We start from the raw sequence: 117,592 nt of genomic DNA on the forward strand, positions 1-117,592 counted from the left end.
TAACACTTTACCCCAAAGTTTGCATTTTGGTAATGATGAAACGCACAGGACATAGAATAAAACCTACACCAGTCAGATTTAATCCCATCCACATGGATACATGTCGATCTTAGGTAGTTCTAATCTAAAACCAGACAATAGCAGATGTACCGAGCCCAATCTTATCATGCAACCTGTTTAAAAGCAAGGTTATGTTATAATTCTGTTTAAGGCTGTATTAAACCCCTCTCTGTAATAATACTATGATTGATCCTAGAACCGTGTGTATATTACCTTGCTATTGAATCTCTCTGTAACAATACTGTGACAGATCTGATACCTGTGTTATTGCTGTGTATGATCCAGTGCTGATGAGCTGCTGCGAATAGAGCGTCTGCTAAATGACTTAAATGTAAATGTAAATATACATTGAACAAAAATATAAATGCAACCATTTCAAATATTTTACTGAGTTCATTCAAGTAAATCAGTCAATTTAAATTAATTAATTAGGCCCTGATCTTTAGATTTCACATTACTGGGCATTAGGGCTGTCCCCGAAAAAAGAAGCGGAAGAAAATCTTAGTTGCCCGAAAGTCGTCTGCTCTGTCGACCAATCGATTGGTCAAAATGAAAACGTTTATTTGTAAAACGTGTATGTAACACCCTATTTGTTTTGCTAAAAACAACTATAAAGTGAGCTTGAGCTTGTCTGATGCTTTAAGCGCACTGTTTGATTAATTAAGACACAAATTACTCAAGAGGGAGCCAGAGATCAAGATAACCAGAAGAAAAAACCTTCACCTGTCCCGACCATTCTCCCGCTCCTACTGGCTTTCGCAGATTACGCTCCTGAAGTTGCCAGTATTAGGCTACACAAGGAGTCTGCAAATTTTCTACGCATGACGCAACCTTCGCCTCTCCCGAGCCCGTTGGGGAGTTGCAGCAATGGGACAAGATCGTAATTAAAATTGGGAGAAAGAGGCTAAAAATTAATACAAATTAAAATACACTCTTTTAAAATCCTTTAAATCACATTGGCTATGCATGCCCTGTTTGCAACAGCTTGAAACATTGTATCAACTATTAACTTGGGTCTGGCCTGAAGCTCCTTGGAACATTGTGTAAAATATTCTGGGCCCTCAGTTTCCACCTCCTGTGAGCTCAGAACAGACACAGCTGTAGGCTATTTGCGCAAGGGATAAGAAGTAATCAGGTAGGCCTACTTAATGACAGTTCAACTGGATTTTAATATTTTGCCTTTTCATGCTGAGTGGTTATCAAAAGGGATAGAGCTGGAAAGATTATTCAAATGAATTGAGGAAGTATTGTAATTCTCAATGGATGTAAAAGCACACTTTGTTTGCTTGCTGTTCGAGGTGAAATTTCTTTTTAATTTATTTCTTTTTAACCTTTATTTAACAAGGCAAGTCAGTTAAGAACAAATTCTTATTTTCAATGATGGCCTAGGAACAGTGGGTTAACTGCCTGTTCAGGGGCAGACTGAGAAGCTCCACAGCTCATAAGTGGTGGTGCATTAAACCAATCAGAAATTCTATCAGATCCCCAAATGTGCACATTTATATGCCTACATTTGCATGCAGACCAGGTAGCCCGTACTTCTAAAAATCAAATACAATTTTATTGGTCACATACACATGGTTAGCAGATGTTAATGCGAGTGTAGAGAAATGCTTGTGCTTCTAGTTCCTACCGTGCAGTAATATTTAACAAGTAATCTAACAATTTCACAACTACCTTATACACACACAAGTGTAAAGGAATGAATAAGAATATGTACATATAAATATATGGATGAGCGATGAACGAACGGCATAGGCAAAATGCAGTAGATGGTATAGAGTACAGTATATACATATGAGATGAGTAATGTAGAGTATGTAAGCTTTAAATATAGTGGCATTGTTTAAAGTGACTAGTGATAATTTATTAAAGTGACTAGTGATAATTTATTACATCTAATTATAAAAGTGGCTAGAGATTGAGTCAGTATGTTGGCAGCAGCCACTCAATGTTAGTGATGTCTGATGGCCCTGAGATTGAAAAACAGTTTCTGTCTCGGCCCCTGCTTTGATGCACCTGTACTAACCTCACCTTCTGGATGATTAATTGAGGAATTGATACATTCCTGTAGTTAGCATGCCAATTGCAGGCTCCCTCAACTTGAGACATCTGTGGCATTGTGTTGTGTGACAAATCTGCACATTTTTGAGTGGTGTTTTATTGTCCCCAGTACAAGGTGCACCTGTGAATTGATCGTGCTGTTTAATAATCTTCTTGATATGCCACACTTCAAGTGAATGGATTAACTTGGCAATGAGAAATGCTCAATAACAGGGATGTGAACAAAATTGTGCCCCAAAATTGAGAAATAAGTGCGTATGAAACTTTTCTGGGATCTTTTATTTCAGCTCATGAAACATGGGACCAACACTTTACATGTTGCATTTATATTTTTGTTCGGTGTATATTAACATGCTGTAAAAAAACAAAAACAAATGTATTGACAATGTGACTGATCTTAGAGCTGTGTTCTGTTTGATCCAGTGCTGATGAGTTGCTGCTGACTGAGATGGTGTTCAATGGTCTGTTCAACGATCTGACTGCAGAACAGGTTACTGCTCTGCTCAGTGTCTTCGTCTTCCAGGAGAATGTAAGACACACACACACACACTCCGATGCACACCATTTCCTACGCAATCAGATAAAACACTTTTGGCCAGATAAACAACATCCTCCTTTCCCCATGCCATCACGCCACCTCTTACTTACACACACACACACACACACACACACACACACACACACACATCAACAAAAGCACACTAACCTATAACCTTGCAGTAACCTAGTGACTTTATCTCTTGAGTTTACGATTCGATCTCCAGTACATCCTCTTGGAGCTTCCTCTCCCCTCAATGGTTTCCTGTGTCAATTGTTAGACGAGACAAAATGTTTTCAAACTCAATTTCAGACCTCCCCAATAACAAATTCCACTCACTCCAGGCAGCGGTCGGTCAATCTGTTAAAAGTAGACCTTAGTAGGTCTCTGGCATGCTAAGTGATATGAGCCTTCACCGGTTTCTCAGTACTGCCAGATGCGATCGTGTTCCCTGCACTCAGCCCCTCCCAAGCTTCATTATGGCACCCCTCATGTCTCTTTTGTATCTAATGCTCCTATACTTCTGAGTATAACAATGTTCAAAGTTTCAACCAGAATCCAACAACACCAAGGAACTTGAAGCTCTCAACCTGCTCCACTACAGCTCCGTCAATGAGAATGGGGGCGCGCTCTGTCCTCTCTTTCCTGTTGTCCATCTCCTTTGTCTTGATCACGTTGAGGGAGAGGCTGTTGTCCTGGCACCACACGGCCAGGTATCTGACCACCTCCCTATAGGCTGTCTTGTCATTGATCAGGCCTACCACTGTTGTGTCATCGGGAAACTTGATGATGGTGTTGGAGTCGTGCCTGGCCCTGCAGTCATGAGTACGGGAGGGAACTGAGCACGCACCCCTGAGGGGCCTCTGTTTTGAGGATCAGCGTGGCATATGTGTTGTTACCTACCCTTACCACCTGGGGGCAGCCCGTCAGGAAGTCCAGGATCCAGTTGCAGAGGGAGGTGTTTAGTCCCAGGGTCCTTAGCTTAGTTTAGTGATGAGCTTTGAGGGTACTATGGTGTTAACGCTGAGCTGTAGTCAATGAATAGCATTCTCACATAGGTGTTACTTTTGTCCAGGTGGGAAAGGGCAATGTGGAGTGCAATAGAGATTGCATCATCTGTGGATCTGTTGGGGAGGTATGCAAATTGGAGTGGGTCTAGGGTTTCTGGAATAATGGTGTTGATTTGAGCCATGACCAGCCTTTCAAAGCTCTTCATGGCTACAGACGTGAGTGCTATGGGTCGGTGGTCATTTAGGCAGGTTACCTTAGTGTTCTTGGGCACAGACACTATGGTGGTTTGCTTAAAACATCTTGGTATTACAGACTCGGACAGGGAGAGGTTGAAAATGTCAGTGAAGACACTTGACAGTTGGTCAGCGTATGCTCGCAGTACACGTCCTGGTAATCCGTCTGGCCCTGCGGCCTTGTGAATGTTGACCTGTTTAAAGGTCTTACATCGGCTGCGGAGAGCGTGATCACACAGTCTTCCGGAACAGTTGGTGCATCTCATGCATGTTTCAGTGTTATTTGCCTCGAAGCAAGCATAGAAGTAGTTTAGCTCGTCTGGTAGGCTCGTGTCACTGGGCAGCTCTCGGCTGGGCTTCCCTTTGTATTCTGTATTGGTTTGCAAGCCCTGCATCCGACGAGCTTCAGAGCCGGTGTAGTACGAGACTACATTGCAATTTAGTCTTTTATAGTCTTCTATATGTCTACTGCCTGCAAGTCTCCGTCTCTTGTCCCTCTTGTCTGTCAGCAGATAGTCTCTGTGACATTCACATGCCACTGTCGTCCAGTGTCTGGGTGCCCCGCTGGCGTCCATTGTCCTATCATTAGTCAGGCTAACAAAGGACATACCAATTTGAAGCTAAGGACAAAATATTGTGACCTTTCATAGTTTGACATCTGTTAAGGTCAACCGTATCCTTTAGAGAAGATACATTCAGCCGTCACAGTAAAACGAGATGCTCTGCAGTCTGATGTCTTCGTCCCATTACTGAAGTGGGTCTCTCTGCATGTTTCTTAAATCAATAACCGACAGACGGCAGTAATGTTTTATTGACACTTAGGAGTACTGGAGCAGAGACCGATCAGTTATCCTGCCGAATGCCCCGGACCACAACATCGGCTGACATTTTCTGTTGATTTTCCAACTATTCGTCATGTTGAATTGGTGAAAACAGTCTCTGCTCTTTGACACACAGCAGGTGGTCGCGGTGTGTCCAAAGTTTTAGACTAACGTCATGTTTGTGTTCTCCTTCCCTCAGGCGAATGAGATGCCCAAGCTGACAGAGCAGCTGGCTGGACCACTGAGACAGATGCAGGTAAACATTCCACATGACGCTGCGGAATAGGAGCTGTCCAGGGGGTTAGCCTAGGTTACAAAGCAAGATCAATGTGTGTCCCTGGTCAAAAGTAATGTATTTGGGGCACAGCCAATGAGTTTAGCAGCTGGCTTTTATAAATATTATTAAATAACTTTAGGTTGCCAAGTGGTGCCAGTAACCGAGAGGTTGCTCGATCGAATCCCGGAGCTGACAAGGTCAAAATCTGTCGTTTTGCCCCTGAACAAGGCAGTTAACCCACTGTTTCTAGGCTGTCATTGTAAATAAGAATTTGTTCTTAACTGACTTGCCTAGTTAAATAAAGGTTAAATAAAGGTTAAATAAATACAGCATCGCAATGGGCATGGTAGCAAACTGGATACGTGGTGATGATGCTTTATGACACGCCCCTCAGACCTGGTTTAGTCTGCTTTTCAGGTGTGTGGTTTGTTATACCTAGTTCATGTTAAACCAAAGCATTGATGTTTAACTAGACTGCAATCTATGTGAGACTTGGCAGCCAACCAGTTGACCTATTCTATTGACTTACTGCTGTTTCTGTCTGCTGAGACTTGGCACATTCTGCAAAGCCAGCTAGGTCCACAGTCTACAATCTAGATGTTTGGTGAAAGATTAAAGATTTGGGTTTCCCTGCCTGAGTGTTTGCCTTCATTTTAATGACTGCTTGAGATGAACAGGAAACTACAAATAAAGCTTATGTTAATGATACATTTCCTGTCCATTTAATTTTCTATTTACAAGGATTCAGCACCCAAACAACTTCAAAAATAATTCTGAGCTCGAGCATGTTGTTTATTATCCAATGTCTGTTTTCTTGAACTGTCTGTTGTGGTTGTCAGGAGTGTGCCAAGCGCATTGCTAAGGTTTCTGCAGAGGCTAAACTGGAGGTGGATGAGGAGACCTACCTGGACAAGTTCAGGCCTCACCTGATGGATGTGGTCTACACCTGGGCTAACGGATCCACCTTCGCTCAGATCTGCAAGATGACCGACGTCTTCGAAGGTAACAACCCCATCAACACCTGTCGCCCTAATACCTGTACAGAACTACGAAATGGTTAGCTCTTTCCAAATGTTCTTATGCAGGACGTCAGACATCTTTGAAGGTAAATTATACATGCATTTTAGTAATTTAGCAGGTGATCTTATCAAACTTAGTCAGTGCAAGGTAACTTGCTTAATGCCTACCCCCAATGTCAATGAAATGGATGTCTGAGTGCTTTCAATTGTTGTCTTCCTGTTTTCATGTGGGGTTTCCAATGTCTACAACTAGCAGTTAATAAAACTATTTGGTTTGGCATCTTTCATTTTGTAGGTCATTGAAGGTGAGCCAAATGACCTGGTGAGGAACTCAGTTGAAACACATGGTTTTCTCTGCATTCTGACTTGGCTTTGGTCCATTATATATTGTCAGGACTCGTTTATGTCTGAAAGAGGCACATAGTTGGGGGCTTGGAGAGGGAGAGACTCTTCCAAGGAGGACAGATTTGAAGCCCTCTCTGGATGAACTTCAATGGGCTGAAATGTATAGCTTCAAAATGTTTAGAACTATCATGTGGGTGCAATGGACTGTCCTTACAAGAGTGGCACTGTCTATGAATTTGAGCGGGATTAGGCCTGCATTTCCCTATCCCTAATCTGTAATCCAAAATAAATTTAGCTGAAAAACGAGTCCCAGATTGTAGCTTTAAGGGGATACCCATTTGTATGTCTCTATGTGCAGTTTGAAGGAAGTTGCGAACTAGCATTAGTGTAATGTCTGGAAGTCTTTGGTAACGTCTAGCATGCTAGTAGATACCATAGACTTCCAGTCATTGCGCTAACACTAGTTAGCATTGGCTCGCAAAACTACCTTTAACTTCCTTCATACTGGACGCAGAGACAAAATGGTATCCATGAGTTCGTTGGGGTCTGGGGAAGTAGATCAAGGGCTTTATTGCCAAAATCCCGAAGTATCCATTTAAGGCACCATGAGAGTAATGGATTTAAAATGAGAAATGGCTGAAACCGACCCCCCCCCAATTCTCTCATTCTCTCCCAAAAGTCAATGTGAGAACGCTCCGGACATCACCCTGACATGAGCAGTAAAATATGTAGCTCCCTTTTTAATTACCATGAGCGAGATCCATGTTCATTTATTAGATCTTTCTGAGATTCTCTGGCTTCCATGCTAAGCTTGACTGGAAACTGTGGTTGTATTTTACTAAGGGGGAATGGGGAGTTGAAGTGAGTAAGAGGGAGTATTTTTCTTCTCTCTCGGTGAGTGAGGGTGTAGTCACTGATCGGGGGATCCTTGGTTTGGTTGGTGCTCATGGTACTGCGGTGTGGTTGGTACGGCTTTGTGGTGTGGTTTGCGGCGCGGTTGGTACTCGTGGTACCGCGGAGTGGTTCAGTTAATAACCCCTTAATGTTGACCTATATACCCCCCCCCCCCGTTCTGTCGGTCTTTAGTATAACCCCCTCTGTTCTGTCCGTCTTTAGTATAAACCCCCCTGTTCTGTCAGTCTTTCGTATAACCCCCCCCCGTTCTGTCCGTCTTTAGAATAACCCCCCCGTTCTGTCGGTCTTTAGTATAATCCCCTCTGTTCTGTCCGTCTTTAGTATAAACCCCCCTGTTCTGTCAGTCTTTAGTATAACCCCCCCGTTCTGTCAGTCTTTAGTATAACCCCCCCTTCTGTCAGTCTTTAGTATAACCCCTGTTCTGTCAGTCTTTAGTATAACCCCCTTCTGTCAGTCTTTAGTATAACCCCCTTCTGTCAGTCTTTAGTATAACCTCCCCCTGTTCTCTTGGTCTTTAGTATAACCCCCCTACTGTCGTTCTGTTGTATAACCCCTCCCCCGTTCTATCAGTCTTAGGTATATTCCCCCTGTTCTGTCGGTCTTTAGTATAACCCCCCTCCCGTTCTGTCGGTCTTTGTATTACCCCCCCCGTTCTGTTGGTCTTAGGTATAATCACCCCTGTTCTGTCGGTCTTTAGTATTCTGTTGGTCTTTAGTATAACCCCCCTCACGTTCTGTTGGTCTTCAGTATAACCCCACCTGTTCTGTCGGTCTTTAGTATAATCCCCCGCGTTCTGTTGGTCTTTAGTATAATCCCCCCACGTTCCGGTCTTCAGTATAATCCCCCCGTTCTGTTGGTCTTTAGTATAACCCTGTTCTGTCGGTTTTTAGTATGTTCTGTTCTGTCGGTTTAGTATAATCCCCCCCTGTTCTGTCGGTCTTTAGTATAATCCCCCCCTGTTCTGTCAGTCTTTAGTATAATCCCCCTGTTCTGTCAGTCTTTAGTATAACCCCCCTCCCACCCCTTCTGGTGATCTTTAGTATAATCCCCCTGTTCTGTCGGTCTTAGGTATAAATCCCCCTGTTCTGTCGGTCTTAGGTATAATCCCCTGTTCCGGTTTTAGGTATAATCCCCCTGTTCTGTCGGTCTTAGGTATATCCCCCCTCCCGTTCTGTTGGTTTTAGGTATAATCCCCCTGTTCTGTCGGTCTTTATAACCCCCCTCCCCTTCTGTTTGTCTTTGGTAAACCCCCCCCACCCCTTCTGTGGGTCTTTGGTATAATCCCCCTGTTCTGTCAGTCTTTAGTATAAACCCCCTGTTCTGTCAGTCTTTAGTATAAACCCCCCTGTTCTGTCAGTCTTTAGTATAAACCCCCTGTTCTGTCGGTCTTTTTAGTATAAACCCCCCTGTTCTGTCGGTCTTTAGTATAATCTGTCCCCCCTGTTCTGGGTGTCTTTAGTATAAACCCCCTGTTCTGTCGGTCTTTAGTATAACCCCCCTGTTCTGTCGGTCTTTAGTATAACCCCCTCCCTGTTCTGTCGGTCTTTAGTATAAACCCCCTGTTCTGCCGGTCTTTGGTATTACCCCCCCTCCCGTTCTGTCGGTCTTAAATATAACCTCCCCCTGTTCTGTCGGTCTTAGGTATGATCCCCCTGTTCTGTCGGTCTTAGGTATACCCTCCCCCTGTTCTGTCGGTCTTTTGTATAATCTCCCCCTGTTCTGTCGGTCTTTAGTATAACCTCCCCCCTGTTCTGTCGGTCTTTAGTATAATCCCCCCCCTGTTCTGTCGGTCTTTAGTATAACCCCCCTGTTCTTTCGGTCTTTAGTATAAACCCCCCTGTTCTTTCGGTCTTTAGTATAAACCCCCCTTTTCTGTCGGTCTTTAGTATAACCTCCCCCTGTTCTGTCGGTCTGTAGTATAACCTCCCCCTGTTGTCGGCCTTTAGTTTTACCTCCCCCTGTTCTGTCGGTCTTTAGTATAACCTCCCCCTGTTCTGTCGGTCTTTAGTATAACCCTGTTCTGTCGGTCTTTAGTATAACCTCCCCCTGTCCTGTCTGTCTTAGGTATAATCCCCCCTGTTCTGTCGGTCTTTAGTATTACCCCCCTCCCGTTCTGTCGGTCTTTAGTTTAAACCCCCCCTGTTCTGTCAGTCTTTAGTATAACTTCTCCCACGCTCTGTCGGTCTTTAGTATAACCCCCTGTTCTGTCGGTCTTAGGTATAACCCCCCTGTTCTGTCGGTCTTAGGTATAACCCCCCCTCTGTCGGTCTTTAGTATCTGTTCTGTCGGTCTTTAGTATAATCCTCCCGTTCTGTCGGTCTTTAGTATAATCCCCCCTGTTCTGTCGGTCTTTGGTATAACCCTCCCGTTCTGTCGGTCCCCCCTGTTCTGTCGGCCTTTAGTATAATCCCCCCCTGTTCTGTCGGTATTTAGTATAATCCCCCCCTGTTCTGTCGGTCTTTAGTATAATCCCCCTGTTCTGTCGGTCTTTAGTATAATCCCCCCTGTTCTGTCGGTCTTTAGTATAATCCCCCTGTTCTGTCGGTCTTAGGTATAATCCCCCTGTTCTGTCGGTCTTAGATATAAATCCCCCTGTTCTGTCGGTTTTAGGTATAATCCCCCTGTTCTGTCGGTCTTTATAACCCCCCTCCCGTTCTGTTGGTCTTTGGTAAACCCCCCCCACCCCTTCTGTGGGTCTTTGGTATAACCTCCCCCCTGTTCTGTCAGTCTTTAGTATAATCCCCCCTGTTCTGTCGGTCTAAAGGGAGTATCATTCTGTCTCCCTGCGCTGAGTTGTCTGTTTGCATATTGATCCTGTCTGTAGGTAGTATCATCCGCTGTATGCGTCGCCTGGAAGAACTGCTGCGTCAGATGTGTCAGGCAGCCAAGGCCATCGGCAACACCGAGCTGGAGAACAAGTTTGCAGATGGTAAGATCTGTTATGCTGACTCAATCCTCACACAGCTCAGAGAATTCAACTATAGCCTAAACTTGTAGATCAAGTTTGCAGAGGGTAAATTTGTTCTGCCTACTTCCCTCTTGTAGCCTGCTTCCCAGACCCAGATTAAGCCTACTGGACGAGGAAGCATTCTCAACTGCAAATCTTGTTAAATGGCTTTTTAGATATTTTTGGCAAACTGGTCCTAAAACTTCCTCTGCAGTCTGTGTGGAGGTAACCCTCGGGCCCTCTGCAGTCTGGAGGTAACCCTCGGGTCTACCGTACACTAGGTTCTGTGTTAGGTTTCAGCTAGACACTTGGAAACTGAATTACTACAAACTTGTGCGTAACTTTGGACCCTAACAGTAACTAATCTCGAGTTGTATAGACCAGTTTGTTGTGAGGGCACCCATTAGACTGTAATAATAGTCTTAGTCTGTAGGTGTACATTGGCAAGTAAATAGTCATGTATTTCTTCTGTTTTTCCTTATAGGTATCACAAAAATCAAGAGGGATATTGTGTTTGCTGCTAGTCTATATCTGTAATTTGTTGTATTTTGTAAGAATAAGATTGTGTTTGTGTAATTTCATCATGATATCATCCAGACAATGTTTTTTTATTTTTTTATTTGTATTCATGTTGATAAGCATGGAAGAACTGGCGTCAGATTTTTCCTTCCAAAAGGTGCAACACATTTGAACATAGTTAACACAATTTTATTGAAAAAAGCTCAGAGAATTGAACTATATACTAAATGTAGAAAGTTTGTAAGGTATTTTGTTTGTCTACTTTTTGTTGCTTGCTTCCCAGACCCAGATTATATTAGTCTTGTTGGGATAGTCAGGAAGCATTATAATAAATCTTGTTAAATGGCTTTTTAGATTAGTTTTTGGCATACTGGTCCTAAAACTTCCTCTGCAGTCTGTGTGGAGGTACAGATATATTATATTAGTCTTGTTGGGATAGTCGGGCAGATATATTATATTAGTCTTGGGGATAGTCAGGTACAGATATATTATATTAGTCTTGTTAGGATAGTCAGGTCATTAGACACTTGGAAACAGATATATTACTTGTTGGGATACAAACTTGTTGGGATAGTTTGGTACAGATAATTATAATTAGTCTCGAGTTGTATAGACCAGTTTGTTGTGAGGGTACCCATTAGACTGATATATATTATAGTCTTAGTCTGTAGGTATTACATTGTCTTGTGGGATAGTCATGTATTTCTTCTATTTTTCTTATTGGGATATCACAAAAATCAAGAGGTACAGATATTTAGTCTTGCTGATAGTCTATATCTGTAATTTGTTGTATTTTGGATAGAATAAGATATGTTTGTGTAGTCTTGTTGGGATATCATACAGATATATTATATTAGTCTTTTATTTGTATTCATGTTGATAAGCATGAAATAGTCTTTTTTCCTTACAGATAATTAGTCTTGTTGGGATAGTCACATTTGGGATAGTTAACACAAGTCTTTTTAATTAAAAAAATGTCTTGTTGGGATGTAGTGATATATTTTTAGTCTTGTTGGGATAGTCAGGGATGGATAAAGTCTTGTTGGGATGAAGTAAGATATTTTGTTTGTCTTTTTGGGATTCGGGTACAGATATATTATATTAGTCTTGTTGGGATAGTCAGGTACAGATATATTATATTAGTCTTGTTGGGATAGTCAGGTACAGATATATTATATTAGTCTTGTTGGGATAGTCGGGTACAGATATATTATATTAGTCTTGTTGGGATAGTCAGGTACAGATATATTATATTAGTCTTGTTGGGATAGTCGGGTACAGATATATTAGTCTTGTTGGGATAGTCAGGTACAGATATATTATATTAGTCTTGTTGGGATAGTCAGGTACAGATGCATTATATTAGTCTTGTTGGGATAGTCGGGTACAGATATATTATATTAGTCTTGTTGGGATAGTCAGGTACAGATATATTATATTAGTCTTGTTGGGATAGTCAGGTACAGATATATTATATTAGTCTTGTTGGGATAGTCAGGTACAGATATATTATATTAGTCTTGTTGGGATAGTCAGGTACAGATATATTATATTAGTCTTGTTGGGATAGTCAGGTACAGATATATTATATATTATATTAGTCTTGTTGGGATAGTCGGGTACAGATATATTATATTAGTCTTGTTGGGATAGTCAGGTACAGATATATTATATTAGTCTTGTTGGGATAGTCAGGTACAGATGCATTATATTAGTCTTGTTGGGATAGTCAGGTACAGATATATTATATTAGTCTTGTTGGGATAGTCGGGTACAGATATATTATATTAGTCTTGTTGGGATAGTTGGGTACAGATATATTATATTAGTCTTGTTGGGATAGTCGGGTACAGATATTATACTAGCCTTGTTGGCAGATACATTTTATATTAGTCTTGTTGGGATAGTAACGATAATACAAAGGAAGCTATGATAGTAGCAGTCCAGCCAAGGCAACATGGGTGTGACTCAATGTCCAATACGGAGCTAGGCTTCAGGTCATAGGTCAGAAATGCACAAAGCAGGGTTACATTCACAGGTTTGGCAACGCTCCAAATGGCGCCCTATTTCCCTACATAGTACAGTACTTTTGACCAGAGCCCTATAGGCTATGCTATATAGGGAATAGGGGGCCATTTGGTACTTAAGCCTTTCTGTCCACCCCAGTGGTCCGTCCCTTAGTGGGGTATGATGCGCATGCAGTAAACACTTCCCCACTGGCTACACTCCATGTATGGTTCCGGATGGTTACTCCTCTCCTTTATAGTTTAGTTGGGGCTGCTGTCGTAGTGGTTTCCGTTTGTGGGTGTCTCCTGCAGGGTGGTGTGGGGAATATCCTCCTTCTGAGGCTCAACCTTCTTCTTGAAGAAGTCTGACACGAAGAAGACCTGCAGCAGAAAAAGAGGAAGGAGAAGTGGGAGATTCCTAGGTCTACAGTGCCTTCGGAATGTATTATAATGAAACAGCAGGGAGCAGGTCTCGAACCCTCGACCTTCGAGCCCGAGGTCTCCGCGCTCATAAACCCAGGATCGTCACAGTGTTCAGACCCCTTCAATTTTACCACATTTTGTTATGTCATAGCCTTATTCTAAAATAGATTAAATAGTTTTTTCCCCACTCATCCATCTACACGGAACACCACATAATGATAAAGCAAAAACAGGTTTTTAGACATTTATAAAAAATGAACTGAAATGACATTACTCAGTACTTTGAAGTACCCTTTGGCAGCGATTACAGCATCAAGTCTTGGGTATGATGCTACAAGCTTGGCAACCTGTATTTGTTGAGTTTCTCGCATTCTCTGTAGATCCTCTCCAGCTCTGTCAAGTTGGATGGGGAGCATTGCTGCACAGCTTTTTTCAGGTCTCTCCAGAGATGTTCAATCGGGTTCAAGTCCAGGTTCTGACTGGGCCACTCAGACATTCAGAGACTTGTCCCGAAGCCACTCCTGTGTTGTCTTGGCGTCGTTGTCCTGTGTGAAGGTAAAGGTAAACCTTCGCCCCAGTCTGAGGTCCTGAATGCTCTGGAGCAGGTTTTCATTAATGGTCTTTCTGTACTTTTCTCCGTTCATCTTTCCCTCGATCCTGACTAGTCTCCCAGTCCCTGCTACTGAATAACATTCCCAGAGCATGATGCTGTCACCACCATGTTTCACCTTAGGGATGGTGCCAGGTTTCCTCCAGACGTGACACTTGGCATTCAGGCCAAAGAGTTCAATCTTCGTTTCATCAGACCAGAGAATCTTGTTCCTCATGGTCGGAAAGTCCTTTAGGTCCCTTTTGGCGAACTCCAAGTGGGCTGTCGTGCCTTTTACTGAGGAGTGGCCACTCTACCATAAAGGCCTGATTGGTGGAGTGCTTCCTAAAAAGCTGTTTTCACTTTGTCATTATGGGGTATTGTGTGTAGATTGATGAAAATAATCATAATTTAATCCATTTTAGATTAAGGCTGTAATGTAAAAAATGTGGAAAAACAAAGGGTCTGAATACGTTCCTGAATGCACTGTATAAGCCACTTTAATGCTACAGATCACAAGGTTTGGAAACCACCTCTGGGTGATAGATAGCAGAGAGTATCAAAGCTGAAAACCAATTTCCATTGTAAAAAATGGACCAATCAAGTTATTATTTTGAACCAAATGAAGCGGTGTCGTGGTTACTCACTACCAGTGTGGCCATGAGCACTCCCTGGATAAGGCCAACCAGGACGTCGCTCCAGTGGTGTTTGTAGTCAGACACACGAGACAGTCCGGTGTACACAGACGCCGCGATCAGGAAGAACTGTAGGGTTGGTCTCAGGAGTCTGGCCCACCCTGCCTGCAGCCTGGCCTGGATGTACAGCTGGGAGACAGAAATTAGTTGTTAGAATAAGGCCTTGTGGTTTTACTACTAACTTGTTTGGCCAGTTTAGCCTGTAACTAATTTCCAGTTTATGTCATGTTTATACCTGGTGGTAACACGTGGTTGTTGTCATCTGATTAAGATAATCCAATCTCTGATCAAGATTTGCCACGTCAACACTTGGCATAAAAATGTGTTTCTGTCTGCATTGTGACCAGATTTCATGGTCCCGCTGTATGAAAATGATTATACTTAAAATGAATAAATTCATACTATAATATATATATATATTTTAAAACCATTATGGTCAATGGTGCCAGCTGTGAATTTAGATGGGATAATCATCATTTAAATGTTTTTATTGACCAGATCCATCTACACTATATTCAGACACAATGCATGCCTGGGTACTTTACACGTATTCTGACCTTGAACTTAAGCATGGTGGAAATGCCAGTACCAGAAAGCCACGCATTTGGGGTGAAGATCAAAGAAATGGAGGTGTGGCGGAGGCGTATATAGATACGTCGTATTCTTCCCGTGAAACCATAAGGTAGCGCTGACTTGCCTGTTGGGAAAAGTAGGACTTCATAGTTTTTGTTAGAAATAAGCCCATTCTCCATGCGCTGTAATTTATAAATTGATATGATGAGCTCGGTCAACCAGTAATCCGTTTGGATAAGGGGATTATAAATATAGGCTAATTGACCATTTGTTTTATCTATTTGACCTTGTTTGCCTGTGATGAATGTGAAGCCAGTCATATGGCAGGAAACTGGAACACATAACATGACAGGTAGTCCCATTTATGCCTCAGAAATGCTGTGCCATTATGCAGGATTTTAATTGTATGGCCTAATAACTTGCAGTGATTTAAATTTGGACACCAAAGCAAAGAGTCTCGTCAAATATACCGTTTCAACTCTCTAGAATGTTCTAATCATTATGCCCCGACTTTTCCTGCCTCCTTCAATTTGTAGGCTCTACAGCCTATGATGACTATTATTTACTATTGGTAGCGACCGTAAGTAATAAACACTTATATTTAAATGCCAAATAAGTGTTGTTTTCCCTTCCCTACATTTGTCTCATTCCATTGAGTCGTTTGATTTTGCCTGCCGTTCTTTGTTTCCTCTGTAAAGCCGTCGTGCCCTTGTGGCTGAGGGTGAAGTAGTAGTGGATACTATAGTATTTAATGAAGGCCAAACACAAACTGTAGTAACAATGAATTGGGACATGTATGCTTATTAAATCACGGCATAAGACTTGGCACTTGCCATCACAGTTCTATGATCAGTGCGGGCAATTAGGTTATACTATTGTGTACTATTCTCCATATTATAATTGTAGGCTACAGTACTACCAACGTTACCATTGATTAACTGAACGCGGTAACTTCTAGGTAGGAATCAAACCACCTTTTTTTAATACCTGCCACAAACCTGGTTACACACCTCCATAAGGTAAGTCTGAATAACTACTGAGAAGTGCGTAGGATAGACATTCATTCCTTAAGTCTGAATTGGCCCCCAGGGCTTTTGATCGTCTACACCTGTCTACAAAATGTGGGCACAATCAGGGCAAAGGATGAATGTTAGCACCAGGAATAACCGGTTAAATGGATTTACTACTATCTTGTTGGACTAGAATAAAATCAAAGGTTTGCTGTCCCAATACCCAATCTCAACACAAAACAGAAGGGTAAGGAGCAGCACACTGTCTGCTGCATAGCAGCGTCGCCAGAGCAATTGTAGTGTGAGGCTAGTTGTTGACATGCTTTAAACCTCTCTTGGGTTTCTACTTGGGCTTGTGTTTCTTTTGGGTGGGTCACAGTGCTGGCTAATTTAAGTCTGGTCTGGTTTTGTCATTTGATGATGTTCGTGAGGAGCTGGTTATGCCACTGTGTGCTCTGGTAATTGTTTGTTTATGCAAACGTTCTGATGAGGGCAGCTGTGTGCCCTTGCATGCTCTCTTCTGTTTCCTTAAATCAGCACTGTGGCTGGGCTATTCTCTATTACCACTTTACATGGCAGATTCTCAACTCCTGGGTATATACATTCTGCACAGCCAAAACCTCCAAAAAGTATTATTTAACCAACCAATCAGCTTCCGTTAACCAAGCCTATAACTTTTTGAATTATGTTTAAAGTCAATAAAATGTCAAATTTAATATACAGGTTGAGATACGTGTGTCAAATCTGTATTAGTTATCAAAACACATCATCTACTGATCAATTTAGAGCCATTTCCATCCAAAGGTGACTGACTGCTTATTGTCTACAAATCAGTGTACATGGTTGAAAAACACTTCTATGGGACACATCTATGCTTGCCTCAGTAGTTCTCAATAATGGGTGTGTCTGGTCTATTCATTTAAATGACAAACAAACCAGCCACACTTCTTAAAATAGACTATGGGATTGTCATTGCCACTCCTTCAGTTCTGTCTGACGTAAACATAGTGATTTTACTGGTATGCAGGGATAGACCGGACACTGTTGGTCTCTTGTTGTTTGAAGAATGTTTTACTGCTATTTGAAGGACTTTTAACTTCCATTTAGTGACACGGTGCTTCCATTTGCTGCAGTGAGTGTCCATACTTTGTAATGTGCCAGGACTTTGTCTCCACGACTATTTTTATGTTCCGTTCCTTACTGAGTCACCACAGTGTAATAAACCAAAAACTGTTCAAACAGGAACAGCCATTCATGAAGAGCTGTTGCTGGTGTGATCCTGGCTCGTCCCGTACCTCACCACTGATAAGACAACTGGTTTAAACTGGGGTCATGTTCAGTAGTGCTTCCCGTTGCAAAACGTTTAATGGAAGATGACAGTTCTGTGCTCTAATTGGATATGTTAGCGTTTTCTCCCTATTGCACACACCCCTCTCTGACCCTGGTCACAGTACTAATGGGGAGGCCCAGTAGTGACATATAGGGGACATGGTCATAAAGCTTGTCAGTCTTGCTCATAACTGAATTAAGTTTGGTTCCTGGAGGAGAGGGAGCGAGGGGGTAACAGCACAGGCTACCTCTGTCAATGTGCTGTTGTTAGAGCCTACAGTGTGTTAAAGCCATGTACCCCGTGCCATTTTATACTCATTTTGAAAGTTACTGTAGGTAATGAAAGGGTGTATTATAGATTGTGCGTGTTACTGTATCCCAGAGTAGAGGTCTATACAGGTCCAGAATTCAGGTCCTGAAGGCACAACAGTGCCTCTTCAACCTCAGGAGGCTGAAGAAATTTGGATTGGCCCCGAAAACTCACACGTTTACAGATGCACAATTTAGAGCATCCTGCCCGGCTATACCGCCTCGTACAGTAACTGGACCGCCCGCAACAGGGCTCTTCAGAGGGTGGTGCGGTCTTCCCAATGCATCACTGGGGTCACACTGCCTGCCCTCCAGGACACCTACAGCACCCGATATCACAGGAAAGCCAAAAAGGACATCAATCACCCGAGCCACTGCCTGTTCACCCCGCTATCATCCAGAAGGTGAGGTCAGTACAGGTGCAGCAAAGCTGGGACCAAGAGACTGAAAAACAGTTCAAGGCCATCAGACTAAATAGCCATCACTAGCCGGTTTCCACCCGGTTACACAACCCTGCACTTTGGAGTCGGCTGCTTTGGAATCACTGGCCACTTTAGTGTTTAAATGTTTGCCTACTGCTTTGCTCATCTCATATGTATATACTATTCTACTGTATTTTAGTCTATGCCACTCCGACATTGCTCAATCTAATAGGCCCATATTTCAAGATGTGTATTTTTGTGAATTGTTAGATATTACTACACTGTTGGAGCTCAGAACACAAGTATTTCACTACACCCACAATAATATCTGCATGTGCCCAGTAACATTTAATTTGAATCCTGTTTCTAAGAACGCTCCAAATAAACCCTAAATCCAAATAAACCCTGGTCAGGAGTCAGACCTCGCGGAAGATCTGCATAAAAATGTTCCAGTACTTTTCAGTTGAGCCGACACATGCAGTGTGTACCGTGAATACAGTCTCCGCGACTGTGGGAAGATTGCCTTTAATTGTCAATTGCGCTATAAAGTGGGTCTTCAGCGCTACGGATTGAATAGAGCCCTAACACACTACTATGTGGACCTTTCAGAGCTGCCTAATATAACGTTACACTGTGCACCCCAGTAAAGATCAACATGACCAAACCCACTTTTTCCATTTTACCCCTAAATGTACAAACACCTCTAAATGTACCCCTGCACATTGACTCGGTACCGGTACCCATTGTATATAGGGAAAGGGAAGTTATTATTTTGTTACTTTTTTTATATACAGTTTTAGTAAATATTTTAACTGCATTGTTGGTTAAGGGCTTTTAGTAAGCAATTCACAGTAAAGTCCACACCTGTTGTATTCAGCATTTCACGGTAAAGTCTACACCTGTTGTATTCAGCATTTCACGGTAAAGTCTACACCTGTTGTATTCGGCTCGTGACAAATAAAATTAGATTTGAACACAGTGCACTGCATGCCTTGTGCTGTAATGACCTTGAAGTAAACTCAGTTGGTCGCTAAGCAATAAGGCACAAGGAGGTGTGGTATATGGCCAATATACCACGGCTGAGGGCTGTTCTTTGGCACGACGCAATGTGGAGTACCTGGATACAGCCCTTAGCCGTAGTATATTGGCCATATACCACACGCCCCCGAGATGACTTATTGTTATAAACTGGTTACCAATGTAAATAGACAAGTAAAAATACATGTTGTTATACCCGTGGTATATGGTCTGATATACCATGGCTGTCAGCCAATCAGCATTCAGGGCTCGAACCACCCAGTTTATAATATTATACATGCCCTATCAGTGAGTGCACATATTGCCCTTTGAGGAAACCCCATAGTGGATACTTACTGCCAGGAACAGCATGCAGTACATGGAGAAGGAGGAATGGCCAGAGTAGAAAGACAGCCTGCAACACAACAACAATGGCATCATGGGATTGCTGTGGGCACTTTGAATGCTGGGAAAAAACTCTGGGAAATAATTCAGCATCCACCTCAATTGGCTCTGTGTTGGTGATAGATTATCCTATTGTTCCATTGAATAACATAACTGGCTAAACTCACACACAGGGGGGCTAAACTTTGACACACCCTTTTCCGGGTGATAGGGTTGTGCTGGAGAGCGGGGAGAGTCTGTTATTGAGACCCTGTCAGTCAGCCTGGCCGATAGCCTAGCTCACTCATCCGGGCCAGCTTCAGTGTCTTCCTGTTTACTTAAGCAGTGCTGCACTGCCCGCCCAGCAGATTACTGATAACCAGCGGCTGATATAAACACTGTGGAGTGTTGCAGGCCCACAGACACTAGTTACTGTTGAGAGAAAGCCACAGTACTGAAGTGGATACTAGTTAGTGTTGGGAGAAAGCCACAGTACTGAAGTGGATACTAGTTAGTGTTGAGAGAAAGCCACAGTACTGAAGTGGATACTAGTTAGTGTTGAGAGAAAGCCACAGTACTGAAGTGGATACTAGTTAGTGTTGGGAGAAAGCCACAGTACTGAAGTGGATACTAGTTCGTGTTGGGAGAGTCAGTGTAACACTGATAAATAGGCTGGCTGCTTATCAGGGAAAATGTCTTAAGCGCTTTCTCTGTACTTTAACCCTTCCACATCGATAAGTGTGAGAGTAAAGGCCAAACTTGAATAAAGAGGTAGGCCCATAGCCTCTCTCTAATAAACAGAGGTGGGCCCATAGCCTCTATTTCCTTTGACATTGTACTGGGAAGCCTGGGGTTGCCCTAAATACACTGGACTAGGAAGCTTGGGTTTACCTTGGCTTGTCTTTGTGTTAATGGGTCTTGCAATTCTGCTACTGAACCGGTGGTGGGTCTGACTGAGCGTGGACGTTCCTTCCGAGGTCTGCTCGGCCTCTCTGAGCTTTCACCGAAAGCTATTCTCCAAGCGTACGTGTTAATTATCACCATGGTAAATTGTCAGTATCAGATGAGGCGCTAACCGAATTCTGTAAAACCAGGTCACTCTAAATTGAATTTGACAAGATCCGAACACCCTCCCTTGTTTACTCAAACTGACGGATGTACACAGGAGAGGAAGTCTGTCCTTATTTTAGTTTTGAAATCAACATCCAGGATTTTCTATTTCTAGAGAAACAAACAAGTTAGTTGTCGAGTGGCTGTTGGGCTGTCCCACCCTTAGACATACCTTATTGTTACTGGCTGTGGTCTGTCTCTATACAGACTTGCATTATGGCTGTAGACTGTCATTACCTCGGTCATGTGGTGAACCTCTCCCATGTTAGCCAAGTATGACCTATACAGAGACTACCCTAATCTCTACCATGATCCTTGGGTGGGCTCTCCCAGTCTCTTGTGGCCACAGAAGGTCATATTTACCTGGGTGTGGCTCTGGTCTCCCATGGCAGCCCTTGCCTGATCGGGCCCGGCTTTCGGTGTTTTCTTTGGTATGGTAGTCATTAATAGAACAAACACCTGCCTGGTGGACCGAGTGAGTAGAGCAGGTCAGAATAACCTACGGATCATCTTTCTGCAATGTTAGCATTTCCCTTAGGGACATGAGGCCCACCATCAGCCAGAGCCTTGGCTTGTGTATGTGTTATATAGGTAATCCTCTAATGGTTTACAGAGGATTTGGGACCGGACTCTGTCGTCCCTCACTGCTGTACTGTCCTCACAGGGTAAATAAAGATAATTAAATAGTGAGGTTGACTTACAACTCTTGGCTCCCTCTCTGTGTGACATCTGGCTGAACTTTTGTATTCAGCCTTATCCACCAGACCAGTGGAATACTGAGCTCTCTCAACACTAACTAGTGTCCACTTCAGTACTGAGCTCTCTCAACACTAACTAGTGTCCACTTCAGTACTGTGGCTCTCTCCCAAAACAAACTAGTGTCCACTTCAGTACTGTGGCTCACTCCCAAAACAAACTAGTGTCCACTTCAGTACTGTGGCTCTCTCCCAAAACAAACTAGTGTCCACTTCAGTACTGTGGCTCTCTCCCAAAACAAACTAGTGTCCACTTCAGTACTGTGGCTCTCTCCCAAAACAAACTAGTGTCCACTTCAGTACTGTGGCTCTCTCCCAAAACAAACTAGTGTCCACTTCAGTACTGTGGCTCTCTCCCAAAACAAACTAGTGTCCACTTCAGTACGTGGCTCTCTCCCAAAACAAACTAGTGTCCACTTCAGTACTGTGGCTCTCTCCCAAAACAAACTAGTGTCCACTTCAGTACGTGGCTCTCTCTCAACACTAACTAGTGTCCACTTCAGTACTGTGGCTCTCTCCCAAAACAAACTAGTGTCCACTTCAGTACTGTGGCTCTCTCCCAAAACAAACTAGTGTCCACTTCCACTTCCCAAAACAAACTAGTGTCCACTTCAGTACTGTGGCTCTCTCCCAAAACAAACTAGTGTCCACTTCAGTACTGTGCTCTCTCCCAAAACAAACTAGTGTCCACTTCAGTACTGTGGCTCTCTCCCAAAACAAACTAGTGTCCACTTCAGTACTGTGGCTCTCCCAAAACAAACTAGTGTCCACTTCAGTACTGTGGCTCTCTCCCAAAACAAACTAGTGTCCACTTCAGTACTGTGGCTCTCTCCCAAAACAAACTAGTGTCCACTTCAGTACTGTGGCTCTCTCCCAAAACAAACTAGTGTCCACTTCAGTACTGTGGCTCTCTCCCAAAACAAACTAGTGTCCACTTCAGTACTGTGGCTCTCTCCCAAAACAAACTAGTGTCCACTTCAGTAGCTCTCTCCCAAAACAAACTAGTGGCGTGGCTCTCTCCCAAAACAAACTAGTGTCCACAGTACTGTGGCTCTCTCCCAAAACAAACTAGTGTCCACTTCAGTACTGTGGCTCTCTCCCAAAACAAACTAGTGTCAAAACAAACTAGTGTCAGTACTGTGGCTCTCTCTCCAAAACAAACTAGTGTCCACTTCAGTACGTGGCTCTCTCCCAAAACAAGTGTCCACTTAGTGCTCTCTCAAAACAAACTAGTGTCCACTTCAGTACGTGGCTCTCTCTCAACACTAACTAGTGTCCACTTCAGTACTGTGGCTCTCTCCCAAAACAAACTAGTGTCCACTTCAGTACTGTGGCTCTCTCCCAAAACAAACTAGTGTCCACTTCAGTACGTGGCTCTCTCCCAAAACAAACTAGTGTCCACTTCAGTACGTGGCTCTCTCAACACTAACGCAGCCTGAAACTTCAAAGTGTGGGCTTGCCTTCCTCAATGATCTCATGGTCAGCACTCAGCATATTATCTGACCATAATAAACAATACAACAGGATATTGTATTTCAGATGATGGATGATGTCATAATTCAGTCAGTAGATTTGAAAGAAGCATCCCAGCCAGTCAAATAGTTTCCTACCCATCCCTTTGATGTTTGCATATCTGTAAGGCATTTGGTGGAAGCTCCACCAAGTCACTGTACATACTACCTCAACTAACCGGTTCCCCTTCACATTGACTTTGTACCGGTACGCCCCTTTATACAGTGCCTTGCGAAAGTATTCGGCCCCCTTGAACTTCGACCTTTTGCCACATTTCAGGCTTCAAACATAAAGATATAAATCTGTATTTTTTTGTGAAGAATCAACAACAAGTGGGACACAATCATGAAGTGGAACGACATTTATTGGATATTTCAAACTTTTTTAACAAATAAAAAACTGAAAAATTGGGCGTGCAAAATTATTCAGCCCCCTTAAGTTATTACTTTGTAGCGCCACCTTTTGCCGCGATTACAGCTGTAAGTCGCTTGGGGTATGTCTCTATCAGTTTTGCACATCGAGAGACTGAAATTTTTTCCCATTCCTCCTTGCAAAACAGCTCGTGCTCAGTGAGGTTGGATGGAGAGCATTTGTGAACAGCAGTTTTCAGTTCTTTCCACAGATTCTCGATTGGATTCAGGTCTGGACTTTGACTTGGCCATTCTAACACCTGGATATGTTTATTTTTGAACCATTCCATTGTAGATTTTGCTTTATGTTTTGGATCATTGTCTTGTTGGAAGACAAATCTCCGTCCCAGTCTCAGGTCTTTTGCAGACTCCATCAGGTTTTCTTCCAGAATGGTCCTGTATTTGGCTCCATCCATCTTCCCATCAATTTTAACCATCTTCCCTGTCCCTGCTGAAGAAAAGCAGGCCCAAATCATGATGCTGCCACCACCATGTTTGACAGTGGGGATGGTGTTCAGGGTGATGAGCTGTGTTGCTTTTACGCCAAACATAACATTTTGCATTGTTGGCAAAAAGTTCAATTTTGGTTTCATCTGACCAGAGCACCTTCTTCCACACGTTTGGTGTGTCTCCCAGGTGGCTTGTGGCAAACTTTAAACAGCACTTTTTATGGATATCTTTAAGAAATGGCTTTCTTCTTGCCACTCTTCCATGAAGGCCAGATTTGTGCAATATATGACTGATTGTTGTCCTATGGACAGAGTCTCCCACCTCAGCTGTAGATCTCTGCAGTTTATCCAGAGTGATCATGGGCCTCTTGGCTGCATCTCTGATCAGTCTTTTCCTTGTATGAGCTGAAAGTTTAGAGGGACGGCCAGGTCTTGGTAGATTTGCAGTGGTCTGATACTCCTTCCATTTCAATATTATCGCTTGCACAGTGCTCCTTGGGATGTTTAAAGCTTGGGAAATCTTTTTGTATCCAAATCCGGCTTTAAACTTCTTCACAACAGTATCTCGGACCTGCCTGGTATGTTCCTTGTTCTTCATGATGCTCTCTGCGCTTTTAACGGACCTCTGAGACTATCACAGTGCAGGTGCACTTATACGGAGACTTGATTACACACAGGTGGATTGTATTTATCATCATTAGTCATTTAGGTCAACATTGGATCATTCAGAGATCCTCACTGAACTTCTGGAGAGAGTTTGCTGCACTGAAAGTAAAGGGGCTGAATAATTTTGCACGCCCAATTTTTCAGTTTTTGATTTGTTAAGAGTTTGAAATATCCAATAAATGTCGTTCCACTTCATGATTGTGTCCCACTTGTTGTTGATTCTTCACAAAAAAATACAGATTTATGTCTTTATGTTTGAAGCCTGAAATGTGGCAAAAGGTCGCAAAGTTCAAGGGGGCCGAATACTTTTGCAAGGCACTGTATATATATATATTTTTTTACTGCTCTTTAATTACTTGTTACTTTTATCTCTTATTCTTATCCATATTTTTTTTAAACTGCACTGTCGGTTAGGGGCTTGTAAGTAAGCATTTCACTGTAAGGTCTACACCGGTTGTATTCTGCGCATGTGACTAATACAATTTTGACTCTTCAGATCTGCTTTGAACACTGAAGCGATAGGGGGCCAAGGGGTAGTGGGTAAATTTGTCCCAATTGTCAGTTTCCCCTCAACAACACCCACCTGCCCTCATTGGCCAAGCGTGCGTCCCCTGTGCAGGTAAAGTCCTCTATGTAGGTGCCTGCCGTGCAGTTGATCAGCTTCCAGTCAGGCTTGCACACGTCCAGGAAGTGGGGTCGGAGCCGGCCAATGGAATACTTGGCGATGTCAGTGAGCGATTGGCTCATGGCTGCCCCGAACACGAATGTGCCGATGGCTTTGTAAACACGGGCCACATACATGTTGCTGAAAGAGGACTTTGATTTGATGTGTTTGAGATAGACCGAAAGGCACTCTCCAAAGACCATCTGAGGAAGGGAGGAGAGGAAGTAGACATGTCATGAGGTTAGGTCTCTCGCTGTTCGCTCACAGCTTGGAGTTACAAGAATACAACTGGCAAGGCAGTCACTAAAATTACAGGAATTTCAAAAGGTCCAAGCTGTTTTATCTCTGTTTTTATATCAATTCATTTCAGGGTAACAAGTACTTTACTGTTATTGTTTGTAGTTAAAATGGTCAAAAAGAAACAAATAGCTTCTTAGCAGAGAACAATTTCTCAAGGAAAAATGTTGCTTAAACTGTGGTTTGAGTGGGGAGGAAAAACTGAAAACTAGCTGCTGTTGGCAGAGGTTTGGAACTCTTAATGGTCTATTAATAAATGTACTGCATGGTGATGTCACCATGGAAGGCCAAAGCTCCCTCCAATCAAAACAGGCTGACATTTCAGGTGGTCTTTTCAAACAGCTCTTACACTAAAAGGGCATTATAATTTTTTACAATTTCACAATTATTCAAAACCTCAATGTGGAAATGCATATAAAACACAGAAAAATCATGTTCTTGACTGCACTGGCCCTTTAAGTAAAATAGACCCTTGCATTTTAGAGCAATGTCCATCTGAGTGACTATAAAGACCTAACAAGGATGTCCACTGAAACGTGTGTAAAGTCAAATGAGTAGATGTTTTTAAACAGGAAAAACAAACACACTGGTGCATCACAATGCAGCTTCTGAGTCACACCTGAGCAGTCAAACTTAACCTGTTCCTTTAGAATATATAGCTATTTGTGGTCAGATGTGTGTCAACAGTAGAAACTATTTTGAGACCATGCTGAATGTAAAACATACGTCATGGAATTATTGTGGGTGGGTTGGGGGTCTTTTTTTAAATTGTGTTTTCTTGTAAATAAGTGGATGGTTAATGTGGACAACTGTCTGGCTCACGCCTCTACCACTGAGGGACAATGTAAATGAAAGCATGGAGGTTATTTGGAAGTGTGTTTACATTCCCCTATCTGGAAATAGGCCTAAAACTACCATATGAACATAGGCTTACTGCTGTACTGTCATGGGGGTGGTGTTGTCCTGGTAACGGTTTCTGTTGAACTTAAAGCCCAACTGTTCAAACATTTAGGGTAATTCCAGGTCATTCATGATGTGTAAATGAGTTACATCCAGTGTGATGGTTTACTGGAAATGTGTGCAGACCATGAGGTGAATTTATATACATTTAATGGAACAAAAAAGGCTTTTTTGAATGAATGCTGCAAAACCTGTTGTAAGACTTGATAACAGCCACAACATGGCTCATCTAAAGTACCTCATCTCAGAGTAGGAGTGCTGATGTAGGATCAGTTTTGTTTTGATGAATAATATGTGGACAGGGGGGATCTGATCCTAGATCAGCACTCCTAATCCGAGACACTTTATGCATATGATATTTACTAAGACAGTCAGTGGAATACTGGCCAAGAGTCAAGCGGGAGATCTCTGAGGGAGGGACAGTTTGGCTATTCCTATTGTATCGTTCAGATGGAGACTATGAGTAGGCTTATGGAGAGGCCTTTGTTTCAGTGACTTTAAAGGTCAACCGCCATGGTCTGTGTACACAGAAGTAACTAACACAGGTTGGGGTTTGATTTTTCAGTTTTTGTGATACTCTAAAATAGGAAGTTCTTACTACTCTGTTTACATGGTGCCTATGCGCCATCTTTGGTTGATTTTGTTATTTTTAATAGTGTTATTATTAGACAATATGATTAATGAAGCAAGCCGTTAAACTAGACATACAAGTAATTTGTGTATGTATATGTATAGCCTAAATGGATTAAGCACAAAATGGCAAAGGAAGAGAAAGAAGTTAACAACATAAAACAGGTGCACTTACAGTGAGTACTGTGACTGGTATCATAACTCCACCTAACAACTGATAGGATATGGTGTCTTCTTTTAGAGGGTACTTGATCGAATCATCGTTACAGAAAAATCCCCGTTTGAAGGGATTGTGTAGCGGTGTGAGTATTGCGAACGGGAGTCCAGCTAGCAAATGAAAGAGAACAGGAGGAACAGGTTAGGAGAGTAGACTCTGAACACCTTGTTATCCTGCACCCACATACACCCGTCTAACACTGAGCAGACGAGATCATTCGGAGAGGAAAGTCTCGACCAGCCAAGACTTACACTGTAGTGATCTTGTATGGCTCAGTTGGTAGAGCACGGCTCTTGCATTGCCTGGTTTGTGGGTTTGAGTCCCGGGGCCACCCATATGTAAAACGTGTGCAAGCATGACTAAAAGTCACTTTAGATAAAAGCATCTGCAAGTAGATATTTCAACATCGCAGGCTGTCAGGAACTGGAGGAATGGAAAAACATGGTAGCTAAAGAGTTGTCATGGGAACTAACACTACCCTGGCGAAGAGAAGGTGTTAGTGGAAGAACCAACTAAGCCCAAATGATCCTCCCTCTCCACCACCCTAAACTTTCACAGCTGTTTCGTGCTTGAGTGCACTGGACATGCAATCCACAAGTAGGCCTAGATGTCCATTCCACAACGACCAGCAATAGTGTTCTCTCTCTGCGCTCTTCTCTCTCAATTCAAGGGGCTTTATTGGCATGGGAAACAAATGTTTTCATTGCCAAAGCAAGTGAAATCTCTCTGTTCCTCTCTCTCTCCCTGCGTTCCTTAAAGCACAGTGGGTCACCATGTTGGAAGTAACTGGAATGTTCTTTCAGGAAGAGGTTAGTTACATTAGAAACTTCAGGAAGATGTTAGTTACATTAGAAACTTCAGGAAGATGTTAGTTACATTAGAAACTTCCAAATAGTTTCCCACTACATACAGTAGGGAAACGGTATACTTCAAACGTGCTGTGGAAGCAATCATTAGTCATTCGTAATAAACACGAAACCATAGTTTTTAAAACGTCAAATCGCACACTGCAAGCTTTGACACACATTGACCCAAGGAAAGTAGAAGCAGGATGTGTAAAAAGGTTAGTTGAGCTTAGTTCACATAAGTATGCAAATCCTGTCCATAGCTGAATAAAGGGGTTATATTTCTTTACATTATCATGGTCAGATCAAACTACTGACATCAATAAGGACCCCAGCACAGTCTGGCTGTCAAGGACAGAGAAGAGAAACTGGTCCCACAGACTCTCAGGTGATATATTCACTCTCACTAGCCAGACCCCTTTTCTCTGTTCTGCTGAAAGCTGCATTGTGAAGCACCCAGTTTGAAATGTTGCCACAGCAACAGGTTGATGTATAGAGAAATAAATCAGTTGGTCTGGTCCAGGGACTGGAGTTGAGATGTAAGTGTTGTGTATGGGACTCCAGTGAATTATGAAGGAATAGACATAGTTTATGAAAAACAAAAGTCTAGTGTGTGTTAAGGTTATCAGAGTAAAGAATTTAGAAGACCAGGAAGAGGAATCAGTCACCAACACTACACGCACACCAGCTCAACTTCTGACCGTAACACAGGATAGTAGACAATAGCTAGTAGTAGACATGCTTTCCTAACTAACACACAAAGGGAACAGTGTGCCAACACTTCTGTCTCTGTCATTCTTCAAATAGAATCTGTATCAACAGTGTTCCAGTTCTTTTTGGACAGAGATGGTAACCTGTGTTTGTTCCAAAGCCTATCAGCAGGAACCTCAATAACAGACATGTCAATTTCATTTAATCTCATTTCTGGTAGAATCAATCATTCATGAATGCATCTATGGCCCAAGTCAGAATAAGTGATATGTTATAAATCATGTTTGAATGGCCTAGTTAACAGGGTAACAAAATAAACAGCTTGACTACAGGGTTGCTAGGTCTTTTCAGGTTTTCTGAACTCATGCTCTGTGATATTCAACCCCAGAACACCCCTTCTGGGAGTGGCCAAACTTACACCAGTACTTCCAACTTCCTGATCGGTTGGACTCTAAAGGCCTTACTATTGATGAAAACCACAAATGATCCAATAACATCTGAGAAGCTTTCACAACACAAGCTTCAGAAGTGACTGAAATGACATGCGGATATCAGGATATGTGTGGATGAAATACTCTATAGGGGTGGCTGAAATGACATGTGGATATCAGGATATGTGTGGATGAAATACTCTATAGGGGTGGCTGAAATGACATGTGGATATCAGGATATGTGTGGATGAAATACTCTATAGGGGTGGCTGAAATGACATGTGGATATCAGGATATGTGTGGATGAAATACTCTATAGGGGTGGCTGAAATGACATGTGGATATCAGGATATGTGTGGATGAAATACTCTATAGGGGTGGCTGAAATGACATGTGGATATCAGGATATGTGTGGATGAAATACTCTATAGGGGTGGCTGAAATGACGAGTCAAAATAAAATGGGGATATGTGAAAGGGGAATGGGGACACTTTGTGGACTGGGCATCCTCTTGAGTTAACCCTTACCCAGTCGGCAAAGCTGGTTGAAATATCATTCCAATCAGTTTATATGGTTGTAATCTGGTTGAAATAACATTACATTATACCCTGATGAAGACAGCTTGTCTGTCAACGTTGAATATTAGGTTATTCAATTATTGCACCTGAGCTTCTAGAGTGTGCGGCTCTCCTTTAATTTTTCAAATGTTCTACTCTGCTAGCCATGCGGCACAGAATATGCCTTAACAGGTGTTCTACTCTGCAGGATAGCCAGCACCTCACCTCTAACAGGTGTTCTGACTCTATGTGTGAATTAAATACTCTATAGGTGTTCTGGCTGCCAGCACCTCACCTTAACAGGTGTTCTACTCTATAGGCAGAAATGACCTTAACAGGTGTTCTACTCTGCCAGCCAGCACCTACCTTAACAGGTGTTCTGACTCTGACAGCCAGCACCTCAGGATAACAGGTGTGAAATACTCTATAGCCAGCACCTGAAACCTTAACAGGTGTTCTACTCTGCCAGCCAGCACCTCGCCATTAACAGGTGTTCTACTCTGCCAGCCAGCACCTCGCCTTAACAGGTGTTCTACTCTGCCAGCCAGCACCTCGCCTTAACAGGTTTCTACTCTAGGGGTGGCAGCCAGCACCTCGCCTTAACAGGTGTTCTACTCTGCCAGCCAGCACCTCGCCTTAACAGGTGTTCTACTCTGCTAGCCAGCCAGCACCTCACCTTAACAGGTGTTCTACCCTGCTAGCCAGCACCTCACCTTAACAGGTGTTCTACTCTGCTAGCCAGCACCTCACCTTAACAGGTGTTCTACCCTGCTAGCCAGCACCTCACCTTAACAGGTGTTCTACCCTGCTAGCCAGCACCTCACCTTAACAGGTGTTCTACTCTGCTAGCCAGCACCTCGCCTTAACAGGTGTTCTACTCTGCTAGCCAGCACCTCACCTTAACAGGTGTTCTACCCTGCTAGCCAGCACCTCACCTTAACAGGTGTTCTACTCTGCTAGCCAGCACCTCGCCTTAACAGGTGTTCTACTCTGCCAGCCAGCACCTCGCCTTAACAGGTGTTCTACTCTGCCAGCCAGCACCTCGCCTTAACAGGTGTTCTACTCTGTCAGCCAGCACCTCGCCTTAACAGGTGTTCTACTCTGCCAGCCAGCACCTCGCCTTAACAGGTGTTCTACTCTGCTAGCCAGCACCTCGCCTTAACAGGTGTTCTACTCTGCCAGCCAGCACCTCACCTTAACAGGTGTTCTACTCTGCCGGCCAGCACCTCGCCTTAACAGGTCTTCTACTCTGCTAGCCAGCACCTCGCCTTAACAGGTGTTCTACTCTGCCAGCCAGCACCTCGCCTTAACAGGTGTTCTACTCTGCCGGCCAGCACCTCGCCTTAACAGGTGTTCTACTCTGCCGGCCAGCACCTCGCCTTAACAGGTGTTCTACTCTGCCGGCCAGCACCTCGCCTTAACAGGTGTTCTACTCTGCCGGCCAGCACCTCGCCTTAACAGGTGTTCTACTCTGCCGGCCAGCACCTCGCCTTAACAGGTGTTCTACTCTGCCGGCCAGCACCTCGCCTTAACAGGTGTTCTACTCTGCCGGCCAGCACCTCACCTTAACAGGTGTTCTAGTCTGCTGGCCAGCACCTCGCCTTAACAGGTGTTCTACTCTGCTAGCCAGCCAGCACCTCGCCTTAACAGGTGTTCTACTCTGCTAGCCAGCCAGCACCTCGCCTTAACAGGTGTTCTACTCTGCTAGCCAGCCAGCACCTCGCCTTAACAGGTGTTCTACTCTGCTAGCCAGCCAGCACCTCGCCTTAACAGGTTTTCTACTCTGCCAGCCAGCCAGCACCTCGCCTTAACAGGTGTTCTACTCTGCCAGCCAGCCAGCACCTCGCCTTAACAGGTGTTCTACTCTGCTAGCCAGCACCTCGCCTTAACAGGTGTTCTACTCTGCCAGCCAGCACCTCGCCTTAACAGGTGTTCTACTCTGCCGGCCAGCACCTCGCCTTAACAGGTGTTCTACTCTGCCGGCCAGCACCTCACCTTAACAGGTGTTCTACTCTGCTAGCCAGCACCTCGCCTTAACAGGTGTTCTACTCTGCTAGCCAGCACCTCGCCTTAACAGGTGTTCTACTCTGCTAGCCAGCCAGCACCTCGCCTTAACAGGTGTTCTACTCTGCCAGCCAGCACCTCGCCTTAACAGGTTTTCTACTCTGCCAGCCAGCCAGCACCTCGCCTTAACAGGTGTTCTACTCTGCTAGCCAGCACCTCGCCTTAACAGGTGTTCTACTCTGCCAGCCAGCACCTCGCCTTAACAGGTGTTCTACTCTGCTAGCCAGCACCTCGCCTTAACAGGTGTTCTACTCTGCCAGCCAGCACCTCACCTTAACAGGTGTTCTACTCTGCTAGCCAGCACCTCGCCTTAACAGATGTTCTACTCTGCTAGCCAGCACCTCGCCTTAACAGGTGTTCTACTCTGCTAGCCAGCACCTCGCCTTAACAGATGTTCTACTCTGCTAGCCAGCACCTCGCCTTAACAGATGTTCTACTCTGCTAGCCAGCACCTCGCCTTAACAGGTGTTCTACTCTGCTAGCCAGCACCTCGCCTAAACAGGTGTGCGCTTCTTTCGCCTCCATACTGAAATAACATTACAATCAGTTTATATGGTTATAAGCTGGTTAAGGTAACATAATTACAAACGGTTTATATGGTTATAAACTGGTTGAAATAATAATGGGGCGGCAGGTAGCGTAGTGGTTAGAGGGTTGGGGCTGTAACTGAAAAGGTTGTTGGATCGAATCCCCGGGCGGTTTATATGGTTAGAAGCTGGTTGAAATAACATCAATCTGTTTACATGGTTGTAATCTGGTTGTAGTGGCATCGTATCAATTTGTTTTGCTTACTGGGTATGGCCTTGTTGAATTGAACTCTTTGGTTCTGACACCTAAGCTCTATGGACATCCTCCCTAAAGTTGAAGCCTTACATCATGACCAGGTGTTTAACAAAATAACTAAATGGAACACTGTGTATGGTATCAAAAGTTAACTGTCAATTTGGATAGAACAGCTGCCTGTTTATTAGTTAGTGTAGTACTGTAGCTGTCCATTATAATGTACTCTAAGCCAGCTGTTCAATATTTGGTTAGTAAAAATGTAAGAAATATTTAGTTTTGTCAACTCTTCCATTGTTACTTACAGAGCAAATGGGCAAAGTGAAGCCCACACCGTAGAGCACATTGGAGGTGACTGTGCTGGGGTGGAAGGGGTAGCGGATGCTGTCATCGTTACAGAAAAAGCCCCTCTGATAGGGCTTGATTTGGCCCAATTTAAGGGCTGCCAGGGGCAGTCCCGCTGTGGATGGAGAGAGGAAGTTAAGGGGTTAACTTTGTAACAATAGTATTGTGTCTTGCAGCAGGGACACTATTGACAGCAGCAACACCACAGTGTCTACCATGCTACTACAGTACCAGCACGTGTTTGTAGTGATGCGGAGATGTTAATATTCAACCAGAGACTTCAGACTCAGAGCAGTGTTTCCTCTACAATTGTACAGGCGGTGCATGCATCCCTGCCTAGCTGTCTTGTCTCACACATTCCACTCCAATTCTATTCTTTCCCTGACCTGAAATTGTTTGGTTTCTATTCATTTTTTCCAGAAATGCTGGTTGGATGATTACCAGATTTCCTGCTTATTCACTCAATTCCAGGAATCTCCAGGATTTCTGAAAAACGAGGGAGTTTTGGGAAAGGTACCAGAATTTTGCAACCCTACTCTAAGGGAACAATTGTTTCAGAGAGGAATGTTTTAGAGACTGGTCTGGGACCAATCCGTCACTAGCTATGAGAATGAGTTCCCAAGGGAGGCCCTTTAGTAAATGCTCCAGTTGAATGACAACACAGCATCAAAAGAAACAGTTCAACAACAATGACATCACCGGACGGAATATATGATGAAATGACAACATAAATGACCGTTTTTTCACAGCACAGGGGATTCTTGAAAGATTGTACAATCTCTTTGGGAAATCGGTGCTGTAGTGCAATTGGTGAGTAGTAGCTCATTACTCTATGGATCCAAACGGTAAAGACCGGTTGATAGTGTATCATAAATAATAGGTTGTGACCGTTCAATGTCTGAGTTGAATGTGTCTGTTCTCTGGCTCCCTGTCCGTTCAGCCTTTTGTTATTGCTGGGGAAAGTTGAAGCCAGAAGCATGAGGCCCCTCTTCCCCTGAGGGACAGTGGAGGTCTGTGTTGCGCAACTGTCACACTACATCCTCAAACTCATACAAGCGCTCTGCCGTACTCCGCACGTAAGCGCTCTGCCGTACTCCGCACGTAAGCGCTCTGCCGTACTCCGCACGTAAGCGCTCTGCCGTACTCCGCACGTAAGCGCTCTGCCGTACTCCGCACGTAAGCGCTCTGCCGTACTCCGCACGTAAGCGCTCTGCCGTACTCCGCACGTAAGCGCTCTGCCGTACTCCGCACGTAAGCGCTCTGCCGTACTCCGCACGTAAGCGCTCTGCCGCTCGCACGTAAGCGCTCTGCCGTACTCCGCACGTAAGCGCTCTGCCGCTCTCCGCTCCGCACGTAAGCGCTCTGCGTACGTAAGCGCTCTGCCGTACTCCGCACGTAAAGCGCTCTGCCGTACTCCGCACGTAAGCGCTCTGCCGTACTCCGCACGTAAGCGCTCTGCCGTACTCCGCACGTAAGCGCTCTGCCGTACTCCGCACGTAAGCGCTCTGCCGTACTCCGCACGTAAGCGCTCTGCCGTACTCCGCACGTAAGCGCTCTGCCGTACTCCGCACGTAAGCGCTCGCTCTCCGCACGCCGTAGCGCTCTGCCGTACTCCGCACAGCGCTCTGCCGTACTCCGCACGTAAGCGCTCTGCTCTCCGCACGTAAGCGCTCTGCCGTACTCCGCACGTAAGCGCTCTGCCGTACTCCGCACGTAAGCGCTCTGCCGTACTCCGCACGTAAGCGCTCTCTCTCTCTCCAATTCAAGGGGTTTTATTGGCATGGGAAACATATGTTAACATTGCCAAAGCAAGTGAAGTAGATAATATACAAAAGTGAGAGAAACATTAAAAATGAACAGTAAACATTACATTGACGTTCCAAAAATAATAAAGACATTACAAATGTCATGTGTATATAATACAGTGTTGTAACGATGTACAAATGGTTAAAGTACAAAGGGGAAAATAAATAAACATAAATATGGGTTGTATTTACAATGGTGTTTGTTATTCACTGGTTGCCCTTGTGGCAACAGGTCACATATTTCTGCTGTGATGGCACACTGTGTAATCTGAGGGAAATATGTCTCTCTAATATGGTCATACATTTGGCAATAGGTTAGGAAGTGCAGCTCAGTTTCCACCTCCTTTTGTGGTCAGTGTGCACATAGCCTCTATTCTCTGTATTAGCTACGGCAGCCTTTATCAATAGCCAGGCTATGCTCACTGAGTCTGTACATAGTCAAAGCTTTCCTTAAGTTTCGGTCAGTCACAGTGGTCAGGTATTTTGCCACTGTGTACTCTCCGTTTAGGGCCAATGACATTCTAGTTTGCGCTGTTTTTGTTCATTAAGTAATTATCTTTTTGTTTTCACATGATTTGGTTGGGTCTAATTGTGTTGCTGCCCTGGGGCTCTGTGGGGTCTGTCTGTGTTTGTGAACAGAGTCCAAGGACCAGCTTGCTTAGAGGACTCTTCTCCAGGTTCATCTCTCTGTAGGTGAGAGATTTGTTTTGGAAGGTTTGGGAATCGCTTCCTTTTAGATGGTTGTAGAATTTAACGGCTCTTTTCTCGATTTTGATAATTAGTGGGTATCGGATTGATCCTTACGTTGAACACAAAGGATATTTTTGCAGAATTCTGCATGCAGAGTCTCAATTTGGTGTTTGTCCCATTTTGTGAATTCTTGGTTGGTGAGGGGACCCCATACCTCACTTCCATAAAGGGCAATGAGTTCTATAACTGATTCAAGTATTTTTTGCCAGATCCTAATTGGTATGTTGAATTTTATGTTCCTTTTGATGGCATAGAGGGCCCTTCCTGGCTTTGTCTTTCAGCTCGTTCACAGCTATGTGGAAGTTACTTGTGGCACTGATGTTTCGGCCGTGGATTTTAGTGTCGTATTCCCCCCCACACCACTTTCCATCAATTTGTATAGCAGACCCTCATGCCAAATTGAGTCAAAGGTTTTTTGAAATCAACAAAGCATGAGAAGACTTTGTCTCTGTTTGTCAATTAGGGTTTGCAGGGTGAACACGGTCTGTTGTACGGTAATTTGGTAAAAAGCTAATTTGACATTTGCTCCGTACATTGTTTTCACTGAGGAAATGTACAAGTCTGCTGTTAATGATAATGCAGAGGATTTTCCCAAAGTTGCTGTTGACGCATATCCCACGGTAGTTACTGTGGTCAAATTTGTCTCAACTTTTGTGGATGAGGGTGATCAGTCCTTGGTTCCAAATATTGGGGAAGAAACCAGAGCTGAGCATGATGTTAGTTTAAGTATAGCCAATTGGAATTTGTCATCTGTATATTTTATCGTTTCATTTAGGATACCATCAACACCACAGGCCTTTTTGGGTTGGAGGGTTTGTACTTAGTCCTGTAGTTCAGTCAATGTAATTGGAGAATTCAGTGTATTCCGGTAGTCTTAAATAGTTGATTCTAAGATTTGTATTTGATCATGTATATGTTTTTGCTGTTTGTTCTTTGTTATAGGGCCAAAAAGATTGGAGAAGTGGTTTACCCATCTCCATTTTGGATAGATAACTTTGTGTTGTTTGTTTAGTGTTTTCCAATTTTCCCAGAATTAGTCTATTGATTCCTCAATTACATTGAGCGGATTTCTGACGTGCTGTTCCTTCTTTTTCTATAGTGTGTTTCTGTATTGTTTTAGTGATTCACCATAGTGAAGGTGGAGGCTCAGGTTTTCTGGGTCTCTATGTTTATGGTAGGATAGGTTTCTCAATTTCTTTTGGGTTTTTGCATTTATCAAACCATTTGTCATAGTTGTTCATTTTCTTTGGTTATCTGTTTGACATTTTTAAATTTGATATGGAAGCTGAGAGGTCAAATATACTGCTTAGGTTCTCTCTCTCTCTCCAAAGAGGACAGGAGAGGACACACACAGGAGGAGCTGGTCATGGTTAAGCTTCAGTGCAAATAGCTCAGAGATATCCATTCACCAAAACACTTGAAATAGTAGGATCTTTATGGACATTGGTTATCACATTCAAAATGTCAGAAACATTTCAAAGTGTCTGCTATACTGTATAATGTGTTTCGGTTACTTCGTTGTCAGTGGAAGTTCCGAGATAGAACACCACACAGACATGCAGCAGACAGTCATGATATTCACATTAAGATTTCTGGCAACCAGCAGAGTAGATGCGGAACGATTGCTTGACAGGGGGTGCGGAACGATTGCTTGACAGGGGGTGCGGAACGATTGCTTGACAGGGGGTGCGGAACGATTGCTTGACAGGGGGTGCGGAACGATTGCTTGACACAGAGTGTGGGATTTCTTAGGCTATTTGTTTGTCAACTTGTCTATAATTAGATACATGAAGCTTCTCTTGTCATTACTGCCCTACAAGATTACATAAACCATTTCTCACCAGAATGTCATAAATCTATGAAGGTTTCAATCTAGTTGACATCGGTAAAGTTCTTTCATCTCTGCTTCTATCACACAGCAGACATTTTAGGGACCAGGGATAACAAACAAAAAGCTTGACAATAACAGGAAAGATTTTAGGGGAATTAAAAGCTGTGAAAACGACCCAACATGATCCTAAAAAATATTTGAGTTCGACTTGGATGCGTATTTATGTCAAACCTATGGACAAAAATAGTCTTATTCATGCATCTAGCTACCATCCTGACGCTTTGAAGAGAGGCTTTCCATACAGCCAATTCTTACGCATCAGACGCTTCTGCACCCGAGACATGGACTTTGTCATCGAATCAAATAAACATTACTTGAATTTCCTCAGAGGCCTGCAGTTGAGGACATGGTCAGATCTGACAAATTACAAGTGATCTTAAGTTCTGTGCCATTGACCATGTTTCCCAAGCCCCAGATGCCACAATATGGATGAACGTCTTCTCCAGAGTGAAGCCCGATGGATCTTCTATCTGAAAACTCTACACCCCCAAGGCTTAAATTAGTAATTGGACCTTGTAATGTTGTTTGGATGCACCAGCAGTCCCCCCGCCTGCCCTCTTTGAGCTGTACACCTGTACCGATGAGTACTGTACCGATACATTTTTCTAAAATGTTTTTACGATAATGCTATTTAGCCTATAACGTTGTTTTACTTCAATCGTATGTTAACATTTGAATTGTAATTTTTGTATATTTCTCTACATATTCTCTGTTCATATATACTTTGTTGACTCCCCATTCACTAGTATCTAATGAATTAGATGTTTGCACCTGCTGCGCTACAGTGTCTACTGAAGTCTCTTATTTTCTCTTTTTACTTTTTTAATAAAAACTGTTACCCTGTGTATTCTTTTGAGCGTGGATTAAACTGAATATTTTTGCATCTCGGCCTCTGTGTTTTTCCTTTTCATGGTTTGAGTGGGAGTACCCTTTGAACTCTATCATTTCCGACCTTTTGGTCTGATATTTTTTTAAACAGTTCTCTCAGCACATTCGCCCACAGTTGGTTCCAAGTGAACGACAATTCCCGAAACTGTATTTTAACATTAAGAAACATCAATAATCATTGCTTTCAAACCGGTTTTCAAAACATATGGCCCTTATCTTTCATATCAGTGAGAAATAATCTTTCAAATAAAAAATATACACTTACTGACTCCAGTTGCAAACTACACCTCCTCCCCAGTTACGCCTACACACATTGTGCATACTTACTCCTATAAAAGTACTCTAGTGGAGATATACACCGTTTCAATTAAGGCTGATGGAACAAATCAGAATGTTTAGCTTAATGTTGCTAAACTAATATGTCTTCATTTTAAACGCAGCAATGTGCATAGAGGTAAACTCAAATGTTCCAAAATGCAATATGCAGGGAAAAAACTTTCCAAATGCACACCGCACATGAGGTTTCATGGACAGAGATGGAAATATCCATTAGAAGTGTACAAAGTGGGGAGATCTGCTAATATGACTGCATTTGGCTACTAGTGTCACACCCTGATCAGTTTCACCAGTCCTCGTTATTGTCTCCACCTCCTCCAGGTGTCGCTTATTTTCCCCAGTGTCTTTCTCCCTGTGTTTCCTGTCTCTCTGTGCCAGTTTGTCTTGTATGTTTCCAAGTCAACCAGCGGTTTTCCCGTTCGCCTGCTTTTTGCAATCTCCTTTTTCTAGTCCTCCCGGTTTTGACCCTTGCCTGTTTCTGTACCCGCCTGCCTAACCATTCTGCCTGTCTTTATTTCACCTTTAATTAAACAGGTTGGCCAGTTGAGAACAAGTTCTGTGTGGCTCAGTCGGTAGAGCATGGCGCTTGCAACGCCAAGCGTTGTGGGTTCGATTCCCGCTGGGAACACCCATATGTAAAAGTAGTGGCCCCAGCCGACTTGTAAGTCGCTTTGGACAAAAGCGTCTGCTAAATGGGATATATATTTACAACTGCGACCTGGCCAAGATGATTAAACATTGTAAGACTCCAACCATCTGCCTCCTGTGTCTCGTCTTGTGCCTAGACAATGAAAGAAAGTGGAAGTCAGGAGAGCGCATACGAGGATGTGTTTATAAAATATTTACCTCGGATTTTGGCTAATATGAAGTTAAACATCCAGGTTTCAAACAATTGAGGAATTGGAAAAATATAGTGATAATGATAGACCTAACCATCTTCTGGTAGATGGAAAGGATTTCCCCAAAAACATCTAAATTAAACATCAACTAGCTACAAGGTAGCCTACCTGGAAAATTATGATGATTTGCATAAATTCATTGGCCAATTGTTCTGCAAAGTAGGTGCTTGGCACTTTGCACATGAATTAAAGGGTAACTACACTCAAATCAAAATTGTATAGATTTTTTTCCCAGACCACAAGATGTCTCCTGATGTGGTGTAAGCATTGTTGTGGACTTCGAACATCCAATGTTGTTTTTATGTAAATAAATTAGAAATAGTGAAAGTGGGAAAACATGGGGGGACTGTGAAAGACCAATATGTGATTAAACATTTTAGGCCATTCAGAGTATATATATCACTGTTTCTCATAGAATTTCACACAGGGCACATTTCCTTTGCCGGGTGGGTGGTTTGGGAATTTGGGACAAAATTCAAGTACAGTGCCTTGCAAAAGTATTCATCCCCCTTGGTGTTTTTCATATTTGGTTGCATTACAACCTGTAATTAAATATATTTTTATTTGTATTTCATGTAATGGACATACACAAAATAGTCCAAATTGGTGAAGTGAAATCTAAAAAATAAAAACCTGAAAAGTGGTGCGTGCATATGTATTCACCCCCTTTGCTATGCAGCCTCTAAATAAGATCTGAAGGTAATTGGTTGCACCAGAAGTCACATTATTAGTAAAATAAAGTCCACGTGTGTGCAATCTAAGTGTCACATGGTCTGTCACATGATCTCAGTTGTGAAAGGCCCCCCAGAGTCTGCATCACCACTAATTAAATTTAAGCAAGGGGCACCACCAAGCAAGCGGCACCATGAAGACCAAGGAGCTCTCCAAACAGGTCAGGGACAAAGTTGTGGAGAAGTACAGATCAGGGTTGGGTTATAAAAAATATCAGAAACTTTCAACATCCCACGGAGCACCATTAAATCCATTATTAAAAAATTGAAAGAATATGGCACCACAACAAACCTGTCACTGAGTCTGAAGGTAGGTCTTGAAATACCTCCAATTGACTCAAATGAGGTTAATTAGCCTATCAAAAGCTTCTAAAACCATGACATAATTTTCTGGAATTTTCCAAGCTGTTTAATTAAAGGCACAGTCAACTTAGTGTATGTGAACTTCTGACCCACTGGAATTGTGATACAGTGAATTATAAGTGAAATGATCTGTCTAAACAATTGTTGGAAAAATTACTTGTCATGCACAAAGTATATGTCCTAACCGACTTGCCAAAACTATAGTTTGTAATAAGAAATTGGTGGAGTGGTTTTAATGACTCCAACCTAAGTGTATGTAAACTTCCGACTTACTGTATCTCTAGTATTTACTATGTTCTGAGAAAACCATAGAATCCACTTTCAACACACACCTATGAAAGTATCGGTAGTTGCATCTGGTAGACACACATCTAGACGTGTGATGAAGGGTTTGTATGTTTAGTATGCCATCACCCCAAACCTTATGTATGTCATGACTGAGGAAGCTCTATCTAGTAGAGACACTATCTGAGTGTGAAATCAGTTCCAAGTTGATGTAATCTTGACAGAAAAAAAGTAGCACTCACATCAGTTATATTCATATTGCTAAGTTTCTTACTCTCTAAGCACATTTAAAACATCTGAATCAGTTCTTCAGTACCATGGAGTTAGACTAATGTTCAGCACACAGGGAAAGGAAATTAGTGCACTGCACTCTGAGACCAATCCAGGACTTCCATAATTCAAAATTACATTAAACTCCTACACCAGGATTCCTAAATAGAGGGCAAGTAGGATCAAGAATCATTAACACAATAAGGCCATGAAATTTCCAAGCAACAATGGATAAATCATTACAAATGAATGGTTATTCAGTACTGCCTGAAATAGAAACTAGCACCCCCTGAAAATTCGGAATTAGAAATATTAATAAGTTATTTAAAAAAAACATTTTCCCCACAAATGTAGGCCACTGGGCCTTTACTAGTCCTGTATTGGCAGCTATGGAAAACAGCACCTGATAGCTTTGAAAAGCCAATATAATTTGTTGACGCCAGATAATGTAGGGGTGATGGCTATAAATTAATGCAATCTAAACAACAGCAAGGCTCATTCCATAGTCCCTACTTTTACGGCAGGAATACCATTTTAATAATCATTCTAGAACGCAAGAGTTACATTTTATCGTTCTATTACATTGTATTATCACCAATTCCACAAGCAACATTAACTGTTCAACATCAACGGAGTGCAGCAGGAGCAGTAAGACATATGGCACTCAATCTCTTTCACTGCTTTGGTCACAAAATACTTGTTTTGGTGTTAATTAGCCTACTTATTATCAAATGATCAACTTCTTCTCGAAAGATTCACCCTCGTTTGACCAATAGGCAACATATAACCACTCCCTCGATAGCCTATACACGTGACAACGATTGTCAAATATTATGTAAATAAGGTTAACTCATTACAATATAACAACATTATAATAAGCAAGTCATAGCAAGCAGATACTTACCGAGAATTAGACAGGCGATGTCAAGCAGAATAAAAGGAATCCCTCTCGTCTCGAACATTTTTACGGTTTCTCCTCAGCTCGTTGACACAGATGATCCTTAGACGACCCGTGTTGTCGTCGTATCCTTGAAAGCGTAGTAGCCAAGTAACCGTAGATCTGATTAGACTAAACCTAAACAATACTTAGACCTAAAAATATTAGAAATCGTCAATTGAGAAGCCTTAGAATGGCGACAGACAGCGTAAATGCCGTAATTTGACACAGAATGTTAGAATTGATCCTCCCCTTTGAATCGTCGTGCGCATCGAAATTCTAATCACCGTGGCCCGGTAAATTAGACGGTCCTTTGCTTATCATTTAAAATCGGTTGGCAGAGCCGACGGCGAAGGCTATAATGTAGAGGTCTGTATACTCTGTAGTCTACCAGGCTGCGCAAATAGCCATTAGCACAGTGGGGTATCGTTATGGCAGCTGGCGAAGAGGATGGACAGAAGAGACGATCGCCTGCCAGCGCAATAGAATATGACATCACGGATAACGTCTCATTTACCTTTCGCTCCGCCTACTCCCATTGCTGTGTTAATTTATTCAATTAAAGTAGCAACGTTATTATCGTCCTTTATTAACTAATTGAGCAAAAGATACACAGATATCACATAGGAAGAGAATATCTTATGCAGCCTGCTTGATAGGCTAAATGCAAAGCATAATTTGTAAACCTGTAACAAAAAGCTGTATTGGTTTTATCAATAAACATTCCCAAGACTTCTCATAAATATTGTATGCTTTATCTTATAAAGCCTATATCATTTATCCAGGACATTTTATTGATGTTTAGGAACCATATTGTTTTCTTCATGTGCTCGTGTGAAATGGAAAACTGGGAGGTGGAAAGTCTGAAATCCGACATGTTCAAGTGTTAAGCAAACTAGCTAACTTCATTATTAACATTGACAATATGGTCAAACTAGCTAGGCCTACATGAGCTAATAAGGAAGTTGTCAAAAACTGATCTGTCAACTTTTGGTTGAAAAGGTGAAAGGTAAGTGGTAAAAATTCACAACTTGACAACTCCGCAACAAAAAAATGTATCACTTGCAATTCCGACGTGGAGTACAGATAACTGCGATAGCACGTAAACACGGGCGAGAATGAAACGCATGAGTGGGATCATATCATCTTTCACGGGTTGGTTCTTATTCAACCTGTAGGCAGGCGTATGGTACAGATTACTTTTCTCAGGATTACATTTTATTACAATATTTTTTTGTATTTGTTTTGTTCATTTAACCTTCATCTAACTAAGGCAAATCAGTTTAGAAAAATATAGAATTTACAATGATGGCCTACCAAAAGGCATCCTGCGGGATGGGGGCTGGGATTAAAAATACAAAATTAAATAAAACTATAGGACAAAACACCCATCACAACAAGCGAGACACCACAAAACTACATAAAGAGAGACCTAAGACAACAACATAGTATGGCAGCAACACAAATGACAACAAAATGGCAGCAACACATGACAACACAGCATGGTAGCAACACAACATGACAACAACATGGTAGCAACACAACACCTGACCACATCTCCATCCTCTAATAATGCATGATGTTGTGTGCTAGGACGTAACAGGATGCACTAAAGGTCAGTCTCCGGTTGCAAATGGCTTATAGGCAAATAATGTCCAAAGTGATAGCCTCATCTCCACAACATTCAAACAGGTTTTGGCACTTCAGTTCCTCAACAGCGATACAATGCTGCCATCTAGGTGTACCACTGAAAACTGTAATGATGAGACAACCATCTACTGGACATCACTGAAAAATACCACTGAGTGTACGGAGCCCCAATGGCTGCCAGTGTGGCCTGAGGTGTGGGTAAGATGGCGGACAGGAAAACAAGTAGAAAAGTGGAACATAAGTAAATATGGAATGGGGGAATGCACAAGCCTTCTGGAAGATCTGATGAAGGAGAAGATGGCGGACAATATTTTATTGTGGAATAGTTCAAAATTCCAAAGGCACTCGCACATCTGAGCTATCTTTTTTGCAGGTGCATGTGTAACGGATGTGAAACGGCTAGCTTAGTTAGCGGTGCGCGCTAAATAGCGTTTCAATCGTTGACGTCACTTGCTCTGAGACCTTGAATTTGTACTTCCCCTTGCCCTGCAAGGTCCGTGGCTTTTGTGGAGCGATGGGTAACGATGCTTCGGTGAGTGACTGTTGTTGCTGTGTGCAGTGGGTCCCTGGTTCGCGCCCGGGTATGGGCGAAGGGACGATCTAAAGTTATACTGTTACACATGGTAACAGTTGAATAAAATGAGAAAAAAGAAGAAATCCGCACACTGCACTTGATTGTAACACTGCTCTTTAACAAGCTTTACATATCGTCCGCACGGCCTTCGTCAGAGCAGAAATGTTACAAGACGCTTTGAACGATAGTGTCAAGTCAAATGTATTTATATAGCCCTTAGTACATCAGCTGATATCTCAGTGCTGTACAGAAACCCAGCCTAAAACCCCAAACAGCAAGCAATGCAGGTGTAGAAGCACGGTGGCTGGGAAAAACTCCCTCGAAAGGCCAAAACCTAGGATGAAACCTAGAGAGGAACCAGGCTATGTGGGGTGGCCAGTCCTCCTCTGGCTGTGCCGGGTGGAGATTATAACAGAACATGGCCAAGATGTTCAAATGTTCATAAATGACCAGCATGGTCAAATAATAATAAGGCAGAACAGTTGAAACTGGAGCAGCAGCAAGGCCAGGTGGACTGGGGACAGCAAGGAGTCATCATGTCAGGTAGTCCTGAGGCATGGTCCGAGGGCTCAGGTCCTCCGAGAGAGAGAAAGAAAGAGAGAATTAGAGAGCGCACACTTAAATTCACACAGAACACCGAATGGGACAGGAGAAGTACTCCAGATATAACAAACTGACCCTAGCCCCCCGACACATAAACTACTGCAGCATAAATACTGGAGGCTGAGACAGGAGGAGTCAGGAGACACTGTGGCCCCATCCGAGGACACCCCCGGACAGGGCCAAACAGGAAGGATATAACCCCACCCACTTTGCCAAAGCACAGCCCCCACACCACTAGAGGGATATATTCAACCACCAACTTACCATCCTGAGAGAAGGCCGAGTATAGCCCACAAAGATCTCCGCCACGGCACAACAACCCAATGGGGGGCACCAACCCAGACAGGAAGATCACATCAGTGACTCAACCCACTCAAGTGACGCACCCCTCCTAGGGACGGTATGGAAGAGCCCCAGTAAGCCAGTGACTCAGCCCCTGTAATAGGGTTAGAGGCAGAGAATCCCAGTGGAGAGAGGGGAACTGGCCAGGCAGAGACAGCAAGGGCGGTTTGTTGCTCCAGAGCCTTTCCGTTCACCTTCCCACTCCTGGGCCAGACTACACTCATATGACCCACTGAAGAGATGAGTCTTCAGTAAAGACTTAAAGGTTGAGACCGAGTTTGTGTCTCTTACATGGGTAGGCAGACCATTCCAAAAAAATGGAGCTCTATAGGAGATAGCCCTGCCTCCAACTGTTTGCTTAGAAATTTTAGGGACAATTAGGAGGCATGTGTCTTGTGACCATAGCGTATGTGTAGGTATGTACGGCAGGACCAAATCAGAGAGATAGGAGCAAGCCCATGTAAAGCTTTGTAGGTTAGCAGTAAAACCTTGAAATCAGCCCTTTCCTTGACAGGAAGCCAGTGTAGGGAGGCTAGCACTGGAGTAATATGATCACATTTTTTGGTTCTAGTCAGGATTCTAGCAGCCGTATTTAGCACTAACTGAAGTTTATTTAGTGCTTTATCCGGGTAGCCGGAAAGTAGAGCATTGAAGTAGTCTAATCTAGAAGTGACAAAAGCATGGATTAATTTTTCTGCATCATTTCAGTTTTCAGTTTTATTTGAGACGACTGTACAACCATTAAGATTAATTGTCAGATTCAACAGAAGATCTCTTTGTTTCTTAGGACCTAGAACAAGCATCTCTGTTTTGTCCGAGTTTAAAAGTAGAACGTTTGCAGCCATCCATTTCCTTATGTTTGAAACACATGCTTCTAGCGAGTGCAATTTTGGGGCTTCACCATGTTTCATTGAAATGTACAGCTTTGTGTCATCCGCATAGCAGTGAAAGTTAAAATTATGTTTTCGAATGACATCCCCAAGAGGTAAAATATATAGTGAAAACAATAGTGGTCCTAAAACGGAACCTTGAGGAACACTGAAATTTACAGTTGATTTGTCAGAGGACAAACCATTCACAGAGACAAACTGATATCTTTCCGACAAATAAGATCTAAACCAGGCCAGAACTTGTCCGTGTAGACCAATTTGGGTTTCCAATCTCTCCAAAAGAATGTGGTGATCGATGGTATCAAAAGCAGCACTAAAGTCTAGGAGCACGAGGACAGATGCAGAGCCTCGGTCTGATGCCATTAAAAGGTCATTTACCACCTTCACAAGTGCAGTCTCAGTGCTATGATGGGGTTTAAAACCAGACTGAAGCATTTTGTATACATTGTTTGTCTTCAGGAAGGCAGTGAGTTGTTGCGCAACAGCCCTTTCTAAAGTTTTTGAGAGGAATGGAAGATTTGATATAGGCCGATAGTGTTTTACATTTTCTGGGTCAAGGTTCGGCTTTTTCAAGAGAGGCTTTATTACTGCCACTTTTAGTGAGTTTGGTACACATCCGGTGGATAGAGAGCTGTTTATTATGTTCAACATAGGAGGGCCAAGCACAGGAAGCAGCTCTTTCAGTAGTTTAGTTGGAATAGGGTCCAGTATGCAGCTTGAAGGTTTAGAGGCCATGATTATTTTCATCATTGTGTCAAGAGATATAGTACTAAAACACTTGAGCGTCTCTCTTGATCCTAGGTCCTGGCAGAGTTGTGCAGACTCAGGACAACTGAGCTTTGAAGGAATACACAGATTTAAAGAGGAGTCCGTAATTTGCTTTCTAATAATCATGATCTTTTCCTCGAAGTTAATGAATTTATCACTGCCGAAGTGAAAGCCATCCTCTCTTGGGGAATGCTGCTTTTTAGTTAGCTTTGCGACAGTATCAAAAAGGATTTTCGGATTGTTCTTATTTTCCTCAATTAAGTTGGAAAAATAGGATGATCGAGCAGCAGTAAGGGCTCCCGTCCTCCCAGGCTGCTGGCCAGAAGTAAGGTCAGATAGGGCCAAAGTAGTGGAATAGTGGTGAGGTTTTAATGGGTTCAGGTTTAGTTGGTACTGTGGGGCAATTCTTTCACAAAGTGTAATGAATTCATACTACAGAATAGTAGGCTGATACACAGGCAATACAGTACGTGGTGGCATAATATTTGTTTGACCACCTCAATTCAGTCTTATGTAGCAACATTGAAAATGTTTGCTTTTTTACAATGGATAAAAGTAGAGACTCAGAGCTACACAATTGTATATCATACACTGTTGTTGGGGAACAATGGGAAAGTAATTCTGCTTTGAAAGTTGATCACAACTTGTAGACTTATTTACGTGCTGCTGTGTGGTTTGTTGCTAACTGTACTTGCTACCTGCCAATTTAACGGTTTTTACTTTTTAATTACCGCTTATATTTGTTGTTTTTCCCTCGCTCAACTTTTTTCATTCTACTTTTTCACCCCGGATACGGTTCGTCAGGACCTCCACCAGCCGAAGCTAATTAGTAACATTAATATGATGCCTTCTAATTGCAGTTGCTGTACTCATAATATACAGAAGAACGATCGCCTTATGGTGAGGATAGCTGTGCTACAAACCCAGCTTCAGCGCAATCGGTAGGCAAGAGTAATTTCAGTGTAGTAAAGGATGAAACAGCGTCTGTGTAGTAAGTACAGATAGTAGTTTAAATCCCCTCACACAGTCTCCGCAGCCGGACAACTTTCTCATGGCTTCAGGAGGGAAATGCTGTAGAAATGCTCACCCGGTGTCGCTCATTCAGCTAACAGAAACTTTCAACTGAGTCTCCCCATTAAGCAACGGGTCGGTCAGAGGCCGAGCCTTCTCTGGTCTCTACTCCTCCCGTTAAAGGGTCTGAGACGCCGAAGCCTCCCACCATTAGCTCTGACAAATTGAAAACCCTAGTCATTGGCAATTCCATTACCCGCAGTATAAGACTTAAAATGAATCATCCATCTATTATACATTGTTTACCAGGGGGCAGAGCTACCGACGTTAAGGCTAATCTGAAGATTGTGCTGACGAAAGCTAAAATTGGTGAGGATAGGAATATTGTTATCCACGTCGGCACCAACGATGTTAGGATGAAACAGTCAGAGGTCACCAAGAGCAACATGACTTCAGCGTGTAAATCAGCTAGAAAGATGTTGAGTAATTGTCTCTGGCCCCTCCCAGTTAGGGGGAGTGATGAGCTCTTCAGCAGAGTCTCACAACTCAGTCGCTGGTTGAAAACTGTTTTCTGCCCCTCCCAAAAGATAGAATTTGTGGTTAATTGGCCCTCTTTCTGCGACTCATCCACAAACGGACAAGTTCTGGCCTGGTTTAGATCTTATCTGTCAGAAAGATATCAGTTTGTCTCTGTGAATGGTTTGTCCTCTGACAAATCAACTGTAAATTTCGGTGTTCCTCAAGGCTCCGTTTTAGGACCACTATTGTTTTCACTATATATTTTAACCCTTGGGGATGTCATTCGGAAACATAACGTTAACTTTCACTGTTATGCGGACGACACACAGCTGTACATTTTGATGAAACATGGTGAAGCCCCAAAATGGCCCTACCTGGAAGCCTGTGTTTCAGACATAAGGAAGTGGATGTCTGCAAACTTTCTACTTTTAAACTCGGACAAAACAGAGATGCTAGGTCTAGGTCCCAAGAAACAAAGAGATCTTCTGTTGAATCTGACAATTAATCTTTATGGTTGTACAGTCGTCTCAAATAAAACTGTGAAGGACCTTGGCGTTCCTCTGGACCCTGATCTTTCTTTTGACGAACATATCAAGACTGTTTCAAGGACAGCTTTTTTCCATCTACGGAACATTGTAAAAATCAGAAACTTTCTGTACAAAAATTATGTAGAAAAATGTATCCATGCTTTTGTCACTTCTAGGTCAGACTACTGCAATGCTCTACTTTCTGGCTACCCAGACAAAGCACTAAATAAACACGGCTGCTAGAATCTTGACCAGAACCGACAAATTTGATCATATTACTCCAGTGCTAGCCTCTCTACACTGGCTTCCTGTTAAGGCAAGGGCTCATTTCAAGGTTTTACTGCTAACCTACAAAGCATTACATGGGCCTGCTCCTACCCATCTTTCCGATTTGTCCTGCCGTACATACCTACACGTATGCTATGGTCACAAGACGCAGGCCTCCTTATTGTCCCTAGAATTTCTAAGCAAACAGTTGGAGGCAGGGCTATCTCCTATAGAGCTCCATTTTTATGGAATGGTCTGCCTATCCATGTAAGAGACGCAGCCTCGGTCTGAACCTTTAAGTCTTTATTGAAGACTCATCTCTTCAGTAGGTCCTATGATTGAGTGTAGTCTGGCCCAGGAGTGTGAAGGTGAACGGAAAGGCACTGGAGCAACAAACCTTCCTTGCTGTCTCTGCCTGGCCAGTTCCCCTCTCTCCACTGGGATTCTCTGTCTCAAACCCATTTACGGCGGATGAGTCACTGGCTGACTGGTGCTCTTTCCATGCCATCCCTATGAGGGGTGCTTCACTTGAGTGGTTTGAGTCACTGACGTGATCTTCCTGTCCGGGTTGGCACCCCAATTGGGTTGTGCCGTGGAGGAGATCTTCGTGGGCTATACTCGGCCTTGTCTCAGGATGGTAAGTTGGTGGTTGGAGATATCCCTCGAGTGGTGTGGGGGCTGTGCTTTGGCAAAGTGGGTGGGTGGGGTTATATCCTGCCTGTTTGGCCCTGTCCGGGGGTATCGTTGGACGGGGCCACAGTGTCTCCCGACCCCTCCTTTCTCAACCTCCAGTATTTATGCTGCAATAGTTTATATTTCTCCTGTCTTATCTGTTGTCCTGTGTGAATTTAAGTATGCTCTCTTTAATTTTCTTTCTTTCTTTCTCAGAGGACCTGAGCCCTAGGACCATGCCTAGTAGCTGAAACCTATTAGCTGAAATGCGCAGTAGCTGAAACCTGGTCCTGACGGAGTCCGAACGCTCCTTGACAACAACAACACTAGGCTCCAGAGCACCAACGCTGCATTGTTATACAATAGATAGCTGTAATCACCGTCAGACACACCTGGCTAACTTGATGGGTCATGTAATCATCTAGCAAAGTGGAGTATTTAGTTTAGACATGTAGCTAGCTAGAGGGCGGCACACAATTGGCCCAGCGTCGCCTGGGTTTGGCCGGTGTAGGCCGTCATTGAAAATAAGAATTTGTTCTTAACTGACTTGCCTCGTTAAATAAAATGAATAAATAAAATAAAAGCTAGATAGCTAGCTAAACAATTAACAAGTACTAGCAATACAAACCGATTGCCAAGGTCAAGCTACCCAACTAGGTTCAATGTTAGTTAGCTAGCTAACATTAGGCTATAACTAGCAATGCAAATGGATTTCTAAGATACAAATAATTTAATGAGACATAGTAGGCAGAACAAGCAAGGAGGTGTGCAGAGCCATACATGAGCTAGCAAGATCCTATTGGCGCGTTATAGCATACATCTGCATATTTCCATTGGGAAACAGAGGGTAAAATACAGGTCGATTGATTGGGAAAATGACAACCAGGTGTGTATGAAAACAAGACAAGACAAATGGATATATGAAAAATGGAGCGGCGATGGCGAGAAAGCCGGTGTCATCGATCGTCGAACACCGCCCGAACAAGGAAAGGGAGCCGACTTCGGCGGAAGTCGTGACAGCTTTTATCAATATATTCACCTTTTTGATAGGTTTAAGAGATGGACTGATTAGCATCCTCTCTTGAGTCAACAGTGTGCTTACTTTACCGCTGGAAAATATTGATGTGTTTGCTGTTACCCTCTGGACAACATATCATTAGTATAGCTAGTAGGCAAGGTTATGTAACCTTATTTAGTCCTACCTGCTATGGTGGGTTTTAAATTAATTGGTATTCACACATTTGTTATTGAAGTAGAATTACTGTCATGTTGTTGATGGGGAGGCAGGGTAGCCTAGTGGTTAGAGCGTTGGACTAGTAACTGGGAGGTTGCAAGTTCAAACCCCCGAGCTGACAAGGTACAAATCTTTAAATAGCCCATCCAATTGCACATCATCATCTGCACATCTATCACTCCAGTGTTCATTTGCTAAATTGTAATTATTTGCCACTATGGCCTATTTATTGCCTTACCTCCTCACGCCACTTGTACACGCTGTATATAGACTTTCTTTGTTTTTTCTAGTATAAATGAGAAATTGTTCTCAACTAGCCTACCTGGTTAAAGAAAGGTGCTTTTTTTTTAAATGCTCCACTCTCAAGTTGAACTTGAACTTGTTGACTGATGCCATGGTAGCTGCTAAGAAGGAAGCAGCTGAGAAAAAAAGACTGCAGCCAAGGCAGCTCTGGTTCACACCTGCCTTGTCTGTCGGGTGAATAGTATTGGTTAGGTACTGTATGTGCCTTTAGGTTCATCTCCATGTGTAGGCTATTGTACTGGCTTGTGTGGTACAGTCTTTCATATGTGTAGTAGTTTGTTGCATCGTATTGCTTAATTTTTCATTTATGTCAACTCTGAATTCATTCTAAGCCATAGATTAACTTCCTCCATTTTGTACTTGACCTTTATAGATGCAGACGACCTGAAGACATTCAAGCAGCACTCTGAGCAAGCATCCCAAGTCTCCAATGGTTCCAGTACCGGTTGATGTGCAGGCCTAAGTGACCACACACACACTCAAATAGACCTACAGCTGAGGTAAGATTCTTCCATCATTCACATACAGTAGACATAATGTAAACCACCACGTTGTCAACAAAATGCTGTCCTCAATGTTAAGTTGTATTGTCTATGGGTCAATTTGTGGAAAGGCTGTTATCACTCTTTGTCTTTAATGTTGTGATTCAGACACACGAGGACCATGATTTGAATGCTGCAACTGAGACTGAATGACGTCGAAGGACACGCATAGACCAAGTATGACTGGACATGAATGGATATTTGTGACAACAACCTAAAAGGGTTGCAGAAGCACACCAGCACCCAATTTTATGCTTACTCCATGGCCAACCATCTCTCTAGCTACCCCTTATTCCACACAATGACTTTTATGCCAGTGGAGGCTCCTCCCAGGAGGAAGGGTAGGACCATCCTACTCAGTGAATTTCATAAAAATAACATTTGTAAAACATTGAAAAAGTTAGCATTTTTAGATAAAACTATACTAAATATATTCACGTCACCAAATAATTGATCAAAACACACTGTTTTGCAATGGTCTACCGTAGCCTCATCAGCACTCTGTAGGGTAGCACCATGTTGTAGCAGTGTCACGATCATCTGAATGAATGGACCAAGGCGCAGCATACTTAGAGTTCCACATGTTTAATAAATATGAAACTCACCAAAAACAATACAGAAGAAAACGAAACGTGACGTTCTGGGATGCTCACAGGCAGCTACACAAAAACAAGAACCCACAAACAACAGGGGGGGAAAGGCTGCCTAAATATGATCCCCAATCAGAGACAGCGATAGACAGCTGCCTCTGATTGGGAACCATACCAGGCCAAGAAAGAAATAGAAAACATAGACTAGACTAGACACCCTGACCTAACCAAAATAGGGCGTGACAAGCTAGCTGTCCTCTAATTCGTCTCTGGACCTGTGTGCACTTATGTTGTAAACTTTCATTCATAGTCTAGGTTGTAGCAAACTCATGATGGGTATTGGGAAAATTTGAGTATCATGTAGTAGCCTAAACCTATCACTGTTACATTGAACTGGGTGAATGGAGTATGAATGACAGTCATCCAACATGCTGTAATAGAAATAATTTAAAAAATCTTCCACCCTCATCATAAATGGCACTGACCGCCACTGTTTTATGCCCCATGGTCCCTTAACTTTCGGGCACTTTGGAACTCTCTGTCTTATCTCTATAAACCCACCCTACCTTCACCCATTTTCTTTATTCTAATTCCTTCATTGCTTTTCTCCTGATTTGATAACATCTAGACTCAGTAACACGTTTAAAAGTGTTGTGGTGTACTGTTTTTGCTACCTTTTTTTCACCTATGTAATGCTGTCCTCCTGCTTATTCTGGGGTTCAGACTGAATGCACTGGGAAATGTGCTGCTCACAAACGACGGCAGAAACATGGATCTGTTAAATTGACAAGAAGGGTGTTGATATAGCTGTGTTTAGATATGGCTTCCTTGTTTTGAGTCTGTTAAGTGTGTTTCTCATTCTGCTTCAGTTGACATAGTAGTTTTATATAACACCTACCTTACGCATCGGGTTTTTCCATTTTTAACTTACCCACCAAAATCACAATATGCTGTTTTACATGTTGTGTTGTTTGTGCTGGTCTAATTCCTATAATGGAAAAGTAGAAGAATCTGTGCTCTCTCTGATAGCAATAATAGTTCATATGGTGCTTTTCTCTGTCCCCGGTTTGTAGCATTGATTAATACATATTTTATTGACTTAAATTGAGATGTTTATACATTATCTATAAAAGGCATATGTATGTATTGTTTATTATTTTCATTTCTTTAAAACAATGTAATTGTTGGGAGTTCAGGTGTTTTATGTGATTGATGGATGTCTTGTCGATTTACATATTCATTCATGATTATTCATGATTATGGATACATTCTGCAATGAGTTAATATTGCTTTGAATCTGCAACAGAACATGTCAACAAGTTAGTTCTGAATTGCTTTAATACAGTAGTGCAATCTGACACCATGAATTGAAACAGATTTCACCTTGTTCATATAATTAGCAGAAATGATAAGGGATTAAATAAAGACCTCCACTGGCTGAATGAGAAGAGGATCTGGTAAAATAAGGGTATGTTGCTAATATCATCTAGTATCATCTAGTTTCTTTGCAAGAAACTAGCCTCGTACTCAAGGCACATTTTTTGGTACTTATTTATTTCACCTTTTTTTAACTGGGCAAGTCAGTTAGGAACAAATTATTATTTCAACGACGGCCTAGGAACAGTGGGTTAACTGCCTTGTTCAGGGGCAGAATGACAGATTTTTACCTTGTCAGCTCGGGGATTCGATCTTGCAACGTTTCTGTTACTAGTACAACGCTTTAATCACTAGACTACCTATTATAAATATCTGACTGCTATTTGAAAAGTATTCTGTACAAGACTCAATACAAAATGCATAAATAAGACAACAAATACTAGTTCAATAAAATATGGGACAGCAATATAGCAATATATCTTCCGTCTTGGATTAAGGTAGCTGGTCGCTATCTAGCTGACAGCAAAGGTGTCAGCTAGAGATGGAAGCTGTTTTTCAGTCTCTCGGTCCCTGCTTTGATGCACCTGTACTGACCTCGCCTTTGGGATGATAGCGGGGTGAACAGGCAGTGGCTCGGGTGGTTGTTGTCCTTGAAGATCTTTATGGCCTTCCTGTAACATCGGGTGGTGTAGGTGTCCTGGAGGGCAGGTAGTTTGCCCCCGGTGATGCGTTGTGCAGACCGCACTACCCTCTGGAGAGCCTTTCGGTTGTGGGCGGAGCAGTTGCCATACCAGGCGGTGATACAGCCCGACAGGAAAAGGACTGTATAGATTGCATATGCCACCTGCAGAGCATTACACAACACAGTAAACTCAGAGGGGCAACATACAATTGGCAATAGTAGCAACCAACTATGAAGAACAATATACAAATGTCACACAACTCACTTTGGGCATGCAGACCATCCTACAAGTCCAGAGATATGATTGAGTCCAGTTGTTGGTGCGGGCAGAGACAGAGATGTTGCTCTCTGCCACTGCTTGAGGGAGTCTACAAGTATTGTGTGACCTGCAGAATCAAGAGGATGGGCAGATGTCTGGCCCCCTAGTAACCTCCCTAGAAACCTATCAGGGCACAGGTCACACAGGTCAGAGAAAGTTTGAGAGGCAGGTTTATGGTACTCCCTAAACTCTCAGGCTCAGGTTGTGAGGTAGTGGAGTGTGCAGCTTTGCGTTGTGAGGTGCTAATAACAGTCACCAGCAGGGAATTCGTAATAATAACTCATATTTCTATGTGAATTTGGTAGGATCGCCCAAAAAGTTACTTATTGTAGCTTTAGGGTCTATATTTCTCCACTTCCTGTCTGACTGACGTGCCCAAAGTAAACTGCCTGTTACTCAGGCATAGAAGCCAGGATATGCATATAATTGGTACCATTGGATAGAAAACACTTTGAAGTTTGTAGAAATTCCTATGGCTTCCACTAGATGTCAACAGTCTTTGTTAAAGGTTTCAGGCTTGTTTCTTCCCAAACAAGGAAGAACTTTGAGTTTTGGTACTGGGAGTCAGAGTTGAAGGTTGGTGAGTCCATGACGAAGAGGACACGCACCTGCTAATTTTACTTTCATATTGAACATACTTTCCGTGCAAAATATTATAGTTTAATTACATTTTAGCGTACCTGAGGATTACATAGAATCATATTTTTACTTGTTTTAACAAAGTTTAACGGTAGCTTTTGGATTCCTTTCTCTGCACGTTGAACGAGTGGGTTACTCAAATCGATGGCACCTACTAAACTGACTTTTTGGGATATAAAGAAGGATTTTATCTAACAAAACAACCATGCATGTTGTAGCTGGGACCCTTTGGATCTCAAATCAGAGGAAGATTTTCAAAATGTAAGTGAATATTTAATCGCTATTTGTGATTTTATGAAGCCTGATAGTGGGGTGAACAGGCAAAATATTTTGTGGGGCACCATCCCCAAACAATCGCATGGCATGCTTTCACTGTAAAGCTTATTGTAAATAGGACAATGCAGTTAGATTAACAAGAATTTACACTTTGAACCGATATAAGATACTTGTATGTACCTAGATGTTTAATATCCATGATGTTTATGATTATTAATTTGAATTGCGTGCCATCCAATTTCACCTGAAGTTGTTGACAGGTGTCCCGCTGGCCTAGCCCTAAGATGTTCCAAAAGGTTCTATGTACGTAGAACCCCAAATAACAATTTTTTCCTGAGAGTACAGTCTAGAACAGAGTAGAATAAAGTAGATTCCAGACTACTGCAGTTTTTGCAAGAGTCAAATAACATCTGGGAAGAAGCATCACACCAGAAAAACTTATTTTCTTCATTTTATACAATTACAATGGTCTCAAAATGAATAAAAGTGCATTTCAACTGAAGACAAAACTTTAAACAGAATAAAAGGTATGCATTGAGAATCAATCAAGAACATCATCAGGAAAGTTATATGTATTATTAACAGAAAGAAGTATCCTTTCATGAAACAATAAAACAAATGTAAAAAATAAACATTCATTAAAAAGTGTGTCTTCTTTACTCTGTTTACAGGCTTTGGTGATCCAACACAAATGTAGGTTAATATAAATTATTCCATGTGAAACAGTCCACTACTGTCATGGAATTGAAATACTCATGAGGAATGTAATCAAACACCTCAATATACAGTTAACACAAAATGTTGAGAGCTGACATTTAAGACAAATAAGTGAAATGGCATAAAGTCTTTGTCACTCGCTGTGAATGTCAAGCCTGTGAAAATGTGTTCATCTATAATACTGCGCTTAGCCATCGATAGGCTACATCTCTAAGAAAAACTCTCAGTAGAAATCCACCTGGATAACATAAAAGCCATGTGTCACTTTCAAATAGGCACTTTGCCACTAACTTTACATTTCTAACCATTTCAGATGGTCTTAATTTACACTTTCATACTGGCCTTTTCTTAGCCTTCCCATCCCCTGGCCTATATTTCTCTGTGGATGGACTGCCTATACTGGCCCATACCTAGCTTATACTGCTCTATAGACATGGAGGCATTCTACTACCTCTAAACTTCCTTTGGGTCATTTAGACTTGTGTCAAGCCATCGTCATTTAAGCTTCTAAGGAAGAGTAGGCATATTATCAATACAGATAACAACATTGTTAAATAACATATAAGAATTTTTGGAGCAAGACTTTTAATTTTTTCTAACAATAAAATTTCTGATAGAGGGTGAAGACCGTTCTACCATTTTAACACTGCGTTTATAACTTAATTATGGAATCGGAGTGTATTCTATCTATTATAATATATTATTTGCCCAGTTATACCATACACAAAACAATTTGACTATTGTAGATGGTCTTTGTTTTTTCTCTTAATATAACAATATTGAGAAATATGTTGGATATTGTATCCATATTTTCTCTCAGGACCATAACATGTTCCCTATCCCTCTGGCACGCCCTGACCATAGAGAGCCATTGTTTCTCTATGGTTTAGTAGGTCAGGGCGTGACTAGGGGGTGATCTTGTATACCTATGTCTATGTTGTGTTCTAGTTTCTTTTTCTATGTTGGTGTTTTGTATGATTCCCAATTAGAGGCAGCTGGTAATCGTTGTCTCTAATTGGGGATCATATTTAAGTAGTTATTTTTCCCACCTGTGTTTATGTAGTTGCCTGTGATCACGCCATTGTCTTCACGTTTCGGTCATTCTTCATTGTTTTTGTGTGTTTCAGTTAATAAACATGTGGAAACCATATCACGCTGCACCTTGGTCCGATAATTCTTACGACAAACGTGACACCCTCATAGCTTCATGCTCAAACAGCACACCATAATATCGCCCCAAAAATTCTCAATATTTATGTTGACGCTTCAAACGACACCCTTCAAATTACACTCTTTTGTTTCTTGATGAAAAAAAAGCACATATAAGCACTTGTAGGATTAGTTAAACTCGTGAAAAAGCAGTACACTATAGATGTAGGATCTTAATTTGATCTGTGTTGTCACAGCAAAATAATCCTGCAGCAGTCCACAATGTTGCTTGATCGTTGGTTTGGCTATCAACTGACCAAAAGTAGGCTACATGAAAAGTGCAATACTGTTAATATAACCATGTATTAACCTCATTTATACCTGGTTCTAACTTGCGTAATTTGTCCTGATTTTGTCCACATTCTGATTGTGCACAAAGGACCCATGTTAGCATCAGGTGTAAACAGTCTAGAGTTGGGATTTTCTGTGAATTTATGTAACTCACAAAGCTCATGCATTTGCTGCAGTGCAGGAAAATGATCAGCAACAAATGAGTGATCAAAGTAGGTTAGTACATCTGTATATTGATTCTGTGGAGCTTGAGAAATAATGAATATCTAATAGCTTCCATGTCCCTCCATTGTTGCCATTGTCTCTCTACATAATCCTCAGTAATGCCTGTTTTAATGTATTGATTGATCATCAGTTCTGAGGAGAGTCACATAACCAGCTGACATGACTTCAGATTAAGAGTATCCTCATTCCATATTCACAGTCATGCTGTTCTCTTCCAGTCCAGAAGGTGTCTCTAATAGGCTACAGGAAATTCTAGTTCTACTCTTTATCTGCCCTTCAAGAAAGACCAGCAGATGCCACATCATGATTCTCAAAACCAGCTGTCAGTCAGTCAACACGAGGCACATGATTTTAAACAAAATACAGCGGAGCAGTCAAGTCTTTCTGCTGCTCCTTTTGACTCTCACTGTTGTTTTTACAGTGCTCTGACTTCTTCAAGATACGACAGGTGCCTTAGCTGTGTTTTATATATCCATTTTGCCATCGGAGGATAAAATGGAGTGTTTTTCCTCCGTAGTGAGTCAGTATTGTTGTCATCAGTTCACAACAATAGATCTCTGTTCTGTTGTTGTTTCCCCCTCACTGTCTCTGACTGCCATACTGTTATGCCCTCCTCCTGTAGTCTAGAGTCCTGTGTGACTCCCTCATCATGTCTTCATCATGTCTTCTTGGCAGGGTTTAGCCTCTGGGGTTTCTGCTTGTGCAGGTGTGCCTCGATCTCGTGTCGGAAGAAGAGCATGCCCAGCTGGCCGTGCGAGGCCTCGTTCATGGCCTTGGACTGCATGCACATCCTGTACTGTTCCGGGGGCAGCTCGTCCGCGCAGCGCTTCTCGTGCCACAGGTGGAAGAGGCCCCTAGACGGGGACCGCACCACCAGCAGGTTGCTGTGAAGGTATTTCCTGTAAAGGTGCACGTCCTCGCCGCCCCAGCCTTTGATGTCCACGTCGAAACCACCTGGAGGAGGGACAACATGAACTCATCAACTCACTGCACATATATAACAGAGGAAGGAGATCAGGGGTGCGTTCAGTAGGACGTTGTGGAGCATTCATATAGAAAAATGTTATGTGGAAATAAAATTAAGCCTCTCTTAAATGCAGAATGTAGTAAAATAAATCATGCCGGCTCTTTTCATTACATTTCTATTTGCAACATTGCACAACATTTTCCCACTGAACTATGCCCCTGATTGATTGATCAGGTCAAACAGGGGTCAGAGGTCAAATCCTGATGACAGGGTTCTGTTTTTGTCATGATGACAGCTTGTTAAATTAATATGTTAATGCAAACACATCCGGTTTGTTGGGATCTGTTCTACATGCATAATGTCTGGGGTCTGTTGCTATTTCACTGTAAGGTCTACTACACCTGTTGTATTCGGCGCACGTGACAAATAAACTTTGATTTGATTTGATTTATGACCGTAGAGGAGTGATGAGCTATTGGGATAGAACCTCAGAACATGTCCTAACTCAGAGGAAGATGTAAAGTGGGAGGCTCTGTCCATGTGAGAAAATAGCAATAAGCAGACCAAGTGAGGATTTTCTGTATGGAGTTCTAAAAGAGAGGCTCAGATTTGGTCAACAACTTTTTTTATTTCTAATTTGGTAACTGAGGCTTATTTGATTGAGTAGAAGTTAGGAAATGTTTAGGTTGTTACGAATGTACTGATATAAGTGGATGCACGTGGCATCTCGGCAACTTTGAGAAAAACTATTTTATCTCGGAATTGTGTCTGTTGTTCAAATGCGTAATTGCCCTCTCATTGGCTAGAATGTTCCCATCTGATCTCACCTCCTCCCGCCTGCCTTTCCACGTTTGTGACAACGACTCCCATTGTTAAGGCGGAGACAAGACCATTTTGTCATTATAGAGTATCTCTGCCCAACACGACATTCAGAGGAATTAAAATGCTGACGTCAGTTCTTTCAAACTATCTGGGCTACATTCTCCTCATGCCCTAGGTGACACAGGTAATCATGTTTTGTTTATTTATGCAGGAGTGTGTTTTTCTTCCTTTTTCTCTTACTGCAGACTGCTCAGTGCTCAACCATAGACAGAAACTGCTCACCCAATAGAAATCTCCGATCACACTTTTAGGCGATGTCATGGTGACATTAGCTAGCTAAGCTCATGTGCAGAAACAAGTCATCTGGTCTAAAGGTCGTGTAGCACCAAACTGCGTATGTGCAGACCGTAAAATCAAATGCGCTCCATCGATATAAAATAGTTTTGATGAAAATGAAAATGTGTCAGTTTGTCATTTTCACTTGCTTTTAGTGATGAGGGTCTGCGCCTGTTGTATTCAGCGCATGTGACAAATAAAATTGGATTTGATTTGAAAGTTTCAGACACTAAAGACATCAAATCTAGTTTATGTAATCAGAAAAAGAAAATGTACAGAAAATAAACAACTAAAGCCTGGCGCACACTATTTTTGATCTGATTTAGCTGTCCCAGACAAGTTTCTGAGATCGGAGACAAAATTCCCATGTCATTGCCTACTCTGGATGTGCTGCTGTAACCAACGCTCGTTTAATGTGAGCGGGTCTGAAACGCAATCTGAGGACTACTGATCCCGTCTTTGAGCCTTCCCAGACGTCCTGATATTTTGAAATAGGTTTGATTTTATCGGCACAAAATCTGCAATACTCTTGTAAATGTGAGATGTGCAACGACAAGTTTTGAGAACGATTATCAGCGATTGTTTGTATGCTGGGACCTAAAAATGTCCTCTCTGTTTGAACTCATTCTGTCTCTTCTCTTCATCTCACTGGGAGAAGCAAATTGTCTATATTCCTCCCTTCTTCCCCCCACCCTCTCTCTCTCTCTCTCTCCTTTGGGTGAAAATCTCAACACATGGATCAATTATTTATTAATTACTATTCACATCTAATCTGAAATCACTCAGCCAAAGAGTTGCAAGGACTATTTTACGTACATATATTATAGCTAGTTTTATATCATGAGGTGTACAGCGATATAATGTATCTCTCTCCTGAGAGCATAAGGTCAGACAGATGCTGTACCTCTGTCTCCCGCCACAGTAATATCAATGATTTATGTTGGGAATAAGGACCGTCTCTGGACAGTATCTGCATCCCAAATTACACACTATTCCTTATATAGTGCATTACTTCTCCCTATGGGCCATGGTAAAAAAAAGAAGAGTGCACTATAAAGGGAATAGGGTGACATTTGGGACAGCCAGACATGGATACAGAAAAGGTCCTTATTCCCACCATAGTTTATAGCCTCTGATTTCATCTAATGGCCTAAACTGAGGTGGAAAATCGTGTTGAGGCATAACCTGTCCTGAGAGCCAATAAACCTGAATCCATAATGATATTGCTGGTGGTTTGGATATGGATGGAAATACAGTGCATTCGGAAAGTATTCAGAGCCCTTCCCTTTTTCCCCACGTTGTTACGTTACAGCCTTATTCTAAAATGGATTAAATAAAACATTTTCCTCATCAATCTACACACAATACCCCATAATGACAAAGTGAAAACAGGTTGAGAACTTTTTGCTAATTTATAAAAATAAAAAACAGAAATACCTTACTTATGGAAGTATTCAGACTCTTTGCTATGAGACTCTTTTCCATTGATCATCCCTGAAATGTTTTTACAACTTGATTGGAGTCCACTTGTAGTAAATTCAATTGATTGGACATGATTTGGAAATACACACACCTGTCTATACACAGTCTCACAGTTGACATTGCATGTCAGAGCAAAAACAAAGCCATGAGGTCGAAGGAATTGTCCGTAGAGCTCCGATACAGGATTGTGTCGAGGCACAGATCTGGAGAAGAGTACCCAAAAATGTATGCAGCATTGAAGGTCCCCAACAAGACAGTGTCCTCCATCATTCTGAAATGGAAGAAGTTTGGAACCACCAAGACACTTCCTAGAGCTGGCCGCCCAGCCGAACTGAGCAATCCGGGGAGATGGGCCTTGGTCAGGGAGATGACCAAGAACCCAATGGTCACTTTGATAGAGCTCCAGAGTTCCTCTGTGGAGATGGGAGAACCTTCCAGAAGGACAACCATCTCTGCAGCACTACACCAATCAGGCCTTTATGGTAGAGTGGCCAGACGGAAGCGACTTCTCAGTAAAAGGTACTTGGAGTTTGCCAAAAGGCACCTAAAGACTCTCAGACTATATTCAGATTCTCTGGTCTGATGCACTCTTGCACTCTTTGGCCTGATTGCCAAGCGTCACGTCTGGAGGAAACCTGGCACCATCCCTATGGTGAAGCATGATGGTGGCAGCATCATGCTCTGGGGATGTTTTTCAGAGGCAGGAACTGGGAGACTAGTCAGGATCGAGGGAAAGATGAACGAAGCAAAGTACAGAGACCCTTGATGAAAATCTGCTCCAGAGTGCCCAGGACTGGGGTAAAAGTTCACCCTCCAACAGGACAATGACCCTAAGCACACATCCAAGACAACGCAGGAGTGGCTTCGGGACAAGTCTGAATGTCATTGAGTGGCCCAGCCAGAGCACGGACTTGAACCTGATCGAGCATATCTGGAGAGACCTGAAAATAGCTGTGCAGCAATGCTCACTGACAAGCTTGAGAGGATCTGGAGAGAAGAATGCGAGAAACTCCCTAAATACAGGTATGCCAAGCTTGTAACTGTCACACCCTGACCATAGTTCGCTTTGTATGTTTATATGTTTTGTTTGGTCAGGGTGTGATCTGAGTGGGCATTCTATGTTGTGTGTCTGGTTTGTCTGTTTCTGTGTTTGGCCTGATATGGTTCTCAATCAGAGGCAGGTGTTAGTCATGGTCTCTGATTGGGAACCATGTTTAGGTAGCCTGTTTGGTGTTGGGTTTTGTGGGTGATTGTCCTTTTGTCCTTAGGTCTGTCGTGTGTTAGTTTGCACCAGGATTAGGCTGTTTCGGTTTTCGTTACGTTTATTGTTTGTTTTGTATTTTGATTCGTGTTACTTAAGTTTTATTAAACATGGATCGCAATAGACACGCCGCATTTTGGTCCAACTCTCTTTCACCTACAGTGACAGTAACATCATACCCAAGAAGACTCAAGGCTGTATCGCTGCCAAAGGTGCTCAACAAAGTACTGAGTAAAGGGTCTGAATACTTATGTAAATGTGATATTTCAGTTTTTTTTCATTTTTTTTTAAAATCCTGTTTTATTTGTCATTATGGGGTATTGTGTGTAGATTGATGAGGGGGAAAAAAACAACAATTTAATCAATTTTAGAGTAAGGCTGTAACGTAACAACATAATCTGAATACTTTCCGAATGCACTGTATATGTTTCTCTTAGCACAATTTGCATTACCATTAATATGAAGGCATAATTGACCAGCGATGAGTTAACATGGTCTTTACCTATGTTGATGAAATCTGATCGGTATTGGCATGTCATTCCGAAGCCAAAGTCTCTCCAGAATCCTGTATCCTTTTTAATTACCTATTAAACCAGAGTAATACAGAAAAGGCAAATGCAATGTGAGAAAACATGCTGTTGTACCATGTATGTGGTATCTCTTAACCTTTATGAAGAGTCATTTAGAGGACATCAGTGAAAACAGCTTTCTTACCAGTTGCTGCTCCACTGGAGGGATGTAGTCATGGTTACCGTAAATCAGGGTTGGGTTGTACTGGCTGAACAGAACAGGATAGAACACCTTTTTACCTACGGAAGAAAGATATGCAAATGTTATCAAACAAATCAAAAGATCCCTAATGTATTTATTACCCATGTTAAATAAAGTTGAAGTTGAAGTTGTTAGAGCCTCCCACTCTGAACACAGCACTGATGTGGGTTTGTTCAGTCAAGTGTAGTAACCTCACTCACCAGGTTGAGTGTTGAGTCGGCAGGTGTTGAGGAAGTCAGCGGTGAAGTAGATGTCGACATCACAGAAGAAAAGGAGAACGTTCCCTCCTTTCCACGCCCTGGCGCCCACATCCAGGCCACGCCCCCGGGAGAACTCCTCATTCAGCTGGAGCAGAGTGAAGTTCTTAAAGTTGATCTCCCTGTGAGGAGGGAAAGGGAGAGATTTGATTTGTGGACAACTGAAAAACAAATTTCAGCTACACGTGAATACACTGTATTTAAAATCATCAAGAATAACACAATAACGTTTAAAGATCCAATTCAGATGTTTTTATTTCAACGTCAAATCATTTCTGGGTAATAATTAAGTACCATACTGTGATTTGTTTTCAATTTAAATAGTCAAAAATAAAATAAAAATAGCTTCTTAGCAAAGATACATTTCTCAAGCAAGAATTGTGCTAGGACTGTCTGGGAGTGTTCTGAGTGGGGAGGGGGAAACTGAAAACTAGCTGTTATTGGCAGAGAGGTTTGGAACACAGACACCCTCTGGAAAAATGTAACTGTCTTTGTTATTGGTCTATTAACTCATTTATCGCCTAATTCGTTAATATGGCTTAGATCCTGCTAACGGGATCGATATAACAACACCCAGTGAAAGTGCAGGGCGCCAAATTCAAAACAACAGAAATCACATAATTAAAATTCCTGAAACATAGAAGTATTTTACACCATTTTAAAGATAAACTTGTTGTTAATCCCACCACAGTGTCCGATTTCAAAAAGGCTTTACGACGAAAGCACACCAAATGATTATGTTAGGTCTGCACCTAGTCACAGAAAAACACAGCCATTTTTCCAACATAAGAGAGGAGTCACAAAAATCAGAAATAGAGATAAAATGAATCACTAACCTTTGATCACAATACATGTATGTTTTGTTCGATAAAGTTCATATTTATATCCAAAAATCTCAGTTTACTTTGGCGCGTTACGTTCCATAATGTTTTGCTTTCAAAAAATCTGGTTATTTTGCAGAAAGCCACATCAATTTACAGAAATACTCATTATAAACATTGATAAAAGATATAACTGTTAGGCATGGAACTTTAGATAAACTTCTCCTTAATGCAACCTCTGTGTCAGATTTCAAAAAAGCTTTACCGAAAGAGTACACCATGCAATAATCTCAGTACAGCGCTCAGACAACAAAATAAGCCATACAGATATCCGCCATGTTGTGGAGTCAACAAAGTCAGAAATAGCATTATAAATATTCACTTACCTTTGATGATCTTCATCAGAATGCACTCCCAGGACCCAGTTCCACAATAAATGTTGGATTTGTTTTGATAAAGTCCATCATTTATGTCCAAATAATCTTTTTGTTTGTTTGCGCGTTTAGTACACAATACAAACTCAAGACACGCGGGCAGAGGAATTACAGCCATCAGTGGAGACATCAAAGTGATGTTTCATCAGATTTGTTTACTGCCTTCCGACACCACACTGCTCTGGTTCATATGGCGAGATATGGAACGAGATGCAGAGCCCACAATCTATGAATGGCAGGTACTCCCATTTGGCACCACCCGCAGTCCTTGCTGTGCCATATACGCTCTGCAGAGACACGCACGGGAGCATCCAGACAGTGACCCAGAAGTATTGAATTCAGTGGAAAATGCCTTCTATGTGGATAACTGCTTACAGAGCATCCCATCCACGGCTGAAGCGAAAGCACTCCTTGATAAAGTACGGAATCTTCTGTCCAAAGGGGGATTTGAGGTCTGACAGTGGGCTAGTAACAGAGCGGAGGTTATCCATCACCTCCCGCCACAAGCTAGATCCAGTAGCAGTGAACTATGGCTAACGCAGTCGGGTGCTAACCCAGATGAGCCCACTCTAGGACTGAGGTGGAGCTGCATACCGGATACCCTGGGGTATAAGCACCGCTCATCCCCGAGTACCGAAACCCCCACTCTGCGCACCATCTATCGGACCCTGGCCAGTCAATACGATCCCCTTGGGTATATCCTGCCATACACAACACGGGCCAAAGTCTTAGTCCAGGACCTGTGGCAAACCAAGAGGGACTGGGATGAACCAATCCACCCGGCTGAGCTAGTGGAACGATGGATCTGTTGGTAAACGGAGTTAACGGAGCTCTCTGATGTCCAAATGCCAAGATGTTATGTACCATCCTGTGCTGACCAACCGGGATCATGCCTGGAACTGCATGTGTTCTGTGACGCTTCGGAGCGAGCATATGGGGCGGTTTCCTATCTTAGAGTGGAGGATAAGGCAGGCCACACCCATGTCTCCTTTGTCATGGCCAGGTCCAGGGTCGCACCCAAGAAGCAGTTGTCAATGCCTAGGCTGGAAATCAGTGCTGCCCTTTCCGGAGCCCAGTTGGCCTCTACCTTGCGAGCCGAGCTCACCAAGTCAATCCAAAGGGTCATCTACTGGAGTGATTCGACCACTGTATTGACCTGGCTCAAGTCGGAGTCCTGCAGGTATAAGGTGTTCGTCGGAACTCGCATTGCGGAAATCCAAGACCTAACAGAAGTCCAGGACTGGAGGTATGTTGATAGCATAAACAATCCTGCTGATGACATTACTAGAGGTAAAATCCTTCAGGAACTGGCTCAACCCCATCGCTGGAGCTTGGGACCACTATTCTTGTCCCAACCAGAGAACGAGTGGCCGACAGCCCCCAGGCGTACGGCCCCTCCGCAACCAACTGAAGCTCATGAGTTAAGGAGGTCCGCCTAATGCTACAGCATTTCTACGGAACCAACAACGGCCCTCCCTGACCTAACACAATCCCAAACACTGCCGGATCTGATCACCCCCACAAACCAGATCTCAGATGGGGTGGCTTCTATACCCACCTCCCTCGCGGCTGAGATGCTGCTCCTCCAGCAAGCACAAGCGGTTAGCTTCCCTGAGGAGTTAAAAGCTCTGAAAGCCGGTAAGGAAGTGGCTAAGGACAGCCATCTTCTCTCTCTTGCCCCAGAATATGATCCAATCCTTGAAGTGATCAGAGTCGGAGGGAGATTGCGCCAAGCAGAGGTTTTGGACCCAGATGCTATCCACCCAATTATATATAATATATCCCATTTAGCAGACGCTTTTGTCCAAAGCGACTTACAAGTCGGCTGGGGCCACTACTTTTTTACATATGGGTGGCCCCAGCGGGAATCGAACCCACGACGCTTGGCGTTGCAAGCGCCATGCTCTACCGACTGAGCCACACAGGACCCACAATTATCCTTGACTCCAGACACCCTCTTACCAGGCTCCTCATCAAGAGGTATGATGAGAGGCTTCTCCACCCAGGGCCAAAGAGGGTCTATGGGGAGATGAGGCGGAAGTACTGGATAATTGGAGGACGAGGAGCCATTCGTAAGCACCAATACGCCTGCGTAGAATGTCAGAGATGGCGGGCCGGAGCCACGGTGCCCAAAATGCCAGATTTACCCCCTGCTAGCTTGCGCCTCCTTAAATCTCATTCAAATTTAACCCTCCAGGCGCTCCTCATTTTGGAGGAACATGGGAGCGAGAGACCAAATCTGTAAAGACGGCCTTACGAGTCGTACTAGGGAACCAAACTGTCACTGAAACTGTCTTGAGGACCGTCCTGATAGAGGTGGAAGGGATTCTGAATTCCAAACCCTTGGGATATCTCTCTGCAGACGTCGCTGACCCCGATCCGGTTACACCGAATATGCTCTTAATGGGACGCCGAGATGTGTCACTTCCTCAAACCATGTATGCTGATACCAACCTCGTAGGCAGACGCCGGTGGCGACACAGCCAAACCTTAGCTCACCATTTTTGGGCCCGATTCATTCGGGATTACCTACCAAGTCTACAGCACAGAGGGAAATGGCGGAGAGAAATGGCCAGCCTGGAAACTGGCCAAGTAGTAATGATGGTGGACCCTCAGCTGCCTCGAGCCTCCTGGCCGGTGGGCCGTATAACTAAGACCATGCCTGGGACCGATGGTCGCGTTAGATCAGTGGAGATTCAGGTGAAGAACCGGACATATATCAGGCCAGTTGCCCGACTAATCCCTCTCCCTGAGATGACAGAGGACGGGGAGCAATGAGCCTTTTGAGGAGTGTGGAATTTAACACATTTCCGGGGTGGCTGTAGAAAAGGCCCACGGAGTTGATGGAATAATCCTTTAATTCATTGCCATTTACTCAGCTGGGCCAGGGGCGCTTTAATTAGGTCAGGTGGAAATGTCTGACAGATCTCAACTCCATAAAAGGAGGAAATTGCCATCGCCTGATCTCGCTGCTTTCTCTTCCTTAACTCCATCTGATCCAGAAGTTTTGTGCGTCCATGAATCCACGTAAGTCCACCGACTCTTACCTTTCATCTGAATTATCAGTGGCGATCGGGAGAGTGGGCCATTCAGTTATTGTTTATAGTTATCACCGCGGAGCGCGGCTTGGAGCGCACGCTTCAAATATATTGTGTAATGTGAATTGTCAATGATTACGTCCCTACGGATCCTCATAGGCCAATTATGCAATCGATATGGTTCATGTGTATTGAAATTAATTATATGGACACATGAAGACAATTGAAAGAGTGAAATGAGAAACGTCATTGTTTGCTAACTGATTGACTTTGATAATGGGGATTATAGATTGTATTGTATTCACTGTTTGTATTCTTTCATGATTTATGATAAATAGTTACGAGCCTAAATGACTCGCGGATGATTACTATTGACTTCTTAATGAACTGGACTGTTGAATTCCCTAAATTATGTTAATAATGAATGAATGATATGATTTGATCTTTGATTATGAATTTGATTGGATACATGTTATTTGTTTCCTTTGTGATGCAGCACAGACTACTCAGTAAATATACCACTTTATGTTTAAAGGAATTCCTGCCTCAGTCTCATCCATTCCTGTCACCTGACACGTGACCACCTGTTCACCTTCACTGTCAGTCATCCTACCTGTCCAGCTACCCACACAGATTCCACTAATCTTTCACCAGGCGAAAAAGTAATATTACAGTTCGTAGAAACATGTCAAACAAAGTATAGAATCAATCTTTAGGATGTTTTTATCATAAATCTTCAATAATGTTCCAACTGGAGAATTCCTTTGTCTGTAGAAATGCAATGGAACGCAAGCTAACTTTCACGTGAGCATGCGTGATCAGCCACTCTGCCACTCTGGCAGACCTCTGACTCATTCAGCTCCCATTCCCCCCTCCTTCACAGTAGAAGCATCAAACAAGGTTCTAAAGACTTGACATCTAGTGGAAGCCTTGGGAAGTGCAATATGACCCCATAGACACTGTATATTTGATAGGCAATGACTTGAAAAACTACAAACTTCAGATTTCCCACTTCCTGGTTGGATTTTTTCTCAGGTTTTTGCCTGTCATATGAGTTCTGTTATACCCACAGACATCATTCAAACAGTTTTAGAAACTTCAGAGTGTTGTCTATCCAAATCTACTAATAATATGCATATATTAGCAACTGGGCCTGAGTAGCAGGCAGTTTACTCTGGGCACCTTATTCATCCAAGATACTCAATACTGCCCCTGGCCATAATAAGTTTTTAATAGACCAATAATAAAGACAGTTCATATTTTCCAGAGGGTGTCTGTGTTCCAAACCTCTCTGCCAATAACAGCACACATTTTGACTGTATTGGACCTTTAAAAACCTATTGCTGCTGTGGTCCTCTGAGGAGAGGAGGGAGAGAAAGAGAGAAGAAAGGAGAGGGAGAGGACAAGAGAGGAGAAAAAAGACACCTAACCCAATGGATACCAGAAAGAGGGAAAACGCATGGCTCCTCAAGAAATTGCTCAAAAAGTGAATTAGCTTAATTGGTTCAAAGTTAACTTAGTAGAGGGAATGGGACAGTCTTAATTGATCAGTGTCTAATGGGTGTTATGAGAGCAGAGAGGGCAGAGGACCCAGCTGAGCCTGGATACAGGGACTACATAAAATACACGCAGCTCTGTCTTTGTACTGTACCATTAACTACAGCACACACACACACACACACACACACACACACACACACACACACACACACACACACACACACACACACACACACACACACACACACACACACACACACACACACACACACACACACACACACACACACACACACACACACACACACACACACACACACACACACACACAGACTATCCAGCATATTGTAGTGAACGTAATTTCCCCTCTGACAGCAGCAGGACTGATAAGATCAGGCTGTAAAGTGGCTACATAATGGTTGTGTCCCAAATGGATCCCTATTCCCTACATTCTTACACTACTTTGACTAGGGCACTTACTTAGGGCTCTGGTCAAAAGTAGTGCAATATATAGGGAATAGTGTGAATTGTATGATGAGAAGTAAGGCTTGTTAATATATATGCTGCTCACTGTCAATGTGGCAAATGTGTTTTAACATCTCAGCCTCTTTTAGACATCATCCTCCACCCACGGTAAACATCCACTGACTGCTGTTCCTGTATTAGTGAGGGATTACTGCCCCGCTGGATAGTGTCAGCGACTGAATGGCAACTTGAGGGATCAATTCAAACACAAGCCTGCTAACTGTACAAGACCAACAGAGAGAGATAGAGAGAGACGCATGGAGAGACTGAGGTCTGCCACACACGCACACGCACACACACACTGCAGGATCCAGCAGGATAAATTATACATTAAATCCTAACCTTGGGCCTTGTACTAGGAGGAATTAGCTAGAATCTCCAAAAAACATTGCAATTAATCGTTTGAGATGTGAACACAATAAAATTACTAATGCATTATTAACAAACTCTCTCAAATGAACATAATCACAGATTCATGCCCATAATAGATCATAACACAAACTTTTTCCAGTTAAAAGGAGAACATCGTTAGTCATCTGTGACATAGTTGAACCAAGTCTGGAACCAACAGGACCCTAAACAGCTTCTAGCCTCAAGACTGCTGTAAGGGTGCGAGGCAGCTGCTACATACTTAACCAATAGCTATAAGGACTATATGCATGGCACCTTTTTGCTATAACTGTTTTCACACATACGCTGCTGCTGTTACTGTTTATTATCTATCCCGTTGCCTTATCACTTTGTCCCTACCTACACTGTATAAGTATTCCAGGTGACTACCTCATGAAGCTGGTTGAGAGAATGCCAAGAGTGTGCAAAGCTGTCACCAAGGCAAAGGGTGGCTACTTTGAAGAATCTCAAATATAAAATATATTTTGATTTATTTAGCACTTTTTTGGTTACTACATGATTCCATTTGCGTTATTTCATAGTTTTGATGTCTCCACTATTATTCTACAATGTAGAAAATAGTCTAAATAAAGAAAAACCCTTGAATGACTAGGTGTGTCCAAACTTTTGACTGGTACTGTATATCAATATAAGGCTATGGCTAGTGTGACATTGGCTGTCATTCACACTCTACAGGTTGTAGGCTCTTCCCAGTGCTGAACAGTCCTCCCATCTCCCCAGCAGCAGCTGAACCAGATGGAAGGGCTTCCTGTTGCCTCTCTGGGGACTCTGGCTCTGGAAACGATGAGCTGAGTGTTTCATTTCAGATCAATCTGTACGGAGCCTTATTTATATCTGCTGTCGGAAAGAAAATGTTGATTTAGGACCCGTATACTTGTACTTAATCCTGTTTAGACACAGATACACTCACGAATTGGCTGGTGTAGCCAAAGCATTAACGCGCACCAAGAAATACAGACTGGCTGACAAATACAGACAGACAGAAACACAGACACACAAACGCAAAAGCAAACACACCACACACACACGCCTACCATTCACTCGTACTAAAATTTATCAGAAAAGAGCCGAATGTCCTTGTAAGGGCTGCCACCAGAATTCTCAGCCTGTGGTTTTTCCAAGGTGCACAAAATCTTGGGACACGAAAACATTGTTCACCAAGACCCATGGGAGTTGTTTTGCATCGGATAAATACCTTTCAAACCACTAATTCCCCCAACAATAACCACACACAATGTATGTGGGCCAGCAATCCTGTGGGATTCGGAGTAGTTAAAAGTAGGCAATCAGGATTTTATTTCAATCACATTAAGAGCGAGTAGGAGTGTCCTGAAATGGTCATGAAAGAACTTCATTGGACTCTATGTAAACTGGAAACCACATATCCTGAGGCTGCATTTATTGTAGCTGGGGATTTTGACAAAGCTAATCTGAAAACAAGGCTCCCTAAATTTTATCAGCATATCAAATGTGCGACCCTGGCTGGCAAAATTCTGGATCATTGTTATTCAAACTTCCACGACGCATACAAAGCCCTCCCTCGCCCTCCTTTTGGAAAATCTGACCACGGCTCCATTTTGCTGCTCCCAGCCTATAGACAGAACCTAAAACAGGAAATGCCCGTACTCAGGTCTGTTCAACGCTGGTCCGACCAATCTGATTCCACGCTTCAAGATTGCTTAGATCACGTGGACTGGGATATGTTCCGGACCGCCTCAGACAACAACATTGATGTATACACTGATTCGGTGAGCGAGGTGAGTGAGTTTATTAGCAAGTGCATCAGTGATGTTGTACCCACGGTGACTATTAAAACCTTCCCCAACCAGAAACTGTGGATTGATGGTAGCATTCGCGCAAAACTGAAAGTGCAAACCACTGCTTTTAATCATGGCAAGGCGACCGGAAACATGACCGAATGCAAATAGTGTAGCTATTCCCAGGTGGTGAGGGTAGGAAACAACATCTCCACCCCACTGATCCTCAACACTGGGGCCCCACAAGGGTCCATTCTCAGCCCTCTCCTGTACTCCCTGTTCACCCATGACTGTGTGGCCATACACGCCTCCAACTCAATCATCAAGTTTGCAGACGACACCACAGTGGTAGGCTTGATTACCAACAACGATGAGACGGCCTACAGAGAGGAGGTGAGGGCCCTCGGAGTGTGGTGTCAGGATAATAACCTCACACTCAACGTCAACAAAACAAAGGAGATGATCGTGGACTTCAGGAAACAGCAGAGGGAGCAGCCCCCTATCACATCGACGGGGCAGTAGTGGAGAAGGTAGAACATTTTAAGTTCCTCGGCGTACACATCACAGACAAACTGAAATGGTCCACCCACACAGACAGCATGGTGAAGAAGGCGCAACAGCGCCTCTTCAACCTCAGGAGGCTGAAGAAATTTGGCTTGTCACCAAAAACACTCACAAACCTTTACAGATGCACAATCGAGAGCATCCTGTCGGGCTGTATCACCGCCTGGTTCGGCAACTGTTCCGCCCACAACAGTAAGGCTCTCCAGAGGGTAGTGAGTTCTGCACAACGCATCACGTTGTGGGGCAAACTACCTGTCTTCCAGGATACCTACACCACCCAATGTCACAGGAAGGCCAAAAAGATAATCAAGGACAACAACCACCCAAGCCGCTGCCTGTTCACCCGCTATCATCCAGAAGGTGAGGTCTGTACAGGTGCATCAAAGCTGGGACCGAGAGACTGAAAATCAGCTTCTATCTCAAGGCCATCAGATTGCTAAACAGCCATCACTGACATTGAGTGGCTGCTGCCAACATACTGACTCAATCTCTAGCCACTTTAATAATTAAAAATGGGATGTAATAAATGTATCACTAGTCATTATAAACAATGCCACTTTATATAATGTTTACATACCCTATATTACTCATCTCATATGTATATACTGTACACTATACCATCTGCTGCATCTTGTCTATGCCGTTCGGCCATCGCTCATCCATATATTTATATGTACATATTCTCATTCATTCCTTTACACTTGTGTGTATAAGGTAGTTGTTGTGAAATTGTTAGATTACTTGTTAGATATTACTGCACGGTCGGAACTAAAAGCACAAGCATTTCGCTACACTCGCTTTAACATCTGCTAACCATGTGTATGTGACCAATAAAATTGGATTTGATTTGATTTGAGTGGATTTAGGTCAGGATCCAGGCAGTGATTTCAAGAAGCCCCAAGACTCTGGTATTTCCTTTTGTGATCCTGTTTGCTTTAAAGGGCATGTTCATCTGGTGCAGGTCTGGGCCAGCTCTCTGTCTGTCTGTCTGTCTGTCTGTCTGTCTGTCTGTCTGTCTGTCTATCTGTCTGTCTGTCTCTCTCTCTCTCTGCAATGCCTCTGTCTGTCTCTGTCTCTCTCTCTCTCCCTCTCTCTCTTCAATGCCTCTGTCTGTCTGCCTGCCTGTCTGTCTGTTTGTCTCTCTCTCTCTCTCTCTCTCCCTCTCTCTCTTCAATGCCTCTGTCTGTCTCTCTCTCTCCCTCTCTCTCTTCAATGCCTCTGTCTGTCTGTCTGTCTGTCTGCCTGCCCGTCTGTCTCTCTCTCTCTCTCTTCAATGCCTCTGTCTGTCTGTCTGTCTGTCTGTCTGTCTCTCTCTCTCTCTCTCTCTCTCTCTCTCTCTCTCTCTCTCTCTCTCTCTCTATCTGCAATGCCTCTGTCTCTGTCTGTCTGTCTGTCTGTCTGTCTGTCTGTCTGTCTGTCTGTCTCTGTCTCTCTCTCTTCAATGCCTCTGTCTGCCTGCCTGTCTGTCTGTCTCTCTCTCTCTCTCTCTCTCTCTCTCTCTCTCTCTTCAATGCCTCTGTCTGCCTGTCTCTCTCTCTCTCTCTCTCTCTCTCTCTCTCTCTCTCTTAAATGCCTCTGTCTGTCTGTCTGTCTGTCTGTCTGTCTGTCTGTATGTCTGTCTGTCTCTGTCTCTCTGTCTGTCTGCCTCTGTCTCTGTCTCTCTCTCTTCAATGCCTCTGTCTGTCTGTCTGTCTGTCTGTCTGTCTGTCTGTCTCTCTTAATGCCTCTGTCTGTCTGTCTGTCTGTCTGTCTCTCTGTCTCTTCAATCTCTGTCTGTCTGTCTCTCTCTCTCTCTCTCTCTCTCTCTCTTCAATGCCTCTGTCTGTCTGTCTGTCTGTCTGTCTCTCTCTCTCTTCTGCCTCTCTCTGTCTGTCTGTCTCTCTCTCTCTCTCTCTCTCTCTCTCTCTCTCTCTCTTCAATGCCTCTGTCTGTCTGTCTGTCTGTCTGTCTCTGTCTCTGTCTCTTCAATGCCTCTGGCTGCCTGTCTGTCTGTCTTCTCTCTCTCTCTCTCTCTCTGTCTCTTCAATGCCTCTGTCTGTATGTCTGTCTGTCTGTCCTGTCTGTCTGTCTGTCTGTCTGTCAATGCCTCTCTCTGTCTCTCTCTCTCTCTCTCTCTCTCTCTCTCTCCAATGCCTCTGTCTGTCTGTCTGTCTGTCTGTCTCTCTGTCTCTCTCTCTCTCTTCAATGCCTCTGTCTGTCTCTGTCATCTGTCTCTCTGTCTGTCTGTCTCTCTCTCTCTCTCTCTCTCTCTTCAATGCCTCTGTCTGTCTGTCTGTCTGTCTGTCTGTCTGTCTGTCTGTCTGTCTGTCTGTCTGTCTGTCTGTCTGTCTGTCTCTGTCTGTCTCTCTCTCTCTCTCTCTCTCTCTCTCTCTCTCTCTCTCTCTCTCTCTCTCCTCTGTCTGTCTCTCTTCAATGCCTCTGTCTGTCTCTGCCTGTCTGTCTGTCTGTCTCTCTGTCTCTCTCTCTCTCTCTCTCTCTCTCTCTCTCTCTCTCTCTCTTCAATGCCTCTGTCTGTCTGTCTGCCTGTCTGTCTGTCTCTGTCTCTGTCTCTTCAATGCCTCTGGCTGCCTGTCTGTCTGTCTGTCTGTCTGTCTCTCTCTCTTCAATGCCTCTGTCTGTCTCTGTCTGTCTGTCTCTCTCTCTCTTCAATGCCTCTGGCTGCCTGTCTGTCTGTCTGTCTGTCTCTCTCTCTCTCTCTCTCTCTCTCTCTCTCTCTCTCTCTCTCTCTCTCTCTCTCTCTCTTCAATGCCTCTGTCTGTCTGTCTGTCTGTCTGTTCTGTCTCTGCTCTGTCTCTCTCTCTCTCTCTTTCTCTTCAATGTCTGTCTGTCTGTCTGTCTGTCTGTCTGTCTGTCTGTCTGTCTGTCTGTCTGTCTCTCTCTCTCTCTCTCTCTCTCTCTTCAATGCCTCTGTCTGTCTGTCTGTCTGTCTGTCTGTCTGTCTGTCTGTCTGTCTGTCTGTCTGTCTGTCTCTCTCTCTCTCTCTCTCTTGCAATGCCTCCTGTCTGTCTGTCTGTCTGTCTGTCTGTCTGTCTGTCTTAGTGACTGTTTATACCCTGATGAGTCTCACTTTCTGCATTGGTGACTGTTTATACTTTCTGCCTGACCAAGTCTCACTTTCTGCACTGTTTTAGTGACATTAGTGACTGTTTATACCCTGATGAGTCTCACTTTCTGCATTAGTGACTGTTTATAGATGACTGTTTATACCCTGATGAGTCTCACTTTCTGCATTAGTGACTGTTTATACCCTGATGAGTCTCTCACTTTCTGCATTGGTGACTGTTTATACCCTGATGAGTCTCACTTTCTGCATTAGTGACTGTTTATACCCTGATGAGTCTCACTTTCTGCATTAGTGACTGTTTATACTTTCCCTGATGAGTCTCACTTTCTGCATTAGTGACAGGGAGAATCTCCTTTCTGCATTAGGGTCTGATGAGGTGGAGACCTCAGAAGAACTGAAGAGACGAGATAAAGCATCAGGCTTGGTGTTTTTTGAGCCCGGACGATAAGAAATAACAAAGTGTTTTAGGGGACTCGAAACGAGTCTCACTTTCTGCATTAAAAACAGAGCCCAACGAGCCTGTTTACTGATGAGCGCATTAAGTCGTTTGGCTGAACGGATGTACTCAAGGTTCCTATGGTCAGTCCAAGTCTCTTTTCGACTAGTGTTTTAAAAGGAACGGACATCGACCCCCTCTAGTGTTTTAGAGGACCACTGTCGCTGGACATTCGCCTAGGGCTGGACAGTTAGGAGCGGATGGCGAGCAATGTGAATGTGAACACATACATGTACAGTGCAAAAGGGGTAAAATGCGTTTGGATATAGCATCAAATGATCCACATGCTGTCTGCTGTTGGAAACAGATATTGACACAGGCAGAGGCAGTCTATGTGGAGCTACAATGAGGGCAGGCAGGTTCAGGATTTAGGTCATCGACAATGGCAAAAGTCTACCCAACCCTCCCCCTAATTCTCCCCTGTAAATAATCCATAACCATTCAGACCAAATCAACAGAAAAAGGAAAAAGATTAGAGTTTGGATGTTGTGCTCTTTCTCTCTCTAACATATCAGTGCTTGATTAAATGGGCTGATACTGAGTCAGATAAAGCGTTAAGTAACCATGGAGATTGAATGCATTGACTCAGACTGAGCTGTTTATAAGGTAACATGAGGACAGACCAGGACACATAGATATGTTTGGTGTCACGTGAGCTCAATCCTGCTCAATCCTATTGTAAAGTGGCTGTTCCACTGGATGTCAGAAGGTGAATTCACCAATTTGTAAGTCGCTCTGGATAAGAGCGTCTGCTAAATGACTTAAATGTAATGTAAATGTAAATGTAGCAGACCTGGATTCAAATAGAACATTGAACGGTTGATTGAGCATGTCTGGAATGCTGGACAAACGAACAAACACAGCTAAATCAATCCTATCAAATACTATTCTTAACCTGGTCTGATGTAAAGTGAACTCAACTCTGGGACTGATCAGGACTATTATGATAATCACTGGCAATGGAATTGTGGTACAAAAAGCAGGCAAGAACAAGGGACTGTTTACAGAGCAGATGTCAAAACATGTCTTGCTGGGCATATGCTGTGTCTAAGGTATTTGCTGGGAACAAAGTGAACAAATTCTCCAAGGCCTAACACAGTTCCTTCCCCATGCTGCAGCTTCAACCCCATGCACAGTGAGACAGGTTATTAGAGGAGGTCACTGAATGTACTGAGGATACTGTCTTGTATTTCTCTCTTTCTCGCTATTCAAACCGCCAAGGCCATTCCCAGAGACAGCAGAGCTGTTGAGAATGAGGTGCCTTTGAGTGAAAGATGAGAGAGAACCAGAGAGAGAAAGCGGTGGCATGACATCTGAATCCAGCTCAAAGCCCAGCATGAGGTCTCTCGCTCTGTCTGTATCTGTCTCTCTCTCTCTCTCTCTCTCTCTCTCTCTCTCTCGCTCTGTCTGTATCTGTCTCTCTCTCTCTCTCTCTCTCTCTCTCTCTCTCTCTCTCTCTCTCTCTCGCTCTGTCTGTATCTGTCTCTCTCTCTCTCTCTCTCGCTCTGTCTGTATCTGTCTCTCTCTCTCTCTCTATCTCTCTCTCTCTCTCTCTCTTTTGATTCCCCTCTCTCCTTCTTTCTCTTTCTACCCCTGCAAACCATTCGGCCAGGTATACCTTAGGCTAAAGTGTCTCCATGGAAACCTGCCAGACAATCAGCAAAGTACCAGAGTACCATGTGAACTAATCTCACCTACAACACCATCTCAAACTGACCCTGGACCTGTAATCTTCTATGCAGGGAAGACGTCAATGTGACACTAATTTCACCGCGGCCACTATCAGCCTTGACCTATAAAATCCAACACTGGCAGAGGTCACAGAGTGCTTATATGTGGCCACACTCCTACATTAGAGAGAGAGAGAGAGCGAGAGAGCGAGAGAGAGAGAGAGAGAGAGAGAGAGAGAGAGAGAGTGAGCGAGTGTGTGTCCACCCACCTAGATGTGTTCTCCAGCGTGCTCTTGACTTCATTCATTTGGTCCTTCCCAAAGTACACCACAGTTAGGTGGATACGCCCATCCTGCCGCACACACACCTCTCTGCAACAACAAACAAACACAGATGAAGAAATCATTAATCACACAAAGCAGAGGACTCAACACACAACCCAGTGGGTAACACGGTTGATTTCATTGGTTTTCTTTCAGAGACTTTAGTTGCGTTTGATGAAGCCTGCCTGACCAAACCGATGGAATATTCCCCAAAGTGCAAACCCTGCCCACTTGGCACTGAAGGTAGCTTAAAACCAAATGTTCAATGTATTTGATAGAAAACATATTCGGTATCAATAACAGAGGTCAGTTCAAAAGGGGTTACAGCAAGATCACGTACATGCACTTTATGTTATGTATAATGTACATTTGCTATGTACATATGTTATGTTGCTAAAGAGACACACTGTGAGGACTTGGTAACAGACAGAATCCCTGAGGAGTGATCCATCTCCAGCCCTGGTGTGACATTCCAGAACTCGAGCACCAGAGGTTCTAATGGAGACATGCCAAATGTACAACGCTAATGCAGAGGAGCCGGTGGGCAGCTCCTCTCCTCCTCCTCCTCTTTCTCCCCCTCCTTTCCTCTACTCCTGCTCACCTCTGATTATGTTTGCAGCAGACAATATTGGACAGATATGAATAATGTAAACCTACCGTTGTCGTCTTAGATGATTGGCCTTCCTTTGCCATTTAAACAGAAGAAAGTTAGTAGATGTTTGTTGGAAGTGTTGTGTTTAGTGTCTGTTGCCTCCTGGCCTGGATATTGAAATGGATAGTTATTAGGAATATATGGCTGGGAAGTTTAGCTATTGAAGCTTTGATTACTTGCCTGTCATACATAATATATATGTGTGTGTGTGTGTGTGTGTGTGTGTGTGTGTGTGTGTGTGTGTGTGTGTGTGTGTGTGTGTGTGTGTGTGCGTGCGCGTGCGTGTGCGCGTGTGCGTGTGTGTGTGTGTGTATGTGCATACAGTAAACGTACACTTATCTGTGTACGTGTCCTTTCTGTATACGCTGTGCTCAGTAAATGTGTCACACGGCTTCTGAAAGAAAGTTAGTCCTTCTAACATTCCTCTCCTCTCTTTGTGAAAAAACTGCACACACAAACAACCCGCTGCACCTCCACACACCTCCTCCTCCATCTACATTAATATGGATGAGACCAAAGCGTTTGCTCAGCTACTCAGGGAGACTTTGCACAGCAGGAACAGCACCACTGCAGTATATCAGTTTTATGTGCTGGTTTTAAGACTGCTACTAAGCAGGATTTGACATAAAAAAAACTCAAAGCCTTGATAAGCAGCTGTGCAGGAGTGTAACAAATCACAAGAATTAAAGAGTCCATCGACGTCTCTAGCAGAGAGAGAGAGAGACACATACTGTCACTATCAGAGTACAAACACAGCAATTACTTCCTTTGGTTTGAATCCTTGCTGCTGTGACAAACAGGGCATGTCAAACATGGTTAACTACAGTATATTCTGTTTCTCATTCTGTTGGTTATGGCATACAATCATCACAGTTAATACAAGTGGACATGGAACATGATTTTTTTTAATGAACCCTTGTTTGACCCTTGTTCTTTCGTAAGGTTAACTGAGAACACAACAACAACCCAGTGGAAGAGATACAAGGAAGGGGAGAATGAGCCAATAACATGCATGAATAACTGAGTGGCTCTCACTGTACCTGAAGTTGTGCATAAAGTGTCTGAACTTGTCGGCTCGTTGGGAGAGGGGCACTATGATATTGATGCGGACGTTAGCTGTGTCCACCCTCTCGTTCTTCACCTTCATCAGCGGCCCAAAGGGACGGAACAGAACCAGTTTCCTGAACTCACGGCTCTGGTCCCCTTTGAAGGTGAGCTCATACACAGTGCCTTTGTCCTTCTCCGTCCGAGTGATACCTGTGGAAGGGAGACAAGTGTGTTTACCCAAAGGCCACGAATGCGTGCAGGCATGTGTCACACACATACACATGAAAAGGCACCTTCAAAATATTGAAATGCACCCCCCTTTTGCACTCAGAACCGCCTCAATTCGTCTGGGAACGGACTCTACAAGGTGTCTAAAGCGTTCCACAGGGATGCTGGCCCATGTTGACTCCAATGCTTCCCCCAGTTGTCAAGTTGGCTGGATATCCTTTGGGTGGTGGACCATTCTTGATACACACAGGAAACTGCTGTGTGAAAAACCCTGGCACCTACTACCATACCACGTTCAAAGAAACTTTTGTCTTGCCCATTCACCCTCTGAATTTGCACACATACACAATATATGTCTCAATTGTCTCAAGGCTTAAAAAATCCTTCTATAACCTGCCTCCTCCCCTTCATCTACACTGATTGAAGTGGATTTAACAAGTGGCATCAATAAGGGATCATAGCTTTCACCTGGATTCACCTGCTCAGTCTATGTCATGCTTCTACACCTGCATTGCTTGCTGTTTGGGGTTTTAGGCTGGGTTTCTGTACAGCACTTTGAGATATCAGCTGATGTACGAAGGGCTATATAAATACATTTTATTTTATTTTATTTGATGTCATGGAAAGGCATGTTCTTAATGTTTTGTACACTCAGTGTATATACACATACATGTACACACATTTGAAGTGCAGTTCAGTTTATTTGCCTATGTGTTTATTTGTTTGTAATTATAATGTTATAATGGTGATATAAGTCCAGTAGTCCATTGGGGATCATCTTCTTGCTTTGTACACAAACACACTCAAACTCAGCCAGACTGTCCGTCGTTACTGCATTTGCACTGTCAACAATCTGTCAAATGGAGAATCATTTCTCTACTGTGCTGCCTGGATTTGTAAGTATTTTCTGACAGAGAAGGATAGCATTGGCTCTGTGGCCGTGGGAGAAAACGACAGACAGGGCATTTCAGGCCAAAGGAGAGAGGACAGACAGGGCATTTCAGGCCAAAGGAGAGAGGACAGACAGGTCATTTCAGAGGGACAGAAAGGGAATTGCAGGTCTCAGTAGGGGACAGCATCCCCTGATTCTCCTCTTTGCTCCTGGCTAGTTCCCGGGGCCCTCTGCCATTATGACAGCTGAAGGAGACCAGTCACGCATAGAGATCATACTGACACTGGATTATACCTTCTCATAGAAGTTAGACGTACCCAGACATATAACTAAACAACAATACAGTAGACTCCGTTGTCCCTGTTGTCTCCATTTCACAGCTGTCAACTGTCAGTCAAAACCTCTTGTTTTCTGAAGTCAAAATCAAACGTTCCAAAGACAAGTCTCAACGGACATTACTGGACTAGAGAACTACAGTGTGAGATTCAACATATTGAAAAGAAAATGATCCAAGAAAGAATGATGTACTTTGCTCCCATTTCAAACATTCTACTTTTCATTTAAGAAAAAAACTCAGGATATTTGAAATCACAGCCTAGCTCCATATCTCTTCACTCTGGGGACAGGGCCGGATGTGGCTCCGCAGCCTAGCTCCATATCTCTTCACTTTGGGGACAGGGCAGGATGTGGCTCCACAGCCTAGCTCCATATCTCTTCACTTTGGGGACAGGGCAGAATGTGGCTCTACAGCCTAGCTCCATATCTCTTCACTCTGGGGACAGGGCAGGATGTGGCTCCGTAGCCTAGCTCCATATCTCTTCACTCTGGGGACAGGGCAGGATGTGGCTCCGTAGCCTAGCTCCATGTCTCTTCACTCTGGGGACATGGCAGGATGTGGCTACGTAGCCTAGCTCCATGTCTCTTCACTCTGGGGACAGGGCCGGATGTGGCTCCGCAGCCTAGCTCCATATCTCTTCACTTTGGGGACAGTGCAGGATGTGGCTCCGCAGCCTAGCTCCATGTCTCTTCACTCTGGGGACAGGGCAGGATGTGGCTCCGTAGCCTAGCTCCATGTCTCTTCACTCTGGGGACATGGCAGGATGTGGCTCCGCAGCCTAGCTCCATGTCTCTTCACTCTGGGGACAGGGCAGGATGTGGCTCCGTAGCCTAGCTCCATGTCTCTTCACTCTGGGGACATGGCAGGATGTGGCTACGTAGCCTAGCTCCATGTCTCTTCACTCTGGGGACAGGGCAGGATGTGGCTCCGCAGCCTAGCTCCATGTACTGTACCACATGAACATGTTTGTCACTCACACAGCATACCACTCTTTTTCCACCCAAACATCTAGTTTTTTCTCACTCTCATTCACTGTGTTGTTCTCTCTTTCACTCTCATCCTCTCTCTCTCTCTCTCTCTCTCTCTCTCTCTCTCTCTCTCTCTCTCTCTCTCTCTCATTCCTGTTGTCTCGTTACCTCTGTCTCATTCTTTCTGTACGACAGCTGAGCAAATCCACCCATAGCAGCTCTTGAAAAACTCCATTCAGCACAGCCAACGGGCAGCATTCACTATTTGTGTTCAGTCACGGCTCGCTAACTGAGGATTGGCAGAGCTCCTAATGCTCCCTTTATAATCGTCAGCATCTCAACAAGCTTCAAGTTGTCTGAGTAAATGAAAAGATACTTGTCCACTAGTACAATTAAGTTAAAAGGACAGGCGAAGGAGAGCTGCTAAGCTAAAGACAGTTGTCAGTTCATTAACTAGCCTACATGGTTCATTAAAACGTCTTCGGGATAGGGGTCCCGTCAACGGGGCAGTTGTAAATCATGCAGCGCCGTGTGTCACGATTTCAGATTTTAGAGAAACAACAAATGTCAGTAGATATAACACGGTTCATTAACTAGCCTAACCGGTTCATTAACTAGCCTAACCGGTTCATTAACTAGCCTAACCGGTTCATTAACTAGCCTAACCGGTTCATTAACTAGCCTAACCGGTTCATTAACTAGCCTACACGGTTCATTAACTAGCCTAACCGGTTTATTAACTAGCCTAACCGGTTCATTAACTAGCCTACACGGTTCATTAACTAGCCTAACCGGTTCATTAACTAGCCTACACGGTTCATTAACTGGCCTAACCGGTTCATTAACTAGCCTAACCGGTTCATTAACTAGCCTACACGGTTCATTAACTAGCCTAACCAATTCATTAACTAGCCTACACGGTTCATTAACTAGCCTAACCGGTTCATTAACTAGCCTAACCGGTTCATTAACTAGCCTACACACCTGATTTCATCTTTGTTGTTGAACAATGGTTGTTGTTTGCTACTTGCTGCACACACGGCCAATGACAGACTAGTTTTTGTATAATTAGCATATTGGTTATCTACAGGGTGGAAGCATATTTCCTATCGGAGTGTTTAATAGCAGATACCTAAACAGGTCTTTCAAGGAAGATGTATGTAAACACTCCTGGCTGAAATTATGTTTTCACTATATTTTCAGGATGCCCATGTCGAGTGTAAGGCCTTGCAGACACACACACAAACAAACTCTTTCCCTCTCCCAGGTACACGTAGGTATTAGTCAGAAGTGGCCTCAGTAAAGATGTTGCCCTTTAAAAGGAAACAGCTCCTCTCTCTGAGCTTGTGGAAGGAAACAGTCCCCCTCTCTGAGCTTGTAGAGATGCTACATACTGAATGGAAAGCAGCTGTGCTCCGTTCCTACTGCAGATCATGCTAGACTAGCCGGATATCCTGGCTTTGGCTCTTCAGCACCCGGCAGCAGGATCCTCTATTGTTTTGCTCTGATTCTCAGCATTTGTCATTATGTTAATCAAACAACAAAATCCTGGAAATAACAGAGTTTCTCTGTTTGAAACGTGTTGGAAATGAGGCTTTGTTGTGCTGTTTGTTTTCTATAGTTAAACTTGATTCCATTTTTATTAAAACCATGTCAATATCCAATAGTTCAACAGGTACTCAACCATGAAGATAAGACATGCATTGTAAGTAGTGTGGAGCAAAGCCATGTACAGTTGAAGTTGGAAGTTTACATACACCTGAGCCAAATCCATTTAAACTCAGTTTTTACTCAATTAGTATTTGGTAGCATTGCCTTTAAATCGTTTAACTTGGGTCAAACGTTTCAGGTAGCAAGCTTCCCACAATAACTTGGGTGAATTTTGGTCCATTCCTTCTGACAGAGCTGGTGTAACTGAATCAGGTTGGTAGGCCTCCATTGCTCGCACACGCTATTTCAGTTCTGCCCACAAATGTTCTATAGGATTGAGGTCAGGGCTTTGTGATGGCCACTCCAATACCTTGACTTTGTTGTCATTAAGCCATTTTGCCACAACTTTGGAAGTATGCTTGGGGTCATTGTCCATTTGGAAGACCCATTTGCAACCAAGCTTTAACTTCCTGACTGATTATCTATTTTGTGAAGTGCACCAGTCCCTCCTGCAGCAAAGCACCCCCACAACATGATGCTGCCACCCCCCTGCTTTACAGTTGGGATGGTAATTCTTCGGCTTGCAAGTCTCCCCCTTTTTCCTCCAAACATAACGATGGTCATTATGGCCAAACAGTTCTATTTTTGTTTCATCAGCCCAGAGGACATCTCTCCAAAAAGTATGATCTTTGTCCCCATGTGCAGTTGCAAACCGTAGTCTGGCTTTTTTATGGTGGTTTTACATTTTACATTACATTTACATTTAAGTCATTTGGCAGACGCTCTTATCCAGAGCGACTTACAAATTGGTGAATTCACCTTATGACATCCATAAGCAGTGGCTTCTTCCTTGCTGAGCGGCCTTTCAAGTAATGTCAATATAGGACTCGTTTTACTGTGGATATAGATGATTTTGTATCTGTTTCCTCCAGCATCTTCACAAGGTCCTTTGCTGTTGTTCTGGGATTGATTTCCATGTTTCGCACCAAAGTACTTTCATCTCTAAGAGACAGAACTCGTCTCCTTCCTGAGGGGTATGACGGCTGGGTGGTCCCATGATGTTTATACTTGCATACAATTTTTTTGTACAGATGAACGTGGTACCTTCAGGTGTTTGGAAATTGCTCCCAAGGATGAACCAGAATTGTGGAGGTTTACAATTTTTTTTCTGAGGTCTTGGCTGATTTATTTTGATGTAACCATGATGTCAAACAAAGAGGCACTGAGTTTGAAGGTAGGCCTTGAAATACATCCACAGGTACACCTCCAATTGACTAAAATGATGCCAATTAGAGTATCAGAAGCTTGTAAAGCCATAACATAATTTTCTGGAATTTTCCAAGCTGTTTAAAGGCACAGTCAACTTAGTATATGTAAACTTCTGACCCACTGGAATTGTGATACAGTGAATTATAAGTAAAATAATCTGTCTGTAAACAATTGTTGGAAAAATTACTTGTGTCATGCACAAAATAGATGACCTCACCAACCTTTCAGAACTATAGTTTGTTAACAAGAAATGTGTGGAGAGGTTGAAAAACGAGTTTTAATGACTCCAACCTAAGTGTAAGTAAACTTCCGACTTCAAATGTACGCAGTGCATTCGGAAAGTATTCAGAGCCCTTCCCCTTTTCCACATGTTGTTATCTTACAGCCTTATTCTAAAACAGATTAAACAAATATTTTCCCTCATCAATATACACACAATACCCCATAATGACAAAGCGAATACAGGTTTATAGAATTTTTTCAAAATTGTATACAAATAAAAAGCAGAATTACCTTATTTACATATCTTTTCAGACCCTTTGCTATGACACCCGGAATTGAGGTCAGGTGCATCATGTATCCATTGATCATCCTTGAGATGTTTCTACAACTTGTTTGGAGTCCACCTGTGGTAAATTCAATTAATTGGACATGATTTGGAAAGGCACATACCTGTCTATATAAGGTCCCACAGTTGACAGTGCAAGTCAGAGTAAAAACCAAGCAATGAGCTCAAGGAATTGTACGTAGAGCTCCGAGACAGTATTGTGTCAAGGCACAGATCTGGGGAAGTGTACCAAAACATTTCTGCAGCAGTGAAGGTCCCCAAGAACACATTGGCCTCCATCATTCGTAAATGGAAGAACTTTGGGACCACCAAGACTCTTCCTAGAGCTGGTGGCCCGGCCAAACTGAGGAATCAGAGGAGAAGTGCCGTGGTCAGGGAGGTGACCAAGAACCCAATGGTCACTCTGAAAGAGCTCCAGAGTTCCTCTGTGGAGATGGGAGAACCTTCCAGAAGGACAACCATCTCTGCAGCACACCAATCAGGCGTTTATGGTAGAGTGGCCAGACAGAAGCCACTCCTCAGTAAAAAGGCACATGACAGCCGTTTGGAGTTTGTCAAAAGGCAACCAAAGACTCTCAGATCATGAGAAATAATATTCTCTGGTCTTATGAAACCAAGATTGAACTCATTGGCCTGAATGCCAAGACTCATGTCTGGTGTAAATCTGGCACCATCACTACGGTGAAGCGTGGTGGTGGCAGCATCATGCTGTGTAGATATTTTTCAGTGTCCTTGAGTTTCCCGTCCAAAGCCTGGACTTGAACCCGATCTAACATCTCTGAGTAAAGGGTCTGAATTCTTACGTAAATGTGATATTTCAGTTTTTATTTGTAATAAATTTGCAAAAAATGTCTAAAATCCTGTTTTTGTCATTACAGGTTATTGAATAAGTATTAGAATAAGGCTATAATGTTAAGGGGTCTGAATACTTTCCGAATGCACCGTATATATGCACTGTATATATTGTAGATATGCCATACATTTATATATAGCTGTATACATACTGTATGTTTGGCTCTGGTATTGAGCTTAATGACTCACCTTCTATGAAGTCTGATGCTGAGTAGACCTTGGTGGTGTGGCCCTTGTCTGCTCCGTTGCGGGGCGTGTTGAGACTCTGCAGGGCTGTCTCTAGCGCTTCACTCAGCTCATCCCTCCGGTCCTTCCTCACAGGCTTCTCCTCAGGGTGCCTTGTCAGGCCCATCTCCAGCTGGTACACCCTCTGCAGGGTGAAGCTCTCGAAGGGCACCATGGCGTACTCACTGGGCAGTCTAGTCCCCTGGTGGACCTCCGCCCGGCCCAGCTGACTGTGGAGGAACTCCTGAAGGTCAGCGTGGCTCCTGTCGGCCCCTGGCCCTTGTCCTCCCTCCCCAAGGATACCTCCTCCTGGGGACTGGCCACCCCGGCCTCCCCCTGTCCCTCGCTCCATGGAGTCTTGAACTCCTTTCAGCTGCTCGCTGCGCTCCTGTAGCGCCTCCTTCAGCTGGGCGATTTGTTTCTTTAAACTAGTGATGTGGAACTTGTGTTGCTCCTCGCGCTCTGCAAGCATGGCTTGGTATCCATTCCGCCCAGTGGGTCCGCTCTGAGCCGCCCCCGTGCCTCCTGCTGCCCCTCCTACCCCAACGCCCATCCCGGGGCGTGGCAGGGCATGGCTCACCAGGTTGTCCTCGGAGTGGGGGCTGCAGGTCATGACGTAGAGAAGGGACAGAGAGCAGCACACTAGGACCAGCAGAACGCCCACACGGGACACCCAGGCCAGCAGACCCCTCCGCAGCATCCCGCTATCACCCAGAGGACCCAGGGAAACACACACAACTGAACACACCTTACCCTCCAGCGGTGAATACAGTCTCACCGTCCACTAGAATGGAATTGTTAATAATGTCTGACTAACCAGAGAAGATCAGCCAGAATGATAACTTTGCTCATTATTTGTCTCATTGTACATTGCTTATACCAATGTCTGGGTTCTTCATCCGTATGTCTGTAGTCAAGGGTGAGGTCCATTGGCCACGCCGCCCTCTCCCCTGGATGAGGCCCAGGAAGGCTCAACAGGGTCCAGAACCTGGCTACTTCTATTTCTGATACAGTCATTGGTAGCAGACGCTATTCATCAGTGAGTCACATCACACGTGGTCCTACTACTTTCTCTGTTCACCTTGTTCTTTCCTTCCTGTCTGATGCTGAGGTTCCATTACAGACCCCTGAGAGAATGTCTGTCTCTCTTTGACTTGCCCTATGTTCCACTGGTCTCATGTTTAGGGATGATGACATTTTTTGTCATGGTCGGAAATTGAGTAAACTGCAGAGAGGGGAAATCCACATTCTCTAGAAGAAGGTGAATTCACAACTATGTTCACTGGCAGTTCTTTCTAGATGTGTACTTCCATGAGTCGCCTGAGAGAGAGAGAGAGAGAGAGAGAGAGAGAGAGAGAGAGAGAGAGAGTTATAACTCAGTTGGTGTTAATTTACAGTTAAGGTTTTTGAGTGTATGATATCATCATCACCATCATTATACATTCCCTCAATCTCTTTCATCTAGACATATATGTCTTGGTATATTCACTTTGTGGTAAATCTCTCCATCTTTGAGGTCTTATTTGCACAGAAGGTAAACATTTTCCTAACCCTCGAGGGCTTGAGGAGGGCTTAAACCTGAAGTCTATTGTATGAGGATATAGGGACAGAAAATAGTTTCAATATCTAACTCAGATTAGAAAACACGCCACACAATTTTGAAATGTTTATTTTAATATGAGCTAAAAGTGTGGGTTTCTACCTGGTGACATTGCCAAGCAGAGCATTTCCCAGTCCCTTTAACTGCTGAATAACAATGGCCATGTTCAAGAGCATTAAAACAACTGCAGGCGACTGCCAACTGACTGATCTACAAATCACCTTCCATCATAGATAACGACTCATTATTATTTGTAGATCAGTCAGCCAGTCACAATTTACCCATGATACATTGTGGTTTTGATCCTCTCGAACACGGCCATTGTTGTCAGTGGTGACAGTGTGACACTATGGGGGCTATTCTGGAAACAGTATGGTTTGAAGCCATGTGTGGACATGTCTATCTGTCCTGTCCTCATACTGTGGAATATTGGGATCGGTGGAAGTATAAACACAAAACAAGAAAAGTAAGAAAATAGGGCATTTACTCACCTACACAAACTCTCCTCTCTCCTACCTTTTTTTCTTCCCCTTGCTATTTCACAAGCACATTTCCTTAATCAGATTAAGACCGTGTCGTGTCTTTGGCTAAACCGGATTAAGTGATATGACATGATATTCTATAAAATAATTTCTCTGTAATTAATATTACTTGATTAAGCTAATCAGGTAGATAATTAACTAGAAAGTCAGGGCACCGCAAAATAATGTTTATAGAGCTGTTATCTTCAGAATAAACTCTTAAGGACCTTGTAATCTTTTACATCAATAGCAGTCAATATTTAATCCTCACCTTAGTCTCATTTGAAAGTTGTAAATTCTTGGTTATCTTCACGAACCCTGGCTAACAAGTTGAATCAGTAATACAAAATTAGGTTTAATTATTTATTTACTAAATACCTAACTAATCACACAGAATTACATACACACAGAATGGATCATACATTGATTACAAATGATGTCATAAAGAAAACGTCCCTGGTGGACGGAGTCAACATGACAGCTGGTTACACAAAGGAAAGAGGGTTGGGTTTGAGTGAAAGAGCGGAAAGACTGAGTAACAAAGGGAGAAGCTATGCTATCGTAAATACAGTATCTTATGCATTCTAAATTACCGCCCATTTGAAAAAGGAGAATGCAATAAATATTTACTCTGAGCTGTGCTTCGGTAGATTGGTCATCGATAGAAGACCGGTTTGCCCTTTATGGATCTCTGGTCCTCTGAAGACTTTCTAGTGGTGAACTGGAGCGTGGCAGAATGGATACTCTGTCCGTCCTCTCCTAGCCAACGTTTAGTGGGCGGAAAGGGTAGCACTTCTTTCGTGAATAAGAGTTCAAAGTTCATACCAAGTTGCCATGCTATATGCTCATGCTATATTCTGGCTGGTATAGTTGAAATTCATCCTTCCGACATGTAGGTCATCACCTTCACATTGGAATTCGATGCTAATTTCATTAGATTCTCTAAGGTTGGCTTAGTTCTGTAGGTGGTCTATGTCCTTTCAATGTGGGGATCTCAAGTCCACACGTCCTTGGAACAGCTTATTATCTGAGCCCTTTTAACGTAGGATTGTCACCCTAATGTCCTCGGAACAGAAAGTTACATTTTCGTCAAGGGTTTTATATAGGAGGGGAGAGAAGGGTGTGTTTCATAGTTTATAACCAATGTCTCTTTACATGGGCGGGCCACTGAGTGAGCAGAGCTTTAACCTTATGAAAACCCAATTCTCTCATTTGGAAGCTAAAATTACATTTCATCTTTTCATTAATAGTTTCATATTTAAACATTTAAATTTCACAACAATTCCATGTGAATCTGTTAACGATTATGTGTAGACCTTCCAAGATACACTTTATGTCATCCTATCATTAGTAAGAATGTCTCAGACGCCAACGGATCTGACATCATATTCATTAAGTACCAACGCATATTTTCAACTGGTTGGATTACCGAAATATGGTTCCTTTCCCCCCACCTTTTGATGTTCCCAGACTCTATCTGTTTAACAAAGGCTTTCCAAGAGTCCTTCTGTAGAGTCAAGAGAGAGGAAAGGGAGAAAGGTATTTATGGAGGGGATCATAAACCTCACCCACAGGCCAACGTCATGACAACTGTATGGACAGAGACAGAAAAAGACTGCTTGTCTGTAGGCCTCTGTTTCCATACCTGTGTGTGCTGTGCACGATGGACACACGTACCCATGTGTGTTTGTAAATGTAGTTAGCTAGTCAAATCAAATCAAATCAATCAGTTAGTGTGTTAGCTAGTGTGACTGTATGTGTGTCTCTCTGTTAAATCACCACACAATTAGCTCTTTTATAGGCTTGGTGCAGTCTGCTCCCAATGAAAGGATCAGTTATATCAGCACTGAATACTGGACTGTATTTAGGAGCTGTGCTGCCAGGGCTCTGCTAGCTCAAACCAACATCTTAGGAAAGAGATGCCTGGGCTGCTCTGCTAGCTCAAACCAACAGCTTAGGAAAGAGATGCCTGGGTTGCTCTGCTAGCTCAAACCAACAGCTTAGGAAAGAGATGCCTGGGCTGCTCTGATAGCTCAAACCAACATCTTAGGAAAGAGATGCCTGGGCTGCTCTGATAGCTCAAACCAACATCTTAGGAAAGAGATGCCTGGGCTGCTCTGCTAGCTCAAACCAACATCTTAGGAAAGAGATGCCTGGACTGCTCTGCTAGCTCAAACCAACATCTTAGGAAAGAGATGCCTGGACTGCTCTGCTAGCTCAAACCAACATCTTAGGAAAGAGATGCTTGGGCTGCTCTGCTAGCTCAAACCAACATCTTAGGAAAGAGATGCCTGGGTTGCTCTGCTAGCTCAAACCAACATCTTAGGAAAGAGATGCTTGGGCTGCTCTGCTAGCTCAAACCAACATCTTAGGAAAGAGATGCCTGGGTTGCTCTGCTAGCTCAAACCAACATCTTAGGAAAGAGATGCTTGGGCTGCTCTGCTAGCTCAAACCAACATCTTAGGAAAGAGATGCCTGGGCTGCTCTGCTAGCTCAAACCAACATCTTAGGAAAGAGATGCTTGGGCTGCTCTGCTAGCTTTATTTCACCTTTATTTAACCAGGTAGGCAAGTAGAGAACAAGTTCTCATTTACAATTGTGAACTGACTTAAACCAAGTATATACCAAGTATAGACTAGTATATACAATACGACTATTATATACTGTACATGACTACTATATGAGAATTATGAACTGTACATGACTACTACATGACTAGTATATACTATATGACTATTATATACTGTACGTGACTATTATATGACTAGTATATACTATATGACTATTATATACTGTACATGACTACTAAATGACTATTATATACTGTACATGACTATTATATGACTAGTATATACTATATGACTATTATATACTGTACATGACTACTAAATGACTATTATATACTGTACATGACTATTATATGACTAGTATATACTATATGACTAGTATATACTGTACATGACTACTAAATGACTTGTGCCATACATGACTATTATATGACTAGTATTTACTATATGACTATTATATACTGTACATGACTACTAAATGACTTGTGCCATACATGACTATTATGTACTGTACATCACTATTATATACTGTGCATGACTACTATATGACTATTATACACTGTGCATGACTGTTATATGACTATTATATACTGTGCATGACTGTTATATGACTATTATATACTGTGCATGACTACTATATGACTATTATATACTGTGCATGACTACTATATGACTATTATATACTGTGCATGACTACTATATGACTATTATATACTGTGCATGACTACTATATGACTATTATATACTGTGCATGACTACTATATGACTGTTATATACTGTGCATGACTACTATATGACTATTATATACTGTGCATGACTACTATATGACTATTATATACTGTGCATGACTACTATATGACTATTATATACTGTGCATGACTACTATATGACTATTATATACTGTGCATGACTACTATATGACTATTATATACTGTGCATGACTACTATATGACTATTATATACTGTGCATGACTACTATATGACTATTATATACTGTGCATGACTACTATATGACTATTATATACTGTGCATGACTACTATATGACTATTATATACTGTGCATGACTACTATATGACTATTATATACTGTGCATGACTACTATATGACTATTATATACTGTGCATGACTACTATATGACTATTATATACTGTGCATGACTACTATATGACTATTATATACTGTGCATGACTACTATATGACTATTATATACTGTGCATGACTACTATATGACTATTATATACTGTGCATGACTACTATATGACTATTATATACTGTGCATGACTACTATATGATTATTATATACTGTGCATGACTACTATATGATTATTATATACTGTGCATGACTACTATATGATTATTATATACTGTGCATGACTACTATATGACTATTATATACTGTGCATGACTACTATATGACTATTATATACTGTGCATGACTACTATATGACTATTATATACTGTGCATGACTACTATATGATTATTATATACTGTGCATGACTACTATATGATTATTATATACTGTGCATGACTACTATATGATTATTATATACTGTGCATGACTACTATATGACTATTATATACTGTGCATGACTACTATATGATTATTATATACTGTGCATGACTACTATATGATTATTATATACTGTGCATGACTACTATATGACTATTATATACTGTGCATGACTACTATATGACTATTATATACTGTGCATGACTACTATATGATTATTATATACTGTGCATGACTACTATATGATTATTATATACTGTGCATGACTACTATATGATTATTATATACTGTGCATGACTACTATATGACTATTATATACTGTGCATGACTACTATATGATTATTATATACTGTGCATGACTACTATATGATTATTATATACTGTGCATGACTACTATATGATTATTATATAATGTGCATGACTACTATATGACTATTATATACTGTGCATGACTACTATATGATTATTATATACTGTGCATGACTACTATATGACTATTATATACTGTGCATGACTACTATATGATTATTATATACTTTGCATGACTACTATATGATTATTATATACTGTGCATGACTACTATATGACTATTATATACTGTGCATGACTACTATATGATTATTATATACTGTGCATGACTGTTATATACTGTGCATGACTACTATATGATTATTATATACTGTGCATGACTACTATATGACTATTATATACTGTGCATGACTACTATATGATTATTATATACTGTGCATGACTACTATATGACTATTATATACTGTGCATGACTACTATATGATTATTATATACTGTGCATGACTACTATATGATTATTATATACTGTGCATGACTACTATATGACTATTATATACTGTGCATGACTACTATATGATTATTATATACTGTGCATGACTACTATATGATTATTATATACTGTGCATGACTACTATATGATTATTATATACTGTGCATGACTGTTATATACTGTACATTTATTTAACCTTTATTTTTACAGGTTTTTCTCATTTTCTCTTTTCCAAGAGAGACCTGATCCAATAGCAGTAAAGGGAACAACGTTTCAGACAAAACAACTTACAGACACTAACACAACATTAAATAACACCATAGACACACATACATTACAACTATTACATATTACGTTAAAAACACCAAAGTCTTGACTAAAAACAGCTGTCCTAAAGACATTTACACTCTTCTATGATATACAGTATACATTGATCAAGTGTTTAAACTCCACCAACGAAACTAGATCATCAAATTTAAAATGTTCCTGAGAGAATTCCAGGACCACGGAGCTAAGTAACTAGACCTATTTCTACTATGACCTGTTCTAATTTTTGGTACTGTTAGAAGCAAATGTATATTTCTTTACTGACCTGACTAAAAAAGAACAGAGAGAAAATGGTATTTTATCCAATATAGCCTTATAAATCAGTGTATACCAGTGATTAAGCCTCCGCAAGGTCAATGACATCCAGCCAACAACAGCGCCAGAGATCACAACGATGTGTTAGACGTTTTGGATTTGAAATTAACCTGAGGGCTGCATGGTACACTGAATCAAGTGCTCTCAGGGTAGTGGTTGAGACCTGCGTATATATAACATCACTAAAATCTAAAACTGCCAGTAATGTGCATTGTACCAGCTCCTTCCTGGCCTCCAAAGAAAAACGAGCCTTATGCCGGTAATAAAAACCTATTCTCAGCTTGAGCTTCCTTATCAAGTTCTCTACATGCACAGTGAAGCTCAGCGTATCATCAACATACACACCCAAATATTAGTACACTTTATCTTGCTCTATAGTATGTCAAGCCAATGTAGCAATGGCATGATTAGTAACATGCCTGGCATTTGAAAATACCATGCATTTTGTTTTACCCAAATTTAGATCCAGCTTTAAATCATACAGATTCTGTTGTATGATGTTAAATGCTCTTTGGGCATTTTCAAAAGCTGAAGATAAACTACTACCACTTGAATAAAGAACAGTATCGTCTGCATAAAAATGAACATCCGCTGTTTCAATAAGATCCCCAATGTTGTTGATATACAAAATGAACAAAAGTGGGCCCAAAATAGAACCTTGCGGAACACCTAAGCACACCTCTATGGACTCAGATTTACAACCATCGCCATTACACATTGTGTATGATTTGATAGATAAATAATAAACCAGATGTATAAACCAGTATATAATTCTTTATAAACCAGATCATTTACATGACTGCTATATGACGAGTATATACTATATGACTATTATATACTGTACATGACTACTATATGACTAGTATATACTGTGCATGACTATTATATACTGTACATGACCCGTAGCACACGCCCACCCGTAGCACACGCTCCAGCAGGTATATTTCACTGGTCACCCCCAGAGCCAATTCTTCATTTGGCCACCTTTCCTTCCAGTTCTCTGCTGCCAATGACTGGAACTAATTGCAAAAATCACCTAAGCTGGAGACTCATATCTCCCTTACTAACTTTAAGCACCAGCTGTCAGAGCAGCTCACAGATCACTGCACCTGTACATAGCCTATGTGTAAATAGCCCATCCAACTACCTCATCCCCATATGGTTCTTTTTTTTCTTTTTTTTTCTCTCTACTTTCACATTCAGCTTCTGCACATCTATCACTCCAGTCTCTATCACTCCAGTGTTTAATTGCTAAATTGTCATTATTTCGCCACTATGGCCTATTTATTGCCTTTACCTCCCTAATCTTACCTCAGTTGCACACACATAGACTTTTTTCTATTGTATTATTTACTGTATGTTTTGTTTATTCCATATGTAACTCTGTGTTTTTGTTTGTGTCGCATTGCTTTGCTGTATTTTAATTAATTGATTTTATTTCACCTTTATTTAACCAGGTAGGCTAGTTGAGAACAACTTCTTATTTGCAACTGCGACCTGGCCAAGATAAAGCATAGCTGTCACGTTCGTCATAATGAGGAGACCAAGGCGCAGCATGATATGAATACATTCTTCTTTATTTAAACCAGGAACACTAATCAAACTAACGTGAAGCTATAACACGAGTGCTGACATGCAACTACACATAGACAATAACCCACAAAACCAAAATGGAAACCTAAATAGGATCCCAAATCAGAGACAACGATAAACAGCTGTCTCTGATTGGGAACCAATTCAGGCCACCATAGACCTACATATACCTAGACATATAAACAAAACATACAGTCAATAATTCAGTAGAAAAAAAGAAAAGAAAAAGTCTATATACAGTAAGTGAAAATGAGGTAAGATAAGGGAGTTAAGGCAATACATAGGCCATGGTGGCAAAGTAATTACAATATAGCAATTAAACATTGGAATGGTAGATGGGCAGAAGAGTAATGTGCAAGTAGAGATAATGGGGTGCAAAGGAGAAAGATAAATAAATAAATACAGTATGGGGATGAGGTAGTTGGATGGGCTGTTTACAGATGGGCTATGTGTAGGTGCAGTGATCTGTGTCACGAAAGCCCCATATACTACCCTAATTTGCTCCAGGGCCGCCGTAAAACAACACATTTCGAATCAAACCAAATTGTATTTGTCACATGCTTCGTAAACAACATGTGTAGACTAACATTAAAAAAAGGAATAAATACACAATGAGTAACAATAACTTTGCTACTATAGACAGTGCCTTCAGAAAGTATACACACCTCTTGACTTTTTCCACACCTTGTTGGTTTACAGCCTGAATTCAAAATGGATTAAATTGAGATTATGGGTCACTGGCCTACACCCAATACCCAATAATGGAGCCGAAGGAGATGGGCGTCGTTTTACGATCCCGTAACCAATTGTGTTATTGTGTATGTTTTTTCGCGTTATTTGTAACTTATTTTGTACATCATGTTTCTGCTACCTTGTCTTATGCCCGAAAATAGCTTCTTGATATCAGGGCAGCGATTACTCACCCTGTACTGGAGGAATTTTTCTTCTTCAATGAGTTGGTTGGGAAGGATTTACTCCAGACTCCCTACAAGGCCCTCATCCCCGTCATTCACAGGAGGAAAAGACGGAGGCATTGTGGACGACGCTCCGGGTGCCTTGTAAGGTTCCATCACCAAGAGGGTAACTTACCTTTAGCATCGGTCCTATTAGTCAACGTACAATCAATTGATAATAAAATAGACAAACTACGAGCACGTATATCCTACCAACGGGACATTAAAAACTGTAATATCTCCGAATTGTGGTTGAACGAGGACATGATTAACATACAGCTGGCGGGGTTTAAGATTTTTCTGCAGGATAGAACAGCGGTCTCTGGTAAGACAAGGTGGCCTATGCATATTTGTAAACAACAGCTGGTACAGAAAATCTAAGGAAGTCTCGAGGTTTTGTTAGTCTGAGGTAGAGTATCTCATGATAAGCTGTAGACCACACTATTTACCAAGATTTTACCATATTTTTCATAGTTGTTTACATACCAATCTGAGGTGCAGTTAACTCTAATGAACTTATCCTCTGCAACAGAAGTAACTCTGGGTCTTCCTTTCCTATGACAGTCCTCATGAGAGCCAGTTTCATCATAGTGCTTGATGGTTTTTGTGGCTGCACTTGAAGAAACTTTCAAAGTTCTTGAAATGTTCCGGATTGAGTGACCTTCATGTCTTAAAGTAATGATGGACTGTCGTTTCTCTTTGCTTATTTGAGCTGTTCTTTCCATAATATGGATTTGGTCTTTTACCAAATAGGGTTATCTTCTGTATACCACCCATACCTTGTCACAACACAACTGATTTGCTCAAACGCATTAAGAAGAAAATAAATTCTACAAATTAACTTTTAAGAATGCCCACCTGTAAATTGTAACGCATTCCAGGTGACTACCTCATTAAGCTGTTTGAGAGAATGCCAAGAGTGTGAAAAGCTGTCATGAAGGCAAAGGGTGGCTACTTTGAATAATCTCAAATGTTTAACACTTTTTTGGTTACTACATAATTACATATGTGTTATTTCATAGTTTTGAATTGTGTTCACTATTATTCTATAATGTAGAAAAAAATACAAAATAATGAAAAACCCTGGAATAAGTAGGTGTGTTCAAACTTTTGACTGGTACTGTACGTATATATTAATTACAAATGAAAAGCTGAAATGTTTTGAGTCAATAAGTATTCAACCCTTTTTTTATGGCAAATAAATAACTAAATAACTTCAGGAGTAACATGTGCTTAACAAGTCGCATAAGTTGCATGTTTAATTAACATTGTTTTTGATTGACTACCTCATCTCTGTACCCCATACAATTATCTGTAAGGTCCCTCAGTCAAGCAGTAAGTTTGGTAGAGAGGTTAACATTAAATTCTCTGGCAAGAGCTCTGGTCGATATTCCTTCAGTCAGCATGCCAATTGCATGCACCCTCAAAACTTGTGGCATAGCGTGTTTCAGTTCCCGCCAACATCCAGTAACATTGCTCAGCTATTGTAGAGGAGTGGGACAACATTCCACAGGCCACAATCAGCAGCCTGATCAACTCTATGCAAAGCAGATGTGTTGCTCTGCATGCGGAAAATGGTGGTCACACCAGATACTGACTGGTTGTCTGATCCACACATCTACCTTTTTTAAAGATATGACCAACAGATGCATATCTGTATTTCCACTCGTGTGAAATCTATAGATTACTGCCTAATGAATTTATTTCAATTGACTGATTTCTTATGTGAACTGTAACTCAGTAAAAACTTTGAAATTGTTGCATGCTGCATTTACATTTTTGTTCAGTATAGTTTCTCCATAATACTAACCTAAATTATAGAGTGGAAACCAGGAAGCTAAAGTAAACTAAAGTAAAACTGCAAAAAATGTGGCAAAGAAATTACATTTATGTCCTGAATACAAAGGTTTATGTTGTGTGCAAATGCAACACAACACATCACTGAGTACCGCTCTCCATATTATCAAGCATGGTGGTGGCTGCATCATGTTATGGGTATGTTTGTAATCGTTAAGGATTGAGGAGTTTTTCAGGATAAAAAAGGAACAGAATGGTGCTAAGCACAGGCAAAATCATAGAGGAAAACCTTGTTCAGTCTGCTTTCCACTGGGAGATCAATTCACCTTTTAGCAGGACAATAACCTAAAACACAAGGCCAAATCTACACTGGATTTGCTTACCAAGAAGACAGTGAATGTTCCTGAGTGGCCGAATTACAGTTCGGACTTAAATCTATTTGAAAACATATGGCAAGACCTGAAGATGGTTGTCTAGAAATGATCAACAACCAATTTGACAGAGCTTGAAGAACTTTGAAAATAATAATGGGCAAATGTTGCACAATCCAGGTGTGGAAAGTTCTTAGAGACGTACCCAGAAAAACTCACATCTGTGATTGCTGCCAAGGGTGCTCCTACAAATGATTGACACAGGGGTGTGAATACTTATTTAAATTAGATTTTTCTATATTACATTTTCAAAACATTTGCAGAGATCTCTAAGAACATGTTTTCACTTTGTGATTGCGGGGTATTGTGTGTAGATGGGTGAATGTTTTATTTATTTAATACATTTTTTAAATTCAGGCTGAAACACAACAAAATGTGGAATAAGTCAAGGGATATGAATGTTTTCTGAAGTAGTCTGTACACGGGGTACCAGTACTGAGTTAAAGTGACAATAAAACATACATACAGTGCATTTGAAAGTATTAAAACCCTTTGACTTTTTCCACATGTTGTTACGTTACAGCCTTATTCTAAAATGGATTAAATAGTTGTTTTCCCTTGTGAATCTAAACAAAATAACCCATAATGACAAAGCAAAAACAGGTTTTTAGAAATTGTATCAAATCTATTAAAAATAAAAAACTTAAAAATGACATTTACATAGGTATTCAAACCCTTTCATTAGTACTTTGTTGAAGCACCTTTGGCAGGGATTACAACCTCGAGTCTTCTTGGGTATGATGCTACGAGCTTGCACTGTATATATATATATTTTTTTCTTTTTTCATTTTTTCTTTTGTATGTGGCAGTGCAGTGGAAAGGAGACGAGGAGAGGATGCTACTTGTACACTATTTAAATGTACCCTATGAGTCCACAGCCTGTAACCACCAGGCCTTCTCCCAGCAGCATAGATCCCTTCCACACACAGCCAGAGCCAGGGACTGAGGTTGGTAGGAGAGACTGAATGAATGGTGATTCAGAGCCAAACCACCGACTCTCAGTGACTGTGTCAATGGTTTGATTCACTGGTTGCCATTTGACTCCCCACGGGAACTGAGAGGGCTGTCATACCGCAATATAAAACCTCTATATCATATTATGTGTTCTTCTCTGAAATCAATAATTACATTATGATTCATTATTCAATTTCCCCGTCATACTGATTCTATCTACATTTAATACTGTACACAGATCCCAATATAACCCTCATGTGAAACTGAATGAAAAGTACATTACAAGATAACATCTATTCCTACTTCTGAAACCAGGGCCCATATTCATAAAATGTCTCAGAGTAGGGCTACTGATCCAGGATCAGTTCCACATTATTCATTATGATATTAAGGGCAAAATTGACCCTAGATCAGCACTCCTACTCTGAGACGCTTTGTGAATAAGTTGGCAACTGAGCAAACCTTCAAGTCTTGTCTTAATTTTGGGTCTGAAGTGCAACAAACTGCCACTGTATTGCAGTCAGGAAATGATGTGCCTTTTTACTTTCTGGCAGGTCTCATCTCAGCGGAGATGTCATAGCCTGTCCAATACAGAGGGAAGTATTAAACTGTGGTGTGACAGTTTAGAGGAGTTTAGCCATGTTCCTGTCATCTCTGACTAATGGTGTTGTGTACGAATAGTTACGTACAACTGTGGGTTCTGTCTTGCTGTTACTGCTGTTACTGGCTAATGTTTCTGACGTTCTTCCTGTGTTCGTATAACTAAGAGGGATTAGTTTGTTCCTTTGAAGCAGGAAAGCTAGATTTAATCCATCCTACCTTACAAATGTTTATACGGAATCTTTGTTTAAGCATTTGCTAAATAGGAATCATTACGTGATCAATATGAAAATAGTGTTTATAAACACTTGTATACAAATGTAGAAGAAAAAAAAGAACCAGAAGGGCACCGACCGGATAAAACATATTCTGATCTGACTAAGCTATGATAAGTAGTGTATTTCCTCTTTTAGAGGACTTGCAGAAGAGGGAGCGACAGAAAAGAGACAGAGCTGAGGTGGCGAGCCGGGCGGGTGATGATCAGAGGGGAACACCTCTTGTGTTAATCTCTGAGTAGCATCTGGTTGTGACATGGAAACGGCTACCCCTGTGAGAAAGGCTTCCTGGCTACAGGGTATTTTTGGCTGAGCAGCATGGGGCTGTGCACTGTGTACTGTGGTTGGGAGGAGAAGGGATGTGTGTGTCTGTGTCTGTGTCTGTGTGTGTGTGTGTGTGTGTGTGGGGGGGGGGGGGGTTTGCAGGGTATCATTTATTCTAAATACTGACCCATTTCTGGCCCATTCCCAGACAGCAGTCACAGTTATCCTGGTGAAATAACATGTCCTTGTCAAACAGAGATGAGATTGGAAGGAACAAGTTGGGGAGGTGGGAAGGGTGTGGAAAGGGCCTCTGACAGCCTTCTGTTTCTTCTCTGCAGAAGACAGTATCTTTGTGAAGTGTGAAGTATTTGAAGTTGGATTTTTGTGGCATTCTCACCTGTGGCTCTGAGGTGTTGTTGCTGTGCTAAGATGTCTCTGTACGTTACTCCGTGCAGGCTGTAGACTACTCCATGCAGTCTGTAGACTACTCCATGCAGTCTGTAGACTACTCCATGCAGTCTGTAGACTACTCCATGCAGTTTGTAGTCTACTCCATGCTGTCTGTAGACTACTCCGTGCAGTCTGTAGACTACTCCGTGCAGTCTGTAGACTACTCCATGCTGTCTGTAGACTACTCCATGCTGTCTGTAGACTACTCCATGCTGTCTGTAGGTTACTCCATGCTGTCTGTAGACTACTCCATGCTGTCTGTAGACTACTCCATGCTGTCTGTAGGTTACTCTATGCTGTCTGTAGGTTACACCATGCTGTCCGTAGGTTACTCCATGCTATCTGTAGGTTACTCCATGCTGTCCGTAGGTTACTCCATGCTGTCTGTAGGTTACTCCATGCTGTCCGTAGGTTACTCCATGCTGTCTGTAGACTACTCCATGCTGTCCGTAGGTTACTCCATGCTGTACGTAGGTTGCTCCATGCTATCTGTAGACTACTCCATGCTGTCTGTAGGTTGCTCCATGCTATCTGTAGACTACTCCATGCTGTCTGTAGACTACTCCATGCTGTCCGTAGGTTACTCCATGTCCGTAGGTTACCCCATGCTGTCTGTAGGTTACTCCATGCTGTCTGTAAACTCTATCGTGCTGTCTGTAGGTTACTTCATGCTGTCTGTAGGTTACTCCATGCTGTCTGTAGGTTACTCCATGCTGTCTGTAGACTACTCCATGCTGTCTGTAGGCTACTCCATGCTGTCTGTAGACTACTTCATGCTGTCTGTAGACTACTCCATGCTGTCTGTAGGTTACTCCATACCGTCTGTAGACTACTCCATGCTATCTATAGGTTACTCCAAACTGTTTGTAGACTACTCCATGCTGTCTGTAGACTACTCTATGCTGTCTGTAGACTACTCTATGCTGTCTAGATTACACCATGCTGTTCGTAGGTTACTCCATTCTGTCTGTAGAGTACTCCATTCTGTCTGTGGGCTACTTCATGCTGTCTGTAGGCTACTCCATGCTGTCTGTGGGCTACTTCATGCTATCTGTAGGCTACTCCATGCTGTCTGTAGGTAACTCCATGCTGTCTGTGGGCTACTTCATGCTATCTGTAGGCTACTCCATGCTGTCTGTAGGTTACTCCATACTGTCTGTAGACTACTCCATTCTGTCTGTGGGCTACTTCATGCTATCTGTAGGCTACTCCATGCTGTCTGTAGGTTACTCCATACTGTCTGTAGACTACTCCATTCTGTCTGTGGGCTACTTCATGCTATCTGTAGATTACACCATGCTGTTCGTAGGTTACTCTATCCTGTCTGTAGACTACTTCATGGTGTCCGTAGGTTACTCCATGTCCGTAGGTTACCCCATGCTGTCTGTAGGTTACTTCATGCTGTCTGTAGGTTACTCCATGCTGTCTGTAGGTTACTCCATGCTGTCTGTAGGTTACTCCATGCTGTCTGTAGACTACTCCATGCTGTCTGTAGGTTACTCCATGCTGTCTGTAGACGACTCCATGCTATCTATAGGTTACTCTAAACTGTCTGTAGACTACTCCATGCTGTCTGTAGACTACTTCATGCTGTCTGTAGGTTACTCCATGCTGTCTGTAGGCTACTCCATGCTGTCTGTAGGTTACTCCATGCTGTCTGTAGACGACTCCATGCTATCTATAGGTTACTCCAAACTGTCTGTAGACTACTCCATGCTGTCTGTAGACTACTCTATGCTGTCTGTAGGCTACTCCATGCTGTCTGTAGGTTACTCCATGCTGTCTGTAGACGACTCCATGCTATCTATAGGTTACTCCAAACTGTCTGTAGACTACTCCATGCTGTCTGTAGACTACTCCATGCTGTCTGTAGACTACTCTATGCTGTCTGTAGATTACACCATGCTGTTCGTAGGTTTCTCTATTCTGTCTGTAGACTACTCCATGCTGTCTGTAGGTTACTCCATGCTGTCTATAGGTTACACCATGCTGTTCATAGGTTACTCTATGCTGTCTGTAGACTACTTCATGCTGTCTGTACACTACTCCATGTTGTCTGTAGGTTACTCCATACTCTGTAGGTTACTCCATGCTGTCTGTAGGCTCTATCCTTGGTATCCTGATTGTTTTCCTTCTGCCTAGATCTCTGGACGTCTATAATTGCATTAACAACAATTTCTGCATTCCAGTATGCAGCTCAATGTACAAACCCTATTACAGTGTTTGACTGTGTGTGTGAGTGTGTGTGTGTGTGTGTGTGTGTGTGTGTGTGTGTGTGTGTGTGTGTGTGTGTGTGTGTGTGTGTGTGTGTGTGTGTGTGTGTGTGTGTGTGTGTGTGTGTGTGTGTGTGTGTGTGTGTGTGTGTGTACGCAAGTGCGTTACTTAATACATGAAGCTTGAAGCTAGAATGTACAAATATTTACCATACTGAGCACTGAGCAAGGTGCCGTGGTTACATACATGAACGCTAAGCAGTTGTCGGTCTGTAATGACTAAAAACAAGATCATGAACTCTACTAACCCTATAATAAACTCAGTAATCTCTATATATCAGTTATTCCTACAGTTTCGTCCTGGTCACTGACGTGTCATTCTCTATCTGGGCTTCCCTTCGGGAATGTACAGTGGCTTTTAATGTGAATCTGTCTGAACTGGTTTTGTAAAAAAAGGGGAAGTTCTACTGTGACATAAAAGCTCCAGGTGAGGTTGACCCCCTGGTTTCACTGCCTCAACCTAACCCCACCATCAGGTCCATCGCTGAGAGGGAGGAGGAGAGAGTGAGAGGAGGAGAGGGGGAGAGGAGGAGAGGGGGAGAGAAGGAGAGGGGGAGAGGAGGAGAGGAGGAGAGAAGGAGAGGGGAGAGGAGGAGAGGAGGAGAGAAGGAGAGGGGGAGAGGAGGAGAGGGAGAGAGAGAGAGAGAGAGAAAGAAAGAAAGTCAGAGAGAGGGTTAGAGAAAGGGCTCTTTGATGTCCCTCTGGCCCTCAGGTGATTCTCCCTCCCCTTAATTAGAGTTCCTGGGAGCTACTTTCCTCGGTGCCAGGCCCCAGCCTGATCCTACACTACCCTAGCCGCCATCTGGTCCGCTCTGCTCCTAAAAACGCTTTCTGTTCTGCTACACACTAAACACTTTATCTCAGTTACGCACTCCATTTCTCTATCTATACACAAAAGCACATAGTGTCACATTGACATACTTACCTAGACCTATACCCTATAGTAAGCACAACTTACAGAACTATAATTAAATTGTTCCTTTATTTAACTAGGCAAGTCAGTTAAGAACAAATTCTTATTTTCAATGACAGCCTAGGAACTGTGGGTTAACTGCCTAGTTCAGGGGCAGAATTACATATTTTTACCTTGTCAGCTCTGGGATTTGATCTTGCAACCTTTTGGTTACTAGACCAACGCTCTAACCACTAGGCTACCTGCTGCCCCAAATAATAGTGTTCTTCCTAAAACAATACATAACAAGCCACAATGCTTTCAATACAATCCATATTAGGAAGGTGTTCTTAATGTTTTGTACTCTCAGTGTATATTTTACACAGTCTGTGACTGGGTTCTTAGTGTAGCAGGACAATCTCAATTATGGATTCCCTCTACCTAGATTAGATATTATACAATAATATTGTCACTCCCACTCCTGCAGGCTAATGTACCATTAGTACATCAGTACTGAGTGTGCCCTCATTTGAGCTTCACTTGCTGATGAAGGAGCTTATTCAGTGTGTGTTCAGATCCTCATTGACCTGGAATCATCACCAGGTCTGAAGACTGCCAGATAACACATGAACTCATCCAGCATGACCTTCTAGCCTCAGGTTACATCTCATCTGAATGGGCGGCATGGCTGTGTGACACACACACAGACACACACTCAAAGGTTGCACACACACACACACACACACACACACACACACACACACACACACACACACACACACACACACACACACACACACACACACACACACACACACACACACACACACACACACACACACACACACACACACAGACATGCCTGCAAGATCGCACACACACACACAGGCATGCATGCACGCACGCACACACACACTGGCGTAAACACACACATACTAGCATACACACACACACACAGGCATGCAAACACACCCCTTTCCCTGTTTTCTGGCTTCCCATGAGAAACATGATGTACCGGATTTCTGGCGAATTAGTGCAGAATCCAGCGATCTTATCCAACAAATGGTGTAAGGCTTTGGCCAGCAGCACCAGCCTCCTATTAGATCCACACACTGGAGTCCTCTGTCCTCCTGTGTGATGTCCAACAGACTGGAGTCCTCTGTCCTCCTGTGTGATGTCCAACAGACTGGAGCCCTCTATCCTCCTGTGTGATGTCCAACAGACTGGAGTCCTCTGTCCTCTTGTGTGATGTCCAACAACTGGAGTCCTCTGTCCACCTGTGTGATGTCCAACAGACTGGAGTCCTCTGTCCTCCTGTGTGATGTTCAACAGACTGGAGTCCTCTGTCCTCCTGTGTGATGTCCAACCGAATGGAGCCCTCTGTCCTCCTGTGTGATGTCCAACAGAATGGAGCCCTCTGTCCTCCTGTGTGATGTCCAACAGAATGGGGCCCTCTGTCCTCCTGTGTGATGTCCAACAGAATGGGGCCTCTGTCCTCCTGGCCAACAGAATGGAGTCCTCTGTCCTCCTGTGTGATGTCCAACAGAATGGTGCCCTCTGTCCTCCTGTGTGATGGCCAACAGAATGGAGTCCTCTGTCCTCCTGTGTGATGTCCAACAGAATGGAGCCCTCTGTCCTCCTGTGTGATGTCCAACCGAATGGGGCCCTCTGTCCTCCTGTGTGATGTCCAACAGAATGGAGCCCTCTGTCCTCCTGTGTGATGTCCAACCGAATGGGGCCCTCTGTTCTCTTGTGTGATGTCCAACAGAATGGAGCCCTCTGTCCTCCTGTGTGATGTCCAACAGAATGGGGCCCTCTGTCCTCCTGTGTGATGTCCAACAGAATGGGGCCCTCTGTCCTCCTGTGTGATGTCCAACAGAATTGAGTCCTCTGTCCTCCTGTGTGATGTCCAACAGAATGGAGCCCTCTGTCCTCCTGTGTGATGTCCAACAGAATGGAGCCCTCTGTCCTCCTGTGTGATGTCCAACAGACTGGAGCCCTCTGTCCTCCTGTGTGATGTCCAACAGAATGGAGCCCTCTGTCCGCCTGTGTGATGTCCAACAGACTGGAGCCCTCTGTCCTCCTGTGTGATGTCCAACAGAATGGGGCCCTCTGTCCTCCTGTGTGATGTCCAACAGAATGGAGCCCTCTGTCCTCCTGTGTGATGTCCAACAGAATGGAGCCCTCTGTCCTCCTGTGTGATGTCCAACAGAATGGAGCCCTCTGTCCTCCTGTGTGATGTCCAACAGAATGGGGCCCTCTGTCCTCCTGTGTGATGTCCAACAGAATGGTGCCCTCTGTCCTCCTGTGTGATGGCCAACAGAATGGAGTCCTCTGTCCTCCTGTGTGATGTCCAACAGAATGGAGCCCTCTGTCCTCCTGTGTGATGTCCAACCGAATGGGGCCCTCTGTCCTCCTGTGTGATGTCCAACAGAATGGAGCCCTCTGTCCTCCTGTGTGATGTCCAACAGAATGGGGCCCTCTGTCCTCCTGTGTGATGTCCAACAGAATGGGGCCCTCTGTCCTCCTGTGTGATGTCCAACAGAATGGAGCCCTCTGTCCTCCTGTGTGATGTCCAACAGAATGGAGCCCTCTGTCCTCCTGTGTGATGTCCAACAGAATGGAGCCCTCTGTCCTCCTGTGTGATGTCCAACAGAGCCCTCTGTCCTCCTGTGTGATGAGCCCTCTGTCCTCCTGTGTGATGTCCAACAGAATGTCCTCCTGTGTGATGTCCAACAGAATGGAGCCCTCTGTCCTCCTGTGTGATGTCCAACAGACTGGAGCCCTCTGTCCTCCTGTGTGATGTCCAACAGAAGCCCTCTGTCCTCCTGTGTGATGTCCAACAGAATCTGTCCTCCTGTGTGATGTCCAACAGAATGGAGCCCTCTGTCCTCCTGTGTGATGTCCAACAGAATGGAGCCCTCTGTCCTCCTGTGTGATGTCCAAATGAATGGAGCCCTCTGTCCTCCTGTGTGATGTCCAACAGAATGGGGCCCTCTGTCCTCCTGTGTGATGTCCAACAGAATGGAGCCCTCTATCCTCCTGTGTGATGTCTAACAGAATGGAGTCCTCTGTCCTCCTGTGTGATGTCCAACAGAATGGAGCCCTCTGTCCTCCTGTGTGATGTCCAACAGAATGGAGCCCTCTATCCTCCTGTGTGATGTCCAACAGACTGGAGCACTCTGTCCTCCTGTGTGATGTCCAACAGAATGGAGCCCTCTGTCCTCCTGTGTGATGTCCAACAGAATGGAGCCCTCTGTCCTCCTGTGTGATGTCCAACAGAATAGAGCCCTCTGTCCTCCTGTGTGATGTCCAACAGAATGGAGCCCTCTGTCCTCCTGTGTGATGTCCAACAGAATGGAGCCCTCTGTCCTCCTGTGTGATGTCCAACAGAATGGGCCCTCTGTCCTCCTGTGTGATGTCCAACAGAATGGGGCCCTCTGTCCTCCTGTGTGATGTCCAACAGAATGGGGCCCTCTATCCTCCTGTGTGATGTCAACAGAATGGGGCCCTCTGTCCTCCTGTGTGATGTCCAACAGAATGGGGCCCTCTGTCCTCCTGTGTGATGTCCAACAGAATGGAGCCCTCTGTCCTCCTGTGTGATGTCCAACAGAATGGGGCCCTCTGTCCTCCTGTGTGATGTCCAACAGAATGGGGCCCTCTGTCCTCCTGTGTGATGTCCAACAGAATGGAGCCCTCTATCCTCCTGTGTGATGTCCAACAGACTGGAGCCCTCTGTCCTCCTGCGTGATGTCCAACAGAATGGAGCCCTCTGTCCTCCTGTGTGATGTCCAACAGAATGGAGCCCTCTGTCCTCCTGTGTGATGTCCAGCCCTCTGTCCTCCTGTGTGATGTCCAACAGAATGGAGCCCTCTGTCCTCCTGTGTGATGTCCAACAGAATGGGCCCTCTGTCCTCCTGTGTGATGTCCAACAGAATGGGGCCCTCTGTCCTCCTGTGTGATGTCCAACAGAATGGAGCCCTCTGTCCTCCTGTGTGATGTCCAACAGAATGGAGCCCTCTGTCCTCCTGTGTGATGTCCAACAGAATGGAGCCCTCTGTCCTCCTGTGTGATGTCCAACAGAATGGAGCCCTCTGTCCTCCTGTGTGATGTCCAACAGAATGGGGCCCTCTGTCCTCCTGTGTGATGTCCAACAGAATGGAGCCCTCTGTCCTCCTGTGTGATGTCCAACAGAATGGAGCCCTCTGTCCTCCTGTGTGATGTCCAACAGAATGGGGCCCTCTGTCCTCCTGTGTGATGTCCAACAGAATGGAGCCCTCTGTCCTCCTGTGTGATGTCCAACAGAATGGGGCCCTCTGTCCTCCTGTGTGATGTCCAACAGAATGGGGCCCTCTGTCCTCCTGTGTGATGTCCAACAGCCCTCTGTCCTCCTGTGTGATGTCCAACAGAATGGAGCCCTCTGTCCTCCTGTGTGATGTCCAACAGAATGGAGCCCTCTGTCCTCCTGTGTGATGTCCAACAGACTGGAGCCCTCTGTCCTCCTGTGTGATGTCCAACAGAATTGAGTCCTCTGTCCTCCTGTGTGATGTCCAACCTGTCCTCCTGTGTGATGTCCAACAGAATGGAGCCCTCTGTCCTCCTGTGTGATGTCCAACAGAATGGAGCCCTCCTGTCCTCCTGTGTGATGTCCAACAGAATGGGGCCCTCTGTCCTCCTGTGTGATGTCCAACAGAATGGAGCCCTCTGTCCTCCTGTGTGATGTCCAACAGAATGGAGCCCTCTGTCCTCCTGTGTGATGGAGCCCTCTGTCCTCCTGTGTGATGTCCAAATGAATGGGAGCCCTCTGTCCTCCTGTGTGATGTCCAACAGAATGGGGCCCTCTGTCCTCCTGTGTGATGTCCAACAGAATGGAATGTGTGATGTCTGTGTGAACAGAATGGAGCCCTCTGTCCTCCTGTGTGATGTCCAACAGAATGGAGCCCTCTGTCCTCCTGATGTGATGTCTGTGTGATGTCCAACAGAATGGAGCCCTCTGTCCTCCTGTGTGATGTCCAACAGAATGGAGCCCTCTGTCCTCCTGTGTGATGTCCAACAGAATGGAGCCCTCTGTCCTCCTGTGTGATGTCCAACAGTCTCTGTCCTGTGTGATGTCCAACAGAATGGAGCCCTCTGTCCTGTGTGATGTCCTGCCCTCTGTCCTCCTGTGTGATGTCCAACAGAATGGAGCCCTCTGTCCTCCTGTGTGATGTCCAACAGCCCTCTGTCCTCCTGTGTGATGTCCAACAGAATGGGGCCCTCTGTCCTCCTGTGTGATGTCCAACAGAATGGGGCCCTCTGTCCTCCTGTGTGATGTCCAACAGAATGGGGCCCTCTGTCCTCCTGTGTGATGTCCAACAGAATGGGGCCCTCTGTCCTCCTGTGTGATGTCCAACAGAATGGGGCCCTCTGTCCTCCTGTGTGATGTCCAACAGAATGGTGATGCCCTCTGTCCTCCTGTGTGATGTCCAACAGAATGGAGCCCTCTGTCCTCCTGTGTGATGTCCAACAGAATGGAGCCCTCTGTCCTCCTGTGTGATGTCCAACAGAATGGAGCCCTCTGTCCTCCTGTGTGATGTCCAACAGAATGGGGCCCTCTGTCCTCCTGTGTGATGTCCAACAGAATGGAGCCCTCTGTCCTCCTGTGTGATGTCCAACAGAATGGGGCCCTCTGTCCTCCTGTGTGATGTCCAACAGATGGGGCCCTCTGTCCTCCTGTGTGATGGAATGGGGCCCTCTGTCCTCCTGTGTGATGTCCAACAGATGGAGCCCTCTGTCCTCCTGTGTGATGTCCAACAGAATGGAGCCCTCTGTCCTCCTGTGTGATGTCCAACAGAATGGGGCCCTCTGTCCTCCTGTGTGATGTCCAACAGAATGGAGCCCTCTGTCCTCCTGTGTGATGTCCAACAGAATGGAGCCCTCTGTCCTCCTGTGTGATGTCCAACAGAATGGGGCCCTCTGTCCTCCTGTGTGATGTCCAACAGAATGGGGCCCTCTGTCCTCCTGTGTGATGTCTAACAGAATGGAGCCCTCTGTCCTCCTGTGTGATGTCCAACAGATGGGGTCTGTCCTCCTGTGTGATGTCCAACAGAATGGGGCCCTCTGTCCTCCTGTGTGATGTCCAACAGAATGGAGCCCTCTGTCCTCCTGTGTGATGTCCAACAGAATGGAGCCCTCTGTCCTCCTGTGTGATGTCCAACAGAATGGTCCAACAGAATGGGGCCCTCTGTCCTCCTGTGTGATGTCCAACAGAATGGAGTCCTCCTCTGTCCTCCTGTGTGATGTCCAACAGAATGGGGCCCTCTGTCCTCCTGTGTGATGTCCAACAGAATGGGGCCCTCTGTCCTCCTGTGTGATGTCCAACAGAATGGAGACCTCTGTCCTCCTGTGTGATGTCAAACAGAATGGAGCCCTCTGTCCTCCTGTGTGATGTCCTCTGTCCTGTGTGATGTCCAACAGAATGGAGCCCTCTGTCCTCCTGTGTGATGTCCAACAGAATGGAGCCCTCTGTCCTCCTGTGTGATGTCCAACAGAATGGAGCCCTCTGTCCTCCTGTGTGATGTCCAACAGAATGGGGCCCTCTGTCCTCCTGTGTGATGTCCAACAGAATGGGGCCCTCTGTCCTCCTGTGTGATGTCCAACAGAATGGGGCCCTCTATCCAACAGACCAGTGGGCTCACACTGGAGACTAGAAGGGGTACTGATTTTGGAATGGGATCAGTGAATGGAGCCAGTGTGCATGCATGTGGACATGACTGGTAGCCAGGACTGCTGGCTTCGTAATACAGGTAGGGTTGGTTTATATGGCCAGGACTTGTGTGTGTGTGTGTGTGTGTGTGTGTGTGTGTGTGTGTGTGTGTGTGTGTGTGTGTGTGTGTGTGTGTGTGTGTGTGTGTGTGTGTGTGTGTGTGTGTGTGCGTGCGTGCGTGCGTGCGTGCGTGCGTGTGTGCGTGTGTGTGTGTGTGTGTGTGTGTGCGCACGTGTGTGAGTGTGTGTGTGTCAAGCTGCAATCGATAAGGATGACTCCTCCTCTGATGTCTGGTCATCAAGGAGAGATATCTCTGTGGAGATCACATTACTAATAATATTTAATCAAATATATGCCATTTATCATCATCATGAACACATCATGCGATAAATTGACCCTGGCTAGATGGACTCAGAGTCTTACCTCTATGTCTCTGGATGGACTGTACTTCAGACAGAGAGAGGATGACTGACACCTGATCCGTGTAACATGAGCTAAATGTCACGTCAGCACCAGCAGCCACCGGCGGGCCAGCAGAGGATTAACTAGTGAATATTCCACACATGGAAACAGGAGGACATCTAACAAATGGACATTAGACTCACACACAGATACATAATGTATTGTAGTAGTGAACATCTCACTAAGGGAAACCATATCCCCCTAAATAGAAAGGATACTTGGCACCAAGTGACACACATATGTTTGGCTATTGAATAGCCATTTCACTGTTACAGAGTGGGGTCTGACTTTGCTTTTTAGAAGGAAAATAGTATCTGACAGATTTTTGACTGGCTTAAAATATACATACAATATCTGTCTAAATAATTCATACAAAACACATTTCAAGAAATCCCAGTTGATTAATTTCTGATTTAGAAAACAAATGGATCTATTATGGCCAAATATTTTAACAGTGAGGCACTTTAGGCCAACTTTTTCAGGATTGCATGAAGCAGGCTTAGAGAGTAATTTCCTGATTAAAACCAAGGCCCTGAATTAGCATGCAGTACAGTCAAGAGGACATTAGCTATGAGTTTTGTGCGGGTGCAGAGCTGCGGCTCGGTGTTTGTATGTTGTAATGTCTGGGGGTATTTGCCCCAACGCAAACAACCTTCTTTACTCTACGCTCTCGCAATGTTCCCAATTAACCGCTTACTGCTAATCTACCCAATTGTCATCTGAATTTTGTGTGACGTCAGTCGGACTGGCTGGATGTGTGTGTGTGTGTGTGTGTGTGTGTGTGTGAGAGAGAGAGAGAGAGAGAGAGAGAGAAGAGAGAGAGAGAGAGAGCAAAAAAGTGAGAGAAGCAGAAAGAGAGAAGCAGAAAGAGAGACCGTCTTAGCAGAGTGATTTTCTGTTCACGTGAGGAAAGGCAGGAGCCTCACAACATCATGCGTCTCCTTTTAGTCGCTCGGTGTGCCAGTCCGTCTCTCCCACAGAATAGAATGTGTTATCATCATCATCTCTGTCAACATGAGAGAACTGGACACACCTCTTCTCTTCACCAAACTTCTTCCATCCTATCCCTGTAGGCTATTGCTGGGTGAGTGAGACTAGGCTACTGTCTGTCATCTCATTCCAACACTACCCTCTTTCATCTCATAGACACAGTCCCATTACCACCACAGCCTAACTCTGTTGACAATATCTCCCTCTCATCCTATCTCTATTTTCTTCACAGCCCATCTAAAAACAAACAATACTGTCACAATGAATAAAAGACACCCGTATTTAAACGGCCCTCTCTCTCTCTGTTCTCTATTTTCTCTCTCTCTCACTCTCTGTTCTCTCTCTCTCTCCTCTCTATCTTTCTGTTCTCTCTCTCTCTCTCTGTTCTCTCTCTCTCTCCTCTCTATCTTTCTGTTCTCTCTCTCTCTCTCTCTCTCTCTCTCTGTTCTCTCTCTCTATCTCGTTGGAAATTAAATGTTATTTGTCACATGCACCGAATACAACAGGTGTAGACCTTACAGTGAAATACTTACTGACAAGCCCTTAACCAACAATGCAGTTTGAAGAAGAATACGTGTCAGAAAGTATTTACCAAAATAAAGAAGAAATGGACAAAGCAAATCTCTCTCTCTCTCTCTCACACACACACACACACACACACACACACACACACACACACACACACACACACACACACACACACACACACACACACACACACACACACACACACACACACACACACACACACACACATACATATACTCTGTATGTTCATAATCATTTCACAATCTGATTTATTGTACAAATTGAATTGAAATGTATATATATATATGTGTGTGTGTGTGTGTGTGTGTGTGTGTGTGTGTGTGTGTGTGTGTGTGTGTGTGTGTGTGTGTGTGTGTGTGTGTGTGTGTGTGTGTGTGTGTGTGTGTGTGTGTGTTATATTTCATAAGGCTTAGCCTATACATTCAGCGTTATCTTCTTGATGCTGAAACAAATTCCATCGCCAAATCTCATCTCACCATCTAGGAAAGAGACTAAACTTCCCTGATGTGAACAGACAGTTAATTTGGTGTTTACATGGCAACATGTGCCCGCATCATCCGCCAAATCAAACAATATTGAACACAGGCAAAGGTTATCCTTCTTACCCACAGCATGACACTCTCAATCAAACATTAGACACACAGAGAGACGATAACAATCATCATGCTTTCTCCATACCTTTCATTCAACCATTTCTCCTTATTCCAGTGGAAGATTCTCGTTGCGATACCCCGGTCTTCAAGCTCTGGACCGTAAGCACGAGTGTAAAAAGTGCGGTGAAGAAAGAGCATGTGTGTACTCACACAGGAAGAGGATCCTGCGAGCCCAGCCCGCCGCGGTGGTTTCTCCGCCTCTCCTCAACACTCACATAAAGGATGTGTTGTTACCTGATTCAGCATGCCCTTATAGCACAAGAAACACTACTGGCTTTCATACATTCATACAGTCCTATGCCAGAAAGAAAGTAGCTTAGTCTTATTCGACTGAATCTCCTAAGTGAGACATGTGGATCTGGATTCGTCTATTCCCAATTTTAGTTGTGCTGTAGCTTATATTATTTGGTCTTGTCTGGTTCTGAGATAGACTGGCAGTCCATATGAAAACATCGGGGAGATGAGAGTTGAGAAACTCCCCTAACGCACAGCATGCGTAAAAAGCGCAGCACGGTTCTGTCTTTTGGTCGAGTATGAACATATAGGCAAACGACTTTGGTGTTGAAATATCAAATGTACCATTGTTGGCTAATATGAAGAGGGAAATAAATGTTAGTCTAAAAATAAATGCCAGTCAATCCCGATTGATATCCTATTTCAATTTGAACTGCGTGACCGTTATTCTAAAAAGGTGCGTCTACACTGTAAAAAAAAAACACAAAAAAAACACAAGTCTAGTTGTTTCAACAATTTATTTTTAAGTAATTGGTACCACAGTTTTTTTTTGTTTACTCAATTTTTCCGTCAAAGTTTTACTTGAACTTAAACATTTTAGTTGTCCCAAACTTAACTCCAACATGAGAAAACAGACAAAAATGTAATCAACTTAAAATGACGTGTTTGCTCAATTTGTCTCATATGTTCATTCAACTAGAAATTATTATTTAGAGAATCTTTCATAAAAAAAAGGCTGTGGAACTAGTTACAGACACAGTGCTTTTAAAATGCAATGTTTTCAACTGACATATTTGACACACAAGGCATGACATACATGATTACATTGTGCATGTTCATTTATACACTAATTATTATTCAGCTTGTCCTCACCTGGGATTTGAATGCACAACCTCTTGGTTCATGGCCTTCCAATATTCCGCTATGCCACCATGTCTGCGTCAATGACTGATTTCACTTGTTTTGCTACTTTGCACTTCAAAATGAATCTCAGCTCTGTTAAAAATAAGTCAGTTGAAAATATGTCAATTGAAAACATTGTCTGTTAAAAGTACTGTATGTGTAACTAGTTCCACAGGCTTTTTATTTTTAGATGCCAAAATAATGAGACAAATTGAGCAAACATCATTTTAAGTTGACTGAACTTTTGCAGAAGTTTTCTCCTGTTTGGGCCAACATTTTGTTTTTCAATGACAAAAGGTTGACAAATCTATAAAAAGGCTGTGGAACCAATAATATTTAGTTGAAATCAGTTGTGAAAAGGGAACCCTGTTTTCGCCTGCCGTCGGTGGTATTTTGAGTTGAGGTTTAGGCAACTGAGGTCCTCTTGTTGCAACTCTGTTCTGCGATGTAGAAGCAGAGCTGCACAGTGGTATGAAAACCACTGCCGCCCGCCAGTCTACCGTACAGTGGTTTATTCATCATGTCCACTCATTACACACATTCCCTCCAGCTGTGTCTCAAAGGAACACTGAGAACAGGTCTCAGAGCAGTGTCTGAGGTCAGACAGTTCATTTGGGTACTTGGGAAGTCTGGCTCAAGCAGGTCCTGAGAACCTCACAAATGTTGTGTGATTGTGTGCCATGCATTCAAGCCGAGTAAAAAGTCAAACCGTTCAAACAGCCTAAGTTTATTTTGTTGCTCTCTTGGGACTAGTTTGCACTCGGCAAAGTGTTATATAATGGTTGCATCACCAAGAAGAGCTGGAAAAATGTATTGTGAGTTTTGTCAACCCGTTCATTGGAGTGACTTCGCCTCACAAGCCTACCTACCTCATGGTAGCCTGTAGCCTTGCTGTATCCTATAGCCTCGGTGTAGCCTATAGCCATGCTGTATCCTATAGCCTCGGTGTAGCCTATAGCCTCGGTGTAGCCTATATCCTTGCTGTAGCCTATAGCCTTGGTGTAGCCTCGCTGTAGCCTATAGCCTTGGTGTAGCCTCGGTGTAGCCTATATCCTTGCTGTAGCCTATAGCCTTGGTGTAGCCTCGCTGTAGCCTATATGAGCAAGCTATGGCCACCGCCAAGAGGTCTAGACCATTATGGCACACTTGATCTATGCCACAGGTGTGCACTTGCCCTGTAGTTGTAGGGTTGCTGGTTCAAGACCTCTCAATTGCTAAACTGGTGGCAGCTCTTTCAACAGGACAGCTGTTGGACCAGTGAACAAGGTGTCTTAAAGGTGTCTCTGATCACCTGTCACCTTGACAATAACTGCTGTCATAAAAACCCAAATGTACATTTTTATGGTCAAGATGCTGACCTAAAGGGACTTCAGCTGAGTAAGGACAGCAAGTTTCTTCAACAGATTCTAAATAATTCACCATCATTGCATAAGTGAATTAACCAGAGGACTGAAC

General features: G+C 43.2%; 3 protein-coding genes across 5 annotated transcripts in view; 1 reads left to right on the forward strand and 2 right to left on the reverse strand.

Annotated features, from left to right (window-relative positions):
- The window catches only part of LOC135548169 (exosome RNA helicase MTR4-like), a 60,700-nt gene extending 49,830 nt beyond the window's left edge, over window positions 1-10,870 (forward strand). Inside the window, exons 22-26 of the mRNA XM_064977491.1 lie at window positions 2,548-2,653; window positions 4,927-4,983; window positions 5,844-6,006; window positions 10,108-10,212; window positions 10,715-10,870. Of these exons, the coding sequence (XP_064833563.1) occupies window positions 2,548-2,653; window positions 4,927-4,983; window positions 5,844-6,006; window positions 10,108-10,212; window positions 10,715-10,767 (484 nt within the window). The 3' untranslated portion in view covers window positions 10,768-10,870. The remainder of the gene's footprint in view (window positions 1-2,547; window positions 2,654-4,926; window positions 4,984-5,843; window positions 6,007-10,107; window positions 10,213-10,714) is intronic.
- Window positions 10,871-12,370: 1,500 nt separating this feature from the next.
- On the reverse strand, window positions 12,371-42,565 carry LOC135548170 (phospholipid phosphatase 1-like). Of its 3 annotated transcripts, none has more exons than XM_064977494.1 (6): window positions 42,032-42,565; window positions 27,135-27,286; window positions 24,992-25,275; window positions 19,480-19,537; window positions 14,415-14,591; window positions 12,373-13,136 (listed from the first exon to the last, which is right to left on the reverse strand). In XM_064977494.1, exons 1-6 carry the CDS (start codon window positions 42,087-42,089, stop codon window positions 13,017-13,019), a joined length of 849 nt encoding a protein of 282 aa, XP_064833566.1. In that variant the 5' UTR covers window positions 42,090-42,565; the 3' UTR covers window positions 12,373-13,016. The 3 variants fall into 3 exon arrangements, with proteins under 3 accessions (XP_064833567.1, XP_064833566.1, XP_064833564.1); XM_064977492.1 differs by lacking the exon at window positions 27,135-27,286 and adding an exon at window positions 32,870-33,024 and having other exon boundaries at window positions 12,377-13,136; window positions 42,032-42,561; XM_064977495.1 differs by lacking the exons at window positions 19,480-19,537; window positions 24,992-25,275; window positions 27,135-27,286; window positions 42,032-42,565 and adding exons at window positions 14,698-14,823; window positions 15,020-19,179 and having other exon boundaries at window positions 12,371-13,136.
- A 13,735-nt stretch (window positions 42,566-56,300) lies between these two features.
- Window positions 56,301-115,168, reverse strand: LOC135548171 (chondroitin sulfate N-acetylgalactosaminyltransferase 1-like). Its single transcript, XM_064977496.1, has 8 exons — window positions 115,026-115,168; window positions 87,443-88,798; window positions 80,483-80,699; window positions 78,737-78,838; window positions 64,131-64,309; window positions 63,874-63,968; window positions 63,662-63,743; window positions 56,301-59,245 (listed from the first exon to the last, which is right to left on the reverse strand). The coding sequence occupies exons 2-8, from the start codon at window positions 88,176-88,178 to the stop codon at window positions 58,950-58,952; spliced, it is 1,707 nt and encodes a 568-aa protein (XP_064833568.1). The 5' UTR covers window positions 88,179-88,798; window positions 115,026-115,168; the 3' UTR covers window positions 56,301-58,949.
- Between the last annotated feature and the right edge of the window lie 2,424 nt (window positions 115,169-117,592).

Source organism: Oncorhynchus masou, chromosome 11 (assembly GCF_036934945.1).
Source record: "Oncorhynchus masou masou isolate Uvic2021 chromosome 11, UVic_Omas_1.1, whole genome shotgun sequence".
Taxonomy (NCBI): Eukaryota; Metazoa; Chordata; class Actinopteri; order Salmoniformes; family Salmonidae; genus Oncorhynchus; species Oncorhynchus masou.

Excerpts from the sequence above, each read along its gene's own strand:
- LOC135548170 (XM_064977492.1), bottom strand. The coding sequence starts at position 42,089 with ATGTTCGAGACGAGAGGGATTCCTTTTATTCTGCTTGACATCGCCTGT. Across the intron at positions 25,276-32,869 it reads TCACTTTGCCCATTTGCTCT|ATGGTCTTTGGAGAGTGCCT; the intron begins GTAAGTAACAAT and ends TCCCTTCCTCAG. Across the intron at positions 19,538-24,991 it reads CGCTTGGCCAATGAGGGCAG|GCTGTCTTTCTACTCTGGCC; the intron begins GTGGGTGTTGTT and ends GTTGTGTTGCAG.
- LOC135548171 (XM_064977496.1), bottom strand. The coding sequence starts at position 88,178 with ATGCTGCGGAGGGGTCTGCTGGCCTGGGTGTCCCGTGTGGGCGTTCTG. Across the intron at positions 80,700-87,442 it reads AGCATCAGACTTCATAGAAG|GTATCACTCGGACGGAGAAG; the intron begins GTGAGTCATTAA and ends TCCCTTCCACAG. Across the intron at positions 63,744-63,873 it reads CTCCAGTGGAGCAGCAACTG|GTAATTAAAAAGGATACAGG; the intron begins GTAAGAAAGCTG and ends CTGGTTTAATAG.